The sequence below is a fragment of the Apodemus sylvaticus genome, chromosome 2, assembly GCF_947179515.1.
Source record: "Apodemus sylvaticus chromosome 2, mApoSyl1.1, whole genome shotgun sequence".
NCBI lineage: Eukaryota > Metazoa > Chordata > Mammalia > Rodentia > Muridae > Apodemus > Apodemus sylvaticus.
The window spans coordinates 179,887,193-180,031,371 of NC_067473.1; the positions used below are offsets into that span (position 1 = coordinate 179,887,193).

Genomic DNA, 144,179 nt, shown 5'->3' on the forward strand with positions numbered 1-144,179 from the left:
TCCAAGTACCCTCACATCCCTCTTCCTCCTTTCCTCAGCCTTCATTTATATGTTCTATCTCTGTAACCATTTAAAGTCATCATTCAGTCCCTTCTATCCAAGCAGCACCCATGCTCCACACTTCACCATAGAATACTCACATATTGACAGTGAAAAGCCTAACCAAACCTTCAGCCTAGTTTAAAATGTTCAATTCATAAACACTGTTACTTCCCTAATATACTCATACATTCCACATAGTATGGTTACCATGGACCTGGCCTGCCTCCACACCCACCCCCCAACACACATGCTTCAGCATGTAGAAAAACTCCTTCCTCATTCAGTCTGCTCTCTGGTACAAAATCTGACAGTACCTCATTTCTTAATTTTCTTACTTACAAAGGTTATCAAAACTCACCATTTGAAATTCAACCCTGCTCTCTCCAAGTTACTTAGCTTTGATTTTCTCTCACCCCAAACCATGAATACCTGATTTTAGAATTTGTTTCCAATTTCCATTCCTTATATCTGCCCTCAGTAAAATATCCCCCCTCATGGTCCAGTCACACAACTGTCTTAAATCCTAACATACAGACTACTCCAATCTCATCCATCACTCTATCCTCCAGAACATCTATCAAACAACCCATATAAAACCAAAACCAAACATTTAACATATGTTAGTGAACTAATCCCACTTTCAATAAATGACTACATGAAATTTGGATCAATAAACTTCTACTGAACAGGAGAAGAGAATAATTTTTGCAGCAGAAAAAACTTTTGCATAAGCAAATATGCATAAACTCACTTAAGTTCAAATACAGATTCATGCGTGAATACTTACACATTTCCACTCAAACCAGTTGGGTTCAGCTGGCATGATTTCTCACAATTACAAAAAACGCACATGCATACATTCTCACAATTACACACTCACACACATCCATACTTACATGCATGTGGATCAAAAGACCAAGTACCACTGTAGAAAGAACTTACTCATTCTGCATGAAATGAGCTCCATTCTTTATTTCATAGTGAAAGAAAAAACTTCTGCCCTTATTATGCAAAATGTATTAAACCCAAGTTTGTTAGAAAAAAGTCTTTGTCCCATTTAATAGGACTAATCCTGCCATTGTTACTAAGAAAGGATCTGCTTTGTCCCATGGTAAGGAGAAGCCTGCTGTTCTCTAGCCCTTGTTCTCTGTAGCTTCCTCTTCTTTTCTGCATTCTGCAAATTGATCTCTTAGTTTTTATATGTAACCTATAATTTCTAAGTTATTCTGTTATACATTCTCCTACTAATTTTGTTCTCTCCTCCTACTCTGATGTCACAATAATTCTCTTACTCTCGGTGGCTTTTCTCCCAATACCATGTCAATACTTCTAGGTTCTTTTTAAATTCAGTTCTGTGTACATGTGTTCTATCTAAAATAGTTCTCCTCGGTTCATTTTCTCTGACTCTTCTCATTTTCCTTGGCACTTAAATATCTTTCATAATACATAATCATGTGTTAAAAAGTCTACACAATTTCACATAAAATATATCATAAATTTAAATAGACGTTTACAACAGAGAATGTTCATGTGCATATCCATTGGGAGTAATTATCTGGCTAAATATCTATCACCTGTCTCTGCTTCACAGGTTCATAAAAGGTTGAAAAACACTACGTTATTAGTGAAATTTTGTACAGATAAACCAAATCAATATTTTATCTTCTGTACTAGCATATATAATAGTGAGTTAGCTCCATTTTCATGACCTTTGGTTAGTTGTTTTATAACCTCTTGAATTTTGTTCTGCATAGCAGAAAGCCTAGTTATGATCTAAGAGCAATTAACTGGTGACACACGGGAGACCGACATAGTTATCATTGCAGTTTTGACTATCAGAAAAGGAACAAAGAGCAGTTCCACTACAGAAGAACTTAATAATGACTGGTATAATTTTAGGAATTCCTATAGGATCATGATTGAGAATTAAGTCATTGATTTGTCTATATAACATCATTATAAGAGAGTACATCGTCATATATGTGCAGAAATCTGCTCCAAAGGGGGTGGGCTAATACCTAGTGATTGTTATACATGTTTAATAATAAAAAGAAAATAATAGCAGGAATATTTCCAAAAATGAATTCTATTAGGCCTTGTCTACAAGAGTAAATATGTCATAGTTTAATCTGAAGCAGACCATCCCAGGAAGATCAGCTGATAGTTATCAGATTGTCTTATTATGACTCCTGACATACAGACTTTTGAAGTAAGACCTTATAGTTGTTTGAATTTCCCAATTGTCTGCTGTTATGACTCCCTTTTCATTTCTTATTTTGTTTACTTGTATTCTGTCTTTCTGTCTTTGGTTAGCTTGGCTAAGGGTTTGTCTATCTTGTCATTTTTCTCCAAGAACCAGCTGTTGGTTATGTTGATTTTTTTCTGTTTCTAAATTAACCATTTCAGGCCTGATTTTGATTACATCTTATTGTCACCAAAGGCCCTCCAGGGTATCAGACCACATATCAATATGCCTATACTATCATGGAATCATATCCTCCCAGGAATATACCTCTGTTGCCTATTTAAAAACCCAGAGGACAAGATTATAGACTGGTGCAGGATTTAAGAGAAGTAAACCAAAGAGTGGAAGATATCCACTCAAAAGTTCCAAACCCATATACACATTTGAGTTTCCTACCACCTGACAGGAATATTTTCACAGACTTGGACTTTGTGAAAGACACTTTCTTTAGCATCCCCCTACATAAGAACAACCAGCTACCTATTGCTTTTGAATAGAAAGACCCTGGGAAAGGATTCAGTGGGCAGCTAACTTGGTTGAGACTTCCACAGGGATTTAAAAGATCACCCACTCTTAGTGATGAAACCTTCCACCAGGGCTTACATAAGTACAGGTAGACTATGCCATATATTTCAGTGCTCCAGTATGTGGATGATTTACTGTTGCTTTCACCAAAGTTGAAATTTGCATGTAGCAACCAGGTCCTTTCTAGAAACATTGCAAGGACCAGGATTTAGGTCTCAGCCAAGAAGCGTTAAATCTTTATATCTAAAGTAAGACACTTGGATTTCTAGCTCAAGATGCATCAACAAAGCCTTTCTTAAGGCTTAAGACCATCTTAGGCATTCTGAAGCCTAAGAACAACCACCAAGTACAGGAATTACTGAGGTCCATTGGTTTCTGCAGACTCTAGATACTGCAGTTTGCTGACATAGTCAACCTACTCGACGAGGCCACTAGGGGGCAAGAGGAACTCTCATATGGACTGAGGGAAATGGCAGGTTTTCAAAGGCTTAAAATGTACCCCAGTCCTGGCTCTGCCTGACATGGCAAAGACACTTCATCTGTTTGTGGATGAAAGGCAAGGAAAATGCCAAAGGGACACAAGTACCTTGGGTCCCTGTTGATGACCTGTGGCCTATCTGTCCAAGAAATTCCACCAAGTGGCAGCAGGGCTGAACAACTGCCTGAGAATTATAGTGGCTTCCACACTGCTCACTAATATACAGAAAAACTAACTTTAGAACAGCTTCTGACAACAACCCATACAGAATCCCTCATGCTATAAAGGGACTTCTCCATAGTACCTCCAACCTTGCTTAAATACTCTAGAGTTTGCATTGCCCCTTGTGTTGGTGTTTTGTCTAAGCTCCACCCCACACCTACCTGGCAATAGCCAGGTATGCCCGGCCCCAGAGATCTGGCCCACTATAAGAGGGGCTACTTGTCCTTCCTCTCCCTCTTTGCTCTCAGCTCTCCCACATACTCTCACCTCTCTGCTCCTTGGACTCTCTCCCCCCCCCCTCCACATGGTCATGGCTGGCCTCCGCTCCACTTCTCTACTCTCTCTCTCTATTCTCTCTCTCTCTCTCTCTCTCTCTCTCTCTCTCTCTCTCTCTCTCTCTCTAACTCCCATCCCCTACTTTGAATAAAATCTATTCTATACCATGCCTGTGTGTGTGTGGTCCCTCAGGGGGCAGAGGTGCCCAGGCAAGGGCCTGCCTGGGTATCCCCTTCCCCATGCCACTGTGCCACACTCTCTTAACCCCCCATCCTCCTCTTTTTAAGCCCTCTCATTGGTGCTGAGACTTCAGATGAGAAACACTGTGGGTTTTGGTTAAGCCCTTTCATTTTGGTGCCGAAACCCGGGATGAGAAACACCATGGGGTACACTTTCTGAAGCCTCTTTCACCGGGAAATGAGACATGGGTAAGTCCTCCACCCCCAAGGAGTCAGAGCAGCAGTTTACATAGTTGCACACTGCTGCAGGGCCACACCTTTTCCGTTTCCCTACATTCTGCTTCTGCATTTCTTATGCCCTCGTGGCAGCTGGGGTGGCCACTGCCAGGGACTCCCCCATGGAGGTCCCCATGAGCACGTCCGTGCAGGACCCATAGCAGTTCCAGTGGCAGCGGCAGGTGTCCCATGCGAATGTTACCTTCCCGTTCCCCAGGCCTCAGCTATGGTTGCTGGAGCCTGCACCCCTTTCATGCTGCTGTGCCCCACCCCTCACCACCATGCGGTCCCCGCTGGCTACATCGCAGATTTCTCAGGCATTGCCTGCTACAGCCGGGCCACAGCCCATGCCTACGCCCAGCTCAGCTCCACACTGGCTGCTGAGATGCTCCACTACTCCTAGTACCCGATTTTCTCACAGCCCTGCCACTTCTCTCACAACCCTGTCCTCCATCCCCTTCACTGTGCGGTCTCCCTGCCACCCTGTACTCCACCCCCTTCACTGCACGGTCTCTCTGCACCGCTCACCACTCTCAGACCCCTCCTCCCGCCTCTGTTGCTGCTGCTGCTGTTCATACAGTGGGCCATGGCGGGTCTTGGCAGCCGTGCACAGGCAGGAGAAGCAGGATTGGGGAGCCAGGTCCCACAGCCAGGTGGTTCAGAATGTTCAACATGACAGCCAATCACACTGTCTTCCACAATGGGTGTGCTGCTGACTGTTAGGTTCTTCCCTCTACCAGAATAGAAATTTAAATAAACATTAACCATAATAATAAATAACCCTTAGCTTTCAAATGAAGTCTAGCCAACCTCTTTGGAATGAAGGGTTTTTTCTCATGCCTAGCCCACATGCAACTGGCATTCCAGATAACGTTCCTGCTTAGGACATTTAGGCCCTCTCTTAGGTGTAACCTTACTCAGAAGCTACCTAGTCTCCCTCTTAGCTTTTACAGCTGCAGAAGCCCTGGACCAGGCCTGGGAGCTTCTCCAGGCATTCTGGGAATGTCCATAGCCCCTGAAGACTTGCGTGACGGCCCATGCCTTCAGCTTGGCTATTCCGTTGTTGTTATTATACTTCCAGGACACTGGATTTATATCTAACAGCATTCCTACTTACCCCTTCATCACCCAATGGGTGCTACTTGTCTTCGATCGTGTATTTTTAAAATTAACAGTCTGGTAAATGATAAAGGACCTAAATCTCATGTATTCTGTGTTCCCACACCCTTAACTCATTTGCTCCTATAGCCTGCATGCTCACGTTGATGTTAAGAAGCCTAAGTCTGCCTAGACAAACTCATTTTCTGTCACCACTATTTAATCCATTGCTGCCAGCTTTCTTACTCTGATCCTAGCATCTTTACTAACCAAAGCAATATACTTTCCTCTACCTATGCAACCTGTCAAAGCTACTGAAGATTTCCATTCCTATTCTCTCTTTAACTATTACCCTCCTATCTTGCGCTCAATATTGTCAGAAGTTTGCTTTAGATTTGAGACAGACAGAATTCCCGAAGGCCTGACAGCTTCTCCCAGGAGGTCTCAGAAGAAAGATGGACACCTCCACAGGATGCTGCCTGAAAGAGTGTAATGGACAAAACCAGATACCTTGAGCAAATGACTTAGCTAAATAAAGGTAAGCCATTTCTCATGTCATGGGTATCCATTCCACAGAGAAAAGCCGGATTGACAGCCAAAGTTGCCATGGACACCAAAGACCACAAAGAACTGCTGGCTACTGGAATCTGTCATTCTTTAATAATATAACTGCTAAGTTATTGTTTATCCCTCAGACTTCTGACTACATTGACAGCTAAACAATTATCTCCTTACCTAAACTCCATTTCCATTAAATGCTTCATATTTCCCCTTCTTGCTCTGTCACTGTCCTAACATCTACGTTCCCATAGATTTCTCTAATAATAAATGTTCCACTATATGATCCAACCTTCAATCCTGTTCCTTCTGATCTACAAAAGGCTCATCTTAAAGACTGTTCATGTGGTTAACTCATGTTGTTATCTCTTTAATAAACTTGTTAGCTATAGAAAACATACCCAGATTTACTGCTCATGGACCAAATAGTCTCCATCCAGATAAGTACATCTGCCCAAGTTCCCACTTTACTACCTTTCCAAAGGGTGGGATTCCTCTAGGTTTCAATTGTACATCTTAGAAAATTTTCTTTTCTCCCAAATGTACTTAGCATTATTCCCTAACTATACTAATGTGTTCCAACATCTTGTTAAGTTCAGGCCCTTGCCATATCCAGGACAGCTCCAGAGAAGCAACCTTCAGATGCTCCAATCTCCGCTCAGGTTCTCCAGACACAGACAGCTTCTACCTGACCTGTTCTCCTGACCTATCCTCAAATGGCTCTACAAACCCTGGACAACAAGGAAGCAGTCAGCCCTCCTGAGACTGGACAATCACCCCCATACCCCTTTCTCTAGGTTCCCCAGAGACACGCCACCCCAATGTCAACATGAAGCAGCCAGATCTCAACAACGACCCTATTCCTGCTTCGCCGTATTCACCATCACTTCTTTTCTTTTTTCTTTTTCTTTTTTTAACTAATCAAATATTAGGAATGTTGGTGTTTTGTCTAAGATCCACCCCATACCTACCTGGCAATATCCAGGTATGCCCCACCCCAGAGATCTGGTCCACTATAAGAAGAGCTACTTGTCCCTCCTCTCCCTCTTTGCTCTCTCTCCACTCTCCCACATACTCTTACCTCTCTGCCCCTTGGGCTCTCCTCCCCCCTCTCTCCACGTGGTCATGGCCGGCCTCCACTCCACTCTACTTCTCTACTCTCTCTCTCTCTCTCTCTCTCTCTCTCTCTCTCTCTCTCTCTCTCCCTCTCTTCTGTTTCTTCCAGTAACTCCCATCCCCTACTCTGAATAAACTCTATTCTATACCATGCCTGTGTGTGTGTGGTTTCTCAGGGGACAGAGGTGCCCAGGCAAGGGCCTGCCTGGGTATCGCCTTCCCCACGCCACTGTGCCACACTCCCATAACCCCCCATCCTCCTCTTTTTAAGCCCTTTCACCTTGCCCCATGCACCTCGATAAAACCTGCTACATTGTTATCTAGACTGGACTTGAAAAGTACACTGATACATTACTGTCAGAAACCATGAAATATATAAATGGAACACCACGAGACCTATTTGCCATCACTGCAATCAATGCAGATCTCGCAATGTACACAGACAGAAGCAACTTCATGAAAAAATGCACCAGTATGTAGGGGCAGCAGTGGTATGTTTGGAAAGGACATCATGGGCATCTCCCCTACTGAGCAAGACTTCCACCCATAGGGCAGAATTAATTACCCTCACTGAGGTGCTCAAATTGGTCAAGGACAAAGTAGTTAATACCTATACTGATAGTCACTACCTATTTGGCACTTTACGTGTTCATGGAGTGATATATCATGAAAGAGGACTATTAACTGAAGAAGGAAAAACAATTGAAAAGACACAGGAGATCCTCAATCTCCTAGGTGCTCTATAGCTCCAAAAGCAATTGGCCATCATACATTGTCCCACGCAACATCAGGGCCAGACCTCAGAGGCCATTGGTAATCATGAAGCAGACCTGATGGTATAAAGACAGACAAACTGCTCTCCTACATTTTCCAGTTACCCTCCAAGACACAATCCTGCCAAAACGTCCAACCTACTACAAAGAAGAACAGAACTACACATCACTGGTGTGGTTGACAGTACACAACCAGCAGAAGAAAGATTTTATGAAAAACTTTGGGCAAAATTTGACTCAAGATTTCCATGCCAGCACATTTGGGAATGAGTAAAATGAGACACATAACATCTGCAGGTTTTTTTTTTTAAACTCCAAGGCTAACTAAACAGTTGTAAAATATTTTCACTAGATGTTACACTTGCTCATTAATGAGCACAGTTCCAAAAACCAAATGCTAAGATAGAAAAAGGAACCTCTACACAGGAACCAAGGAATTGCCTGGGACAGGAGCCTTCTGGCTTCCATTTGTACCCAGAACTGATCCTGTGACACAAGGCTCAATACCAAATTAGTGCCAGGAAAGAAACACTCCAAGAAGTGAAGATAAGCCTGAAAGCACAGGTAAAACAAACTACTACTGTTTCTCAGTGGGTCCCTCCCTGAACCCTCAGGGCACAGGAACTAAGGGGGTCCCTTTGATAGGAGCCTTCTGGTTTCTGTCTGTGCCCAGAGCTGAACCTGTTCCTCAGAGCTACATACACAAATACTGCCAGGAGGGAGCTTTTCTCCTAGCAGTGCTGACATACCTGGAGCACAGGTAAGACCACCACTTGTTTTCAAATTCCTAGCCCAAGAGGAACTCTCCCAGGGCCATCAGGGCAGAGGAACAAAGGAAATGCTGGAGACAGGATCCTTCTGCTTTCTGTCTATTCCCCAGAGATGACCATGTTGCACAGCTCTATGTACCTACAAACCTCCCAGAGAGAACACAGTCAGAGAGAGCAAGACCAGCTTACACCAGAGAAAAGTAGATGACAAAAGTCAAGGGCAAGAACCTCAGCAACAGAAACCAAGGATATTTAGCATTATCAGAACCCAGTTCTCCAGCCACAGTGAGCCCTGCTTACCCCAACACATCAGAAAGGCAAGACTCTGATTTAAAATCATATCTCATGATAATGATAGGTGACATTAAGATATAAATAACTCCCTTAAAGACAAACAAGAGTACACAGGTAAACAGGTAGAAGCCCTTAAAGAGCAAACACAAAAATCCCTTTAAAACAATTAGAGGAAGACAGGTGAAGAAATTTAAAAAAAAATACATCCAGGACCAAAAAATGGAAATAGAAATAATAAAAGAATCACTAAGTGTGACAATCCTGGAGATAGAAAACCTAGGAAAGCAATCAGGAGTCATAGATAGAAGCATAACCAAAAGAATGCAAGAAATAGAAGAGAGAATCTCAGGTGCAGAAGATAAAAGAGAAAACAGTGATATAACAGTCAAAGAAAATGCAACATGCCAAAAGCTCCTAACTCAAAATATCCAAGAAATACCATTTACAATGAGAAGACCAAACATAAGAATAATAGGAATAGAAGAGAGTGAAGATTTCCAACTGGAAGAGGCAGTAAATATTTAAAAAAAAATTATAAAAGAAATCTTTCAAAGTTTTAAAAGGCATATAGGGGAGCAGTACATAATTTTAGCTTGCTAGACAGAGTGCTATCTGATGACCTTTAAGCTGATTAGTTACAAGTGAAGCAAGAAGGGTAGTAGATATGGGCTTTTTTTTGATACATTGAACTAGAATGTGAGTAATACACCCTTAGCCATTTCACCTATTAGTAGCATTCTGTGGTATCAGCTTAATAGTGGATGAACTTGGTTTCCTCCTTGTTCACAACATGGAAGCTAAAGGTAGTGGTTACAATCAAGAATTGACTACAGTTATATTAGACCATATCACTCACACCCACCCACACTTGAGCTTGTACCTGAGTCAATGGTTTGACTCAGGTACAATTAGACACAGAGTTTTCCTCTGTGTATAAAAGTGCATATTGAGTTTCTTTCCCAGGATCTAGAAAGTCATAGTGAGCCTCATTTCTCTCATCTATAGGCTTAGAGTAAATTTTTAGGACCATGAGTTTAATGGCAGGGATCCTTTTATTGACAAAGGACCTAAGAATATTGATGAGACACAACACACAAGGGAGAATTAGTAACAATATACATGGGGAGCCACTAGACCAGTAATCAGGGATGTTAGCTAAGGGGACAAATTAAATAATTTTTCAAACCACCTTGTGTCTTGTTTTCTCCCTTGTACTCTATTGAGGAGGTTAGTTTAACTTCAGCCAAAATACTTCTAATCATCCTAGAATGATTGATATAGAAGCAGCAGTGTTCCCCTAGAGTTATACATAATCTTCCTTCCTTGAGGAAAAACAAGTTTAATGCCTGTCCATTTTGAAAGACCACTTCAGCTAAGGAGTCTATTTGTTGTTCTAAAAAACGAGGTGTCAGAGTGCAATTGGGCTAGATCCTTATCCACTTGTTTACTCAGAAATGTTGTTGCCCTGTGACCCCACCCTGTGTTCCCTCCATAAGATGTGACTTCTCCAGTTTTATACCAGTTTGTTGTGGTAGCACATAAACAAGTGCACATAATTTGGGCTTTTGTTTGTTTGTGAAATGAGCCATGGGTAAGCAAGGGGAAGGGCTTGCGGTCCATGCAAAGCAGGTGTCTTTAGGTGCTGCCAGAAGGATTATTTTTTTCATTCCAAGGGAATTAGACTATTTTATGACATGAATATTGAGAGCATTACATATATCTGAATAAAGTGATGTAGGTAATGAATATTTTTGAAATGTAAAACAAGTCCTACTTCCCCCATATGTCTACCAGGGAGATCAAAGTCTCCCGTGGACAAGAAACAGTATCATTGGGGACTAGGCTAAGGAATTGGAAAAGTTCAGGGTTAATGGTAGCTGTTTTGCATAATGAGGTAGTCTGGAATCCAAACAGAACTAGCAATCATTGGTCATGTTTGGCCTAGAAACATTAAGAAGCTTAAAGATGGCTTCTATGGCATTGACTAAGGGAAATCCATATAATAGAGGGGCTCAGGCACCTCTTAAGGAGGAAGCACAGTCTGAGAAGTTAGCATAGTCTGAGGAAATGACTGGGAATTGTTAACATTTTTCCCTGGATTTGCCCCTGAGACTTGAGTGGGTTGTACACTCCCATTGGGCATAGGACCTTTGGTTTTGCTAACTGTTGGATTTTAAAGGATATTCCAGGATCTGGCCCTATCATAGAAGCTCTGAATTCCCAGGTGTGTCCAACTTTTAGTCAGGAAATGAAAGAGCCTAAGATTTGAGAGTTATAACCAAGGGATTACAAGTCTTAGGAATTTTACAATCTCCATTACAAGTGATTTTTATCTCAATATAAGGGTCATGTTCCATTTTCAGTCATGTGGGCCAGGGCCAGGTTTCACATCCCCAAATGATGGTGATTCTAATCAGCAGGAGACTGAGTGCATGTGCTGTTTATGCTGGACCTGCATAAAATTGATCTTGTACTAAGTGTTCTTCTACCACACTGTTAGCCCTATACCTAGTACTTTTATGACTAGGCATATGTGGCCAATCCATAAGATAATAAAGCAAAGGCTGGTATATTATGAGCTTCTTGAGGCTTGTTGCCTCATTCTAAGCATAAGTAACAAAGGTTTATAACAATTCTTCCAGGTTGAAAATAATCATCAAGGTAAAGCTCAGTTGTAACTCTTCCTGATTTAGTATTAGACAGTTTCATAGCTAAGATTTTGACTTACAATTATTAGATCTGATTAGCCCTAGGATTGGACAAGCATTATCATACATATGAAATAAAAGGTAATGGTCCTTTTGAAAAACTCTTATCTTCAGAGGGGACTCTGGGTATTGACATATAGTTCCTCATCACTCTGGACCTTGATGTTGGCTTTTGGTCACAATTCTTAATTCAGTTTGTCCTGCTGATGAGGCTGTATGGTTCATAGTTGTTTTGGGCCCTGATGTTATTGAGGAGCATGCTTCAGATGGGAATGTTGAACTCAAGTATGGATCTACTGGAACATGACTGCTGTGGGGGTCATCAGGATTACAGTGTAAGGTCCCTTTCAGGGAGTGACCAGGAATTCTTTTTGGTGTCTTTTAACCAGAACCAAATATCTAGCCTAGAACTAATGTGGGGTGGTTAGTGGGCCAGGTTCATGTAGGTTTCAAACATAGGTGTGCAGGCCAGTTTGGATCCACTGACGTGCCTAGATTGATTTAAGGGCATCATGATTAGAAATTTCAGCTAGTAAGTCTGCCCTACATGAGTATTGTTAATTCTTTGTACAGACCAAAATCCTGCTCAGGAGGGGAGATGCCCATAATGTCTTTTCCAAATCTACCACTGCTGCCCTTACGTACTGGTACCATCTTCCATGAAGCTGCTTCTATCTGTATACATAAGATCTGCATTAGGCCAGGCATGGCCAAACAGGTGTGGGGAGAATGTGAGGGGCTCTCTCAAACATTATCTCATAGAGAGTTATCCCTTCAATATAAAGAGTTATTTCTGACCCCAAGGAGAGTGAATGGAAGGTGGGACATACAGCCATCGCCATTTTCTAAGGTTAATTTATTAAGATCATTTTAAGAGTCAAATTTATTCTTTTTATGTGACCTGAAATTTGGGCATGGTATATACAATGAAGATTCCAATTGACCCCCAATATTTTTGCTAAAGTTTGACAAACCTGAGACAAAAAGGTATAGTACATAATCAGATCCCATGGTATAAGAAAATTCCTAATCAAGATACTATTTCCTTGACAAAATTTTTCACTCACAAATTGAGAAGTTTCTTTCTTAGTTGGAAATACCCCAGTTCATTCCAAAAAGATATCTATGAACACTGAAATGTATTTGTCACCAAATTTTCTGGGTTTTTAATCTCTGTGAAGACTAGATTCTAGTAGACTCCTGGTGAGGTTCCTCTTTCTTTCATTTTTTTTTATTTAGTGTTTATTTTCTTTATTTACATTTCAATTATTTCCACTTTTCAGGTCTTCCCCTCAGAACCCTCTATCCATACCCCTTCCTCTGCCTCTATGAGGGTGCTCCCCCACCCAGCCACTCTTATCATCTCACCCTGGCATTTCCCTACACTGGGGCATTGGATACCTTTTGGTCCAAGGGATATCCAACAGGGACATCCTCTGCCACATATGTGGCCAGTACCATGGGTCCCTCCATGTGTATTCTTTAATTGGTTGTCCACTCTCAGAGATCTCCAAGGGATCTGGCCTGTTGACATTGTTGCTCCAACCATAGGACTGCAAACCCCCTCAGTTCTTTCAGTCCCTTCTCCAACTCCACTATCAGGGACCCCTGAGCTCAGTCCAACAGGTGGCTGTGAGCATTCACCTCTGTATTTGTCAGGCTGTGGCAGAGCCTTTCAGAAAACAGCCATATCAGGTTTCCATCAGCAAGCACTTCCTGGCATCAACAATAGCATCCAGGTTTGGGGGCTGGATATGGGATGGATCCCCAGGTGGGGCAGTTTCTGCTTGGCCTTTCCTTCAGTCTCTGTTCCACACTTTCTCTCCATGTTTCCTCCTGTAAGTATTTTGTTCACCCTTCTAAAAGGCGCTGAAGCATCCACATTTTAGTCTTTCTCCTTAGGCTTCAAATGGCCTGTGAATTGAAACTTCACTGATATTAGCCCAGTTGGATTTGGGCTAATATCTACTTATCAGTGAATACATACAATGTTTGTTCCTTTGTGACTGAGTAACCTCACTCGGTATGTAATTCTCAAGTTCTATCCATTTGCCTATGAATTTCAGGAATTCATATGAATTTCTATCAATTTGCCTATAGATTTCATTGTTTTTAATAGCTGAGTAGTATTCCATTCTGAACATGTATCACATTTTTTGTTGCGGGACATCCAGGTTGTTTCTAGCTCCTGGCTATTATAAATATGACTGCTATGAACATAATAGAGAATGTGTCCTTTATATGTTGGAGCATCTTCTGAGTTTATGCCCAGGAGTAGTATAGCTGGATCCCCAGGTAGGACTATGTCCAATTTTCTGAGGAACCACCAGACTGATTTCCAGAGTGGTTGTGTGAGCCTGCAGTCTCACCAGAAATGGAGGAGTGTTCCTCTTTCACCATATTCTTTCCAGGTTCTGCTGTCACCTGAGTTTTTTCATCTTAGCTATTCTGACTGGTGTGAGATAGAATCTCAGAGTTGTTATGATTTGCATTTCCCTGATGACTAAAGATGTTGCACATTTCTTTAGGTGTTCCTCAGCCCTTTGTGGTTCCTCAGTTGAGAATTCTCTCTTTAGCTCTTTTCCCCCATTTTGTAACATTGTTATTTCATTCTCTGGAGTCTAACTTCTTGAGTTCTTTGAATATATTGAATATTAACCCTCTATCAGATGTAGGATTGGTGAAGATCTTTTCCCAATCTGTTGGTTGTTTTTTTGTCCTGTAGACAGTGTCCTTTGCCTTACAGAAGCTTTGCAATTTTATGAGGTTCTATTTGTCAATTCTTGATCTTAGAGTGTAAGCCACTGGTGTTCTCTTCAGGAACTTTTCCCCTTTGCCCACATGCTTGAGATGTTCACCACTTTATCCTCTATAAGTTTCAGTGTATCTGCTTTTATGTGGAGGTCCTTGATCCACTTGGACTTGAGCTTTGTACAGAGAGATAAGAATGGGACAATTTGCATTCTTCTACATGATGATTAACAGTTGAACCAGCACCATTTGTTGAAAATGCTGTCTTTTTTTTTCCTATGGGTGGTTTTAGCTCCTTTGTCAAAGCTCCTTCTGTCACACCAGAAGTGACCTTGGGTGTATGGGTTCATTTCTGGGTCTTCAGTTCTTTTCCATTGATCTACCTGTCTGTCACTGTATTGGTATCATGCAGTTTTTATCACTATTGCTCTGCAGTACAGCTTGAAGTCAGGGATATTAATTCTCCCAAAAGTTCTTTTGTTGTGGAGAATAGTTTTTGCTATCCTGGGTTTTTTGCTGTTCCAAACGAATTTGAGAATTAGTATTTCTAACTCTATGAAGAATTGAGTTGGGATTTTGGTGGGGATTGCATTGAATCTATAGATTGATTTTAGCAAGATGGCCATATTTACTTTATGTCATTCTATCTTCTGAGATCTCCACTTTCTTTCTTCAGAAACTTGATGTTCTTGTCATACAGATCTTAAACTTGTTTGGTTAGAGTAAAATCAAGATACTTTATGTTGTTTATGACATTGTGAAGGGTGTTATTTCGCTAACTTCTTTCTCAGTCTGTTTATCCTTTAAGTATAGTAAGGCTACTGATTTGAGTTAATTTTATATCTGGCCACTTTGCTGAAGGAGCTCTTTGGTGGAGTTTTGGGGGTCACTTAAATATATTAAGTTATCATCTGAAAATAGTTATATTTTTGACTTCTTACTTACCGATTTGTGTCCCTTTTACCTCCTTTTATCTAATTGCTCTAGCTAGAACTTCAAGTACTTACTATATTGGATAGATTGGGAAAGAGTGGGCAGCCTTGTCTAGTCTCTGATTTGAGTGGAGTTGCTTCAAGTTTCTCTCATGTATCTGTCTAGCAGTTTTGGTCAAACTGGGTACACCTGGAAGGAGAGTTGGAACTGAAAGAGATTGGATCAGTGAAAGAAATAATGAAGCCAACACAGAGGTCTTTCTGATCAAGGTCCAATGTTTAATTTTTAACTCTGAATTTAAAGGAGCAAAACCCATCTCCAATTTTCCAAAATCTCGTCAGCAAAATAAGCTTACTTGCTCAGCAGATAGTTTCTTCTTACAGGAATCCACAGATGTGGCACAACAATAGACTTTACCTAGGTCAGAAGACGTCACCCTAGGTGGGCTATGTGACTGTGGCAAACAAGGTCTGATTTAGTCCTCTCAAGGCTGGGGGAAAGGCACAATTGCTCCTATTTTATTTTATTTTTTAAAGATAAACTAGATGGGAAGCACAAGATTCACTTATGCTCCATGATCCCATCTGGAAATTATGGTGGCTGGCAGCCACACCTGGCTTAGGTCTAAGGCTAGACTTCTTCTTTCCCATCCTCAAGACATGTGCAGTGCGTTTGTGTTTATTTGCACAAACATGGCCTTTTAGTGTTTATTATAAACAAATATGGCCTTTTGGAGCTGCCTCTGACTTAGGTTGATAGGAGCTATAGAACCTCAGTGGCCTGTCTTTGACTGCCAACCTTCATTAGCACACCTCTTTCCCATTCAGATCAAAGCCACAAGTGACCTATGAATATGCACTCAGTACATGTCTTCATAGTGATGAATCACTGCCATGGTGAATAACTAAGCGTTGCTGAAGGCAATCGATCCTGTGTGGAAGCAACCAACCAGCTTAGGCTACAAAGTCAAAAGTTAAGAGCAGAGAGAATTAGAGTTGTCTGTGGGGATGTCCCAAGTATCCAATGCAGTTGCAAATTAGCAATGAACAGACACAAAGCCTGGCCTCCAGGTATGTGGGAGGTGGCTTTGATAATTAACAGAGAACTGTTACTTCTCCAGTAGGAGTGTAGACTATGCTACAAGTTAACTCAGCTGGCTCTGTCTGATAGGGATTTTGAGCCATCTTCATAATTGGAATAATACTTACTAGAAGACTCAGGATCTGGGTCCACTTGATGAACCAATCTTTAAGGCAGCCGTTGGGCTTTGTCTTCTTTTTGTGAAAAAACATAGAACTTTGCCTCCATATTAAAACAGGGTCAGGATCATGCCATATGCCAATAAGTGGATCCTTCCGTTTCACCTAGCCATAATTATGCCTAGTTGTAGGATGCTATAGAAACTCAGTAAAGAGTTCCTTGGCACCCAAATTTTAAAATTATAAAAATAAAGAGCATGATTTAAATAATGTTCATGGGGATATAATTACCCCCCTTTTTAAAAGGAGATATTGTTTTTTAAGGAGATATTGTTTAAAAGTTCTACAATATTTTGTCCTTGAGAATTATAAAATCCACAGTAATATGGGTAAAATTAAATTTTTGACAAAACATTTCAAATTCTTGACTATAATAAATAGCCACTTCCATTATCTGTTTTAATATGATTTGGAACACCAAGCATAAGAAAAATAATGAAGGCAATGACTAATTAAATATTTGGTTGCTTTTCCTCTTAAGGCAGTTGCAACTAGAAAGGCTGAAAAAGTATTAATAGGTATGTGTTCATATTTTACTTGTCTAAAATCAGAAATATGAGTACCCATTTGCAATAATTGATTAAGTATAAGTCCTTGAGAATTAGCACCACTATGTGGTGCAGGTAGAAATTGAGGACATTGAGAGCAAGTCTTTACAATTTGATGTGGACATTCTCTAGAAGTACAACATTATTGTCTCAAGCCATTACTATTTGATGATGTAAAGAATGAGATTATATGGCCAATTGTTCCTATGTAAGGCCTATACTCTGCCTGGGATACAAATCTCCTGTGGCATTGTCTTAAGGGGTCTTGGGCAGGCACTCCAGTATGATCTCTTAAATGTCCAAAAGACAGTCCTTTAAAGGAACAGTACCTTTTCTTAAGTTAAGTTTTATTTTCATGAATAATTGCAAAATTTAATAATTAGCAGTATCTAAAAAAGGAACAATTTCAAGCATTTGTAAGCCATGAGCTATATATATATATTTGCTATCAGTATACAAATTAAAACTTGATTTTTTTTAACATTTAAAAAATAGTGGCTGTAACATGCAATTCAATTATCTGTGCTAAAGCAGAGAAACTCAAAAGAATAAACATGTGATCCAATTACATATGCTTCTCTCCCATAAAAGAGCTGTTTATAAATACAGTAGATGCATTCTTTCTGGATTGTGTGCAAAAGCATTCATAGAAGCAAAATTTAACAACTTGTCTTTTGGAGGATGATTATAAATTTGCTCCCCCTTATACCCTCCACTTCTTGTCTTCCTCCAAGGTCTCTCCCTCTACCCCCTGTGATTATTTTGGTATACCTTCTAGGTAGCATTGAAACATCCACACTTTGACCTTCCTTCTTCTTATGCTTCATATGGTTTGTGACTTGTGTCATGTGTATTCTGAGCTTTGGTGATAATATCCACTTATCAATGAGTATATAACCTGTGTGTTCTTTTGTGTTAGAGTTACCTCACTCAGGATGATACTTTCTAGTTCCATCCATTTCCTGCAAATTTCAAGAAGGCATTGTTTTTAAGAACTGAGTAGTACTTCCTTGTGTAAATGTACATTTTCTGTATCCATTCCTCTGTTGAGGGACATCGGGTTGTTTACAGCATCTGGCTATTATAAATAAGCCTGCTATAAACTAAAAGGACAATGTGTCCTTATAATATATTAGAGCATCATTTGGGTATATGCCCAGGAGTGGTATAGCTGGGTTTTCAGTTAGAACTATTACCAATTTTCTGGAAAAAAAAAAAACAAACACCAGATTGATTTCCCAAGTGGTTTTAACATCCTTAACTAATCAGCTTCTCATATGTATCATATCACTCAAAATGTGACATTCCCTGTAATTTTTAAATAACTTCATCTTTTTCTTTTATTCCTTATATTTTTGTGCACTGTAGAAAAATTATTCTTTTCAAATGCTGATTTATCTGTCCTCATATCTTTTCTCAATCTGGACATGGCTTGGTTATGATTATTCTCAGAAAGTTTATCTCAAGTTTGTGTAAAGATTGTTCCTCACTCATTCTCTGCCTTGCCAATTGAAACAAATTAACCAATATGGAGCTTTAAAGGGAGAATAAGATGGGACTTCTGGTTCTAGAAGGGGTAGAGAAAGATGTTGGAAGTGAAGAAGGAAGGAAGGAAGAGAGGCTGAGAAAAACATCAGGAGAAGATAGTTGCACGAAGAAATGGGGAAAAAAATTCAAGTAAAATGGGAATGTACTCTTGGAGGAAGCCTGACTGACTAGCTTAGAGCTTTCAAATGGAGTAATAATTGCTCCGTATTTGGCTCAAGGCAATTTTAATAAATCTTAATCTCTCTGTGTGGTTATTGGTGAATTAGCTAAGTAAGGAACAACTACTGCTGCACTAGTTTTATAATAATTTTCAAATGATACCCAACTTAATGGCATTTAGAACCCAAGTTTATAGCCTCCAAAGAACTCATATAAAGGTGGGGAAAAGTTAGCCTAGGAAGACAAAAGGCTTGGCCTGTTTTTAAAAAAATGAATGAAATTAAATGAAATTCTGTGGACACAAGAGCTGTAACTTCTCCCAGTTGTATTCAGTTAAGAGTATGCTAGAGAGAGCTTGGTCTGATGCTCTGCATAAACACAGCATGCTGGCAAGGCCTGGCCAGGGCCAGCAGAAAGGAAAGCCAGGAGTGCTGAGTTATCTGAATAGCTAAGGCAGAAGAGCTAACACAAGGTACAAAATAAAAAATCCCATGTATTTGAACTGATAAGGTATTAAGTTAAAAATTGATCTATTGAAATCATGAAGGAGAAAATTGGAGATTAAAGGGAAAATATTTTCTATGTTAAAAAATGGAGCAGCAGCAGCAGCCCCCTAGCATCTTATATAGTTTTTGGTTATTTACTATTTTCATGGAGCTACATTGAATAATGGTCACATTTTTCTGTGCCCTTACTAAGAAATTTCATTTAAAAAAAAAAAGAAAACAGATTTAAGTAAGGAGATAACAGAGAGATTTCTAAAGTACAGGCAATAAAAATAGAAGAAAAGTGTCTGTCCAATAGAAAAGAGAAAAATTGATAATTGCTGAAACTCAAAGCTCTTTGGCTGTCAGATATTTGTTAGCTCTTTCTGCTAATGGCCCAACAATACAATGCAGCAACATCCAAATTCTAAAAACTATTAGAAATGGATCTGGCCACAAAACTTAAAAGTTTTCTTGTCTCATTCCTTGATTTTTATTTGAATATTCTCTCCTAATAGCAAAAACATAGAAAGTATATTTTTATTATTTGATATTGTTTAAACCTAAGAGATTTTAAAAGATTTCAAATAAATTCAAAATATCACTATACTTTAAGTTTGTTCTTTTCTAAGTTAAAGAGTTACAATAATTTGAAATTGAGATGAAACATTGGAGCAGGGCAATGGTAGTATATACCCTTAAAGTCAGCACAGAGGAGACAAAGACAGGGAGATTTCTAAAATTCTAGACCAGCTTGGTCTAGAGTCACAAGAGTCAAGGGAACCCATGTAAAAGGTTGGGAGACAAACATGAAAGCTACATGCCTCCCACAGCCAAGAGCTCATGAGAGCTAACACAAGGTACTATTTAATGCTGCCCTGGGCAACCAACCTGTCTCCTTGGAACACGGACCTCTCACAGGAGAACTGATGCTATCTCAGTCTACCATAAAACATAGAACCCAAATGCGAACCTCTAAGCAAGTACACTAATTATTGAGAGCTAATCATGATATTCTGAGCATCCAACCCGTATCCTTGAAACATGGGGCTCCATATGGGAGAACTAGTGGCAGCTCAGCCTAGCACAAACTACAAAACCAAAACCCAAGCCTCTAAATCAGTACAATATACTTAAAATATACTTGAGCAAATTATAGGAAACAAAAACAGAGACAGAAAGTTTCCTTGTAAGTTCCCATGCAAATGCAATCTACAAAACAAATCCAAGACAGCATGAGCTACACAGAGAAACCCTGTGTTGATAAATAATAATAAATATAAATCACTGTACTGGAGGATATTTGGACTCCATCTAGCCTTGCTCTGATTTTCTATCATGAAAATAGGTGTACATTAAACTGTAATGATAGTATATATACTACATGTTCTTTAATAGAAACAAAATGAAACAGACCTGGATTTTAAAAAAATGGGCTGACCCGTCCAGCAGGTCCAGTTATTCCAGGGTCCCGAAGAGGCACTACCTGAGGGTCAAAAAGGGGGGGAGAGAAGGAAGGAGGCCAAGCACCCAAAGAAAGATAAGTCAGTCTGGGTTATGTCAAGGCTTCGTTTAATGTCGGGGAGGTAAGTGGGTTTTAAGGTTTACAGAGAAGGAAATAACCTTCACACCAGATAAAGGAGGGAAGGGCAGAGACACCCCTAGGGGTTGAAGCAGGAAGCAAGCGAGGAGGTCATCTGGTCATCTGGAGAGGACACCCGGAGTTAACGCCGGCAGGTACATTCCACAGTTGGGGCAGGAACATCTTGTGGTATTCTCGGGAATCTTCTTGCACCTTTAGCTCATAGGGAAGTCTCTAGTTAATTGTTCTCATATTTTAGCAGCCACCACCTTAGGGCCATGAGTAAGTCCGAATAGCTCAGGATGGCTTCCCACAATGGGCTGCTAAATTGGGACAGTCTATGCTTCTAATGAATTCAAATTGCTGGATACAAGGTATGTTATGGTGGGAGACAGGATTTGTCATTATATCAACAGAAAGAAAGAAAAGAAAAAATTTTGGACCATCCAAACTAATAAAGATTAGAATTGATAGAGAGAAACTTCCTGGAGACATTGGCAGCAGGCAGGAGGAAAAGAGAAATCAAAAGGACTTAACAAGATGATGGTTTCTTGTTCCATCCATTTGCCTGCAAAATTCATGATGTCCTTGTTTTTCTTAGCTTAGTAATATTCCACTGTAAAAATGAACCACATTTTCTATATCCATTCTTTGAGGAACATCTGTGTAGCTTGCAGTTTCTGGTTATTATAAGGCTACAATGAACATAATGAGGCATATATTCTTGTGATATAATGAGGCAAGACTTTCAATGGAGGGTTTAGGACACCAACCCATTCACAAACTTTTGACCTACAATTTGTCCTGCCAGCATGATGTGCTGGGGTAAAGGTGGCACACAAATTATGGGAATGACCAACCAGTGACTGGTCCAGTTTGAGATTCATGCCACAAGAGGGTGTGCAACCCTAACAATGTCTGGTGGATGCAAAACTAGAAGCTGGGTAGTCCAGAGACCCAGGATAAAACCAAACATAACTGGCAAAGAAAAAAAAGTTAGTGAAATGATACCTAATGATATTCTGATATACTCATAGGTTTGAGCCTAACTCAATTCTCATCAGCATTGTTTCATGCAGCAACTTATGGAAACAAATGCATAAACCCACAGACAAACATTAGGTGTGGTTTGGGAATCCTACTGAACATGGGGTAGAAGGATTGTAGAAGCCAGAGGGGTTAAGGATACCAAAAGAAAATCCCCAGAATCAATAAACCTGGGCTCAAAGGGTTCCCTGAGACTGAACTGATAATCAAGGAAGCTACATGTTATGGGAAATAATAAAAAAAAAAATGAGCAGGTCCATTCCTGCCCTTGTGCCTCCAACTCTCTGCCCTGGGATCTGGCCAGCCATGCACTGGCAAGCAATGCCTGACCTGTTTTTATCTGGTGGAGACTCACACTCAGAATTCCACAATCTCTCCTCCCAGCTTTCTAGGTTCCCATTGGCAGGTCACTATTAGCCAACCCTGTGCTTCAAATCCCCCATGGCCTTTGTGATGCCCATTTGGCAGTCCCATGCTTGGCTACCACACCTTGAACCCAGAGGAGTTCTCTTGAACCCAGAGGAGCCAATGCAGGAAGAAAAATGCAACACAAACTTAGTTCAGAAACAATGGCAACTAAATCTCTGGGTACAACAACTAAAACCTAATCTTGTAAACCTTATTAAAATCTCATTCCTTAAGTGGTAAATCCTGGCAGATCCACCATGATACTGGGAAACTCTAGCAGCTATATGCTATCCACATTCCAAAAGGACCTAACCTTCTCCTGCTTCCTCTCTTACTCCATCCAATACAGAGGTCCTGCCTACTTAGCCAGTGATTGGCTCCTTTATTCGTTAGGGGATTGGTTCACAAGAAGAACACCAGGCCCATTCACAAACTTCTCCCTTTCTGTTCTAATAAAAAAACAAATCCTTTCTCTCAAATATAAATAGAGCATAACTATTATCATTTTGTAATCTATAAAATACAAGATAGACCTAACACCCAGTTCAGCATTTATGTTACTAAAAGAAAGCATTGTCATCTATCCTAAATTAAAAGATTTATGACTCTACCTGGACTTATATTCTGGCTTTAGATAGTATGCCATTTGAAAATCATCCTCTCAAATCTATTCTCTCAAAGGAAATAGCCTGGGTTGGCTATGAGACTATAAGTAGTTTTTCAACCCTGTCAGAAATCTGAGAATGACCAACATTAACTGAAAATATATAGAAAGTCTAATACAGCTTCCAGAACTGAGACAAATTGTAAAGACAGCTGCCTAACTATACAGCCCCAGTAAGTCAGAAGATGGAGCATGTCCTCAGCCTTCTGGCCAAGAACCCTCTGACAGAACTAGAAAAATAGGCTACTAAGGACTAGCCTACTCTGCCTCAGCAGAATCAAGCTGTCCTAAACTTGTAATTGTGTCCTTTCTTTGGACAATAGTGTGTCTGTAGAGGCAATTCTTGCCTACTGACTGTCTCACCACAACTGGAGTAACTCATATATTCTCAATTTCTTTTTTGAGTCCAAAGCAAGGAAAGCTGTCAGGAGCAGACTAGTCTGAACAAGTGAATAAATAACATTAAATGTCACATTTTGTGGATTTCTGACATTTTTGAAAACCAACTATTTCTATAAAGTAATCTGGACTGTTCTCCAATAACTACTCTTAGCTTTTTCTAATTAAAATCTCTGAAAACACCCTAATAATAAACTCAGAGCTATGAGTTTGCTATTTGTCCCTTAACCCAGAGGCTTAATCATCTCAGATTAGTTTATAACAGATATAGAAGGATTGAGTCAAAGCCCTGTACTTTTAATTTTTTGTATGAATAGAAGACATTTATACCCACGAAAACCTTGATTTTGCATCAAAATACACTCTATACCAAAATAAGAATTTATGACTTTAGCTTAGTAAAAATTAAAAAGATATCTATGAGATTTCAAATGAAATTATGGCTATCCAATCAATTCTAGCTATTTCTGTTCCAATTATGACCATTTCTAAATTCACAATAAAGATAACCTATAGTAACCACCACCAGCCCCAAAGTCCAGGGAACTGGGATGATAACTCTACATAACTTCTTCAAGCTAAATATGGGTGTTGAGATATATTGAAGCCAGGGGTGGAAGGGAAATAGGAGAGTTGGTTGGTCTTAAGAAGGCCACATCAACAATTGATTTAGTCTCTGATGCCTGTCCTGACTGGATCCGGCTGAAAGTCCAAGACATCAGGATTTGAAGCAGGTAAGTTCAGCATGTCTGATGATGAGACTCACCATGGCTGAATATACTGTAATACACAAATCTCAAACCAAGTTTTAGTATCATTGAGATAACCTTTTGTTTGATTCTCTGGAACCTAATTCTTCAGGGGTTCTACCTCTATCAAATATGATCCATATAGACACTAAACATCTTTTCTAAAACTGCAAAGACAAACCCTTTCTCCCTAATCAGCATATCCTTGAGCCAATAACCAGAAAAGCCTTTATTTCAACCTCTCTCCCAGAGAAATAATACAACCCCAAAACTCAAAATCACACCCATTTTAAAAATCAAAACCATCTAAAACAAATAAAATAAACAAAAATATTGTATGTGCTTTTACTAGGCCTTTCCTATCTTGCCAAGCAGGAAAAGACACTCAAGATTCCTGTGGAGCTGACATCAGCAGAATATGAGTATCCTTGAGACAAATGAAGCAATCTTATACCATCTCATGGTTCGGTTCTCTGCCTAGACCAGCCAACTTGTTATACCATCTATCTGTTCCTGTCTTTGCCTGGAGCCACAGACATTTATTTTATTAATACCTGTTCACTGCTCTCTCTACTTGAAGTCAGTGACAAATTTTCCCTATCCTAGTATGAAACACAGGCAAAATTTCCCATGTGATTCGCACAAAATCTGTATATAAATCTATCCTAAAAGCAAATAATCCCAATTTTATAAATTCACAGTTCTATCAACCTCTGTCTTAAGAAGTAGGCAATGTCTGCTCTACAACTATCTTTTTCAGAGAAGCCTGCATTCCCCACAGCAGGGGACCTTAGAGCCTGCTTTCTATGTTTCCATTCCCACCCTCCCTCTCCCCACACACCCCCATACTCCCACACTTGAGTCCATATGACTCATCTCAGTACTAACCAGCTTCTCACTTAAAAAGAAAGGAAAAGAAATAAAATGAAACTCTCTCAGGCTAATAACCTTAAATTTCTAGTGGATTCTTGCCCAACACATTCACCATCTGTTTCTGCTGCTGCAGCTCTAACCTAGGCCCAATGTTTATGTTACAGATGTGTGTCTGGAGCCAGCCCCAGTATGGTCTTCTATTTTCTTCCTGGTTCTCCTTGAGGCAGAGGAAGGGAAAGATCATCTGGAGAGGGTAAGAGTTTTATCTTACAAGATACTCAGGGCTGTTATATAATAATAAAACATTTACTTATGTAAGTCTAAGTTACTTTGTTGCTGTAGGTGACCTGCCTTCTTAGTTCCTCTAAGGCCAGAATCTGCAGTCTCTGGCACATAGCCCCTCATCCTAAAACAACATGGGATTAAGTAATGTAGCCTTTGTTCTATCTCAGCAGGAACTGGACTACCCTAACTTTCAGCCTGCTAGATGAAGTGACAGGAAAAAAAGAGGGACACTTAAGAAATTGAATTTAGCATTTATTTCTAAGTTATAAAAAGTATGCTATGAAAGCTCTCTTAAAAAAGGGGAAATTTGGAAAGATCCTAAGTGGGGCAAGAGGAAATTCCTGTCTTTTTCCTCAGCACTTATATATCTTTCAGAATAAATGATCACAGAGTAAAAAGTTCTCCACAGCAGCAGTGCAGCAGTGGCTGGTCCAGCTGAAGGGCCATCAGCAGTGGAACCAAGGCGACACAGGGTCCGGTTAGGCCCTGTGCCCACGACCACTGACCTTCGCTAGCCAGCCGGGCTGCAGCGGCAGATTTACGGTGCCTTTCACCACACAGAAGCCACTTCAGAACTCTGCCTCCCACCAGTCACAAGAGACTCGCCTCCATCTTGGTTTCAGACTCCAGAGAGATCTCACAGACTGAGGTACACAAACATAACCCAAGGCCAACATCGCGGGGGTCTAAGCCCGACGGGTGTTGGCCTGCACCCAGGCCCTGGGCTGTTCGGGGGCCATTGGGGTGCCAACCCAGCCAGGAGGTTTTTTTTTTTTTTTTTTTTTTGCCCGGGCCGGCGCATGCGCCACCATTTTGCCTACAGGACACCAGAGAGCTCTACCAGGCAAAGCCGGCTAACAGGCATAGCCTGAGGCTAAAAAAGCGGGGGTCTAGGCCCCAACAGGACCTGGACTGACCCCAAGAACTGGGCGGCTTGGTTTGCCATTTGTGTGTCAACCCGCCCAGGAGTTTGTTAGCCCAGCAGACTCTCCCAGCACTTTCAGGGAGCACAAACGCACACACCTGCCATCCTGGCCATCTGACAGACCCAATTAACAGTCATAGCCCGAGAGGAACTTTGCTCAGACCTTGGCCTCCCAGGCTTTTACCTGGACCCTGGGCCTGAGCAGCCAGGCTAGCCTTGTGTGCACCAACACGATTGGGAGATTGGATGCCCAGCAGAGTGATCAGCACGTGGAAAGGTCCCAGCAGCATACACCCCTCAGCACTCCCTGAAGGTGCAAACGGGCTCCATCTGGTTCACAGACACAATCTGAGGCAAAGAACACTAGGGATGCAAGGGCACCCAAGAGGAGGACAGCACATCAGCAATCTGCAACAGGGGAAACCCTGCCATCCAGTGTTACAGTAATAGCCCCAGAGCCCCTCAGGAGGCCCAAACACCAGCCAGGGACAAGACCACCTAACTCCAGAGAACAAGATGGCACAGGGCAAACGCTACTAACAGAAATCTAGGCAATATGGCAACATCTGAACCAAACTCTCCAACATCAGCAAGTCCTGGTTATGCCAACACACCAGAGAAACAAGATTTGGATTTAAAATCACTGATCATGATGCTGCTAGAAGAACACAAAAAGGACATAAATGAATCTCTTAAAGAAATACAGGGGAACATGAATAAGCTAGAAACCCATATAATGGAAACAGAAAAATCACTTAAAGAAATGCAGGAGAATAAGGCTTAAGAGATAGAAGCCAATATGGAAGAAACGAAAAAAAAAAACTTAAAGAAATGCAGGAGAACTTGAGTCAAGAGGCAGAAGTCATGGAAGAGGAAACACAAAAATCTCTTAAAGAATTACAGGAAAACACAAACAAACAAATGATGGAACTGAGCAAAACCATCCTGGATCTAAATACAGAAGTAGAAACAACTAAGAAATCACAAAGGGAGACAACTTTGGAGATAGAAAACCTTGGGAAGAAATCAGGGGCCATAGATGCAAATATAAACACCAGAATACAAGAGATGGAAGAGAGAATTTCAGATGCCGAAGATACCATAGAAACCATTGACTCAACCGTCAAAGAAAATGCAAAATGCAAAAAGCTTGTATCCCAGAACATCCAGAAAATCCAGGATACAATGAGAAGACCAAACCTAAGGATTATAGTTATAGATGAGAGTGAAGATTTACAACTGAAAGGGCCAGAAAATATCTTCAACAAAATTATGGAAGAAAACTTTCCCAACTTAAAGAGAGAGATGCCTATGAATATACAAGAAGCCTACATAAATCCAAATAGACTGGATGTGAGCAGAAATACCTCTCGCCACATAATAATTAAAACCCCAAATGCACTAACCAAAGAAAGAATATTAAAGGCAGTAAGAGAAAAAGTCCAAGTAACATACAAAGGAAGACCTACCAGAATCACACCAGACTTCTCACCAGAGACCATGAAAGCTAGAAGATCCTGGGCAGATCTCATGCAGACTCTATGAGAACACAAATGTCAGCCAAGACTACTATACCCAGCAAAACTCTCAATCACAATAGATGGAGAATCCAAGACATTCCATGACAAAACCAAATTTACACAATATCTTTCCACAAACCCAGCTCTACAAAGAATAATAGGAGGAAAACTCCAATACAAGGAGGGAAACTACACCCTGGAAAAAGTAAGATAGTAACCTTCTTTCATCAAACCCAAAAAAAGATAATCACTCAAATATAAAAATAACATCAAAAATGATGGGAAGTAATAATCTCTATTCCTTAATATCTCTTAACATCAATGGACTCAATTCCCCAATAAAAAGACATAGACTAACAGACTGCATAAGGAAACAGGACCCTATATTTTGCTGCATACAGGAAACACACCTAAATGTCAAAGACAAAAATTACCTTAGAGTAAAAGGCTGGAAGACAATTTTACAAGCCAATGGTCTCAGGAAACGAGCCGGAGTAGCCATTCTAATGTTAGATAAAATTGACTTTCAACCTAAAGTCATCAAAAGAGACACTGAGGGACACTTCTTGCTGGTCAAAGGAAAAATCCACCAAGAAGAACTTTCAATTCTGAACATCTATGCGCCAAATGCAAGGGCACCCTCATTCATAAAAGAAACTTTACTAAAGCTCAAAGCACACATTGCACCTAACACAATAATTGTGGGGGACTTCAACACTCCACTCTCCTCAATGGACCGATCAGGAAAACAGAAACTAAACAGGGACACAGTAAAACTAATTGAAGCTTTGGACCAATTGGATTTGACTGATATTTATAGAACATTTCACCCTAAAGCAAAAGAATATACCTTTTTCTCAGCACCTCATGGTACCTTCTCCGAAATCAACCATATAATTGGTCACAAGACAGACCTCAACAAATACAAGAAGATCGAACTAATCCCATGCCTCCTGTCAGATAAATATGGTGTAAGAGTGGTTTTCAATAGCAACAACAATAACAGAAAGCCAACATACACATGGAGGCTGAAAAATACTCTACTCAATGACACCTTGGCCAAAGAAGAAATAAAGAAAGAAATCAGAGACTTTTTAGAATTTAATGAAAATGAAGGCACAACATACCCAGATCTTTGGGACACAATGAAAGCAGTGCTAAGAGGAAAACTCATAGCCCTGAGTGCCTCCAAAAAGAAAATGGAGAGAGCATATACTAGCAGCTTAATGACACACCTGAAAGCCCTGGAACAAAAAGAAGCTATTTCACCCAGGAGGAGTAGAAGACAGGAAATCATCAAACTCAGGGCTGAAATCAATCAAGTGGAAACAAAGAGAACCATACAAAGAATCAACAAAACCAGGAGCTGGTTCTTTGAGAAAATCAACAAGATAGATAAACCCTTAGCCAGACTGACCAAAGGGCACAGAGAAAGTATCCAAATTAACAAACTTAGAAATGAAAAGGGAGATATTACAACAGAAACTGAGGAAATCCAAAAAAATATCACATCCTACTACAAATGCTTATACTCAACACAACTGGAGAATCTGGAGGAAATGGACAATTTCCTAGACAGATACCAAATACCAAAATTAAATCAGGAATAAATAGATCATCTAAACAGGCCCATAACCCCTAAAGAAATAGAAGGGGTCATAGAAAGTCTTCCAACCAAAAAAAGCACAGGACCAGATGGTTTCAGTGCAGAATTCTATCAGACCTTCAAAGAAGAGTTAACACCAATACTCTTCAAACTATTCCACAAAATAGAAACAGAAGGAACACTACCCAATTCCTTCTACGAAGCCACAATTACACTGATACCCAAACAAGAAGATCCAACAAAGAAAGAAAACTTCAGACCAATCTCCCTTATGAACATCGATGCAAAAATACTCAATAAAATTCTTGCCAACCGAATCCAAGAACACATCAAAACGATCATCCACCATGATCAAGTAGGCTTTATCCCAGGGATGCAGGGTTGGTTCAATATACAGAAATCCATCAATGCAATCCACTACATAAACAAACTCAAAGAAAAAAACCAAATGGTCATTTCATTGGATGCTGAAAAGGCATTTGACAAAATTCAGCATCCTTTCATGCTTAAAGTCTTGGAAAGAACAGGAATTCAAGGCCCATACCTAAACATCGTTAAAGGAATATACAGCAAACAGGTAGCCAGCATCCAACTAAATGGAGAGAAACTTGAAGCAATCCCACTAAAATCAGGGACTAGACAGGGCTGCCCACTTTCTCCTTATCTTTTCAATATTGTACTTGAGGTACTAGCTCAGGCAATTCGATAATATAAGGAGGTCAAAGGGATACAAATTGGAAAGGAAGAAGTCAAACTATCATTATTTGCAGATGACATGATAGTCTACCTAAGTGACCCAAAAAACTCCACTAGAGAACTCCTACAGCCGATAAACAACTTCAGCAAAGTGGCAGGTTATAAAATCAACTCAAGCAAATCAGTGGCCTTCCTATACCCAAAGGATAAGCAGGCTGAGAAAGAAATTAGGGAAATGACCCCCTTCACAATAGCCACAAACAGTATAAAGTACCTTGGGGTGACTCTTACCAAACATGTGAAAGATCTGTATGACAAGAACTTCAAGACTCTGAAGAAGGAATCAGAAGAAGACCTCAAAAAATGGGAAAACCTCCCATGCTCATGGATTGGCAGGATCAATATAGTTAAAATGGCCATTTTGCCAAAAGCAATATACAGATTCAATGCAATACCCATCAAAATCCAAACTCAATTCTTCACAGAGTTAGAAAGAGCAATTATCAAATTCATCTGGAATAACAAAAAACCCAGGATAGCTAAAACTATTCTCAGCAACAAAAGAAAGTCTTGGGGAATCAGTATCCCTGACCTCAAGCACTACTACAGAGCAATAGTGTTAAAAACTGCATGGTATTGGTACAGTGACCAGCAGGCAGATCAATGGAACAGGATTGAAGATCCAGAAATGAACCCACACACCTATGGCCACTTGATCCTTGACAAAGGGGCTGAAAACCTCCAATGGAAAAAAGATAGCCTTTTCAACAAATGGTGCTGGTTCAACTGGAGGTCAGCATGCAGAAGAATGGGAATTGATCCATCCTTGTCTCCTTGTACTAAGCTCAAATCCAAATGGATCAAGGACTTCCACATAAAGCCAGCCACTCTGAAGCTAATAGAAAAGAAACTGGGGAAGACCCTTGAGGACATCGGTACTGGGAGAAAGTTTCTGAACAGAACACCAATAGCGTATGCTCTAAGAGCAAGAATTGACAAATGGGACCTCATAAAATTACAAAGTTTCTGTAAGGCAAAGGACACCTTCAAAAGGACAAATCGGCAACCAACAAATTGGGAAAAGATCTTCACCAATCCTACATCAAATAGAGGGCTAATATCCAATATATATAAAGAACTCAAGAAGTTAGACTCCAGAAAACCAAACAACCCTATTATAAAATGGGGTACAGAGCTAAACAAAGAATTCTCACCTGAAGAACTTCGGATGGCAGAGAAACATCTTAAAAAATGCTCAACTTCATTAGTCATTAGGGAAATGCAAATCAAAACAACTCTGAGATTTCACCTTACACCAGTCAGAATGGCTAAGTTTAAAAATTCAGGAGACAGCAGGTGTTGGCGAGGATGTGGAGAAAGAGGAACACTCGTCCATTGCTGGTGGGGTTGCAAATTGGTACAACCACTCCGGAAATCAGTTTGGGGGTTCCTCCGAAAACTGGGCACCTCACTTCCAGAAGATCCTGCTATACCACTCCTGGGCATATACCCAAAATATTCCCCAGCATGTAATAAGGATACATGTTCCACTATGTTCATAGCAGCCCTATTTATAATTGCCAGAAGTTGGAAAGAACCCAGGTATCCCTCAACAGAAGAGTGGATGCAAAAAATGTGGTATATCTACACAATGGAGTACTATTCAGCCATTAGAAACAATGAATTCATGAAATTCTTAGGCAAATGGATGGAGCTGGAGAACATCATACTAAGTGAGGTAACCCAGACTCAAAAGATGAATCATGGTATGCACTCACTAATAAGTGGTTATTAACCTAGAAAACTGGAATACCCAAAACATAATCCACACATCAAATGAAGTACAAGAAGAACAGAGGTTCGGCCACTTGTTCTGGAAAGACTCAGTGAAGCAGTATAGGGCAAAATCAGAACAGGGACGTGGGAAGGGTTGGATGGGAAAACAGGGGGAGAGAAGGGGACTGATGGGACTTTCGGGGAGTGGGGGTCCAGAAAAGGGGAAATCATTTGAAATGTAAATAAATATATCAATAAATTAAAAAAAGTTCTCCACAAGTTTACACATAAATTCAAATCATAAATAGGATAAGAAATTTATACGAAAATGTTTACATGCATATCCATTACGAATAAACATCTGGCTAAGCATTCATTACCTGTCACACCTCTGAAGATTCATGGAGAGTTAAAAAGCTTAATGAAGTCATTATTGAAGTTCCATACAGGTAAACCAACCAATATTTTATCTTCTGCCCTGGAACCTATAATAAATCATAGTTCCCTTTTTAAGACCTTTGGTTAATGGTCCTTTTGGAATATGCTGAGTAGTAAAAGCAATTCATTGATGACACTTGGGAGACTGGCAGAGTTCTCATTGCACGTTTGACTATCAGAAAGGCCCTAAAAACATTCCCACTATAAAAAAAAGCTTGATAAATGCTGATATAATTTTAGGAATTATTATAGGATAATCATTAAGAATTAATAAGTCATCTCTTTGTCTTTATAGCATCACTCTAAGGCAGTACATCTTTGCAGTTCTGCAGAGATCTGATCAAAACGGTGGGCTAATACCTGGTGAATGTTATATGTGTTTAATAATAACAGGAAAAGCATATTAATAGCGGGACTCTTTTCTAAAATGATTTTCTCCTGGAAGGGCCTTATCTATGGAAGCAAATCTGTCATGGATTATTTATTAATCCAGAGCATAATCATCTCGGGAAACTCACCTGCTAGTTATTAGCCTGTCCTATGATGGCTCCTGACAGTTGTATAACTTGGTGATTTTTGTAGGACGCCTAATTGAAGTAGCATAGCCTTTTCTGATGCCTTTGGCTCCTTTTGAGAAACCCGCCTTCCCACTCAGTCACCTCATCCAGCCTTAATATGAGAAGACTTGCCTAATCTTATTGTGACTTGGAATGCCATGCTTGGCTGATATTCCTAAGAGGCTTGTCCATTTCTGAAGGGAAATGGAGGTGGAGTGAATGGGGAGGGAAAGGGGAAGTGTAGGAGATAGAGACAGAGGAAAGGACTTGAAACATTGGTCAGCATGTATATATGAGAATAAATTTTAAAAATTACTGTGTGTGTGTGTGTGTGTGTGTGTGTGTGTGTGTGCATGTGCTCAGTTGTGTGTTTCTGGCATGTACATCTATATACTCTGTGTGTATTGACTTCAATGATGAGAAGAGGGTTTTGGATCCCCTTGAACTAGAATTATAGTGGTTGTGAGCCACCATATTAGGAATTGAACATGTATCCTCTCCAGCCCCCAGCTTTCTTTTTGCTGACAGAATCTACCCACTGTCTCTCCTTATGAAAGGATTATGGGAGATAAGAGAAACCCTATCCTAGAGCAGAAATCCATCTTCTGAATCTAACACAAATAAATGAGTTTTAAAATTTTGCTGCAGCTTCTGGTCGCCATTTGCACCCAGGAGCTAGTACTGTTCCACAGCCTTCTGTGCATGGGTCCTGCCAGGGGAAAGCTGGTCTCTAGGGAGTACTCTGACTCCAGGTCTCAGTGGTGAGACCACCATTTTCTTTCCAGTGACTGTCTAAGACAGGAGCAGTCAGGAACGCACAGGGTGCAAGACCAGTGGAGCAACTGGGACAGGGTTCTTCTGGTTACCATCTGCACCTGGGAGTTGGGACTGTCCCACAACCATCTGTGTACAGGTCCTGTCAGGGGAGAGATAGTCTCTGAGGAGTGCTGACACAGGCTTACAAGCCCACAGGAGGGACAAAGATCAAGTGACCCTAGGTGTGTGGGTTCATTTCTGGTCTTCAATTCTGTTCCATTGATCTACCTGCCTGTCACTGTACCGATACCATTAAGTTTTTATTTCTATTGCTCTGTAGTACAGCTTGAGGTCAGGGATGCTGATTTCCCCAGATATTCTTATGTTATTGAAAATATATTTTGCTATCCTGGCTGTTTTTTATTCCAAATGAATTTGAGAATTACTCTTTCTAACTCTATGAAGTACTATGAGTTGGAATTTTGATGGGGATCACATTGAATCTGTAAATTGCTTTCAGCAAGATGGCCATATTTATTATATGCCAATCCACGAGCATAAAAGATCTTTTCATCTTCTGAGATCTTATCTTCTGCGATTTCTTTCTTCAGAGATTTGAAGTTCTTGTTATACAGATCTTAAACTTGTTTGGTTAGAGTAAAACTAAGATGCTTTATATAGTTTGTGACTATTGTGAAGGGTGTCATTTCCCTAATTTATTTCTCAGTCTGTTTATCCTTTCAGTAGAGGAAGGCTACTCATTTGTTTGATTTAATTTTATATTCGGCCACTTTGCGGAATTTGTTTATCAGCTGTAGGAGTTCTCTGGTGGAGTTTTTGGGGTCATATAAATACATTATCTTATAATCTGCAAATAGTTATATTTTGACTTCTTCCTTACCAATTTGTATCCCTTTGACCTCCTTTTGTCTAATTTCTCTAGCTAGAATTTCAAGTACTATATTGAAAAGATAGAAAGAGAGAGGGCAGCCTTGTCTATTTGCTGATTTGAGTGGGGTTGTTTAAAGTTTCTCTCCATGTGCAGCAGCTTTAGTCGACTTGGGTATGTGAGGAGCTGCCCGCTGCTCCTGCAAACTCCATTACAAGATGGCGTTTGCATCCAGCTTGTGCTGAGCAGCGAACAAATCAGTGCACGTGCCTGAAGTGATTTAACGTCCTTCGGTCTCTGCCTACCTCATGGCGTAATATGGGCTGATGAGCTGCAACCAATTAGGAAGTGCCACGTCCTAGGCGGGCTTACCAGCCTATATAAGGGACGGGTTTTCAGACCATTGGAGTCTCCGCTTTGTAAGCTTATGCTCTCCCTCTCAAGATGCATTAAAGCTTTCTGCAGAAGGATCCTGAGTATGCCGCATCGTTTTGCTGGCGAGATGGTAGCGCGGGACAACTGGTGCAGAAAACCCGGGAATACGACCAGACCATCGTCAGCACCATCGGAGACCCCTTCAATTCAAGGATTCAGAACTGTAGGTAAGGACGTTCAGAGAAGTATGTCTTTTCAGGACTTTGGCTTGAGCTTTTCTCTGCTTTAGGAAGGTAGCATTGAGGCCTTGGTTATTGTTCTAGGAGCACTTGTGGTAACATTTGTATCCATCAAGGTTGGTGTTAACATTTGTATCCATCAAGGTTGGTGTTAAGTGCAGTAAGACCGACGTAGATAAGCGGCAGCAACTGGGTCTGTGTCTCAGTCTCCTGTAGATAAAGGAGCTGCGCGCCGTTTTTACTTTCGCTTTCCGCGCAGGTTTTTACTTTCACTTTCCTCGCGCTGGTAAGGCGGACGTAGATAAGCTGCGGGCACCCCCCCTTTTTTTTTTATCATCATGGGCTCCTCTCAGTCGGTTGTTACCGCTATGGAAGCCATGTTGAAACAGCGAGATATAAAGATTGCCAACCAAACGCTCAGAAACTTTGTAAAGGAGGTGGATCGGGTGGCTCCTTGGTATGCTTGGTGGCCTCTTGGAACAAGCTGGGTAGGGACCTCGTTAGACGAATGGAGGAAGTGTTCTTGAGGAAGTCCAGGATAGCATGTCAGAAACTGAACGCAGTGAGAGATTAGGCGCGCGAAGGAAAAAACGGGCCCAGAATAAGGAAAATGGCCCTCCTGGAAAGTCTGCTGACAAGGGAGCATATTCTAAGGAACCTAGAGATAAGGAAAACGGCCCTCCTGGAAAGTCTGGTGACAAGGGAGTGTATTTTAAGGAACCTAGAGGCTCTTTATTTGTTGAAAAGTCAGACAAGGGGACTAATTTATACCCCGTCCGAGAGCTGAAAGCTCTGCAATTAAGTAGTTCAGACAGCCCCGGAAGCTCAGAGGATGAGAGCCTCGACCCCGAGGAGGAGGCTGAGCTAGATGAGAAAGTGGCAAAATATGAAGAGGAGAGATATCATCCAGATGATCATTTGCAGGGCAATAAGAGACAGCAAAAACATTCACATTATGGGATAGCCGCTTCACAGGTGGTCCCTTCAGCACCCCCTCTGTATGAGGTCCGCCGAGGATCCTTCTCCCTCCTACCTGATAAGGTGAGAAGGAAGCTACGCTCGGCCTTCCCTGTTTTTGAAGGCCTAGAGGACAGGCGGGTATACGCGCCCCTGGAATATAATCAGATAAAAGAATTAGCAGAATCAGTCAGAAAGTATGGCGTTTGTGCCAACTTTACATTAACACAATTGGATAGTTTGGCAAGAGATTCTATGACACCTGCTGATTGGCAGACAGTGGCCAAAGCCACGCTTAGCAGCATGGGCCAATACATGGAATGGAAGGCCCTCTGGCACAAAGCAACTCAAGAGCAAGCTAGAGCCAATGCTGCATCTTTAACACCAGAACAACAGGAGTGGACTTTTGACATGCTGACAGGGCAGGGGCACTATGCGACCAACCAGACTAATTTCCCCTGGGGGGCATATCAGCAAGTTTTGGGTACTGCCATCAGGGCCTGGAAGGCACTCTCTAGGAGGGGAGAAGGGAGCAACTAATTAACAAAGATTAGACAGGGGACTCAGGAGCCTTTTTCCGACTTCGTGGCTAGGATGACAGAAGTGGCAGGACGCATTTTTGGGGACTCTGAGACAGCCATGCCTTTTATTGAGCAAATCATTTTTGAACAAGCCACTCAGGAGTGCCGCACAGCTATTGCCCCAAGGAAGAACAAAGGGCTGCAAGATTGGCTCAGAATCTGCAGAGAATTAGGAGGCCCCCTTACCAATGCAGGGCTAGCGGCTGCCATTTTACAATCCCAGAGGCGCCCCCCTAAGGGGCCCAACAAAAGGGTTTGCTATAACTGTGGGAAGCCCGGACACATGAAAAGAGATTGCCAAAATCAAAGGGCTCCCCCTGCTCTCTGTACCCGCTGCAGCAAGGGCTATCATAAGGCGGACCTGTGTCACTTGGTCAGGGATCTGAGAGGTTATATCCTCTCTCCTAGAGAGACTCCCACAAATGAGAATCCAAAAAACGGGGTAGCGGGCCCATGGTCCCAGGGCCCACAAAGATATGGGAACCGGTTTATCAAAGCCCCGGAGAGAGCCCCCTTGGGGATGGCACAAGAATGGACTTGCACGCCTCCTCCAACTTCTTATTGATGCCTCAAATGGGAGTACAGCCCATACCTGTTCAATTGCCTACACCGCTGCCTCAAGGGACTGTAGGGCTCCTTCTGGGCCGGGGGTCACTTACTCTGCAGGGACTAATTGTTCACCCTGGCATAATTGATAATCAACATACCCCAGAGATTCAGGTTCTGTGCTCTAGCCCCAAAGGTGTATTTTCTATAAGTAAAGGAGATAGGATAGCTCAACTGCTGCTCCTTCCGAGTACCTACCAGGAGCCCAGGAGCAAGCAGATGGGATCTTCAGGTTGGGACTCAACCTATTTGGTTGTCAGCTTACAAGATAGACCGAAGCCGCTCCTACAAGTTAATGGCAAAAGTTTTGAAGGTATTCTAGACACTGGGGCAGATAAGAGCATCATCTCTTCCCATTGGTGGCCAAGGTCTTGGCCAATTACCGAAGCCTCACATTCATTACAGGGGCTGGGCTACAGTGCCCATCCAACAATCAGCTCTTCCACCCTCACTTGGAAGACGGAAGAAGGGCAAGAAGGGAGATTCACTCCCTATGTTCTTCCGCTACCTGTCAACTTATGGGGACGGGATGTAATGCATGACCTTGGACTCACTTTGTCCAATGAATACTCACCACAAGCAGTCCAAATTATGAAGAAAATGGGGTATGAAAGATGAAAAGGGTTGGGGCGGTTTGAACAAGGATGTACAGAGCCCTTAGCGCCCAACCTGAACCAAGGTAGACAGGGCTTGGGTTTTTCCTAAGCGCCACTGGAGCAGTACGACCCATACCATGGAAAACGGAGGCCCTGGTGTGGGTTCCTCAGTGGCCTTTGACCTCCGAGAAATTAGAGCCATCAACCTCCCCCTGGCCCATTGCAGTGGTGACCCGAATGCCACGCTTTGTGCCCATTCCGGTGGAAGCCTCTAATAGCATGTCATTGTTTAGACAAAAAAGAGATTTTGGATCTCAGCCATTGTTGAAAATTTTACTAATTTGTCTAAGAATCTTTTTCAGTTCATTTTTCAGTTCATTTTGCAGAATTGGACGTCTGAGTTTGAGCAGACGCTTCGCGAATTAAGGATGGCCGTGCTTCAGATCAACTCCACATGTCTTGTTGTCATCTTGGATCTCTTCGGCCGTCTCCTATTTCAAAGAATGGGTGGGGGTTGGATTGTTTGGCATGGCTGTCTGCTGCGGACTGGTGTTTCTCCTATGGATGGTGTGCAGACTCAGAACCCAAAATAAGCGAGACAAGGTGGTTATTGCTCAGGCGCTTGCAGCCCTGGAACATTGGGCTTCCACTGACGTATGGTTAACTATGCTCAAGCAATAGATCGCTGACCGGACAGCTCTTGCACGCCCGGAACTCAGGTTCATTGCACTGGGCAGAGTGTCCCACACAGCACCCAAGGAGGGTTGTTGAACGAGGTATCGCACAGAGGGCCACTATCCCTCTGAGAGACATGTCGTTCCGCATAAGGGTTGCCTGCCCAAGTCTCCCTTTCCCAGAAAAACGGCAGAGGACAGGTCGAGAGTATCTCGGGCTCCAGAATAGGCCTAGGGATAACTCCCGCACATGGTCTGATCAATATTTTTGGCTGGGAGGTGCGACCACTGTCTCTATCCTCTCTACTGGGAGATCTATTTGCTGCATAATAAAACAAAAAGAGGGAGATGTGAGGAGCCGCCCGTTGCTCCTGCAAACTCCATTACAAGATGGTGTTTGCATCCAGCTTGTGCTGAGCAGCGAACAAATCAGTGCGCGTGCCTGAAGTGATTTAACGTCCTTCGGTCTCTGCCTACCTCATGGCGTAATATGGGCTGATGAGCTGCAACCAATTAGGAAGTGCCACGTCCTAGGCGGGCTTACCAGCCTATATAAGGGACGGGTTTTCAGACCGTTGGAGTCTCCGCTTTGTAAGCTTATGCTCTCCCTCTCAAGATGCATTAAAGCTTTCTGCAGAAGGATCCTGAGTGTGCCGCGTCGTTTTGCTGGTGAGACGGTAGCGCGGGACATGGGTACACCTGGAAGGAGAGCTGGAGCTGAAAGAGATCAGATGAGCTAGAGAAATATTGAAGTCAAGACAAAGTTCCAAATAAGGCCCAATGTTTCCAATTTAACTCCAAATTTAAGGGCGGGAAACCCATCTCAGTTTTGCCGGGATCTTCTCAGGAAAACAAGCTCAGTTGCTCAGCAAGTGGTGGCTTCTTGCAGGAAGCTGCAGATATAGAAGAACAATAGACATCACCTAGGTCAGAAGACTACACCCTAGGTGGGCTAGGCGACTATGGCAAACAGAGGTGTGATTTAGCCCGCTCAAGGCTAGTGGAAAAGCACAATAGCCCCTATTTTATTTTATTTTTTAAAAGATAAACAAGACAGGAGGCACAATATTTACTTATGCTCCGTTATCCCATCTGTGAATTAAGGTGATTGGCAGTCACAGCTGGCTTAGGTCTAAGGCTAGACTCCTTTCCTGTCCTCAAGACAAGCATAGCTTGTTTATGTTTATTTGCACAAACACAGCCTTTTAGTGTTTATTATAAACAAGCTCAGCATTTTGACACTGCCTCTGACTTAAGTTGATAGGAGCTCTAAAACCTCAGTGGGCCATCTTTGACTGCAGGCCTTTAACTGTAATGTTTAAGTTTCTTTCCCAATATAAGAGCACAACCATAACTTTGGAAAGCCCAATATTAAACAATCAATTCACTTTCAAATCAGTACCAAAAGCATCACTGTGGAATGGAAACAAAGAATATAGAAAATAAAAATATTAAAAAAATATTAACAACTTTTGCTGCCAGTTCTTATATATGAATTCACAACAGTACAACTTTTAATACCTCATTAAAGACATATTGTTTTAAATATTGTCCTTTATAAGTCTAGTTTCTAGGCTAAGAATTACATAAAATATTATCCCAATTTAGAAATATCTTTAGAGGCCTGTTTTTCCTGCATTGGCTCATGCCACTTGTTGGTCTTTAGAATGACTTCAACTCTGTGTCACCAGTTTTAAGCTAACTTTCTGTTACCAATGTTAAACTTTTTAAATCATGCCTAATAACTTATAAGCCAATACTCTATAACCAAGATATGCAAGATATGCATATTTATATCTTTAAGACCAACCAGAAACAAAAATGAAGAAACTACATGAATCTTATAAATTTAAACCAAATAAAATTTTTACTTTTTTTCTAGATGTAATTTCAAGAGAAAAAGCACATTGAATGCAATCATCACAATTGCAGAGATTTTTCTAAAAGAAACAACCATTAGCTTATTTGCCCTAGGACTTGAGAAGGTGCTGGTCCCCTTTAGGAGCAGCTTTTCCTCCTGCTGTGCTTGATTCCTAGCTAAGGGTGTAGGGAAACTTAAATCTGCTGTGCAAACTGAGACTGCTTTCTAAACTAAATTAAAAGATGGATAGCCAACAGACAAAGTCTTAACCAATTTTTTTCAACATGAATCATAGTACATTCAAACAACAAAACAACAACAACAACAAAAAAAACAGACACAAATTGACACGTGGACAGATTGGTGCACCAAAGACAAAACAATACATAGAGAATGGAGAGATACAATTTGTTGTAACCAGAACTAAGAATATTTCCAATAGGGGCCACCTAGGAAGCAGTATGTCTCCTGATTTCCTCCTGTCCCTAGGAAAGCTCTGAAATCCATTTTCCTTCTCTCTCTCTCTCTCTCTCTCTCTCTCTCTCTCTCTCTCTCATATGTTTCTAAGATGTTTTTGTTGTTTTTGTTTATTACTCTTTTTTAAAATTTTATTTTATTTTATTTCATTTTAAGCCCTATTTCTCTCACTTGATGCAGTTCTAGACTTTGGAAAATTGCCTATAAAATTTGCCATTCCAATATGTAGTTACCCCCTGGCTGATATCAGCCTTGGGCCAATGCTGACTCAAGTCTAGCCTGTATCCTTTTGTACCCCTGCAACAACAAATGATGACATTAATAGCACTAACATTAGTGCGGTATGTTGCTCACTGTGCCAGATATATACCTTCTGGTTTTTGTGGAGTTCCACCAAAAGAAAATGTTCCTCAGATGTTCTCCCCGTGTCCATTCCCCACTGTTCAGGTGCCACCTGTAGCTGTCCAGGATCTCTGGTCACAGTGAGTACACCTGGAAGGAGATCTGGGGCTGAAAGTGAACTGACGGGAGAGAGAAATAATAAAGCCAAGACAAAGTTCTGATCAAGGCCCAATATTTAATGTTCAACTCTGAATTTAAAGGAGGGGGGCACCCATCCTGTTTTGCCAAGATCTTTCAGCATACTGAGAAAGCTCAATTTCTCAGTAGGAAGTGGCTTCTTACAGGAAGTTGTGGATGTGGCAAAACAGTAGACTGCACCTAAGTCAAAAGAATCCACCCTAGGTGGGCTATGGGATTGTGGCAAACAAGGCCTGATTTAGCCTGCTCTTGGGTCGGGAAGGGCACATCTCCATTTAGTTTGATGTTGGCTACTGGTTTGCTGTATATTGCTTTTACTAATTTTTGGTATGGGCCTTGAATTCCTGATCTTTCCAAGAGTTTTAACAGGAAGGGATGTTGAATTTTGTCATATGTGTTTTCAGCATCCAATGAAATGATTTTTTTTCTTTGAGTTTGTATACATAGTGGATTACATTGATGGATTTCTGTATATTGAACCATCCCTGCATGCCTGGGATGAAGCTTAATTGATCATGTTGAATGATCTTTTTGATATGTTCCTGGATTCAGTTTGTGAGAATTTTATTGAGTATTTTTACATCAATATTCTTAAGGGCAATTGGTGTGAAGTTATCTTTCTTTGTTGGGTCTTTGCGAGGTTTTGGTTACAACATAACTGTGGCTACATACAATTAATTGGGTAGTGCTCTATCTGTTTCTATTTTGTGGAACAGTTTGAAGATTATCGGCATTAGATTTTCTTTGATGGTCTGATAGGATTCTGCACTAAAACCTTCTGATACCAGGATATTTTTGGTTGGGAGATATTTAATGACTGCTTCTATTTCTTTAGGGGTTATGGGACTGTTTAGATGGTTTATCTGAGGTTGATGTAAATTTAGTATTTGGTATCTGTCTAGAAAATTGTCCATTTCATCCAGATTTTTCAGATGCATTGAGTATAGGCTTTTGTAGAAGGATCTGATGATTTTTTGAATGTCCACAGTTTCTGTTGTTATATCTCCCTTTTCTTTTCTTATTTGTTAGTTTGGATACTGTCTCGGCACCCTCTTGTTATTCTGGATAAAAGTTTATCTATCTTGTTGATTTTCTCAAAGAACCAGCTCCCAGTTTTGTGATTCTTTGTATACTTCTTTTTGTTTCTACTAGGTTGAATTCAACACTGCGTTTGTTCCCTGCCTTTGACTTCTCTTGGGTGTATTTGCTTCTTTTTCTTCTAGAGACTTTAGATGTGCTGTCAAGCTCCTAGTGTATGCTCTCTCCAGTTTCTTTTTGGAGGCACTCAGAGCTATGAGTGTTCTTCTTAGCACTGCTTTCATTGTGTTCCATATGTTTGGGTATGCTGTACCTTCATTTTCATTACATTTTAAAATTTCTTTCTTTCTTTCTTTCTTTCTTTCTTTCTTTCTTTCTTTCTTTCTTTCTTTCTTTCTCTCTCTCTCTCTTCCTTCCTTCCTTCCTTCCTTCCTTCCTTCCTTCCTTCCTTCCTTCCTTCCTTCCTTCCTTCCTTTCTTTCTCTCTCTCTTTCTTTCCTGACCAAGTTATCATTGAATAGAGTGTTGTTCAGTTTCCATGTGTATGTGGGCTTTCTGTTGCTTTTGTTGCTATTGAAGACCAGCCTTAATGCATAGTGATCTGCTAGAAGGCAAGAGATTATTTAAATCTTCATATGTGTTAAAGTCTGTTTTGTGACTGATTATATGGTCAGTTTTGGAGAAGATACTATGAGATGCTGAGAAGATATATTCCTTTGTTTTAGGATGAAATGATATATATCCATTAAATCAATTTTGTGCATAACTTCTGTTTCACTGTGCCTCTGTTTAGTTTGTGTTTTCATGATCAGTCCATTCATGAGAGTGGGGTGTTAAAGTCTCCCACTATTATTGTTTGAGGTGCAATTTGCTTTGAGGTTTAGTAATATTTTCTTATGAATGTGGGCGCTCTTGTATTTGAAGCATAGATATGTTCAGAATGGAGATTTCTTCTTGGTAGATTTTTCCTGTGATAAGTATAAAGTGTCCTTCCTTATCTTTTTAATGATCTTTGTTTGAAAGTTAATTTTAGCCAACATTATAATGGCTACTCCAGCTTGTTTCTTGGTACCATTTGCTTGGAAAATTGTTTTCTAGCACTTTACTCTGAGGTACTGGTTGTCTTTGACACTGAGGTACATTTCCTGTATGCAGCAAAAGACTGGGTCCTATTTATGTAACCATGTTACTGTATGTTTTTTTTAATTGGGGAATTGAGTCCATTAGTGTTAAGAGATATTAAGGAATAGTAATTTTAGCTTCCTGCTAATTTTGATGTTATTTTTATGTTTGTGTGGGTATCTTCTTTTGAGTTATAGAAAGATGACTACTTTCTTGATTTTTCTAAGGTGTCGTTTACCTCCTTGTGTTGGCATTTTTCATCTATTATCCTTCATAGGGGTGAATTTGTGGAAAGATATTGTGTAAATTTGGTTTCTTCATGGAATATCTTGGTTTCTACATTTATGGTAATTGAGAGGTTTCTGGGTAAAATAGTCTGGGTTGGCATTTGTTTTCTCTTAGGTTCTGTATGAGATCTACCCAGGTTTTTCTAGCTTTCATAATCTCTGGAGAACTTTGGTGTAATTCTAATAGGTCTGCCTTTATATATTGCTTGGCCTATTTCCCTTACTGCTTTTAATATTCTTTCTTTGTTTTCTGCATTTGGTGTTTGGCTATTATGTGACAGGAGGAATTTCTTTGCTTGTCTAATCTATTTGGAGTTATATAGGCTTCTTGAATGTTTATGTGGATCTCTTTCTTTAGGTTAGGGAAGATTTCGTCTATAATTTTTTGAAGATATTTACTGCCTTTTTAAGTTAGGAATCTTCACTCTCTTCTATTCTTATTATCTGTATGGTTGGTCTTCTCATTGTAACTGGGATTTCTTGGATATTTTGAGTTAGGAGCTTTTTATATGTTGCATTTTTTGACTGTTATATCATTGTTTTCTATTTTATCTTCTGCACCTGAGATTGTCTCTTCTATCTCTTGTATTCTTTTGGTGACTCCTGATCTCTTTCCTAGGTTTTCTATCTCCAGAGTTGTCACTCTTTCTGATTCTTTTATTATTTTTATTTACAATTTTTGGCCCTGGGTTTTTTTTTAATTTCTTCACCTGTTTGCTTGTGTTTTCCTCTAATTTTTAAGGGATTTTTGTGTTTGTTCTTTAAGGGCTTCTACCTGTTTTCCTGTGTACTCTTATTTCTCATTAAGGGAGTTGTTTACATCTTAATGTCATATATCATCATCATGAGATATGATTTTAAATCAGAGTCTTGCCTTTCTGCTGTGTTGGGGTAAGCAGGGTTCACTGTGGTGGGAGAAGTAGGTTCTGATGATGTCAACTAGCCTTGGTTTCTGTTACTTAGGTTCGTGGCCTTGCCTTTTGTCATTTGCTTATCTCCAGTGTTAGTTGGTCTTGCTCTCTCTGACTGTGGCTTATCCCTTCTGCAAGCCCCTGTGTCAGTATTCCTGGGTGACAAGTCTCTCTGAGAGGTTTGTAGGTACATAGAGCTGTGGGGCATAATCAGCTCTGGGGAATAGACAGAAAGCAGAAGGATCCTGTCTCCAGCTTTTCCTTTGTTCCTCTGCCCTGATGACTCCGGGAGAGTTCTTCTTAGATTAGGAATTTGAAGACTAGCAGTGGTCTTTCCTGTGTTCCAGGTATGTCAGCACTGCTAGGAGAAGTTTTTCATAAAATCTTTCTTCTGCCTGTTATGTACTGTCAACCACATCAGTGATGTGTAGGCCTGTTCTTCTTTGTGGTAGGTTGGATGTTTTGGCAGGATTGTGTGACAAAGGGTAACTGGAAAATGTGGGAGAGACAGTTTGTCTGTCTTTTTTACCATCAGGTCTGCTTCATGATTACCAATAGCCTCTGAGGTCTGGCCCTGATGCTGCCCAGGGAAATTCATGATGGCCAATTGCTTTTGGAGCTATAAATACTCCCTCCTGGCAGTATTTGTGTATGTAGCTCTGTGGAACATGATCAGCTCTAGGCACAGACAGAAACCAGAAGGCTCCTGTCAAAGACTCCTCCTTGGTTCTTGTGTCCTGAGGGTTCTGGGTGGGACCCTCTCAGAAGCAATAGTAGTTTGTTTTACCTGTGCTTTCAAGCTTATCTGCACTTCTGGGAGGCTAGCTCTTTTCTCCCACTATTTGGGTATGGAAACTTGCATCACAGGACCAGCTCCATGTACAAATGGAAACCAGAAGGCTCCTGTCCCAGTCAATTCCTTAGTTCCTGTGTAGAGATATCTTAGCATTTGGTTTTTGGAGTTGTGCTCATTAATTAACAAGTATGACATCTAGTGAAAATATCTTACAACTATTTAGTTAGCCCTGGAATTAAAAAAAAAACAAAACAAAACAAAACAACTGCAGATGTTATGTGTCTCATTTTACTTATTCCCAGATGTGCTGGCATGGAGATCTTGAGTCAAAGTTTTGCCCAGAGTTTTTCATAAAATCTTTCTTCTGCCTGTTATGTACTGTCAACCACATCAGTGATGTGTAGGCCTGTTCTTCTTTGTGGTAGGTTGGATGCTTTGGCAGGATTGTGTGACAAAGGGTAACTAGAAAATGTGGGAGAGACAGTTTGTCTGTCTTTTTTACCATCAGGTCTGCTTCATGATTACCAATAGCCTCTGAGGTCTGGCCCTGATGCTGCCCAGGGAAATTCATGATGGCCAATTGCTTTTGGAGCTATAGAGCACCTAGGAGGTTGAGGATCCCCTGTTTCTTTTCATTTTTTCCTTTTTCAGTTAATGGACCTCGTTCATAGTATATCACCCCATGAACATGTAAAGTACCAAATATGTAGTAACTATCAGTATAAGTATTAACTACTTTGTCCTTGCCAAATTTGAGCACCTAGGTGAGGGTAATTAATTCTGCCCTATGGGCTGAAGTCCTGCTCAGTAGGAGAGATGCACATGATGTCCTTTCCAAACCTACAACTGCTGCCCCTACATACTGTTGCCATTTTCCATGAAAGTGCTTCTGTCTGTATACATGGTGAAATCTGCATTATTCCAGTGATGGCAAAAAGGTCTGGTTGTCTTTCATTTATATATTGCATGGTTTCTAACAGTAATGTATCAGTGGACTTTTCAAGTCCAGTCCAGGTAACAATCTAGTAGGTTTTATCGAGGTGCACAGGGCAAGGGGCAATTCAAACCCCAGAGTGTTTAAGCAAGATTGGAGGTACTTTGGAGATGTTCCTTTATAGCATGAGCGATTCTATATGGGTTATTGTTAGAGGCGGTTCTAAAGTTAGTTTGTGAGTATATTAGGGAGCAGGGTGGAAGTCACTATAATTCTCAGGCAGTTGTTCATCCCTGCTACTACTTGGTGGAATTTCTTGGACAGGAAGGCCGTTGGTCATCAACAGGGACCCAAGGTTTGTGCCCCTTTGGCACTTTCCTTGCCTTTCATCCACAAACAGATGAAAAGGCTTCACCATGTCAGGCAGTCAGGAATGGGGCAGATTTTAAGCCTTTGAAAATCTGCCATTTCCTTCAGTCCATGTGAAGAGTTCATCCTGCCCCCTAGTGGCCACATAGAGTGGTTTGACTATGTCAGCAAACACCAGTATCTAGAGTCTGCAGAAACCAAGGGACCTCAGTAATTCCTCTAACTTGGTGATTGTTCTTAGGCTTCAGAATGCCTAAGATAGTCTTGAGACTAAGAGGCTTAAGAAAGGCTTTGGTGACCCACTTTGGGCTATAAATACAAGTATCTTTCTTTAGATACACAGATCCGAGGCTTCTTGACTGAGACCCTAAATCCTGGTCCTTGCAATGTTTCTAGAAAGGACCTGATTGCTTTCATGCAAATGTCAACTTAGGTGAAAGCAACAACAGTAAATCATCCACATACTGGAGCACTGAAACATGTGCCATAGTCTACCTGTACTCATGTAAGCCCTGGTAGAAGGTTTCATCAATAATAGTGGGTGATCTTTTAAATCCCCGAGGAAGTCTCAACCAAGTTAGCTGCCTGCTGAATCCTTTCCCAGGGTCTTTCTATTCAAAGACAAGAGGTGACTGGCTGTTCTTATCTAGGGGGATGCTAAAGAAAGCATCTTTCATGAAGTCCAAATCTGTATAAATATTCCTGTCAGGTGGTAGGGAACTCAAATGTGTATATGGGTTTGGAAATTTTGGGTAGATATCTTCCACTCTTTGGTTTACTTCTCTAAAGTCCTACACCAGTCTATAATCTTGTCCTCTGGACTTTTTAATAGGCAACAGACGTGTATTCCAGGGAGAATGACAGGAACCTACGATCCCATGACTGTATAGGCACAGTGATATATGGTCTGATACCCTGGAGGGCCTCTGGTGACAATAAGATATAATCAACATCAGGCCTGAAATGATTAATTTAGAAATATAGAACAATACAAAAATATCAACATAACCAACAGCTGGTTCTTGGAAAAAAAATCAACAAGATAGAAAAACCCTTAGCCAAGCTAATCAAATCCAGAAAGACAGAATACAAGTAATCAAAATCAGAAATGAAAAGGGAGTCATAACAACAGACACCTAGGAAATTCAAACAACTATAAGGTCTTACTTCAAAAGTCTGTATGTCAGGAGCCATAATATGACAATCTAATAACTATCAGGTGATCTTCCTCGGATGGTCTGCTTCAGATTAAACCATGACATATTTATTCTTGTATGCAAGGCCTAATAGAATTCATTTTTGGAAAGATTCCTGCTATTAATATGTTTTCTTTTTATTATTAAACATTTATGTTTAATATGTTTATAATATTATAATAATAATATTATATAACAATCACTGGGTATTGGCCCACCCCTTTTGGACAGATTTCTGCACATCTATGATGATGTACTCTCTTGTAGTGATGTTACATAGACAAATAAATGACTTAATTGCCAATCATGGTCCTATAGTAATTAAAATTATACCAGTGCTTATTAAGCTCTTCTGTAGTGGGACTGCTAGTAGTTCCTTTTCTGATGGTCAAAACTGCAATGATAACTCTGTCAATCTCCCATGTGTCACCAGTTAATTGCTCTTAGATCATAACCAGACTTTCTCCTATTCAGAGCACATTTCAAGAGGTTATAAAACAATTAACCAAAGGTCATGAAAATAAAGCTAGCTATCTATAATAGATGCTAATAAAGATAAAATATTGATTTCATTTATCGTTACAAAATTTCACTAATAACTTAGTTATTATTTTTCAACCTTTTATGAACCTGTGAAGCAGAGACAGGTGATGGATATTTAGCCAGATAATTACTCCTAATGGATAGGCATGTGAACATTCTCTCTTTTAAACTTCTATTTAAATTTATGATTAGATTTTTATGTGAAATTGTGTGGACTTTTAAACACATGATCATTTATTCTGAAAGATATTTAAGTGCCAAGGAAAAGAAGAGTCAGAGGAAATGAACTGAAGAGGACTTTTTTAGATAGAACACTTGTATACAGAACTAAACTCATAAAGAACCTAGATGTAATGGCATAAGATTGGGAGAAAAGTCACTGAGAGTAAGAGCATTATTGTGACATCAGAGTAGGAGGACAGAGCAAGATTAGAAGGAGAATGTAGAATAGAATAACTTAGAAATTATAGCTTACATAAGGGATCAATTTGCAGAATGCAGAAAAAAGAAGAAGAAGCTGCAGAGAGCAGGAGCTGGCAGGCTTCTCCTTACCATGGGACAAAGCAGGTCCTTTCTTAGTAACACAGCAGGATTAGTCCTATTAACTGGAACAAAGACTTTTTTCTTACAAACGTGGGTTTAGTTCATTTGGCATAATAAGGATAGAAGTTTTTTCTTTCATTATGCAATAAAGAATGGAGCTCATTTTTTATGCAGAATGATTAAGTTTTTCTACAGTGGTAATTGGTCTTTTGTTCCATATGCATTTGTAAGTACGGATGTGTAGAAGTATGTACTTTTGAGAATGTATGCATGTTTGTTTATGTAATTGTGAAAATTTATGCCAGCTGGACTGAACTGGTTTGAGGGGAAATGTGCAAATGCTCATGCATGAATCTGTATTTGAGCTTAGGTGAGTTTATGCATATTTGCTTATGTAAACGCTTTTTCTTCTGGAAGAATTATTCTCTTCTCCTGGTTCAGTAGAAGTTAATTGATCCAAACTTCATGTAGCCATGTATTGGAAGAGGGGTTAGTTCATTAACATATGTTAAATGTTTAGTTTTGGTTTTATATGGGTTGTTTAATAGGTGTTCTGGAGGATAGAGTGATGGATGAGAGTGGGGTAGTCTGTATGTTAGGATTTAAGAGAGTTGTATGAATGGACCATGAGGGGGGACATTTTACTGAGGGCAGAGATAAGGAGTGGAAATTGGAAACAAGTTCTAAAATCGGGTGTTTATGGTTTGGGGTGAGAGAAAATCCAAGCTAAGTGACTTGGGAGGAGCAAGGTTTAGTTTCAAAGGTTGAATTATAACCTCTGCAAGTAAGGAAATTAAGGAATAAGGTACTGTCAGATTTTATATGAGAAAGCAGACTGTGAATGAAGAAGGAATTCATCTACATATTGAAGCATGTGTGTAGCGGGGAGGCAGGCCAGGTCCATGGGAACCACACCATATGTAAGGAGATCATAGAGTTTATTAGGGAAGTAACAGTGTTTATGGATTGAATGTTTTAAACTAGGCAGAAGGTTTGGTTAGGTTTTTGACTGTCAATGTGTAAGTATTCTATGGTGATGTGTGGAGCACAGGTGCTGCTTGGATAATAGGGACTGAATGATGCCTTTAAATGGTTACAGAGATAGAACATATAAATGAATGCTGACGAAAGGAGGAAGAGGAATGTGGGGGTATTTGGAATTTGTTTAGTATTGAAAAAAATATGTCTCTGTAAGTAAATCAAATGTTGTTTAAGAACAATGCTTATACCCTCAGAAAACTCTGAATAGGCTCTCTCCGTAGAATTCAATCCACTGAGAAATTAAGTTCATTCAATAATTCCTTGGCTCCTTGGCTCCCATCACTCACTAGCCCTCTGGTTTATGTTGTATTCTATTTTGATACTTACCCCTTGCTTAATTGCTACTATTGTCCAGATATCCTTCTGGAGCTTGGCACATAATGGAGTATTTTCCTTCATTCACATGTCTTCCCATTGTCTGAACTTGTCTGGGGGATTCAATGCCTCACCCCACATGTCTCTATCTGCACAATATTACATAGCCTTAGTTAGGTAAGAGTTTCAACTTTCTTTCTTGCAATAAGAACAGCACCTCTGATTTCTGAAATGCTTCCCAGTGCTAATGTGTCATTTTAGTATCTTAAGCCTTCAGCCAATGACTGTTGCTCATCCTATATGTTCTTTCCCCAGTCCTCCAAATTATATGAGCCTTGAATCACCCCAAGAAAATTTGCTCTGCCTTACTTCAGATAGTTCTGGTGTGTCATCATTACTATACTTACTTATAAGGCATCTGAATCATCTCTGCTCCCAATGATCCCTGAGGGTAGGGAGCATCACAGCTGGAGTCCAAAGTGAAAGTCTACAACCCTGAGTTTAATAGTTTTGAAGAGTGCCAGTAGAGCAAAACATCTATTATCTTGCTTATGCAGATATTCAAAATGCTCTTGTGTTTTTTACCTTTAAAAATCTTTCCTTCAATCTGTTGGTTGCCCTATTGACAGTGTCCTTTGACTTACAGAAGTTTTGCAAATTTATGAGATCTCATTTGTCAATTTTTGATCTTAGAGCATAAACCATTGGTGTTCTGTTCAGGAAAATTTCCCCTGTGCCTATGTGCTTGAGATTTTCTCCCACTTTCTCTTCTATTAGTTTCAATGAATCTGGTTTTATGTGGAGGTCTTTGATCCACTTGGACTTGAGCTTTGATTGGGAGGTAAGAATGAATCAATTTGCCTTCTTCTACATATTGACTGCCAGTTTTACCAGCATCATTTGTTGAAAATGCTATTTTTTCCCATTGGATGGTTTTAGTTCCTTTGTCAAATATCAAGTGACCATAGGTGTGTGGGTTCATTTCTGGGTCTTCAATTCTATTACATTGATCTACCTGCCTGTCATGGTACAAATACTATGCAGGTTTTATCACTATTGCTTTGTAGTATAGTTTGAGATCAGGGATGCTGATTACCCCAGAAGTTCTTTCATTGTAGAGAATGGTTTGTGCTACACTGGGTTTTTGGTTATTCCAAATGAATTTGAGAATTGCTCTTATTAACTCTATGAAGAATTGAGTGGGAATTTTGATGGGGATTGCATTGTATCTGCAGATTGCTTTTGGAAAGATGGCCATTTTTACTATATTAATCCTGCCAATCCTCAAGTGTGGGAGATCTTTACATCTTCTGAGGTCTTCTTTGATTTCTTTCTTCAGAAACATCTGATAGAGGGCTAATGTCCAATATATACAAAAACTCAAGAAGTCAGAGTCTAGAGAACCAAATATGTGGGAAGCCATTAGAGATCCTCACTTCAGCCCGGAGAGCTGACAGGGCAAAGGTCCTGAGTAAAACAAAGGAGAGCCTCTCCGGTAATTGCGGTGGAAGGAAGTCCTGAGATAACTGCACTCCAGCCTGTGCAAACACCAGATATCTTCACTGGAGGACCCTTATCTCTTTCCGCTGAAACTGCTAAATTGCCCTTCCTTCCTTTGTCCTTGCCTTGAGGCATGTCCCTCCTGAAAGCCTTAAAACCTGTGTACCCCAGAACATTAAACAAGACCTCGACAATTGAACCTCCTCTGCCTGATCTCCGTTCTCCCCCCCCCCTTTTGACCCGCAGGTGGTGCCCCTTCGGAACCCTGGAATAACTGGACCTGCCGGACGGGTTACACAAATAACCCTATTAAAAATGAGGAGCCCAGCTAAATAGAGAATTCTCAACCAAGGAAACTTAAATGGCTGAGAAGAACCTAAAGAAATGTTCAACATCCTTAGTGATCAGAGAAATTCGAATCAAACAAACCTGAAATTCTACCTCATAATAGTATGAATGGCTAAGATCTAAAACTGAGGTTACAGCAGAAGTTGGTGAGGTTGTGGAGAAAGAGGAACACTCTTCCATTGCTGGTGGATTGTAAGCTGGTAGAACCACCCTAAAAATCAGTCTGTTCGTTCCTCAGAAAATTGGACATGGTACTACTTGAGGACCCAGCTACACCACTCCTGGGCATATACCCAGAATATGCTCAACATGTAATAAGGACACATGCTCTACTATGTTCATAGGAGCCTTATTTATAATAGACAGAACTGGAAACAACCCACACATCCCTCAACAAAGGAATGGGTACAGAAAATATAGTACATTTAAACAATGGAATCACAAAATTTGCAGGCAAATGGAGGGAACTTGAAAATATCATCCTGAGTGAGGTAAAATTAGCCTTCCTCTCCCAACCTTTGAGCAGGAATTCTTGTTAGCCATAGTTCCCTCCACCTAGGGTGGAGTGCTCAGACCAAGGTGAAGTTGCTGGTTCTTCTAGATCTACAAATTGCTGAATTAAGCAGGTAACCTGCCAGCAGCCCAAGCAGTTGACCCAAAGCCCAGTCACACCAGTTCCCCTGAACACACACTGGAATTTGGAGGAAGGGTCTTGCTAGAAACTTTAAATTCTGAGTCCTCCATTAAACATTGAGACTTTGATCAACAGCTGTTGTCTTGGTCGTGTTCTCTTCTCGCCACCTTCCCATACATCCCTAGTTTCCCTTCCAGGCAACCCATTCGATGTAACTGTGGGCAGTTTCAGTAACTCATTCACAAAAGAACACACAGGATATGTACTTACTGAAAAGTGGATATTAGTACAAAAGTTTGGGAATACCCAAAATTCAATTCATAGAATATATGAAGCCTAAGAAGAAGGAAGACCAAAATATGGATACTTCAGTGCTTCTTAGAAGGGTGAATAAAATACTCACAGGAAGAAATATGGAGATAAAGTGTGGAGTAGAGAATGAATGAAAGACCCTCCAGAGAGTGCCTTACCTTGGGATCCATTCATACATAGCTACCAAACCCAAACACTATTGTGGATGCCTGGAAGTGCTTGCTGATGGAATCCTGATATGGCTGTCAGCTGAGAGGCTTTGAAGAGCCTGACAAATACAGAGGTGGATGATTACAGCCAACTATTGGAGTGAGCTCATGGGCCCCTGATGGAGGAGCTGAAGAAAGGACTGAAGGAGCTAAGGGGGTTTTCCAAACAAATGGACCCAAGAAACCAGCTACAGTAACCATTCTAATATCTAACAAAATAGACTTTCAACCAAAATTAATCAAAAGAGACAGGAAAGGACATTTAATAATTATTGAAGAAAAAATTGGATTTCTGAGTTCGAGGCCAGCCTGGTCTATAGAGTGAGTTTCAGGACAGCTAGGACTACACAGAGAAACTCTGTCTGGAAAAAAACAAAACAAGCAAAAAAAAAAAAAAAAGAAAAAAAGAAAAAAATCTACCAAGATTATATCTAAGTACTGAGTATCTATGCCACAAATACAAAGGCACCCACATTTGTAAAGCTTAAATCACATATTGAACCCCACAGATTGATAGTGGGAGACTTCAGCATCTCACTGTCTCCAATTGACAGGCCATTCAGACAATAACTAAACAGAGAAATAATGAAACTAACTGATGTTATTAATCAAATGGTCTTAACAGATATCTAAAAATTCTATAAAATAAAACAGATATCACCAAAACACAAAAGAATAACTCTCCTTCTGAGCACTTCATGGATCCTTATCCAAAATCAGTCAAATATTCAGCCACAAAGAAAGCCTCAACAGATGCAAGAAAATTAAAATAAAGCATTGACTCTTATCAAACCACCATGGATTAAAGCTGGTTTTCAATAACAGAAACTCTAGAAAGCCTATATACTTATAGAAACTGAACATGTTCTCTACTCAATGATCTCTATGTCAGGGAAAAAAATAAGAAATTAAAGACTTTCTAGAATTGAATGACAATAAAGGCACAACATACCCAAATTTATGTAACACAATGGAAGCAGTGTTAGAGGAAAGGTTATAGTACTAAGTACCACTGTAGAGATATTATGACATTCTCATAGCAACAATTTAAATGTACAGATGAAAGCTTTAGAAGAAAAGAAGCAAATGCTCAGAAGAGGAGTAGAAGGCAGGAAATAAGCAAAATCACAGATGTAATGAATCAGTTAGAAACAGAAAAATGATGGAAGGAATCATTCAAATGAAGAGCTTGTGTGTTGATAAAATCAACATGGTAGACAAACCCTTAGCCAAATAACCAAAATGTTAGAGAACAGTGGCCAAATAAGCAAAATCAGAAAGGAAAAGGGGAGAAAAACAGCAAACAAGGAAATTCAAAGAATCTTTAGTTCTTACTTCAAAATCATGTACTTCCCCAAAATGGAAAATCTAAATGAAATGGATGGTTTTCTAGAGAGATACCTGTTGCAAGCTATTTCCTATCCATTCACATTGAGGCAGCTAGAGGCCAGTGATTATAGTGGAGAGAAGAGGAGGGGTTAAAGGAGGAGAGAGGTTTGGCAGGAGTGGAGGGAGAGAGAGAGAGATGCGGAAACCCAAATGGCATCAGATATATTTATGGTGTTTTGAAGAGGTTAGAAATATTGGGATAAGACTTTATCATTGTAAATTGGCATATGTAATTGGAGATTTTATATACATAAGGGTATTTGGTTAACTATTTAAGTTTAAGAGTCATGCATTGGGACTGCGGTGGCGGCAGCAGCGGTGGCGGCAGCAGCGGTGGCGGCAGTGCAGCAGTGGCTGGTCCAGCTGAAGGGCCTTCAGCAGTGGAACCAAGGTGACACAGGGTCCAGTTAGGCCCTGCGCCCACGACCACTGACCTTCACTGACCAGCCAGGCTGCAAGCAGCTGCGGATTTGCGGAGCCTTTTGCTGCACAGAAGCCACTTCTGAACTCGGCCTCCCACCAGTCAGGAGAGGCTCACCTCCATCTTGGTTTTGGACTCCAGAGAGATCGGACAGACTGAGGTGCACAAACATAACCCGAGGCCAACACCGCGGTGGTCTGAGCCCGACGGGCGTTGGCCTGCACCCAGGCCCTGGGCTGTTCAGGGGGCCATCGGGGTGCCAACCCAGCCAGGAGGTTTTTTTTGCCTGGCCGGCGCGCGCGCCACCATTTTGCCTACAGGACACCAGAGAGCTCTGGCGGGCAGAGCCAGCTAACAGGCATAGCCAGAGGCTAACAAAGCGAGGGTCTAGGCCCCAACAGTCCCTGGACTGACCCCAAGAACTGGGCGGCTTGGTGGGCCATCTGTGTGTCAACCCTCCCAGGAGGTTGTTAGCACAGCAGACTCTCCCAGCACTTTCAGGGAGCGCGAGCATGCACGCCCACCATCCTGGTCACCTGGCTGACCCAGTTGACAGTCATAGCCTGAGGGGAACTTTGCTCGGACCTTGGCCTCCCAGGCTTTGCCTGGATCCAGGGCCTGGGCGGCCAGGCTAACCTTGTGTGCGACAGCCCGGTTGGGGGATTGGCTGCCCAGCGGAGTGATCAGCACACGGGGGAGGTCCCGGCAGCATACACCATCGGAGCTCCCTGGGGGTGCACACAGGCTCCATCTGGTTCACAGACACAATCTGGGGCAAAGCATACTAGACCTGCAAGGACACCCAAGAGGAGGACAGCACAGCAGCAATCTGCTACAGGGGAAACCCAGCCATATAGTGTTGCAGTAATAGCCCCAGAGCCCCTCAGGAGGCCCAAACACCAGTCAGGGACAAGACCAACTAAATCCAGAGAACAAGATGGCAAAGGGCAAACGCAGGAACGCTACTAACAGAAATCTAGGCAATATGGCAGCATCTGAACCAAACTCTCTAACATCAGCAAGTCCTGGTTATACCAACACACCAGAGAAACAAGATTTGGATTTAAAATCACTGATCATGATGTTGCTAGAAGAACAGAAAAAGGACATAAATGAATCTCTTAAAGAAATACAGGGGAACATGAATAAGCTAGAAACCCGTATAATGGAAACACAAAAATCACTTAAAGAAATGAAGGAGAATAAGGCTCAAGAGATAGAAGCCAACAAAGAAGAAAGGCAAAAAAATACTTAAAGAAATGCAGGAGAACTTGAGTCAAGAGGCAGAAGTCATGAAAGAGGTAACACAAAAATCTCTTAAAGAATTACAGGAAAACACAAACAAGCAAATGATGGAACTGAGCAAAACCATCCTGGATCTAAAAACAGAAGTAGAAACAACTAAGAAATCACAAAGGGAGACAACTTTGGAGATAGAAAACCTTGAGAAGAAATCAGGGGCCATAGATGCAAATATAAACAACAGAATACATGAGATGGAAGAGAGACGTTCAGATGCCGAAGATACCATAGAAACCATTGACTCAACAGTCAAAGAAAATGCAAAATGCAAAAAGCTTGTATCCCAGAACATCCAGGAAATCCAGGATACAATGAGAAGACCAAACCTAAGGATTATAGTTATAGATGAGAGTGAAGATTTACAACTGAAAGGGCCAGCAAATATCTTCAACAAAATTATGGAAGAAAACTTTCCCAACTTAAAGAGAGAGATGCCTATGAATATACAAGAAGCCTACAGAACTCCAAACAGACTGGATCTGAGCAGAAATACCTCTCGCCACATAACAATTAGAACCCCAAATACACTAAACAAAGAGAATATTAAAGGCAGTAAGAGAAAAAGGCCAAGTAACATATGAAAGAAGACCTATCAGAATCACACCAGACTTCTCACCAGAGAACATGAAAGCTAGAAGATCCTGGGCAGATCTCATGCAGACTCTAAGAGAACACAAATACTATACCCAGCAAAACTCTCAATCACAATAGATGGAGAAACCAAGACATTCCATGACAAAACCAAATTTACACAATATCTTTCCACAAACCCAGCTCTACAAAGAATAATAGGAGGAAAACTCCAATGCAAGGAGGGAAACTACTCCCTGGAAAAAGTAAGATAGTAACTTTCCTTCATCAAACCCAAAAGAATATAATCACTCAACTATAAAAATAACATCAAAAATGACAGGAAGTAATAATCTCTATTCCTTAATATCTCTTAACATCAATGGACTCAATTCCCCAATAAAAAGACATTGACTAACATAATGGATAAGGAAACAAGACCCTACATTTTGCTGCATACAGGAACCACACCTAAATGTCAAAGACAAAAACTACCTTAGAGTAAAAGGCTGGAAGACAATTTTACAAGCCAATGGTCTCAGGAAACGAGCCGGAGTAGCCATTCTAATGTCAGATAAAATTGACTTTCAACCTAAAGTCATCAAAAGAGACAGTAGGGGACACTTCTTGCTGGTCAAAGGAAAAATCCACCAAGAAGAACTTTCAATTCTGAACATCTATGCGCCAAATGCAAGGGCACCCTCATTCGTAAAAGAAACTTTACTAAAGCTCAAAGCACACATTGCACCTAACACAATAATTGTGGGGGACTTCAACACTCCACTCTCCTCAATGGACCGATCAGGAAAACAGAAACTAAAAAGGGACACAGTAAAACTAATTGAAGCTTTGGACCAATTGGATTTGACTGATAACTATAGAACATTTCACCCTAAAGCAAAAGAATATACCTTTTTCTCAGCACCTCATAGTACCTTCTCCAAAATCGACCATATAATTGGTCACAAGGCAGACCTCAACAAATACAAGAAGATCGAACTACTACCATGCCTCCGATCAGATCACTAGGGTGTAAGAGTGGTTTTCAATAGCAACAAAAACAACAGAAAGCCCACAAACACATGGAGGCTGAACAATACTCTACTCAATGACACCTTGGCCAAAGAAGAAATAAAGAAAGAAATCAGAGACTTTTTAGAATTTAATGAAAATGAAGGCACAACATACCCAAATCTTTGGGACACAATGAAAGCAGTGCTAAGAGGAAAACGCATAGCCCTGAGTGCCTCCAAAAAGAAAATGGAGAGAACATATACCAGCAGCTTAATGACACACCTGAAAGTCCTGGAACAAAAAGAAGCTTTTTCACCCAGGAGGAGTAGAAGACAGTAAATCATCAAACTCAGGGCTGAAATCAATCAAGTGGAAACAAAGAGAACCATACAAAGAATCAACGAGTCCAGGAGCTGGTTCTTTGAGAAAATCATCAAGATAGATAAACCCTTAGCCAGACTGACCAAAGGGCACAGAGAAAGTATCCAAATTAACAAAAATAGAAATGAAAAGGGAGATATTACAACAGAAACTGAGGAAATCAAAAAATCATCAGATCCTACTACAAAAGCCTATACTCAACACAACTGGAGAATCTGGAGGAAATGGACAATTTCCTAGACAGATACCAAATACCAAAATTAAATCAGGACCAAATAGATCATCTAAACAGTCCCATAACCCCTAAACAAATAGAAGGGGTCATAGAAAGTCTTCCAACCAAAAAAAGGACAGGACCAGATGGTTTCAGTGCAGAATTCTATCAGACCTTCAAAGAAGACCTAACACCAATACTCTTCAAACTATTCCACAAAATAGAAACAGAAGGAACCCTACCCAATTCCTTCTATGAAGCCACAATTACGCTGATACCAAAACCACACAAAGATCCAACAATGAAAGAAAACTTCAGACCAATCTCCCTTATGAACATCGATGCAACAATACTCAATAATATTCTTGCCAACCGAATCCAAGAACACATCAAAACGATCATCCACCATGATCAAGTAGGCTTTATCCCAGGGATGCAGGGTTGGTTCAATATACAGAAATCCATCAATGCAATCCACTACATAAACAAACTCAAAGAACAAAACCAAATGGTCATTTCAATGGATACTGAAAAAGCATTTGACAAAATTCAGCATCCTTTCATGCTTAAAGTCTTGGAAAGAACAGGAATTCAAGGCACATACCTAAACATAGTAAAAGCAATATACAACAAACCGGTAGCCAGCATCAAACTAAATGGAGAGAAACTTGAAACAATCCCACTAAAATTAGGGACTAGACAGGGCTGCCCCCTTTCTCCTTATCTTTTCAATATTGTACTTGAGGTACTAGCTCGGGCAATTAGACAACATAAAAAGGTCAAAGGGATACAAATTGGAAAGGAAGAAGTCAAACTATCATTATTTGCAGATGACATGATAGTCTTCCTAAGTGACCCAAAAAACTCCACTAGAGAACTCCTACAGCTGATAAACAACTTCAGCATAGTAGCAGGTTATAAAATCAACTCAAGCAAATCAGTGGCCTTCCTATACTGAAAGGCTAAGCAGGCTGAGAAAGAAATTAGGGAAATGACCCCCTTCACAATAGCCATAAACAGTATAAAGTACCTTGGGGTGACTCTTACCAAACATGTGAAAGATCTGTATGACAAGAACTTCAAGACTCTGAAGAAGGAAATGGAAGAAGACCTCAAAAAATGGGAAAACCTCCCATGCTCATGTATCGGCAGGATCAATATAGTTAAAATGGCCATTTTGCCAAAAGCAATATACAGATTCAATGCAATACCCATCAAAATCCCAACTCAATTCTTCACAGAGTTAGAAAGAGCAATTATCAAATTCATCTGGAATAACAAAAAACCCAGGATAGCTAAAACTATTCTCAGCAACAAAAGAAATTCTGGGGGAATCAGTATCCCTGACCTCAAGCACTACTACAGAGCAATAGTGTTAAAAACTGCATCGTATTGGTACAGTGACCAGCAGGCAGATCAATGGAACAGGATTGAAGATCCAGAAATGAACCCATACACCTATGGTCACTTGATCCTCCACAAAGGGTCTGAAAACATCCAATGGAAAAAAGATAGCCTTTTCAACAAATGGTGCTGGTTCAACTGGAGGTCAGCATACAGAAGAATGGGAATTGATCCATCCTTGTCTCCTTGTACTAAGCTCAAATCCAAGTGGATCAAGGACCTCCACATAAAGCCAGACACTCTGAAGCTAATAGAAAAGAAACTGGGGAAGACCCTTGAGGACATCAGTACAGGGAGAAAGTTTCTGAACAGAACACCAATAGCATATGCTCTAAGATCAAGAATTGACAAATGGGACCTCATAAAATTACAAAGTTTCTGTAAGGCAAAGGACACCATCAAAAGGACAGATCAGCAACCAACAAATTGCGAAAAGATCTTCACCAATCCTACATCAGATAGAGGGCTAATATCCAATATATATAAAGAACTCCAGAAGTTAGACTCCAGAAAACCAAACAACCCTATTAAAAATGGGGTACAGAGTTGAACAAAGAATTCTCTCCTGAAGAACTTCGGATGGCAGAGAAACACCTTAAAAAATGCTTAACTTCATTAGTCATTAGGGAAATGCAAATCAAAACAACCCTGAGATTTCACCTTACACCAGTCAGAATGGCTAAGATTAAAAATTCAGGAGACAGCAGGTGTTGGCGAGGATGTGGAGAAAGAGGAACACTCCTCCACTGCTGGTGGGGTTGCAAATTGGTACAACCACTCTGGAAAGCAGTCTGACGGTTCCTCCGAAAACTGGACACCTCACTTCCAGAAGATCCTGCTATACCACTCCTGGGCATATACCCAGAGGATTCCCCACCATGTAATAAGGATACATGCTCTACTATGTTCATAGCAGCCCTGTTTATAATTGCCAGATGCTTGAAAGAACCCAGGTATCCCTCAACAGAAGAGTGGATGCAAAAAATGTGGTATATCTACACAATGGAGTACTATTCAGCCATTAGAAACAATGAATTCATGAAATTCTTAGGCAAATGGATGGTGCTAGAGAACATCATACTAAGTGAGGTAACCCAGACTCAAAAGGTGAATCATGGTATGCACTCACTAATAAGTGGTTATTAACCTAGAAAACTGGAATACCCAAAACATAATCCACACATCAAATGAAGTACAAGAAGAAAGGAGGAGTGGCCCCTGGTTCTGGAAAGACTCAGTGAAGCAGTATTCGGCAAAGCCAGAACGGGGAAGTGGGAAGGGGTTTGTGGGAGGACAGGGGAAGAGAAGGGGGCTTACGGGACTTCCGGGGAGTGGGGGGCTAGAAAAGGGGAAATCATTTGAAATGTAAATAAATTATATCGAATAAAAAAATCAAAAAAATTCTAAAAAAAAACTCTAGAAGCTAATAATTAATGAGTGTGATTTATATATCAATAAATTCTCGATTCACAAGATGCCTATTTAATAATTTCAGAGATACTTAATAATGATACAAGCTGCCAACCTAGATTAGACAAGTTATCCCAATTATTCTATCCTCTTATGATATTTATATCTATATGTGACTATTTAAAGCCATGTGGAATTTGGATCCTCTTCCTCTTACCCCATCTTCCTTCCTCCTCTCTCCCTCTCTCCATCACTTTCCCTGGGACCCTTAGATTTGCCCCCTTTCCCTGTCCAATCACAGGCTTCCTGTTGCACTAACATTTAAATTAATTGTGGGAAAACTCTACTACACAAGACCAGATGGTTTTAGTGCAAAGTATACCTGATATTCAATGAAGAAATAATACCAAGTTTCCTCAAACTATTCCACAAAAATAGAAAAAGAAACAACAGTGCCAAAATCATTCTATGAAATCTCAGTTACCTAATACCTAAACCACACAAAGATTCAACAAAAAAGAGAAATTTAGAAAGTTTATCTTAAGAATATTGATGCAAAAATACTCAATAAAATATTCACAAACTGAATCCAGAAGCACATCAAAATCATCATCCATCCTGATCAAGTTGCCTTCATCCCAGGGATTGCAAAGTTGGCTCACTATACAAAAATCCATCAATGTAATCTACCATGTAAACAAACTGAAAGAAAAAATATCACTTGATTACATAATTCGATGCTTTAAAAGCCTTTGACAAAAATCCAACATCCCTTCTTGTTAAAAGTATTATAGAGATTGGCTATATATGGTACATACCTGAACATAATCAAAAAAACATACAGCAAGGCAATAGACCAAATCAAATGAAATTGTGAGAAACATAAGGCAATTCTACCACAATCATGAAGAAGACAAGGCTACTCACTTTCTATCTCTTCTATATAGTGTTGAAGAAGGGGACAGCTAACAGAGATCAAGGGGATACAACTTAGAATAAAAGAAGTTAAATTATTGCTGCTTGTGGAGGATATGATGGTATATACAAGGAACCCAAAAAATTCTACCAGAGAACTCTTACTGCTGATAAACACCTTCAGTAAAGTGGCTGGAAAGAGAAATAACTCAAAAGAATCAGTAGCCATTCTTTATACAAATGATTCAAAGGCCATAAAAAAGGAAGGAAAATTACATCCTTCCCAATAGCCACAAATTATATAGAATATTTTGTGGTAACTCTAATCAGGCAAGTCAAAGACCTATATTACAAGAACTTCAAGTCTATGAAGAAAGAAATTGAGCAGAGTATCAGAAGATGAAAATCTCTCCCATCCTCATGGATCAATAGGATTACAACAGTGAAAATGACAATTTTACCAAAAGAAATCTACAGATTCAATGCAAATCCCACCAGAATCCCAACACAATTCTTTACCGACATTGAAATAGCAATTCTGAACTTTATATGGAAAAAACAAAAAAACTTAGGAAAGCAAAACTATTATAAATAATAAAAGAACTCGGGAGGTATCATCATTCATGACAACTCTGGAGGTATCATCATTCATGACGTGAAGTTGTACCACAGAGTGATTGCAATAAGTAACTACTTTGTATTCGTATAGGAACAGACAGTTTGATCTAAGGAATTGAATCAAAGTCATTTAAATAAATTGACACACCTATGGACACTTGATTTTTGAAGTGTCCATAGGTGTCCATTTTGTTTTTGAGGCAAAAAGCAAACAATGGAAAGAAAAAAGAATCGTGAAAAATGGTGGCAGTCTATCTGGATGTCAGCACATAGAAGAAAACAAATAAAACCATGTCTGTCACCCTGCAGAAATCTTATGTCAAAGTGGATCAAACACCCCAATGTAAAACAGGATATACTGAATCTAATACATTAGAAAGTGTAGAATATCCTTGAATTCATTGGTACAGGAGACAATTTCCTGAACAGAAGACCAATGGCTTTGGCTTTATGATCAACAATTGATTAAGAAAACCTCATGATAGTCCAAAGCTTCTGTAAGGCACTATCAATGGCAGCCTACAAACTAGGGAATATTGTTCACCAACCATACATGCAACAGAGGGCTAAAATCAAAAATTTATAAAGAATAGAAGAAATTAGAATCCAACAATGCAAATAAAACAATTTTTAAAATGGCATACAGAACTGAACAGAATTCGCAACAGAGGAATATTCAATGACCAAGAAGTATGCAAAGAAATGTTCAGTGTTCTTATTCACCCGGGAAATACAAATGAAAATGACCCTGAGAGTCCATCTTATACACATCCCAATGACTACGATCAAACTTTTAAGTGTAAACACCTGCTGGTGAGGATGCAAAGCATGGAGATAGTCTTCCATTGCTGGTAGGAGCACAAACCTGTACAACCAGTTTGTGGGTCAATTTGGCATTTTCTCAGAAAATAGCGATAGCTCTACCTCAAGACCCAGTTATACCACCCCTGGGCATATACCCAAAAAATACTCCATTCTACAGCAGGAACACTTTCTCAGTCATGTTCCTAGCGGCTTTATTCATTATAACCAGAAGCTGGAATCAACCTAGATGTCCTTCAACTAAAGAATTGGGAAAGAAAATGAAGTAAATCTATACAAAGGGCTACTATTCGGTGACTAAAACCAAAGGTGTCACAAATTTTGCAGGCAAATGAATAGAGCTTGAGAATATCATTCTGATTGGGGTAATATCATTCTATACGGCAGAAACACATATAAGGTGTGCATTTATTTATAAGTGGGTCTTAGCCATAAAATACAATACAACCTGCTACAATCCACAGGCCCAAAGAAACTGCATAATAAGGAGGTCCCAAGGGAGAATATAAGAATTTTACTCACAAGGAGGAACTAAATAGAAATTAAGAAGACAGAGAGAGGGGGTAGCTGGGTAGCTGGGTAGCAGATGTGAGAAAGGGAATGTTGAAGGCCAACACGTATAGGGAGAAGTGGGGCAAGAGACCTAGACCCCTACACATTTGTAGCAAATGTGGAGCTTGGTGTTTATATGGTTCCCCTAACAAGTGAAGTTGGGGGTTGTCTTGCTCTCTGCTCCCTGATATTTTGTACCTTCCCTTCTTTGGTGGTGTTTTCTCTCTACAAAGTCAAGACAAATGATGACCCACAATGAATGTCAAGGTGAGCCAATATCGTACAGTGTCATCAGTGAAGACCAGGGTCAGCAAAGCACAATAATGACAAACAAACAAAAAATGGTAAGGTATACCAGAACCACTCAGCATAGGCCACTATCTGCTGGGTTATCCTTATATCCTTTCCAAACATTATTGCTCTCTCAAGTGTCCACACTTGCAAAGTATCATATTCTCTTTTTCCAGGCTATTTTCAGAAAAACACCACTCATCTATTCTCAGCCAAATATTTTCTCACAAGAGAGTTTCCAGAAAAAAAAAAATCACATAACACAAATGAATCTCCAAAGAAATCAGAAACATCTACTTCACCCTTATGTGAGGATAAGGGTGTGTGTTATGAGCACATAAAAGAAATTAAATAGAAAGACCAATGTATAGGCCTTTGTTCTTCCTACCTTATCTCACAATTGCCCAGAGACAACCACTTGTCAATCTGTAAAGTTCTCTTCGATTTCTTTTGTAGTGAAATGAACTGTGCTAACCAACCTACGTGCTAGTAGAACATAACCTATCAAGTTCAATTACATGCATGGCAAACAAGACACTATTATTGCTTCTCTGTCTCTTTTCATTTCTTTTTACAGCATCTGTGTTCTACAAAGTTCAGTTTTTACCTTCTTGTAGTGTTGTTTACATTGGGATTACTGCTCAACCAATGACAAACTATAAGGTAATCTGTTAAATTTAAACACATAACAATGCTAAATGGAAAATCATTCACTAGGTCTCTACAACTTTTCCCTCTTTGTCTTCCTACACATCTTCTAGACCCTGATGAGAATTCAGCTCAAAATAATCACCTATGTCACCAGACCTCAGGGACACCAGGAGAAAATCCCCAAGCACTTCACTGCCTGTGTTTTAGTACTGTTTTCCCCACTAAGAAGTGTAAAGGAAGGACCTGTGTTTGTAGACTGCAAGATGACCTCTTTCATAGGGTAAGTCCCAGGGACTGGGCATGTGCATGTTAGCACAGGTACCTGGGAGTACAGAGGCATCAGATCACCCAGAGCTGGGGGTCACAGGTGATTGTGTGACTCCTGATGTGGGTGATGGGAACAAAACTCAGATCCTGAGCAAGAGCAGCACATGCTTATAGCTACTGAGCCATCTCTCCATCCCCATGTGTCACATACCGTCCCAGTCAGGGGGATTCAGACCAAGGGGGGGCTTTGGATTTCAGGGGAGATACAGGTTCGGGGACGATGACAGACAGAAACAACTACAGAGGAGGCTTGAATCTGAATGTATTTAGGAGCTCTAAAGTAAGGATTTTTATACATGAAGAGTTAGTATTACCATTTCAAAAAATGTAGCCAGTGAGGCAGGCACAATTATCATAAACATTTGGCACAAGGAAATGCAAAATCAACCAGGTATGATGTTTCCCTTGTAACAGATTTAGAGGATCAATTTACAGATAACATCAATCTTTCTGATTAGAATACAGAGTCACTTGTAGTTACCAGTAAACCTTCAAAGAGAGTTTGAAGTTTTTTATACCCCCTGGTCCTTAATGAGTTTCCATGAGTAATTCTTATCTAACATTTAGCTTTTACCTTGTAAAAACTTCTTGACTTAATCAATGTTTTCCATACCACAGTGTCAGAGCCACCCTCATCTACATACGCACAGCCATATAAACCTGCATGTTGTTGGAAGGTTGTAATTATGTAAATGACTATGAGGCAAAGCATTGTAGCTCTTAAAAAAGAGTTTTTGGTCAGTGAGTCTACTTCAAAGACCGGATTATCGGCTGGGATAATAGGATCACCTTGTGAAAGAGGAAAAGAGGAAATGTAGAGTAAGCAAACTGCTTTTGAGAACTATGGCTCAGAATTATCCTCCAACTAGAGAGTTCCACAGTTGTTCCCAGAAGACTTCCTCCCTTTGGAGTGAAAGGCCTTAGTCTGTGGAATTTGTCACACAGAATCTACTGGGGTTGGTGTAGCATCCATGAAAGTTTTCTTTTATAATATATATTAACTAATTCAGGAAATCATAACAAAACCTTGAAGATGATTGCAGAAAGTCTTTCAGTTATTCTGTCTACTTTCCCTTTGCTGTTGTTTGGATTTAGACCATCTCTAATGGCTCCTGTGTTAAAATATTTGTGCTCTGGAAGGTGCCATTGAAAGGTCATAGAACCATTAAAATGTGGGGCCTATAGGGAGAAGTTTATGTCCATGACAATAAGTCCTTGTAAAAACACTAATACACTGGCTGAAGGACTTTGAGCACCATTGGAGGACTTTCGGCAGCAGGATGAGGAAGGGGCTTAAAGGGGGGAGTATAGGGGGCTAGGTGAGTGTGGCTAGGCAGCATGGGGGAAGGTGTCCAGGCGGGCCCTTGCCTGGACACCTCTGCCCCTGAGGGACCACACACACACACACATGGTATAGAATAGAGTTTATTCAGAATAGGGGATGGGAGTTAGTGGTAGAGAGAGAGAGGTAGAGACAGAGAGAGAGAGAGAGAGAGAGAGAGAGAGAGAGAAGGCCGGCCATGACCATGTGGGGGGTGGGAAGAGCCCCAGGGGCAGAGAGGTGAGAGAGTATGGGAGAGCAGAGAGCAAAGAGGGAGAGGAGGAGCAAGTAGCCCCTCTTATAGTGGGCCAGATCTCTGGGGTGGGGCATACCTGGCTATTGCCAGGTAGGTGTGGGGTGGAGCTTAGACAAACCCCAGCACTGGCCCCTCCAATACCTTTCTCTTTGTTCTTCACTACTGTTAAATCAGCAGCTTCCTTCCTATGACTTTCTTCCCCAAAGTGCTGCATAGACACAGGTGCAAACCAGCAAGTGGTCATGGCCTGAGACCATGGAAGCATGGATGAAATATTAACTTCCTACTTGAAAGTGTGTTGGCCTCTGTTCAAGTAACAGAATGCTGTCAACCTAGCTCCCCCACAAGTGTTCTGGCTCCCAGAAAGAGCTGCTGAGATTGTGCCTATCTTTATTTTTATTCTGCTGTAGCCTGAAAATCTTCTCACTTTACTGTGATGCATAGATGTGTGTGTGTGTGTGTGTGTGTGTGTGTGTGTGTGTGTATAAAACTCTCTTGTGCTATAGCTCTAAAACAACAGAAAAAGCCTTTTTCTTTAAGATAATCTGTTTTATCAACCACAAAATAAAATGACTTCTGTATAAGTTACTTTCCACTGCTGCAATAAACCACCACAATGTAACACATATAAAAAGGTATTTATTTTGACTCATGAATCCACAGGAATTGAAGACCCTCATGGCAAGAAGGGATGACAGCACACATCAGGCATGGTGACTGCAATAGGAAGCTGAGATTTCACATCATCATCCAAAGCACAAAGCAGAGGCTATACTGGAAGTAGGGAGAGGCATGTCCAGTCTTCCCTAAGTGGAGATGTTAACTAGAAACCAATATCCAAATATCTGTGTCTAGGAGGGATATTTCTCATTCAAACAGCAATAACTAGATTTTGTTTTAATATGTGCTCTCAAGTTTATGAATTCCAATTTTATAGCAAAAGTCAGTCTTACAACTTTTACATTTTTCATTCAGTAATTGATTTGTGGTGGGGCATGCATAATTAAAATAAAAAGGCATAGGAGAACTTGTAAGAGTTTCTTCTCTTCTTTCATCATGTTGATCCCAGGGATCACAATAATCTTGTCAGCCTTGGTGGCAAACAGTTCTTTGTTGCAAGATATTTCCTATCCGATCACATTGAGGCAGTGAAAGGCCAGTGATTGGAGGGGGAGAGAAGAGGCAGAGCGAGAGGGAGAGAGAGAAGAGAGACACAAGCACAGGGAGAAGAGGCACTTGGGACAGGAGAAGAACCAAGGAGCAATGGAGTCAGACATCTATCCGAAGGTCAGCATATTGGGATAGAAATTTTACTACAATTGAGTGGCTTTGTTATTACTGTATTGGCATTGCCAACTTGTGTTTTAAATATATTTAAATCTAATTGGCAAATTAATTGGGTGCCGAACTGGCAGGCCGCGGGTAGTGTGACGTGTGAAATGTGGGTCCACCAATGGCAGAGGGAGAATGCAGCTGAGATACAAAGAAAGCTAGCTGGGAGAGATTGGCTCAGTGGCTACAGTGACACCCAGGCTGAGCAAGACCCTGTAGAGATCTGGTGAGTGTCAGATGAGGCACAAAAGACACCAGGAGTGGCCAAGACTGCTCTAAAGAGTTCTTGGAAATCTGGCCCTCCCTCCAGACACTTAGCAGACCAGGTGGCCACAGCAGAGAGTAATATTCCAGCGATTACACACCACTAAAGCCATGGCCATTTATGGGAACTGACTGGGTGGATTATTTTTAATTAATTCCCTTTATAGTTCTTTCCATTGAACCTTCTAGCTGGTTCCTCATTTAAGGTTTTACTCTAAGGATAATATTAATGTTAATAGCCATGTGCTTCATGGCCCATGAATGGAATGGACACTGAGTCCTCAAAGCCCCCTGAATATGGGAATTAGCTTTTTCAGAATATCTGATACTACATCTAGACTTAATTTTTTTTATTACTTTATCAGTTTACTCTGCCTTGTGGTTGAACCCAGGGCCTCACATGTATTAGGCAATCAATATTCCACTGAGATACAGCCCATCTGTACAAGGAGCCTGTGAAAGGACTAGTTTTCTCCCATTCTTCATTTTTAGGAAGAGTTTCATGACCAGCTTTGAATTGCAAGGGGAAAAAGTTCCAATCATCTTTGTTATATAATTTTTAGTAACCTGGTCAGAGTTTTCAGTGGTGTAAACAAACTGAACAACTGCATGACAGGAGTAATGATAGAAGGGACTGAAAACAGGAGATGGCTCACTATGGAGAGTCTAACCTTAGAAGTCTTGACTAGAGTAAAGCAGAGAGAGTTAACACTCCTAAGTACATAGCAACAGATGCAGAAATCTTGCACACACAGAGGATAAATCAAAGCAAATTATTTCAATGTGGCTTAGCCAAGATGCATATTTTGAGACCTAAATACCTCCAGCATAAAAATGAAAATTAAAAACCTTTAAATACTATTTCTGCAACAGAAAAGTTTCAAGCATATTTGAAGATAAGTGGGAAACATCAATTTCCCTTGAGTTAAAAGAGAAAATGCTGTCTGAAAATGAAGGCAAGTTTAAGGTTAAGGGTCAGGGTGGGTATAGAAGTTTTCTCTGGGAAAATCTTAAGTGCCACACCACTGATCTTTTGAAAATGCTATCAATAATGCTATTTTCATCATGAGTAAAGTAATCTTGGAGGTCTTAAGAAGAAGATAAGAGTTCCTACTGTTCTTCTCATGATTCAAAACCTGTGCAATGTACATTCCTTTCCTGGCCTGTATAGGTCAGTAGAATTTTCATTAGAGCTTAGTTTTCAGGTTCTCCATCACTCTCAAACTTAGGACTTCTGTGCATATCTGTGCACTTGATTTCCTTCTCAGTGAGCTTCATCTCTGCAAGATCAGTTTCTGTAGATTCTTTGTCCTCAGGGAATTGGAATTTCCTCATAAGTATTAGGATGAAGGCAGCAGGGAGATAGCTTGCTCCTCTTAGTGCAGCAGGCAACCCAAGGTAAATGCGCCTATTAAAAAGAACTAATCTGTATTAAAACTTAATGTGTTAAATGAAAGTCAATTTTGTATATTCTTACATATCATCATTTATTCTTCAAATAAAAACATTAGGGAATTATTTTTCCATATGCTTTATATAATATAATTTGCTGAGTTATTATTTCTCTTAAAATGTTGAAAACATTTCTTTTTGCAATTATTTATTTTATTTTCATACATATGTAGTTCTTGTTATTTGAAATTTTAATGTTTTATGTATATGAGTACACTGTCACTGTCTTCAGACACAGCAGAAGAGGACATCAAATCGCATTACAGATGGTTGTGAGCCACCATGTGGTTGCTAGGAATTGAACTCATGACTTCTGGAAGTGGAGTCACTGCTCTTAACTGCTGAGCCATCTCTCCAGCCTGAAAACATTTCTATCATAGAAGTTTAAATCTATTTTCTTCTTTTGAGATATGGCTGGTATTGTTTTCAACTTGACAGCATTTAAGAACATTATAGAAATTCATCTCTGGGTGTGTCTATGAGAATATTTTTACAAAGTTTTAGCTGACAATCAATTTCTACCATGAATGTGAGCTTCATTCTCTGGTCTTCTACTACTTGGAGCTTCCTGACAGAGCATGGGCTCCATGACCAGCCTCCTCCCACTCCACCACCTTGCCTCCTCTGCCATTGTTCCCTGTTCCTTTATATACTGAGTAAATAAAACCCTATATCAGTAAGGGAAAGCTTCTGTTTTATTTTGCTCACACATGTATAAAACATTGTATCAAATTTTGATCACACATGCGTAAAACACTGCATTCAAGGTTTCTTTTTGTTTCAGCATTTGTACACTGTGTTAAAACAATAGATTTTTGTGCTATTAAAATCCTTGGATGTCTAAAAGTAGTCATGTTATTCATTTTTTTATGTATTAGAAGATTCAATTTGTTAACTTTCATGCTAAGCTTTGGATGTATAGTGGTCAAATAGTCGTATAATTTTTTTAAATTATTTTTATCTATGTGAATGTGCTGAGTCTTACTGTAGGTATGTGTTAATGAGTCCTGGATATCTGTGAACTTGGAGTAAAGGAAGAGGGAGTAAACTTGTGATTTCCCAAATTTAGGTTATAGGAAATGAATTCATGCTCTACTCAGGAGCTATATGTGCTCTTAACCCCTGAGCCATCTCTTTTCACATTCTTTTCATTTTCTGATCTTGATCAGTTAAAGTATGAAAACTTAACAAGTTTCCAGAAATAAAAAAACCATTGTAGAATAACTTGTATACAGTTATAAGCATATTTTCTTTGTAAATTGGATAAAATATACCTTAAAGTTTGGGGTAATAGATATTTTTGACAGATGTGCATTTATTCCAAATATTAAAGTATTCCAAAATCACTACTGAGCCAATATTGTGTTCATGAGGCAACTAACCACTAAATGAAGAAGGGGCTTACAGGTTTCCAGAAATGAGACTGGCTGTCAAATTTAGATAGCGGGTCTTTTCTGGCTACAGAACTCAGCACGATTTTTTTAACGGAAAGGGTGCTACAAATATTGGAGGGTTTTTTTTGTGTGTTTTTTGTTTTTTTGTTTTTTGTTTTTTGTTTTTTTGTTTTTTTTTTTTGTATCTAGTCAGGCTACAAGCAGGAGAGAGCTGATAAGTATCCAAGAGGTAGAATATCAGATACCAGGCTGCCTGAATGGGGCTCTGTCATCTCAACCCATGCATAAGGGAGGAGTCCCTCCTTTCTGTCCATAGGTATTAGTTGGTAGGAGCTGAGAGATTTGTTCTCTCTTCAGCATCATTTTCCCATGTCTCTGTATCTTTCTATCATTTTTTTAAATATCTCTGGTGTTCTGCAATGCTAGTTTAGCTCAAGATGTAGGTCTCCCCTACTGCTCTTGAGCCAACACTCAGAGGCTCTGATTTCACTCACACTTATATATACATATACACATACCCATACACATATACATACTACACACACACACACACACACACAATGTCAAACTCTTTGAAATAATAGAAAATAGTAATGTGTATAAATGAGAAGTGTGTACCATCCATGTCCATTCTGACAATCACTCAAGAACACGCTACATATGAATGGAGATATTTTATGCACTACAAGATTAGGTCTCAAAAGTTATTTTTACCTGAAGCTATTTATATCATACATCCTGCATGCCCCTGGTTCACCACATTTCAGAGTTCCCCAATGTATACAGGTTCTGTCAATCAAAGCTCCAAAGTAAATTGGTGCCGGAATTCCAGCTGCAATGAAGAGAGAGACAAAATCCTCTCATTGGCAGGAAGAAAGAAAAGAGAAATCTTTATTTTGTTTGGAATTACTTTACTTTTCCTATTTAAAAAAATCAACATGAAAAAGTATGAATCAAATGCTCTAAATATACTTTTATTAATTATAAATTAATGTAGGGTTTTGAGATTTAGAAACAAATGCAAACTATGTACAAGATGAGAAGAAAGTATTCATTGAGTTCATAATCATGGACCTCATGCATTTTCATAAATGTCTTGTGATGGTTTTCTATATGTCTACCTAACATAATATTTCATTCTCACTTTATTCTTGAGTATCCTAAAAGGTGAAAGTGCAATTAACTTCAGGAAAGTTCAGGTAATGAGAAACATTTTTCATCTCTGTAGTTTCTTCATTCCCAAATTAATTACAAGTGGTCAGTTCCAAACATAATGGCTTGTAAACAGAAGTTCAGGTAGAGTCTACTTAACACACCTATATTAATGATGCTACTAGGTCATGGTACTTCCTGGATGTGAACAATTGAGACATTGTAGATCCAGAGAGAAACTATCTTTATCTCTCTCATTGATAATTCCTTGACCAGCGATGTATCTGAGTTATATCCATATGACTATCACATGAAGTTATTTGGGAAGAATTGACCTAACAGGACACTAGCTTCTCCCACCCAAACATTAAGAATGCTATGAGATATCTGATATCTGATGATACAGCCCAGAACTTCATGCTCTGCTGTAATCAACTTACCAGATACTTTCAAAGATATATTTGAGAAGTGCCTTATTCATGACTTTCTTTGTTCTCTAACTACAAACATCAGCATCTGCTACTGATTTGGAACCTGAAATTTGGATGACCCAAAACTGTTCCCATGCCATATTGACTCATATTTGATTTAAGAATAAACACTCTTATTGCCTTTAATATAAGAGCTGTCGTTTTGGTTGATAATATAGTTGTTAGTCTTTTATTCGAAGAAAATTAATTGATTTTCCAAGCATTAAATATTGACCCGATGTGTTGGGGAAAGTTTTCATACCTAATATTCTTATGAAAAATGCATGCAATCCAACCCCAAGTGACTTCTCTTCAGACTTCATACACCTGAAAAATAAATAAATATAAACCTATATAAAAGTTCATCATGTCAAACCATATCTGCCCTAGTATCTTTCCAATGATAGTGGCAGTTCATGATTCTAATAGTTAAACTTTTCATACTGAAGTTAGAATGATACAGCTCTACCTTTGTAAAGTCTACATGGAAAAAGGAGGGTAAGCTGGTCCCTGAAAGCTGGTCCCTGACCTCCACACATCTAAAGAAAGGCTGAGCCCTTTAACAGTTAGATATTTTCTATTAACCTAGGTGAATCATTTTTTTTCTGGTTACCATGGTGAACACCATGTTATACCCACTTTAATGGACCAAAAATGTGAAGCCATAAACAAAATATTTTTTATATTCTTAAGTTGTTTTCCAGGCATTTTTCATGTTTATAAGTGCTGATACAGGTTATATAAAAATTCAAATATTGTAGAGGTGATTCCATGGATAAATAGACAAAGAAATCATCATGGAGGCCATGACATTCAGAAAAAGATTTCTTGGTTTTACAGAGCTAACAACTTTAGATAACTGTCTCTCCCATTCTATCTATTGAAAAAGACTTGAGATGATTTTGGTAATTACATATTAAGGAGAGGTATATAAAACAGTCAGGATAAAAACAATGAAAAATATTCTTATGAACTATGAATATGGAAGTTCTTTTAAAATGTGGTCTTTCCCCACCAAATACACTTTCAGTCACACTTATTTTAGTGTGGTGTGTGTTGGGTAGAACCTGGAAAGGAATGGAGAAGGAGCAGGGGAATGGAGCGGATGAGAGAGGAGAGCAGGAGAGGGGAGAAGAGAGGAGAGGGGAGAAGAACAGAAGTGAGGGATGAACAGGAGGGAAGCAAAAAGGAGAGGAAAAAGGAAAAGAGATTTGAATAAGGAGGAGAGGAGATGGGGTTTGAAGGGTAAAGGGAATGTGGGCAAAAAAATATTTAGAAAAACACAGGGAAAGGAATGAGAAATGAGAAAGAAGCTTGGTGCAGTCTACAAGGATAAACTATTATGAATTACACATCCAGACTAACTCAGCATTACTTCTGAACTCCAATGAGAGAACGAAGAGGGGGCTGAATCCTTTCACATTGTCAGTGGGTATGAAATTTTTAGAATTGGAAGGAACAGTTTCTTATAACAACAAAAAAATGTGAAACTTATCTCTGAAACTTTCTTACTTTTTGGTAGAGTTGAGTATCAATCATGTCATTCATGAACCTCCTTGGTAGAGAGTATGTCATTGCATTGTTTATTGTTGTTGCTACTGTTATTGTTGTTCAAGATAGATGGAGTGTAGGATGTCAAGGGAACCTAGTCCCTTTCACACAGGAAGTCTTGCTGTCTGAAATTCAGTCAGCTGCTTCACAGGAAATTAGTGCTAGGCAACTACTCTTACAGTCCATAGGAAAGGACAGGAGAGAAAGTTACAATAAACTTCAAATTATTGTTAAATTTAGCTGTGCTTAATAAAGTAGGGCTTAGAGTCTTGATAAATGTATATTAGAGCACTGAGGTTCTGAGAACCATGACTCCATGGGCCATTTTTGGGAAAGAAAATTTAATAATGATCAAAAATATCTAAATGACATTGGTGGGACTGCTCAGAGGGTAAAGGAAGTCTTGATGACCCAAGTTCAATCCCCAGAACCTAGGAACATATGTAAATAATTAAAAAAAAATAGCCCAACTCAGTGGCATGTCTTGGTGGCAGCATTTCTACCATGAAATAGGAGGAGCAAATATAATTGCTCGGACCTTGGGAGCCAGGTATGCTGGAGTACACAGGATGGCTAAGAGGTAAAAGAAATCTTGATGACTCAAGTTCAGTCCCCAGAGGCCAGGAATATATGTAAAAAAATTAAAAATTAAAATACCAATTCAATGTTAGGCATCTGTAATGCCAGCATTCCTGCAGGAAAATAGGAAGAGCAAAGAGAATTGCTTGGGACTTGGGTACCAGGTATGCTGGAGTACAGGCAGCACAGTAGCAGAACTAACAAGAGAGACTCTGCCTCAAAGAGAAGATGAAAGGAGAGAACAGGTTCCCCCAACATTGTCTTCTGAGAGACCTTCTTAGTGGCACATAGGAGCTCACACTGGACAAGCACACAACACACACATGCACACATGCTGCCACACCCACCCACCCACCCACCACCACACACTTACTACATATGTACACATTATGAAGATGGACAGAGAGAAATATAAATGAGTTATATGTTACCTCAGAAGAACCATGAACCCAGGTATGGCTCCAAGAGAGAAGATGAAGCAGCCAATTATTGATATGATTAAAAAGTACTGAAGGTTTTTAGCACAGTCAGGACCCTTGTTACACAGCCCCAGGACTGCAGATGAGTTTCCTGATGACGTAATACAGCTGCAGTTTTGAAACACCTGTCAAAAAACAAAACAAAACAGTGTCCTAATAAGAATAAAGTATGGAACTTAATCCTGTATTTTCTACAAAGCCCATTGGGTCAAAAAGGAGAGTATTGGGGTCAATGATATGACTCAGAGAAGAAGATCACTCACCAAGTCTGAATGTTTTCCCAAGCTTGAGCACACACAACATTAAATATAAAATACTAAATAAATAAAATGGTAGATCCTTCTTGTTGTTCCATCTTTTGCTAGCTCAGAATTCTATATGTAATTTTATATAAAGTCTATATAATGATGTGGACTTTAAAAATTGTTATTTTTCTCAATACATAGATTAAATTTGCAAAAGTTCAGTCATGCAGAATTAACACTTTATTTTACTTCTTTATATTTATTTGCTGGTTTGGTTTTCCTTGTGTGTGCGCATATGTGTATTTGTGTGCATGTGTGTGTGTATATATGTAGATATGTGTATGACATGGCATTCATGTAGAAGTCAGAAGTTGTTAGGAGAGTTAGTTCGCACTTCCTAATATGCGGGTCCTACTTTTTAATTAGGTAAGGGTTGGTGACATATGCCTTTACACACTGGGCCAAATTTCTAGTCTGCACATAGTTTTTTTTTTTTTTTAATAGATATGACTTTTTTGTTTTTACCTAGTACTAAGTATTGAAACCATATATATATATATATATATATCAGACTATTGATGGTACAATTAGGTGCTTATGAATAAATAAAGTCATGTCCCCAAGTAAAAGAGTTTACATAAACAATAAAGCTAATACTTTTGAATTGTTATATTATCAAGTCTAAGAATCAAAATTTATAGTCTTTTACCACGAGGATCATTTGATAATTAATATTACAAGTTCTTAATAAAATATAAATTAAAATAATGTTTTATTGGAAAAAAGAATCAAAATTTATATCTCATTTTGATTATCAACCAACTCTCAGTATTATAATTTTTTGAGGCAAGGAAAAATGCTTCATGCTTTGTTTTGCTAAACTACTATGTTGTAGGCTGGGAAGATGGGACAGTCAATTACGTCCTGCAAAAGTATAAGAACCTGAGTTCTCATCCCAACACACACGTGAAAATGCACTCACAGAGGATGTGCTTGCAACACTGATTCTCTGAAGGCAGGAACAGGTGACTCCCTGGGGCTTCACCTGCCAGACAGCTTACAACACTTTTCTTTAGTAAACTGAAAACCACTGATATCCTGTCCCAGAAGCCAAAGTGGATGGAATCTGAGAATCAACAGGGTTACCTTCTGGCATCCATGTGCTCATGCAACTGCATCACACACACACACACATTCATTAATTAATTTAAAAAAAAAAGTCAGGACATGAAAAGGGTAAATTTCTGTCTACTTTGAGAACATAGCAAGTTGGAGGCCAGCCTGGGCTTCATGAGACACTATTATGACAAAAGGCAGATTCTGTGCAGAGTAATTTAAAGCTATAAGTTTGATGCTGCTTTATGGATGCGCTTCTATTTCTGTGTATATACAAACACATGCATGTGGGTGCTGAGGAAGACGGAAGAGGATGCCAGATGGCCTGGAGCTGGAGTTGGGAGCTGCACCTTGTATCTTCAGGGAACTAAACATGTCCTCTGAAAGAGCAGCAAGTGCTCGTTATAGATGAGTTGTCATTTCAACCTATCCAGAGCATTTTAGCTCAGTTACTTTGAGCAATAATCTCAACAGTTTGAAATTATAAAAAAAAAAAAAAAAAAAAAACCCACAGATTCTGTCATGGTTTACATAACATCTAGTAATTTTAAGGTGAAGTATATATATATACAATGTAGATTGAGTTGTTCACAAACATATTACCTCAGTACACAAAACACCAGTCCAAACACTGAAAAGATGTTTACCATGTTGGTTCCAGTTCCAATGGACTTCTCACAGCCGGCGAGGCAGGCTGACATGTATGCTAGGCCATTGTCCCCACACACTGGATCCCATGTTTTGGTTAAGCAGCTACACTTTGTGTTGCAATTAGCAAGGACGTTATTCTCCACATATAGAGAGTGCTGAATTCTGAAATGATTTGAAACTACGTTATAGATACTAAAATTTACCCAAACACTTTAATTTTTCTCTTCCTTTCAGCCTTTGCTTATGTGTGCAACTGAGCACACGTGTGTGTGCGCATGCACACAGACACACACACACACACACACACTCAGGCACACACAGTGAGAAAGAGACGAAGACAGAGACGGAGAAAGACAGAGAGACAGATACAGAGAGAAGAAACATATTATCATGTTTCATTTTCTCCCAGAAACAAAAATCATCCATATGTCAACAAGTGGTCTTTATACTATCTTTTTGGCACAAAAAGTTATGTGCTCCAATGTTTGCTTGACTGCTTTTTAAAATTACATTCAAAATAAACCTTATGTGCCTATACTATGAGAAAATACAGTGCTGTCAGAGCTAAGTTAAAGAGGGTTAATCTCTCATTGATATGCAAGATGGGAAATAATGAAAGAGGGCTAGCTTTAACATTACCTGCAATTTTCATTCATAAGATAGATGCTGTATTTAACACCCAAACCAGAGTCATTTGAATGCCTAAGATGCTATTCTGAGAAAGACTCCAGACAATGAGATGTAAACAGGAAAATGTGGGAGTCTGGAGGCTGAATTTAAATCCTGTTCCTCAAACACTGTGTAGTCAGCATGACTGGAGATGACTCAGTATGTACAATTCTACTCTGGTAGTATTGAAGCCATTTTCTTTAAACACCCTAATTCCCTCTAAGTTTCAATTTGTATGTCTCCTAAGTGAATGGAAATATCCCTCTTTCAAATGAGATATAACTTCAAATCTCATGTGTAGGTATAGGTATATTGTATATGCGTATATGTGCATATATATCAGGTATAAATATATATGTATATGCCAGGCATATATATATATATATGTATTTCCTCATTATTTTATATTAGAAATTATTCTAAACTTATAATTCTTAAGATTTTGAAAGCAATTTTATCCTTCATTTTAATTCAATTCAGTTTCAATCTCTTTTTCTGTTTTTGTGTTTCTATTTCTGTTTCTCTTTCTCTGTCTCTGTCCCTTTCTGTCCTGTGTGTGTGTGTGTGTGTGTGTGTGTGTACAGGCACATTATACAGCACTGTGAATGGATATGTCAGAAGATAATCTTCTCCCTTGTTAGAGACAGAGTCCCCTGTTGTTCACTGACACGAATAACAGACTAGCAGGCACATGAACTTCCAGGTTTTCCTGCCTGTGCCACTCAGCTCACTGTAGGAGGAGTGGAATTACATATACTCTACCATCTCAATCATTACCTGGGTTCAGGACATCTACGTTCTGGTCCTCCTGCATGTTATGAAAGTCCATGACTACTAAATCATCCATCTCTCTAGCCCTTTGAAAGGAACCTAATGTAAATATTTTACTCCATTTTAAGTGAATGATTGATTATATAACTATGCCCTAAAATCATTTTTAAATTTCCCATGGTAATATAGAATATGACCAGGCAACCCTTGAAACTCAAAATCTGAAACCACAGAGCACATGAAATATAACTATGGCAGTGACATATAAAAATATATACATTGGTTTTGGTATCAGTGTAATTGTGGCTTCGTAGAAGGAATTGGGTAGTGTTCCTTCTGTTTCTATTTTGTGGAATAGTTTGAAGAGTATTGGTGTTAGGTCTTCTTTGAAGGTCTGATAGAATTCTGCACTGAAACCATCTGATCCTGTGCCTTTTTTTGGTTGGAAGACTTTCTATGACCCCCTTCTATTTCTTTAGGGGTTATGGGACTATTAGATGATCTATTTGGTCCTGATTTAATTTTGGTATTTGGTATCTGTCCATTTCCTCCAGATTCTCCAGTTTTATTGAGTATAGGCTTTTGTAGTAGGATCTGATAATTCTTTGGATTTGCTTAGTTTCTGTTGTTATATCCCACTTTTCATTTCTAATTTTGTTAATTTGGATACTTTCTCTGTGCCCCTTGCCCAGCCTGGCACTCACTAATAAGTGGATATTAATCTAGAAAACTGGAATACCCAAAACATAATCCACATATCAAATGAGGTACAAGAAGAACGGAGGAGTGGCCCCTTGTTCTGGAAAGACTCAGTGTAGCAGTATAGGGCAAAACCAGAACAGAGAAGTGGGAAGGGGTGAGTGCGAGAACAGGGGAAGGGAAGGGGGCTTATGGAACTTTCGAGGAGTGGGGGGCTAGAAAAGGGGATATCATTTGAAATGTAAATAAAAAATATATCGAATAAAAAAAAGATTTAAAAAATATACATTGATTAGCTTACCATGAGTTACAATCAATTGTGCTAAATTTGAAACTACTGTAGAAACTGATGAAGACTTGCTGACTTGTATAGTTAACATTTAATGCTATGTTTGTAAGAATATAACATATATGGATAATTGAGGCTCCAAAGTTCTAAGTTATTTTCCTTCCTTATTCTTTAAAGCAGACTAGGATGTTGCCATTGGATGTCTACTGAATCAAAAACTTACTTACTGGTAGTCCTCAGATAGCTTTAATAAGCTTACAATTTCTGCAGGATGCTATAGACTTGACGGGTGGAAGGAAAATGCAAGATAATCATGGATCACTGTATTAAGTCATAATACAATGATCTAGTTATATTCAATTCATGAAGAAAATTTATGGGCAATTGTTAAAATATTATGATCTTCGTTAGGAAACAACATACCCTTCATAAGAGGTAGTTAAGCCAGCAACTGGGAAATTATCACAGGTTATCAGATAGCTAACAAAAGACATAAGGTACTCAAACAGGGTTAAACAGAATGCTATGTATGCAGCTTTCTTGACAGTAATCTTGAACTTCTTCATCATCAAACCACCAATTAAATATCCGAGGCATATTGGAGGTAACATGTAAAGACCTAAAATTTCAAGTAAGATAATATTAATAGAAGTGAGCAGATAAAAACATATTATCAATTTATCTAAATCATTTCACCTATGAATGAATTGAGCTCTTATATACAGTGATCTTAATCCCTATCAACTCACATGTTATATAAAAAGATGTTTTCATATGTGTATGAGGTTACTTTTAAAACAGTACTAGTGTTTATTTGATAATTTGCAGCATGTTAGAGATATCTTGTAGACATTGTACACATACATTCACACACACATAAACATATACTTGTTTATCTAATAAGATGCTTCATGTATTTCTTTTCGTTTTGAATATTGATAATTTCACTCAGCTCTGAATGATTTTGAGTTTGCTGCTGAGTTTTTGAGTTTGGGTGCCGCTGAGTCCCTGCTTATCAAGTTCAGAATATTTTCTGCATTGTTCATGTTTTCCAGCATTTTTACTCCATGTCTCTCTTTCCCTATATAAAAATCAAAGAAAAAGAATGAAAGAAAAAGGCAGAATGAAAAAGAAAAAGGCAAAGAAAATCCTGAGTAGGATGGATTCACACAATGCCAACACCAGGCTTAGTAGAATTTAACAATCCTTTGCAGCACTACACCACTGCATTTAATTTTGTATATCTGATGGTAAGGATTGGGATTTGGACTTTCAGAGAACCATAGATAATGTGGATGGTTTCAGCCTGTGATCCTCAGTTTTCAAGAGTAAATTAGGATCCTTGGGTTCAGTGGACTAGCAGGAAAAGCAGAGTGGGACTGCACAGACTGGTCAGACCAAAAGGTGTCTGAGCCTCTGAATTAGGAGATATGTGGAGAAAAAGAACTGAATCCCAGATGTAAAATGTGGGAGTAAGATACAGAATCCCAGTGAGTTTAGTATTCCCCTTTGAATTAACATATTGGTGCCTGGAAATTGACTGATAGGATCTTTCCTCAAGATGTCCATAATTATGCTGATATTTCATTCTGATTAGAGAGAGATCAGAGAACATATGGCTATTTTCTTTCCCTCTTCTTTTTTGAATTCCCTGGAGTCTGGAAAGAAGAAATTTATAAAAACTATCCTAACAGATTTTATTTCATTGTTGTCTCCTTGTGATATAATCTTACTCTTTATCATGCTCTTGAGGAGAGATACTGTTTATTATGTCTATAGAGTTTGAATTTACTTGGCCAGTACGAAGTATCACTATGATGAAGTGTGGTCTTATTGGAGTAGGAGTGGCCCTGTCGAATGAAAGGCATCATAGTTGAGGTAGGATATGAAGCTCTGTCCAAAGTGGAATAGTCAGTTTCTCCTGGCTATAATCAGATGAACATGCAGAACTCTCAGCTCCTTCCTAAGCATCATGTCTGCTGGGATGCTGCCATGTTTTCTGCCATGATGAAAATGAACCAAGTCTGAAATTGTAATCCAGCTCCAATGAAATGTTTATCTTTTAAGGGTGGCTTGGCTCATGGTGTCTCTTTACAGAAGTAAAACTAAGACAATGACATTGTGGGAAGGAGGATGCTACCAAAGATATGATGAAACTACATACCCATGAGGAAGACTATCTCGGCAGTGGACTTTCCATATTGCTGTTCCAGATACTTAGGCATGAAGGTAAATGTAGTGATAAATGCATTGGTCTGGATCACACTTATAAGGATGAAAAGCATGTAAATTGGGTTGCAGCAGAGGCTCTTCATGAACAGAAAGAAATCTGAAACAAGAGATTTTCAAGTTACCAAGCTAACTTATCCTGGTATTTTGTATCCAGTTTTCTCCTAAAATCTTCTCACAGATTCTGTGCTGTGACAAAAATGCGTTAGATCAATCTTTACCCCTATGGGGCTAAACAATGTTTGTGTTACATCTGGAAGTAATGAAACAACTGGCTATACAAGAACCAAATCATAATTTTGACATCAAATAAAACTATAAGGAGATGCTATTGTTTCTGTGGCCCCTCTCTTTCATTTCTTGTTCTGTCACTTCCTTCTGTTAATATCCTGTATTCACTAGAGCTGACAAGTCTGTTCTTTGGAATCTGTCCAAGACTCAATGCGATGACATCTTAGTTCAGAATGTAATACTATCAGTACTTTATGAAAGAATATATAAACTAAGAGCTTAGGAAGGTTCTAAAACCCAGAGAGCATCATCATCTCCCCAGCACTGCACAGCAGTACATGGATTAGAAGCATTATCAGCACTGCACAGAACCTTCCTCCAAACTGACCATATACTTGATCAATAAGCAAGCCTCAACATATACAAGAAAATTAAAATAAATCATTGCATATTATCAGATTACCATGCATTAGATCTGAACATTAACAAACCAGAAACAACAGGAAGCCCACAAATTCATGGTAACTGAACCACTCGATACTCAATAACCATTGGGTCAGGGAAGAAATAAAGAAAGAAATAAGAGGTGTTCTAGAATTCAATGAAAATGAAGCAACAATGTACCCAAACTTATGGAACACAATGAAAGCAGTACTAAGGGAAAAGGTTATAACACTAAGTGCTTTCATAAAGAAATTTGAGAGCTCTCATATTAGCAAATTTACAATACACTTGAAAGCTGTAAGATATAAAGAATCAAACACGCACAAAAAGATTAAACACCAAGAAAAAAAATCAAACTCAAGACTGAAATCAATAAAATAGTAACAAAGAAAATAAATATTCATGAAAACCAAGAGCTGGTGCCTTAAGAAAATCAATACAATAAGATAAACCCTTAGCCAAACTGACTAAAAGGCAGAGAGACTATACACAAATAAATAAATCAGAAATGAAAAGGGAACACAGAGACACCAAGGAAATCCAAGGATCTATTAATTCTTACATAAGATTATACTCCACAAAATTGGAAATAAATGAAGCAGATGATTTTTTGATAGATTCCACCTACCAAAGTTACATCAAGATCAGGTAAATTATTTAAACAGTCCTGTGTCCTCTAAAAATATTGAAACATCCATTAGCAGTCTCCCAACCAAAATAAATAAAAAAAAATTAAAAAATAAAAAAAAAAGCCCAGGGCCAGATGGAGACGGGTTTCCGCACAAAATTCTACTGGACAATAAAAATATTTCAGGAGGTATCACCATTCCTGACTTCAAGATGTATTACAGGGAATTAGTAGTTAAAATGATGTGGTATTCGTATAGAAACAGACTGATCAATGAAATCAAAATAAACATCCAGAAATGAACCCAAACATCTATGGACACTTAAGATTTAACACAGAAGCCAAAGCCACACAATGGGGGAAAGAAACAAAAGAGAAAGCATCTTCAACAAATGGTACTTTTTTAAACTGGATGTCTACATGTAGAAGAATACAAATCGATCCATATTTATCACATTGAACAAAACTTAGGTCTAAGTAGATCAAAGACACTAAGGTAAAAGCAGAGACATTGAATCCAATAGCCTTGAATGCATTTGTACAGGAGACAACTTTCTGACCAGAATACCAATAGCTCAAGCAGTAAGATCAACAATAAATGGGACCTCCTGAAACTAAAATGATTCTGTAAGGCAAAGGACACTATCCACAGGACAAAATGGCAGTCTAAAGATTAGGAATAGACCTTTACCAATCCTATATCCTACTGAGGGCTAATATGCAATTATATAAAGAACTCAAGAAATTAAATACCAATAAACCACATAATCCAATTAAACATGGGGTATAGAGTTAGACAATTCTCAACAGAGGAATCTTGAATGGCTAAGAAGCACTTAACATCATTAGTTATAAGAGAAATAACCTTTATACAACCCTAAAATTCCACCTTACACCCATCAGACTGGCTAAGATTGAAAACTCAAACAACAGTGCTGGGCAGATGGAGCAGGGGTTAAGAGCACTGAATGCCTTCTAGAGGTCCTGAGTTCAATTTCAACCATCCAAAAAGTGATTCACAACCATGTATAATGGGATGCGATGACCACCTCTAGTGTGTCTGAAGATATTGATAGTGTACTCAATACATTAAATAAATAAATAAATAAATAAATAAATAAATAAATAAATCATAACATAACCCCAAGTGACAACACAAGCTGGAGACAATGTACAGCAAGGGGAAACAATGCAAACTTGAACAACCACTCTGGAAATCAATCGTGAATAATTTTATCCGAAGACCAAGGCATATTACTCTTGGCCATATACTCAAAAGATGCCCACCATACCAGAAGGACACTTTCTTCACTATGTTCATAGCAGCTCTATTAGTAATGGCCAGAAACTGGAATCAACCCAGCTGCCTCTCAAGCAAAGAAAGGATAAAGAAAATGTGATTCATTTATACAATGGAAAACTGCTCAGCTATTAAAAACAAGAACATGATAAAATTTGGAGGCAAGTGGATGGAACTAGAAAATTCTGAGTGAAGTAAGCCAGAGTCAAAAGACATGCATGGTATGCACTCTCTTATAAGTGGATATTAGCCATAAAGTACAGGATATTCCCCGATATTATCCTCAGACTCAGAGAAGCTAATAATGAGTGTCCAAGAGAGAAAGCTTAGACCTCATTCAGAATGGAAAATTAAATTTTCATTGGAGGTATATGGAGGGAAGGAACTGGATGGGAATGGAATATCTGGGGGGGGGGAATAGAAAGGAGAGGATTAGGTATAGGAAGAGCTGGGGAAGAGAGAAAAAGAGTGAACTGAAAGAGGTAGTGGGGGGGGGAATGGAGGTATATCAAGGAGTTGCCTAAAACCCGGGATGGAGAAGGTCTCAGAAAGTCTATGAGGATGACTCCACCTCACAGTCCTAGAAGCTGGGAATATGGATCCTGAAGTGGCCATGTCCTGTAGCCTGGCAGGACTCCCACTAGAGGAATAAGGATACTAGCCCACCCATGAAAACTGATCCAAAATTTGTCATGCCTACAAGTGGTGTAGGAACAAAGATAAAATAGAGACTGAAGGAGTGGCCAACAAATGACTTGTCCAACTTGAGAACTATCCCATGGACAAGCATCAATCCCTGACACTATCAATGATACTCTGTTATGCTTTTACACAAGAGCCTAGCATAACTGTTCTCTGAAAGGATCCACACATCAGCTGACTAAAACACCTGCAGAAACCCACAGGTAAACATTAGACTGAGCTCAGAGTGTCTTATGGAAGAGATGAGGGAAAGATTGAAGCACCCAGGGTAGTAGGGGACATATAAAAAGACCAACAGATTCAACTAACCTTGATCCTTTAGGGGCTCCCAGAGACTAAACCATCAACAAAAGAGCATACAAGGGCTGGACCTAGGCTACCTGTGCAAATGTAGCAGATATACATCTTGGTCTTCATGGGCATTGTCACTAACTGGAATGGGGCCTTAAACTAATTCTGTTGCCTGCCTGTGGATCCTATTCCTTAACCGGGATGTCTTTTTTTGCCTCAGTGGTAGAGGATATATGTTCAGTCCTGCAGTGACATGAGATGCCTCCCCATTCTCAGAGATGTAAGAGATAGAGGCAAGCACCTTGTGAGGGAACTGGGAGGAGGGGGCTGTGATTGGGGTATGAAGTGAATACAAATATATATTAATGGAAAAGAAGCACTAATGATATTTTAAACATCTCAACATGAGGATCTCACTGAGTCAGGAATGCTGACTCAGCTGGTGTATACCAACTACATTCCAAGTGACTTATCCAAAACTGTGAGAGTCCAATTTTAGCCTGTCTACAGGAAATGGATTCAATCTCACTGAAGATAGTTTGATTGAAGTCCACAGTTAACAGTCCCTTTCCTGGTCATGTCTTCATGTCGCTGTCTTGATTCTCTAATTTTACACTACCTTTCATAAATTGCTTATAATTTCATTGAGAGAAAAGTATCAAGAATATACCATTTAGCAGAAGAGGCAAAGCAGTTTAATGATAAGAAATGGACTCTAATGACAAAATCAATCTTTATGAGTAAGATGGCTGCAATCATTATTCCTGGGAGCTTTAGAACTCACCCTAAATGAGTCCTATATGAGTCCCCACAGTTCACAGTTATTTTCTGTATGTGTTATTCTCTGCTAAGATCTTTCCTACCTTCAAAAACTAGATTGATCTAGAAGACCACAAAATTGCACAAAGAACTGTCATTATTTGCCCTTTCTGGAAAATCTTTAAAATGGCTATGATTCTAAGAAGGTTCAATATTCTGCAATAGCTCCAAGTATCTGGCTCCTTAGCCCTGGTGTTTAAGGCTGACATGTAACTGACTATTCAGAGCACTACAGTGTTTGGGGTTATAAGTACTGAAAGAAGTAGCAATATCATCAATCAGACTCTCACCACAGTAGTCTGTGCCAGAACAAAACAGAAACCCAGGAATATAATGCACTCTTAACTCACTTGACAGGTAAAGCACTGTCCCTCCCCATCTTTCAGCTATACCCTTTCATAATTCCAGAGCCCAACGCATGCCCCTTACACATGAACTTGGATCTCTTGAGAACACTGCGCAGGTCTCAACACACAAAGCTATGACATAGAGTTAAGGTTTAAAAATGTACACTGTTGAACACTCTGCTGTCCCATCCTACTTTCTCACAGAAGCGTCTCTACTCTGCAGTGCTGCTTAGCAACATTCCTGCTTGTTGTAAAACAGTATGTTCTAAGGGAGCAGTTGTCCTGTAATCTACCACACACCTTCAAATATAAAAGATTATGTCACTTTTTATGGTTTCTCTTACAGCCTTGACTTCAAGGATGCTCACAGCTAAACATTTTCCTTATCAAACAAGTTTTCCTTTGCCAGTATCTATAACTTGATTTTTTTAAAACTTAGTCTAATATTTTCTGCAAAATAAGATTTTCAAAACAGATGGTAAAATGCATTTTCTTATTGAGTATTCAGACTGACTTGAATTTTTCATAAGTCTAACGTAAGATAAGTTGGGTTTTCTATAATGTCAGTTGTCTCAAAGTGGTGACTGTGGAAGACATTTAACACAACTGAATGGTAATGACTAGTCACAAACTATCTTAACTCAGCACAAGTGGCAAGTGCCCACTGACCACAGACCCATCTAAACCAAACAGAGTTTAAAGTTTCTTGTTTGCCTTTAGTGATTCCTCGGTTTTCCTCCTTGGCCTTTTCTCTGTACTTCTTTTTTTTGACATTTTCAGTTCCATCCCCATTGTCCTGTAATCCTTCCTTTGGGAGTGTCTTTGGAAAGAAGAAAAAGGGGATGCTGGTCAGGATATTCACTCCTGCACAGACCAAAAAGCCAATCCACCAAGCGCCGACCCAGCGTGTATCAGTGGGAGTTATGGTCAGGTCATCTGTAAAGAATTATAGACGTTGCATTAGCTTGCATCATTCTTTCCTATATAGACTATAGAAAATTATTAACCATCATAATTCCATCTAAGCATAAACTTTGTATGTAATTTGCAATTAATTCACAATTTGTTCCTTTTATTGTTTGGGACTTGACCTGGAGATCTTATTCCTCTCCGTTTTAAAATCTGGATTTCAAGTATCTGTCACTACACTGATAATTCAGACCTCTTGAAAAGATGTATGAGTATGACCAATGAGTATATGAGTATAATCAAAGTGTATGAGTATGGGTGAAATTAAAAGAAATAAAGAAGCAAAGGACCTAAGGTGTCCATGGCATAATAGTTAAAACTATATTTCAAAAGGAGAGAAACAGGACTTGAGACCATTTAAGGAATCAGCTTTAACCTGATGTAGTCATTTCTCAAAACATCTCAGTGGGTGAGTATGGGGCCTGGAGAGACAGTTCAGTGGCCAAGTGTTATTGTTGCTCTTGCAGAAGTCCTGAGTTCTATTCCCAGTACATACATGGAAAGTAACTCATTTCAGGAGATCAGATGGACTCTCTGGACCTAGCACTCACACTCTCTCTCTCTCTCTGTCTCTCTCTCTCTCTCTCTCTCTCTCTCTCTCTCTCTCTTACACACACACACACACATACACACACACACACACACACACACACACACGCACGCATGCACACATGTATGCACTCACACACAGACACACAGTTAATAAAATAAAATATATTTTATCCAATTATTTTATAGTTTGAGTATTTATTAAGAAAATTAATTTTATCGAGCAGTATATGGTGATATATTTTAACAGCAGTAAATAAGTATTTCTGTGATGTGAAATATTTATAAATTGGTGCTTATCACATAACAGAAAGATGTTTAGCCACTGTGACAGACTCATTGAGATAAACCTTTATGGGTAATTCTTTGAAATCATACATGTGACTGAAACATTGAATTCTGGATTTGGAATCAGAAGATGACTTTTTATCTTTTCCACTGCTCCCTTAGGTCTATCATATCTAATGTGATAATTTACCTAACAGGATCAAAGGACACAGTGGTATAGCCTTTCTGAGCATTCTCCCACACTCTGGGACTGGGCTGTATAAATAAAATGCATGGTGTTACCTGTATTCACAGACCCAATGTCTACATAAATGTTTGCACAGTAAGATCCCAACAGAAGTCCAATCAAAGGGCCAATGGTCATTCCTGTCTCTAAAATCCCTGGAAGTAAACAAACATAGGAAGTTACATAAATACACAAAGAGTTTGTTTTTAAAAAATGAAAGACTTGAGATTGAATAATTTTTAATCTTAGATTTCTTTTCCTTACTTTGCAGACCTTGGTGTCAAATGTACTAGACTAGGAAAAAAATTCATTACTGAGTTACATACTTTACTACTTAACATTATTTTTTTACATGTTCAACATATATCTATGTTATCTGTACATAAATGCTATAGGTACATATGTATATTATCTGTACATGTGTTATTTTCTATAAATATTCAGAGAGAAGCACACATTACTTTAATATGGGTTGTTTCCCACAACCTCCACTTGCAGAACTTTTTTCTGGGGATAGGGTGTGTCACTGGAATCTGATAAATCACTTCCTATACAGAGCATGGTGGTGGATCTTCAGGCAATCTGGAGTACAGTCATAATACCTTCCTGATTCTGTGTTATTTCCAAGTCACAAGACTCCACCATAATGAGGCTCCTCATGACAAGATACCAAACTACACTGTCCAGTGATATAGACCAAAACTTCTAAAATGTGATCCAAACGAATTTCTTCCTCTTCATAAACCATTTGTAGGGGGATGCTGGAGGAATGGAAGGGGAGGGTCTGGTATGTGGCAGGGAGCACCCTCATAGAGGCAAAAGGGAGCGAGGTTGTGGAATCAGAGAGGTTATCAGGAAGTAGGTTGTTATTTGAGATGTAAATGAATGGAATAATTCATAAAAAAATAAATAAATAAACCATTACACCTCTGGGATTTATTAAAGTGAAGGAAAGTTTATTGACAAAGAAGCCCCATTACTTAAAACCACCTTTCAAATTCTCTTCTATATTGAGATAAGAGCAAGGCTATACACTATCAGACACAGTCCCATCTAAGCCATGATATGAGCAAGGCCCTTTGATGCTTCCATAGCTATATTTTCAGAGGTTCCCTTTGATGGCTAGCTTTCATTGTCAACTTGCCACAACCCAGAACTTTCTGGGAGGAGGGTCTTAATAAGGCATTGCCTATGTTGTGTTTACCTATGAACAAGGCAGTGGGAGATTAAGTTAATAGGGGAAGACCCATTGCACCGTGGGCAGCACCATTCCCCAGGGAGGTTCTGAACTTTGTGAGAGTGAAGAAACAGTTGAGCACAACCATGTAAGCAAAGACATAAAATGCATACATTCACTCCTCTGCTCTTGTGGGTGTGTCCAGCTCCGGCAACTCTGACTTCTCTGCAGTGATAGAATTGTAAGCCAGATTTATCCCTTTCCTCCAAATTAAATCCTTTATCTCCAAAGTTGTATTTTTCTCACAGAGAGAAATAAAACTAACACCGTTTCTAAAGTAATGCTTGTTGTTATGAACTTCTTGTACTACAGCTTCATCAAAGCTCTATTCTTGAAACTTCCTTCCACAGAAAGAATGTGTACTCATAACAGCGCTTCACTTTGATGTTATCCTGGTCACATTTCTAATCTTAGTCCTTTCCAACCACACCTGAGTTCTTTGAAACCAACTGTAGCCTCTGCCAACATGTCTGCAATTCAGAATCTCTCCTGAGCCATCCCTACCACAGAAAATCCAGATACATTCATTAACCTCCTATCCACTTTAGATACCGTCTTTTCCTCCATCTCAGTGGTTCTATGGGTTAGTCTTCCTTTGTGTGCCTGACTTCTCAATACCAAACCTTTCTATCTACGTTGTTTCTCCAACACTTCCTTCTGTTTTATGTCCTCTATGCAAAGATTCCTACAAGATCTCCAACCTTCACTGAGTTCTTTCCTGCCCTACACTGTCTGGCCTTCTGCTCAAATGTTTCCTGATTGTAAGGTTCTCTCTTGGTCACACAAGTGATCTCAATTTGGCTCAGTTTCTCCACTATTGTTCATTTCATTGATTATTTGGGAGTTTTACATAATGAACCTTGATAGCATTCACTTCTCAGTCTTCTCAGTCCCATCTTCCTCTCATGACCTCCCCAAAAGGGGGAAAAAAAGAAAAATCTAAATTCAATCCATTTACTCACTGGAGCATGGCCAAACTCCCAGTGGCCAACATTTTAAATAAAAAGTCCTTCACTACCCACACCACTGCTATTAGCCATCAACTCTGAAGAGCTACCCCTCAGAATCCCTATCACAATTTTTAAGGGTTCTTCTCCCTGGATTGCTGCCTAGACTGCTTCTTTTTCTGGAGTGAAGAGAATAGTGATAGGAGTCAGAGGTTTCAAAGCATCTTTCTAACAGACCTGATTTATTTTTTAGTTGTTCTGCAGATACTGCTAGCTCTGCAGATTGCAGACTCCTTCTTGCAGCATAGCAGCATTCTGGATTGCATTTGGATTCCAATATAGTGGATCATTCATGGAGGCTATAGGGCTGACATTGAAGTGGAGAGAGGGCACATGCAATTTGGTGGTATCTCTCATCCATGAACTAAGTCCCTCCTAACCACTGCAGATATCAGCCGTAGCTTTGTGCTGGCTACCATAGCCAGGATTGCTGGGAAGACTTGCCTCAATTTTGCCTCTAGCCTACTGCTGGATCTGTGTATACCTCAGCCATCTTGACTTCTGTACACTTTTGACTTTTATTCCCTTAACTTACTTGATATTGTTGGCCAACTCCTCTTCTGTCTGCTCCCTGTAAACACCTTCACCAAACTGTGAAACTATTTATTGTTTAGTTTGTTCCTGTGGATACTTGTTCTTGAAGTTGTCTCCTCTCACTCCACAAACTAAGTAGAAAATTCTCCAAGCATGTGGATCTAAGGATTCTTAGTACAAATGTGCCTTCCCAAGGCAACCTGATCTCTTCTTGTTTTTAATTATTTTCTCCCTCGATAACTTTCAGTTTTTATATTTGCCTTCAATATCTCTTCAGCTACAGAGCCATACACAAAACTATATTTCTAATTTATATATTACAATTATTTGATTATATATACATACAGATATTATTTATAAAATTATATAGCTATTATTGAGGAAATTTAGATATTTATGTTATAAACATAAGATATAAGATTATATTATTATATTTTATATATTTTAATATATAATTTGTCACTGGGCTTTTAATAAAGAGATCTATATTATAACAATTTATTTTAAGAAAGTGCTTGCATTTTATTCTTTAGATGTCTGTGGGAGGAGAATGACTAGATTAACACTAGAAAATTTTATTGTCAAATTAATAAGTCTCTAAAATGTGACAAAAAGTTACATTTAAGTTAATTCATCTTGATTAACACTCAACATATTTCTGTCATCTCTTCTACTCTTTCTTTTCTAAGTGATATATCTATGCTACTTAAAAACCCTGTATACAAAGCTCTGGGTTTATAGTCAAATACAGATGGATTTACTTAAGAATATAAGCAATTATTCATACTAAACTCAAATCACCTAGTAAACAACATAAGGAGGTGGACAGCAAATTTCCTGCTGCCTGAGGGATGCATAGGTTTTTTTTAAGATAATTTAAAAGAATATAACCAAAAGAATCAACATGGACATTTGACAAAATAATGGAGAAACATGTGTAGGCTGGGGAGCTCTAAGAATGAAACTGCATCAGTAACATCATAGGTGATCATAGTGTAGAGCCTGGAGAAGTAAAAGAGCAGCTAATAAGTAGGAAGCCAGTTGGTATGGTGAACATGATAGACAAGACATGATTAAAACAGTGTTTGGTAAGGCTTACTCGGCAAAAGAACATGATGACAAGGGAAAACACAGCAGGTACAGTCAAATGGCTTGGTAGGTAAAGGCGCTTGTAGACTAAACCCAAACCCAAAACAACAGTTCCATCCCAGGCCTAACTCTTAAAAGAAAAGCTATTTTCTGACTACCAGAGTAACATGTACGTGCACAACACACACAAACACACACACATACAAACACACACATATACACACAGAGACATGCATGTACACAGGCACAAACAGAGAGACATTTTATAATTATAAAATAAGAAAATTATATTTTAAAGTACTACAGATACAAATGGCCAATGATGAAATTGCAATAATGTATAGATGAAGACCTAAAAGTGAAAAAAAACAGAAAAAGTAATTGATTCAAGAACATTTTCTAGGAAATATTGGAGAATCTGTTAATAATTTAGAGACAGTGTAGTAGCATCAGATGACTGTAGGGACAGCAGATCTGAGGCTCTCTTACACTGAGAAGCAGGTGGGTGAAGGTCGTGTCTGGAGCTACTGGTCAATGCCCCATTGAACAATCTCATGGAGCCATAGCACTCTGCTCACCCACTGGAAACCACAACACATCCAAATCAACAATCAATTTTTACACTGCAAGAAGTTGCTATTCTAAAAATGATACTAAGAATGGTACTAACGATACTAATAATACTAAGAATTGGTAAGAACTTACCAATGTATAATGGAGAGTTTTCTGATTTGGCAAAATCTTCTATGTATGAAATACCCAAGGGCATAATGGGAGTTTCACCAATCCCACGTATAATGTTTCCTACCAGCACATATATCCATATTAATGATTTCATTTCTTTCACACACTCTGGATTAAAACAAAAGAAAACTGTATGAGTATTTGACAGATAAGAATTATTGAAAGTAACTGAAAATGTTACAAAAATTAAAAATTTTCTGTAAGCCTTTATTAAGTCATAAGCTCATGATAATGATTCAAGGACTTACATTACTATACTGGCCCTGAATCAGTGAGTCACCTCTACTGTGTACTATGACAGAATACTCAGCAATGGAGTGTAAGTGCTATACTGGAGCCAATTTCCACTTGATTGAAAGAGATGAGATAACACATTTATAGTGAGAATATATACCATAGAAATAAACAAACACTACAAACTAGGATATTCCCTCATCTACAGAGACTCAGTTTTACATTAATCAGAGGACTCAGTTAGTTAGTAGGTGTGTTGCCTCAATCAATTCCTCTACAACTTTGAGGAAAGGAAAACAATCATGCAGATATCTGTGCCTCTAAAAATTCATCCTGTCCTTATACAACACAGAAGTTTGGTGGAAGTTTGAATCCTCAGTGGCTTAAATTACTTTTTAGAAACTAAAATTTTAAGTTAATGGTTAATGTATAATTTTTCTATAAATTTTATCATTTATTATCAATAAACTATTTCAATGGTTACTGTATCAGAACATCACTTGAGTATCAAAAATTAGGCCAAAGGGAACTGAAAGTCAAAGAGGAAAATCTTTGAAGGTTTTCATGCAGCTCTAAAGTTTATTCTAAGCTAAATAACTGCCACTCCAGAGGTAAACTATGGCATCATGTTTTAAGGGAACAGAAGAACAATGTAACATCTTCTGTGGACTTATCAGGGGTTGACTGTATATGTTCTAAGCACAACTAGGCCATGAGGTATAACTATTACTAATTCCTAGTTCTGTAAAATCAATTTCTGTATCTAGGCATTCTGATTCTTTAAGAAACATAATGATTTCTGTTTAGAGAGCACTGAGACATGCTCAACCCTCTTCTAAGGCAAGTGTCAGATACTAGAAGAATCAAGTCTCTACACGTGGGAGATGTTAATTTTCACTGCAATGCAAGGAGAACAAAGGGAAGACTTCCCAAAGTCAGTTCAGGAGGTAAGAAAGGTGGTGTGGAGGTTACTTTCTCACATTGTAGGCATAATGTTTATATGCTCCGTGTGAAGATATATCACTGTTTATCTTTACCTGTCTAAGGGAGCCTGTGACTGGGTAAAATAAAAAATATGACTATAGCAAAGAAAGGAAGTAGAAGGTGGGAATTATAGAAGGAAATAGAAATGCTCAGAAAATCGCTTCTCGGCCTTTTGGCTAAGATCAAGTGTAGAAATGCTCAGAAAGAGGATTCCCCACCCAGACTCAGAAGAAGTCAGATGTATGAAACTGAGGAGGGTTAACTAACCAGCTATGTGGCAGAAATAGAATAGAATAAATGCATTAAAATACCTTAACAGCAAGTTGGGAAACAAGCCAAGCTAAGGTCAAAAGCATTGCTAACAAAAATAATCTCCTTTTCCTTACCAGGAACTAGGACTGACATAGAACAGCACACACAGTTTCATTACATTGCTGTCCTTATAATGTTTCTGTGGCTTGGAGCTTCAGATATGGCTGCTCTTTCTCTCTCAAGTTACTTTGATCTCCACAGATTTCCTGAGGGTAGTGACATTCCAAGATTTGAAGACTACTGCAATTTCTGTGGCATAAAAATCCAGCATAAAATGGAAATGTTCTGGTTGAAGTGATTCTCGTGAGTTACCTCCAGACTAAATGTTCAGGAAATATGTGTTTGGTCTTTTACCCTAAGTGCCTCTAAAATCACTTTGTATAATGTGTATGTAAATGAGTGAACCTTCATAAGTGTATATGCATCACAAGTGTGCAGAGGCCCAGAGGGCCAGAAGAGGGCACCCAGTTTCACAGGACTGGACTTACACGTGCTTGTGAGCAACCTGATGTCAGTGCTACACCCAAAGCAGGCCTGATGTATGAATACTGTGGTGGTTTGAGTGGTAATGCCTCCCAAAGGCTGTGGTATTAAATTCTTAGTCTCAGTTGAAATATCAGATATTCACACTATGACTCATAACAGTAGGAAAGTTACAGTTATGAAGTAGCAAGAAAATTTTTTATTGTTGGGATAAACACAAGTGACTATATTAAATGCCTGAACTATTGATAATGTTGAGAATCTCTGATCTATAACTATAAACATTAACAAACTCTGTTTTATATGTTACTTTCATCATTATGTTTAACAGAGTAAAATGGAAGTAATACTTGGAGAAGCATCTAATAATACAATATATTGGCAAGGAATTTTGCTGTGTTTTGAGGGCTTATCTAGAGACAGGCCATCACGGCTCTGGCATACTCAATGGACTAATTTGTTGATGCATTCATGAGAGTTACATCATTGAGCAGTACTGAAATGTAAGAGGTTGGCCTGTTTAGAGGAAGTTGGTCACAAGGGTTGAATGGGCACAAAGATTTTATCATATCACTTCCTGTATCTTTTACTCTATTCTTCTTGCCCACCAAAAAATAAATACCAGTGTCAACCAATGCTCATGATACCATTATACTTTGTCCATAAACATGGGGCCAAGTGATGACAGGCTGAACCCTCTGAAACTGTGAGGGAAAATAAAAGATTTCCTCCCTTGAGTTCTTCCCTTCGATTTTAATCACAGTTAATGTAATTAGAAGAACATATGGATGAACTTGAGTCAGTATCACAGGATCTGGGCCAAGAATAAGTAAAGGAAGCACCACTGTTTGGTTGAACTGTATAGTAATGTCTTCATTAATGAGGAAAAAGGAGACTAAAAGGTAAGTTCCTGGGTAAGCAAGAAACTTGGTATACAGCACAGATCCAGGTAAGCTTCGTTCTGGCTGTATTTTCTATTTGTATAATCACTGTGATGGATACTTTTTGTCAACTTGATATAACTTTAGACATACAGGAGAAGAAGAAATTCTCAATTGAGGAATTGCCTCTATCATATTGGCCTGTGGGAATGTCTATGATGCATTTTTACTTCTTGGGTAAGTGAGGTGAGATGACGTAGACTCATGTGAGTGGTAACACCGCAAGGCAGGTGGGCCTAAGCTCTATAATAGACATAGCTGAGCAAGCCAGAGAAATCAGCTAGGACGTAGCATTTCATAGTGTTCTCTGCTTTGGTCTGTACCTGCGGATTCCTGCCTTGGCTTCCCTCATGGTGTTTTCTAATTGGTAAACTAGATAAACTCTTTTTCTTTTTTTTTACTTTTGCTTCTAGCCAATGTCTCATTACAGCAACAGTAAAGCAATCTACAGCAACCACATAGATTACATAGTGTATCTAAATCCATTCTTCTAAATTATTTTCTCTTGTGAGACTAACTCTACAATGTTGCCTAAGAATCAAAGGATTTTTAATAAGTATATTCAGACTCAGGAGGGAGAGTAGGCTAGATTATTGGACATCTCCCTTTCCTGAAGAGGGAAAAATATTTTGTTCATTTGTCTTACATGTCTACTAAATCCAGTGCCATATTAAAGCCCTTCCAAAAAGAGTATTTTGTTTTCATGTCTCTGACTCAAAATAATTAGAAGCACAAGCCAACCTGTTGGGTCTTGTGTTGTCTTTAAGGTCTGGGTTCTGTTTTCCATACACACCAAGCTATTTGATGACAAGTTGCTTGTAGGTAAAATTGTTGTTTCATATTCGTATCTGTATGAACAAAGGAAACATTCACTGTGAATAACTGGCTTCATGGAGAACATCTAGAGTTTACTAACTCATGCTTCCCTGAAAATGAAGTGTCGAGAGCCAGTAAAGGCAATTCCACAGCAGTCAGTCTAATAATTATGACCCCAATGGCATGTCAAGCAAGATGATATAGCTGATAAAGTACTTAGGACAAAAACCTAATGATCTCAGTTTAATGCTTGGAACCCACATGAGAACACACACATACACACACACAAACACACACACACACATAAATGCAGGTATACAAATAAACAAGTAAGCAAATAAATAATTAAAATGACTAAACTAGCCAAGTAACTCTAGATGTAAATTTCAGAGCTGCATAAAATTGGTGTGGTGGCCCATGCTTAAGTTGAATACATCAGAACCAGAAACACAAAGACACTTTGAGCTATACAACAAGCTTGAGGCCAGACTGGGATGCATTTTAACTTTTCTCAAAAAAATCAAACAAAAATAAATGAATAAAAATATCTAGCATCAAAAGAGATTGATAATAATAATAATAAAAAGAATGTGAGACATATTTATAGTTAGTATTCAAATTCCTCCATGTAGGTGTCATAGTTTTCAGATTTTCTGTTAACTTTCTGTGATTTCTAAATGACTCTTTCATAGAAATAATTGGTGTGAGATAAAAGAACAAAAGCAAGAAAATAAATGAGGCACAAAAATCTTTGAGACACAAACAATACAAAACAAGACACATGGTCTGGGTTCTCTGAGTTGTGTCCCTATCCTTCCTTTCTAAGAATCTAAACAATTGTTCTTTCATATGTTTAATAACTCCAACAGAAGACAACTCTACATATTATAACTATATGTGATGGAATTCATCACCTAACAACAGGGGCATGGGGCCAAAAGTGCCAGTAAAATGTGGACATGCAACATGAGTATGTCAACAAGGATTGCTGTCCTAGAAATAAAATAACAGAATGTAAACACAGAGGAAAATGTGTTCATCTAAGTTTCTCTCCACTGGAGAGTATGCTGGATCATCATTTCTTAGATGAAAGAAAGCCAGAGGAAGACATGGGCTACTGAAGTCATCATTATATGGAGTTATTGTTACCAACATTATAATTTCTATGCTACATGATATAGCACTGAAGTCAGAATAACTTTCTCTTAGAACTGCCTGAACATTCCAATAGAGGCTCAGTAAATTTGTGGAGACATGCCTGTGTCCCATGAGGATAGGTCAGCCTCAAAGAATTATCACCTTAGTAGAAGATGAGAAAATACAATAAGAGCTTAATATTTCTTGACATTGATTTTAATAGAATATAAAATAAAAAAGTAATTTTTAAATTTCATTCACAAACTTTCAGGTCCCTTCAAAATCACCCCAAAAGATCAAATAACCTTCATTTGTTTCATTGTCCACTTAAAATTTAGTTGTTCATTCAAGAGCCAATTATTCCCCCCAACTGCAATGAAAGAGCAGTAAATGGTTTCAAAATGATATGGGGGAAGATCATTTCCTCCAAGATAAGGTGATATAGACATGGAGATGTAGTTCAATTGGTCACTAGGGTCTGACAAGCACCAATCCAGGATTTGATCGAGAGCAATCAATAAAATTAGGCATGATGGGAAATGCCTGAAATCCCAGCACTCAGGCAAGAGCATCAGTAGTTAATAATAATAATTTGAATAATAATAATTATTCAAAATCTAATAAGGTTGAGGTTTTGAGATGGCTCTGAACTATATGACACTCCATTTCAACCAAAGAAAAACAAACAAAAATTAGGCTTGTGAGATACCAGATATCTTCCTGGTAGCACCACTTGTGTGTAAGTCTGACTGACCACCTAGCGTCTACCTCAGGTCCCAGAGGGTAAGCCAGAAAAATAGACTCCTTAGTATTGTTTCATGACCTCACCTGAAATCACACATATATATTGTCACTGCTACCACAACATATACAAACAAAATAGCAAAAATTAAAAAATAAATAAATAAAAACTGTAGATGAGAGATTGCAAATGCAGACAACTTAAGCACAATACAGTTTTGAAACTGGGATGTAGATATGCAAATGGCCACTGAATCAGAAGTTCAGGGAAACATGACCATCATGCTACTACTTAGAAAAACCTGATACATCCAGGCATCCATGAAAGGCTGCAAGAAGAGACTCCCAATGAAGGACACATATGGGCACACAAGGCAAAGTGTAATGTGACAATTAACGTGCACATATGGAATAGTGAGATCCTCAGTCTTGTCCTCCATCTCTTCTTGTGGAAATGCTAACAGGTACAAGAGAATCCAAACAGGTACAGTGAGGATACAGATACAAAAGTAGAGTCAATAAATTTTCTAAACCCTGTGCAAAAAGTGATCTTCCCCTTCCCTTCTGCCTATTAGCCAAGTTGCTACCCCTGTGACAAGAGCAGATAATTCCTTCCTACATAAACTAGCTATACAGGTTTCAGAGAAAACTCAAAATCATCCACTCCATGTTCAATCGCCTATTGAGTTATCCTTCTGAAAAAGACAAACCACTCCCATTAACCAAGTCTATACATGTAGGCAGAATTTTCAGGTAGCCTTTTGTTGTTATTTTCTCTTAGATATGAGCAGATAGCCAAAGTCATCATGGGAACACTCTTTTAGAGTAAAATTGAAAACAAACAACAGCTACACTTGAAGGAACCAAAGACAATGGTGACAAAAGGAGAGAGTCACACAGGAAAAGATCACTGAATTTTTCACAAAATAATAAGATGCTCCCCTAGAAGAGAGACAAGGTAGAGATTTGTCCTTGACAACAAAATTTCATAGATAAGACAAGCCTGTTCAAGAGACTGGATGACAAAGTTAAATCTCCCAAGAAGCAGTAAGGAGATGAGAAGACATGCGTTAGAAAATGAAGATGGCAAAATATGAATAAATCATAGGGTGCCATTGCCCAAATAGCAGCTGCAGAAGGAGGAGGGCAGGGAGGGAAGAATATAATATGAAAGATAAAAGAGTACAAGAAACTTCACAAAATGTCCTGAGTGGAGACACCTGATAGAGCTGGCAAAGGGCTTATACCGATAGTTATCAAGTTCAGACTGTGGAGCTAGAAGTTAAAAAAAAATGGAAACAGGCACAGGAATTAGAATACTAATTCTGGTTCGAAAGGCCACAAATCTTACAACAAAATCCATAAATTATTTAAGAATGTTTTTTACACGGAATGAAGAGTAAACATCAAAACATGGGTTAGGATGTTCCTCCAGTGAATAATTAAGAGCAAAATTGCAAGAAGTAGATATGGAAAAGACAAAAAACAAATTCATGCTGAAATTCATGATAGTTGTTACAACTCATCCTTGGAATAGCAACACTTGGGATTCTGAAACAAGAGTTTCAGCAAGAGTTTGTGGTAAACCTGAGCTACATAATAAATTTCAGGCAAACCTGATCTGCATAATAAGGCCATGTTTTTTAAAAGTAATCATAATGGAACTACAGTAATGACTTAGTGGCTAAGGGTTTTTGAAATGGACCTTGGTTAACATTTCTAGCACCTACATTGTAGCCAACACCCATCTGTCACTCTAGTTCCAGGGGTCCAACACCCTCTTTTCACCTTTATGTGTACAAGACACATACATGATGCGATATATATATATATATATATATATATATATATATATATATATATATGTGTGTGTGTGTGTGTGTGTGTGTGTATACATATACATATACATATATGCAGATAAAAAACTCACATGTAAAAATAGATAAGAGATCTTAAAAGAAATAAGAAAGAAAGAATAAAGAAAGGGAGGCAGGGGGTAGAAGTAGATGAGGAAGAGACAAAAAAAAAAAACAAATTCATGCAGAAATTCATGATGGAGAATTCCAAGGAGATGGCATTGATCTGTAGTTCACTACCAGTAGGGGTTTTGGAGATAACAGCAGGAGACATCCCCATGAAAACAGTGTATGTGTTGAGAGATATTCACTCTAGCAGCTAGTGCTGGACTTGTCTAATATTCAGAGATACAAAGTCAATCAAATAGAAAACAATGAGCCAAGTACTAAAGCCAAATTTTTAAAAATGAGTTCTATAACAAAAAATAGCATGTTTCTATTGTAGGAAATACTTAATTATGTCAATATGAAGAGCAACTTTTTAGATCATTTAACACTAAATTATTAAAAAACTAACAGAACAGTCAGGCAAATGAAAGAAAAAGTAAAAATTGTCCTCCAAAATCAGGAAATGGGGCATGAAATAACTCAAAATAATTTCAATTTGATAATTTTCTATATAAACATGAAAATAATCAGCCTTTAAAATGTTTTTTGTTTTGGGTTTTTTTTTTTTTTGGTGACCCATGATTATGTCATACTGTACACATTTTATAACCAACATATCTAAATAGTCCTTAGGAAGGACTCAGAAAATGCATTAGCAGATTCTGAGAATTTCTTCATGTGTTTCAACTTCGTGAAAGAGTTGCCTTAAGTCCCCACTTCACAAATATACCATCTGGGACCTTAAATGGACCTGAGGCCAAAAGATTCATACATCATACTGCAGACCAAAGACTTTAGCTACCATATTAGACTTCTGTATTTTGGGGAAATCACTGTTCCTCCCTGAGAAGAAATGTTGAGCCTCATTTCCTGTAGGTGAAAGTTGTACTTAGAATATCATCAAGGGGCACTCAGTCTCCAGGAACTGCGGGAGACCTGGTGTGCACCCAAAGGCAGTCTGGGAGAGCACACAGCTTGCTCCAGTGACACAGAGCTTAGGTTCCAGTCCTGAGGCCTCTGGTGGGAGCCCTCAGATCTCTCTGCTTCCGGATCCAGATCACCCAGGGCAGCAACGCCACATCTCTAGGTCCTGCAAGAGGCAAGAGGGGCTTCCGGGAGGCCGGCTGGGAGAGGTCAGTGTGCTCTGGTGAATCCAGCGGGCCCCAGCTGGAGCCTTCAGGTATCTGCTTCAGAATCTGAACAGCCTGGGCAACACCACCCTGTCTCCAGGCAGTGCAGGAGGTAAGCTGGGCACCAGAGGCCACCTGGGAAGGGGCAGCTTGCACTGGTGAGTCCAGCATTGACAAGACCAACTAACACCAGTGAGAACTAGATGGCAAAAGGCAAACGCAGGAACGTCACTAACAGAAATCAAGGCAATATGGTAACATCTGAACCCAATTCTCCTCTACCAGCATGTCCTGGATACCCCATCACACCAGTAAAACAAGATTTGGATTTAAAATCACTGGTCATGATGCTGGTACAGGAACACATGAAGAAATACTTAAAGAAATTCAGGAGAAAATGGATCAAAAGCTAGAAGCCCTTGCAAGGGAAACACAAAAATCATTGAAAGAAATTCAGGAAAATACAAAAGCCAATAAGGAGGAAACACAAAAAACACTTAAAGAAATACAGGAGAACTTTGGTCAACAGGCTGAGGTCATGAAAGAGGAAACACAAAAATCTCTTAAAGAATTACAGGAAAGCAAAAACAAGCAAGTGAAGGAGCTAAGCAAAACCATCCAGGATCTAAAATCAGAAGTAGAAACAACTAGGAAAACTCAAAGGGAGACAAATTTGGAGATAGAAAGCCTTGGGAAGGCTTTCAGGGGTCATAGAAGCAAATATCAACAACAGAATTTGGAGATAGAAAGCCTTCTATGCTGAAGATAAAATAGAAACCATGAACTCAACAGTTAAAGAAAATGCAAAATGCAAAAAGCTTGTAACCCAAAATATCCAGGAAATTCAGGACACAATGAGAAGACCAAACCTAAGGATTATAGGCATAGATGAGAGTGAAGATTTACAACTTAAAGGGCCAGCAAATATTTTCAATAAAATTATGGAAGAAAACTTCCCTAACCTAAAGATAGAGATGCCCATGAATATACAAGAAGCCTACAGAACTCCAAACAGACTGGACCAGAACAGAAATCCTTCCTGTCACATAATAATCAAAACACCAAATGTACTAAACAAAGAAAGAATATTAAAGGCAGTAAGAGAAAAAGGCCAAGTAACATATAAAGAAAGACCTGTCAGAATCACAGCCAACTTTTCATCTGAGACTATGAAGGCTAGAAGATCCTGGGCAGATCTCATGCAGACTCTAAGAGAACACAAATGCCAGCCAAAACTACTATATCCAGCAAAACTCTCAATCACCGTAGATGGAGAAACTAAGATATTCCATGACAAAACCAAGTTTACCCAATATCTATCCACAAACCCAGCCCTACAAAGGATAATAGGAGGAAAACACCAATACAAGGAGGGAAACCTCACCCTGGAAAAAGCAAGAGAGTAACCTTGCATCAAACCCAAAAGAAGTTAACCAATCAAATTTAAAAAATAACGTCAAAAATGACAGGAAGTAACAATCACTATTCCTTAATATCTCTTAACATCAATGGACTCAATGCCCCAATAAAAAGACATAGACTAACCAACTGGATAAGGAAACAGGACCCTACATTTTGCTGCATACAGGAAACACACCTCAGGGTCAAAGACAAACACTACCTTAGAGTAAAAGGTTGGAAGACAATTTTACAAGCAAATGGTCTCAGGAAACAAGCTGGAGTAGCCATTTTAATATCAGATAAAATTGACTTTCAACCCAAAGTCATCAAAAGATCCTCTGAGGGACACTTCTTGCTGGTCAAAGGAAAAATACAACTAGAAGAACTCTCAATCCTGAACATCTATGCTCCAAATGCAAGAGCACCCTCATTCATAAAAAAACTTTATTAAATCTCAAAGCACATATTGTACCTAACACAATAATTGTGGGTGACTTCAACACTGTACTTTCCTCAATGGACCAATCAGGAAAACAGAATCTAAACAGGGACACAATGAAACTAATTGAAGCTTTGGACCAATTAGATTTAACAGATATATATAGAACATTCTATCCTAAAGCAAAAGAATATACCTTTTTCTCAGCACCTCATGGTACCTTCTCCAAAATCAACCATATAATTGTTCACAAGACAGACCTCAACAAATATAAGAAGACTGAACTAATCCCATGCCTCCTATCAGATCACGATGGAGTAAAAGTGGTCTTCAATAGCAACAAAAACAACAGAAAACCCACATACATGTGGAAACTGAACAACATTCTACTCAATGATACCTTGATCAAGGAAGAAATAAAGAAAGAAATTAAAGACTTTTTAGAACATAATGAAAATGAAGACACAACATACCCAAATCTATGGGACACAATGAAAGCAGTGCTAAGAGGAAAACTCATAGCCCTGAGTGCCTCCAAAAAGAAAATGGAGAGAGCATACACTAACAGCTTAATGACACACCTGAAAGTCCTGGAACAAAAAGAAGCTATTTCACCCAGGAGGAGTAGAAGGCAGGAAATCATCAAACTCAGGGCCGAAATCAATCAAGTAGAAACAAAGAGAACCATACAAAGAATCAATAAAACCAGGAGTTGGTTCTTCGAGAAAATCAACAAGATAGATAAACCCTTAGCCAGACTAATCAAAGGAACCAGAGACAGTATCCAGATTAACAAACTTAGAAATGAAAAGGGAGATATAACAACAGAAACTGAGGAAATTAAAAAACTCATTAGATCCTACTACAAAAGCCTATACTCAACACAACTGGAGAATCTGGAGGAAATGGACAGTTTCCTAGACAGATATCAGACACCAAAACTAAATCAGGATCAAATAGATCAACTAAACAGTCCCATAACACCTGAAGAAATAAAAAGGGTCATAGAAAGTCTCCCAACCAAAAAAAGCACGGGACCAGATGGCTTCAGTGCAGAGTTCTATCAGACCTTCATAGAAGACCTAACACCAATACTCTTTAAACTATTCCACAAAATAGAAACAGAAGGAACTCTACCCAACTCGTTCTATGAAGCCACAATTATGCTGATACCAAAACCACACAAAGATCCAACAAAGAAAGAGAACTTCAGGCCAATTTCTCTTATGAATATTAATGCAAAAATATTTAATAAAATTCTTGCCAACCGTATCCAAGAACACATCAAAATGACCATCCACCATGATCAAGTAGGCTTCATCCCAGGGATGCAGGGATGGTTCAATATAAGGAAGTCCATCAATGCTATCCACTACATAAACAAACTCAAAGAAAAAATCATATGATCATCTCATTAGATGCAGAAAAAGCATTTGAAAAAATCCAGCATCCTTTCATGCTAAAAGTATTGGAAAGAACACGAATTCAAGGCCCATACCTAAACATCGTTAAAGCAATATACAACAAACCAGTAGCCAACATCAAACTAAATGGAGAGAAACTTGAAGCAATCCCACTAAAATCAGGGACTAGACAAGGCTGTCCTCTCTCTCCATATCTTTTCAATATAGTACTTGAAGTTCTAGCTAGAGCAATTAGACAACATAAGGAGGTCAAGGGGATACAAATTGGAAAGGAAGAATTCAAATTATCACTATATACAGAAGACATAATAGTCTACATAAATGACCCGAAAACCTCCACCAGAGAACTCCTACAGCTGATAAACAACTTCAGCAGAGTGGCTGGTTATAAAAATCAACTCAAGCAAATCAGTTGCCTTCCTATACTCAAAGGATAAGCAGGCGGAGAAAGAAGTTAGGGAAATGACACCCTTCAAAATAGCCACAAACAATATAAAGTATCTTGGTGTGACTTTAACCAAACAAGTGAAAGATCTATATGACAAGAACTTCAGGTCTCTGAGGAAGGAAATCGAAGAAGACCTCAGAAAATGGAAAAATCTGCCACGCTCGTGGATTGGCAGTATTAATATAGTTAAAATGGCCATCTTGCCAAAAGCGATCTACAGATTCAAAGCAATCCCCATCAAAATCCCAACTCAGTTCTTCACAGAGTTAGAAAAAGCAATTCTCAAATTCATCTGGAATAACAAGAAACCCAGGATAGCTAAAACTATTCTCAACAACAAAAGAAATTCTGGGGGAATCAGTATCCCTGACTTCCAGCAATACTACAGAGCAATAGTGTTAAAAACTGCATGGTATTGGCACAGGGCCAGACAAGTGGACCAATGAAATAGAATTGAAGATCCAGAAATGAATCCACACACCTATGGTCACTTGATCTTCAACAAAGGAGCCAAAAACATCCAGTAGAAAAAAGATAGCCTTTTCAAAAAATGTTGCTGGATCAATTGGAGGTCAGCATGCAGAAGAATGCGAATTGATCCATTCTTATCTCCATGTACTAAACTTCACTCCAAGTGGATCAAGGACCTCCATGTAAACCCAGACACACTGAAACTAATAGAAAAGAAACTGGGGAAGACCCTTGAGAACATGGGCACAGGGGAAAATTTCCTGAACAGATCACCAATAGCTTATGCTCTAAGATCAAGAATTGACAAATGGGAACCTCATAAAATTACAAAGTTTCTGTAAGGCAAAGGACACTGTTAAAAGGACAAAACAGCAACCATCAAATTGGGAAAGGATATTCACCAACCCCACATCTGATAGAGGGCTAATATCCAATATATACAAAGAACTCAAGAAGTTAGACCCCAAGGAACCAAATAACCCTATTAAAAAATGGGGTACAGATCTTAACAAAGAATTTTCATATGAAGAAATTCGGATGGCCGAGAGGCACCTAAAGAAGTGCTCAACATCATTAGTCATTAGGGAAATGCAGATCAAAACAACCCTGAGATTTCACTTTACACCAGTCAGAATAGCTAAGGTCAAAAACTCAGGAGACAGCAGGTGTTGGCGAGGATGTGGAGAAAGAGGAACACTCCTCCACTGCTGGTGTGTCTGTAAGATGGTACAACCACTGTGGAAATCAGTCTGGAGGTTCCTCAGAAAACTGGACATGAGACTTCCAGAGGACCCTGCTATACCTCTCCTGGGCATATACCCAAAGGATTCCCCGGCATGCAATAAAGACACATGCTCCATTATGTTCATAGCACCCTTATTTATAATAGCCAGAAGCTGGAAAGAACCCAGATGCCCCTCAAAGGAGGAATGGATACAGAAAATGTGGTAGATTTACACAATGGAATACTGTGTAAGCCAGCAATTAGAAACAATGAATTCACAAAATTTTTAGGCAAATATTTTGATCTGAAAAATATCATCCTAAGTGAGGTAGCCCAATCACAAAAGAATACACATGGAATGCAATCTCTGATAAGTGGATATTAATTAGCCCAGAAGCCCTGAATACCCAAGGCACAAATTGCATAACAAATGACTCCCATGAAGAAGTATGGAGAGGGTCCTGATCCTGGAAAGGATTGATCTAGCATTGGAGGGGAATATAAGGACAGAGAAAAAGGAGGGAGGTGATTGGAGAAGGGCTGGAGAGAAAAAGGTTTATGGGACATATGGGGAGGGGGGATCTGGGAAAGGGGAAATCATTTGGAATCTAAACAAAGAATATAGAAAATAAAAATATTTAAAAAAAAAACAAAGAATATCATCAAGGGGTTCTCTTGGTGGCAGCGGCGGCAGCGGCGGCAGCGGCGGCAGCGGCGGCAGCGGCGGCAGCGGCGGCAGCGGCGGCAGCAGCAGCAGCAACAGCAGCAGCGATTGCTCCAGAGGAAGGGCCATCAGCAGTGGAACCAAGCTGACAGGGTCCAGGCAGACCCTGCGCCCACGAAAACTGGCCATCGCTGGCCAGCCGGGCTACAAGCAGCAGCGCAATTAAGGCGCCTTTCACCTCGCAGAAGCCCCATCAGAACTCTGCCTCCTGCCAGTCAGTTACAAGAGACTGGCCTCCATCTTGGTTCTCGGACGCCAGAGAGATCAGACAGACTGAGGTACACAAATACAACCCGAGATCAACATAGTGGGGGTCTAAGCCCAACAGGCGTTGGCCTGCACCCAGGTCCTGGGCTGGTCAGGGGCCACCCGTGTGCAAACCCGGACAGGAGGTTTTTTGCCCAGGCCAGCACGCACACTGCCTCCATTTTGCCTAAGGGAAGCCAGAGAGTCCTAGCAGGCAAAACCAGCTAACAGGCTAGCCCGAGGCTGACATAGCTGGGGTCTAAGACCGTCAGGCCCTCGACTACCCCAGGCCCTGGGCTGCTCTGTGTGCCCATCTGTGTGCCAACCCGGCCAGGAGGTTGTTAGCCCAGCAGACTCTCCTAGCAGTCTCAGGGAGTGCGCCCACTCCGCCATCCTGGCCACCTGACAGACCCAATTAACACTCACAGCTGAGGGGAACGTTGCTCAGACATTGGCCTGCCAGGCTTTTGCTTAGACTCAGGGCCTGAGCAGCTAGGCTAGCCTGTGTACACTAACCCGGTTGGGAGTTCCATTGCCCAGCAGAGTGATCAGCACGCAGAAAAGGTCCCTGCAGCATACACCCTCAGCACTCTCTGAAGGAGCAAACGGGCACCATCTGGTTCACTGACACAATCTGGGGCAAAGCACACTAGGGCTGCAAGGGCACCCAAGAGGAGTACAGCACATCAGCAATCTGCAACAGGGGAAACCCTGCCATCCAGTGTTGTAGCCCTAGAGCCTCTCAGGAAGCTAAAACACCAGCCAGAGACAAGACCAACTAGCTCCAGAGAACAAGATGGCAAAGGGCAAACACAGGAACGCTACTAACAGGAATCTAGGCAATATGGAAGCATCTGAACCAAACTCTCCAACATCAGCAAGTCCTGGTTATGCCAATACACCAGAGAAACAAGATTTGGATTTAAAATCACTGGTCATGATGCTGCTAGAAGAACACAAAAAGGACATATATAAATGAATCTCTTAAAGAAATACAGGGGAACATGAATAAGCTAGAAACCCGTATAATGGAAACACAAAAATCACTTAAAGAAATGCAGGAGAATAAGGCCCAAGAGATAGAAGCCAATAAAGAAGAAAAGCAAAAAAAAAACCTTAAAGAAATGCAGGAGAACTTGAGTCAACAGGCAGAAGTCATGAAAGAGGAAACACAAAAATCTCTTAAAGAATTACAGGAAAACACAAACAAACAAATGATGGAACTGAGCAAAACCATCCTGGATCTAAAAACAGAAGTAGAAACAACTAAGAAATCACAAAGGGAGACAACTTTGGAGATAGAAAACCTTGGGAAGAAATCAGGGCCCATAGATGCAAATATAAACAACAGAATACAAGAGATGGAAGAAAGAATCTCAGATGCTGAAGATACCATAGAAACCATTGACTCAACTGTCAAAGAAAATGCAAAATGCAAAAAGGTTGTATCCCAGAACATCCAGTAAATCCAGGATACAATGAGAAGACCAAACCTAAGGATTATAGGTATAGATGAGAGTGAAGATTTACAACTGAAAGGGCCAGCAAATATCTTCAACAAAATTATGGAAGAAAACTTTCCCAACTTAAAGAGAGAGATGCCTATGAATATACAAGAAGGCTACAAAACTCCAAACAGACTGGACCTGAGCAGAAATACCTCCTGTCACATAATAATCAAAACCCCAAATGCACTAAACAAAGAAAGAATATTAAAGGCAGTAAGAGAAAAAGGCGAAGTAACATATAAAGGATGACCTATCAGAATCACACCAGACTTCTCACCAGAGACCATGAAAGCTAGAAGATTCTGGGCAGATCTCATGCAGACTCTAAGAGAACACAAATGTCAGCCAAGACTACTATACTCAACAAAACTCTCATTCACAATAGATGGAGAAACCAAGATATTCCATGACAAAACCAAATTTACACAATATCTTTCCACAAACCCAGCTCTGCAAAGAATAATCGGAGGAAAACTCCAATACAAGGAGGGAAACTACACCCTGGAAAAAGCAAGATAGTTACCTTCCTTCATCAAACCCAAAAGAAGATAACCACTCAAATATAAAAAGAACATCAAAAATGACAGGAAGTAATAATCACTATTCCTTAATATCTCTTAACATCAATGGTCTCAATTCCCCAATAAAAAGACATAGACTAACAGACTGGATAAGGAAACAGGACCCTACAATTTGCTGCATACAAGAGACACACCTCACTGTCAAAGATAAAAAATACCTTAGAGTAAAAGGCTGGAAGACAATCTTACAAGCCAATGATCACAGGAAACGAGCTGGAGTAGCCATTCTAATATCAGATAAAATTGACTTTCAACCTAAAGTCATCAAAAGAGACACTGAGGGACACTTCTTGCTGGTCAAAGGAAAAATCCACCAAGAACAACTTTCAATTCTGAACATCTATGTGCCATGTGCAAGGGCACCCTCATTCGTAAAATAAACTTTACTAAAGCTCAAAGCACACATTGCACCTAACACAATAATTGTGGGGGACTTCAACACTCCACTCTCCTCAATGGACCGATCAGGAAAACAGAAACTAAACAGGGACACAGTAAAACTAATTGAAGCTTTGGACCAATTGGATTTGACTGACATTTATAGAACATTTCACCCTAAAGCAAAAGAATATACCTTTTTCTCAGCACCTCATGGTACCTTCTCCAAAATCGACCATATAATTGGTCACAAGGCAGACCTCAACAAATATAAGACGATCAAACTAATCCCATGCCTCCTATCTGATCACTATGGTGTAAGAGTGGTTTTCAATAGCAACAAAAAAAAAAACAGAAAGCCAACATACACATGGAGGCAGAATAATACTCTAGTCAATGACACCTTGGCCAAAGAAGAAATAAAGAAAGAAATCAGAGACTTTTTAGAATTTAATGAAAATGAAGGCACAACATACCCAAATCTTTGGGACACAATGAAAACAGTGCTAAGAGGAAAACTCATAGCCCTGAGTGCCTCCAAAAAGAAAATGGAGAGAGCATACACTAGCAGCTTAATGACACACCTGAAAGTCCTGGAACAAAAAGAAGCCAATTCACCCAGGAGGAGTAGAAGACAGGAAATCATCAAACTCAGGGCTGAAATCAATCAATTGGAAAAAAAAGAGAACTGTACAAAGAATCAAGGAGTCCAGGAGCTGATTCTTCGAGAAAATCAACAAGATAGATAAACCCTTAGCCAGACTGACCAAAGGGCACAGAGAAAGTATCCAAATTAAAAAACTTAGAAATGAAAAGGGGGATATAAGAACAGAAACTGAGGAAATTCAAAAAATCATCAGATCCTATACAAGAGCCTATACTGAACACAACTGGAGAATCTGGAGGAAATGGACAATTTCCTTGACAGATACCAAATACCAAAATTAAATCAGGACCAAATAGATCATCTAAACAGTCCCATAATGCCTAAAGAAATAGAAGGAGTCATAGAAAGACTTCCAACCAAAAAAAGCACAGGACCAGATGGTTTCAGTGCAGAATTCTATCAGACCTTCAAAGAAGACCTAACACCAATACTCTTCAAACTATTCCACAAAATAGAAACAGAAGGAACACTACCCAATTCCTTCTACGAAGCCACAATTACGCTGATACCAAAACCACACAAAGATCCAACAAAGAAAGAGAACTTCAGATCAATTTCCCTTATGAACATCGATGCAAAAATACTCAACAAAATTCTTGCCAACCGAATCCAAGAACACATCAAAACGATCATCCACCATGATCAAGTAGGCTTTATCCCGGGAATGCAGGGTTGGTTCAATATACGGAAATCCATCAATGCAATCCACTACATAAGCAAACTCAAAGAACAAAACCACATGGTCATTTCATTGGATGCTGAAAAAGCATTTGACAAAATTCAGCATCCTTTCATGCTTAAAGTCTTGGAAATAACAGGAATTCAAGGCCCATACCTAAACATAGTAAAAGCAAAATACAGCAAACTGGTAGCCAGCATCAAACTAAATGGAGAGAAACTTGAAGCAATCTGACTTAAATCAGGGACTAGACAGGGCTGCCCCCTTTCTCCTTATCTTTTCAATATTGTACTTGAGGTACTAGCTCGGGCAATTTGACAACATAAGGAGGTCAAAGGGATACAAATTGGAAAGGAAGAAGTCAAACTATCATTATTTGCAGATGATATGATAGTCTACGTAAGTGACCCAAAAAACTCCACTAGAGAACTCCTACAGCTTATAAACAACTTCAGCAAAGTGGCAGGTTATAAAATCAACTCAAGCAAATCAGTGGCCTTCCTATACTCAAAGGATAAGCAGTCTGAGAAAGAAATTAGGGAAATGACCCCCTTCACAATAGCCACAAACAGTATAAAGTATCTTGGGGTGACTCTTACCAAACATGTGAAAGATCTGTATGACAAGAACTTCAAGACTCTGAAGAAGGAAATGGAAGAAGACCTCAAAAAATGGGAAAACCTCCCATGCTCATGGATCGGCAGGATCAATATAGTTAAAATGGCCATTTTGCCTAAAGCACTATACAGATTCAATGCAATACCCATCAAAATCCAAACTCAATTCTTCACAGAGTTAGAAAGAGCAATTCTCAAATTCATCTGGAATACCAAAAAACCCAGGATAGCTAAAACTATTCTCAGCAACAACAAAAAAATATTCTGGGGGAATCAGTATCCCTGACCTCAAGCAATACTACAGAGCAATAGTGTTAAAAACTGCATGGTATTGGTACAGTGACAGGCAGGCAGATCAATGGAACAGGATTTAAGATCCAGAAATGAACCCACACACCTATGGCCACTTGATCCTCGACAAAGGGGCTGAAAACCTCCAATGGAAAAAAGATAGCCTTTTCAACAAATGGTGCTGGTTCAACTGGAGGTCAGCATGCAGAAGATTGCGAATTGATCCATCCTTATCTCCTTGTACTAAGCTCAAATCCAAATGGATCAAGGACCTCCACATAAAGCCAGACACTCTGAAGCTAATAGAATAGAAACTGGGGAAGACCCTTGAGGACATCGGTACAGGGAGAAAGTTTCTGAACAGAACACCAATAGCGTATGCTCTAAGATCAAGAATTGACAAATGGGACCTCATAAAATTACAAAGTTTCTGTAAGGCAAAGGACACCATCAAAAGGACAAATCGGCAACCAACAAATTGCGAAAAGATCTTCACCAACCCTACATCCGATAGAGGGCTAATATCCAATGTATATGAAGAACTCAAGAAGTTAGACTCCAGAAAACCAAACAACCCTATTAAAAAATGGGGTACAGAGTTAAACAAAGAATTCTCACCTGAAGAACTTCGGATGGTCGAGAAGCATCTTAAAACGTGCTCAGCTTCATTAGTCATTATGGAAATGCAAATCAAAACAACCCTGAGATTTCACCTTACACCAGTCAGAATGGCTAAGATTAAAAATTCAGGAGACAGCAGGTGTTGGCGAGGATGTGGAGAAAGAGGAACACTCCTCCACTGCTGGTGGGAATGCAAATTGGTACAACCACTCTGGAAATCAGTCTGGTGGTTCCTCAGAAAACTGGGCACCTCACTTCCAGAAGGTCCTGCTATACCTCTCCTGGGCATATACCCAGAGGATTCCCCACCATGTAATAAGGATACATGCTCTACTATGTTCATAGCAGCCCTATTTATAATTGCCAGAAGCTGGAAAGAACCCAAGTATCCTTCCACAGAAGAGTGGATGCAAAAAATGTGGTATATCTACACAATGGAGTACTATTCAGCTATTAGAAACAATGAATTCATGAAATTCTTAGGCAAATGGATGGAGCTAGAGAACATCATACTAAATGAGGTAACCCAGACTCAAAAGGTGAATCATAGTATGCACTCTCTAATACGTAGATATTAACCTAGAAAACTAGAACACCCAAAAACATAATCCACACATCAAATGAGGTACAAGAAGAAAGGAGGAGTGGCCCCTTGTTCTGGAAATATTCAGTGAAGCAGTATTCGGCAAAACCAGAACGGGAAAGTGGGAAGGGTTGGGTGGGAGGACAGGGGGAGAAAGGGGGCTTATGGGACTTTCGGGGAGTGGGGGGCTAGAAAAGGGGAAATCATTTGAAATGTAAATAAAAAATATATCGAATTAAAAAAAAAGAAATAGCTTACATTAAAAAAAAAAGAAGAATATCATCAAGGAGTAGAATACTCACCTGCCCATGAGGAAATGAGGTAGTGATATTAAGAAACACCCCAGGCCCATAACTGCACATCCTAAACCAATCATGATTGGTCTGTGCAGTTTTGTCCCGAAATAACTCACAAATATAATCAACAAAAGGTTTCCTGAAAGAGGGGAATGAGAATGTTTGTTTTAGTAAATAATTAGCAACTCTCAGTCAACAGCCTATCTAGCATTTAGACTCTTGGGTTCATTGCTTCACCACCATATTAAGAAAGTAAAAACTATGAATAAATGAGACAAGAGGCATGAAGAGTTCTATGCCAGCTGGTTTATGAGAGAATCTTTCCCTCTTTAATCCTTTGTACTGTCATATCCCAGTGCATTACCCCAAAGGAGGAGGTGGAGTTCATCTACTCTTCTTAAGAATTGTGTCTGTCAAAACTCAAACAAAGAAAAGATTCCCCATCTTCCCTAGTGACTAAGAGTGGAGAGCCATCAATGTTACAAACACAGATGTGGAAGATAAACATTTGCTCTCTCCTTGGGAACATAAATTCCCCCAGGTTCCCACAGTCACTTTCTAAATTAGCCACAAAAATTCTCTACCTTCTCTTTGAATTATCAAATTATAGAATTAGATATTAATACTCTAAATCTGCTGGATTCCTCAGTGGAAAAAAGATATTGTCAGAGTATGTGGCAATCATTATTAGCTGATATCATGAGAATAGTGAAATGAGTGGCTTCTTCACAGCAAACCAGGCTATCAATCAATTTTAGAAAGCACAGAACTCAGATGAAATGATCTAATGTAGGAAGTAAGGAGAAGACATAAACATATAAAATATGTAAACATAAAAATAACTCACCTATCTCAAAGCTCCCATTGATAAGTCCAACTATAGATGTGGGGATCCCGAATTGTCTCTCTATTTGTGTGAGCATGGAATTCATGTAAATTCCTGATAGTGATTTGGATACATATGCCAATGTTAATGCCATCAGAAATGCCTGGGTGAAAATGTTTAAGAGAAAATGAGAAATTTGTTTTCTAATTATTTATCTGTCTTCTCCTGAGACTGACAGTTGTATCCAACATAAACAGCTCTTAAACGTGCAAGAAACTTTAAAGTGTAATCTCTTCCTCTGCCATACTGTTCTTGATCTGAACATGCAGGTTAGAATTTGTGTTGTTGATAGGTATGGATTTGCTCATTTATAAATGTACATCATTGATACAGAAAGATATGATGGAGTTATTCTATGTAAGACATTGATGAGGCTTCAACACTGTAGTCTTATCTGCAGGACAGGTGTCTTATTAAGGAAAGGAAGGAAGAGAACACAGAGCTACACCAAGGTATTGTGTCTGCAGCAATCCTACTGTGTTTCTTCCTCACACAATATTCTTCAAAACACTATCTCAGCAGTCCAAGAGGTGTTCATAGCATATATAAATCCGAAGCAGAATGTTTTTGTGGTCCTTTGGGTGCAGGATAAAGGTTGGCTATATATTTAACTTATAATTTGTTAGATTAGTATTTTCTGTTTGTGACTTTATTATCACAATCACCAATTAATTTGGATAATTCTTAGCAGAAACATATGCAGAAAATAAGAATTGGGGAATGAGAACACGCAGCTTGGCATAGTTCAAAAGTATAAACATTTGTCTTCTAATTCCAAGTGCTATTTTCAGAGGTGTTCACTATAAATACTTCAGTGGATGTGACTGAGGCTTGATAAATTTTCTCATGAGTTTTATATTTCAGATCTTATATTTAAAAATGAGGGCTACCAAATTTTAAAAAAACAAAAAGAATTGGGATGATTTATTCTCTTTTATGTTTTGATATAGAAAGCTAGATAGTGAGCCCACTGGTATCTCTCAGAAGTATTTGGTTCTGCAAAAAAGAAAACAAACCTGCAGACATATACATTCAAGTCTACTATTACATTGACATCCATATTCATGAAGCTAACTTTCAAGTGCAGAACTCTGGAGTCTGAAGTAAAATCTTTTAAAGTCATTTCCTGCTTTCTAAGGGAGTTTTATTTTATATCCCTTTTCTTTCATTATTTCTTTATGTGTATTTGTGTATATGTATATGTTTGTGAGGAATTAGTTTATATATATATATATATATATATATATATATATATATATATATATACATATTTTCCAGGGGTTGACGCTGAAGCCTCTTTTATATTAATAGATGGATTCTGCTACATGTTAATAAAAGTAAAATGAGCATTTGATAGGATGACTTAGCCAGCAGAAGCTTAGACAAAAATGATGAGAACTCTGGAGAAACTGGCTAGTGCTCAAATTTCCTGGATTCATATTTGGTGATATAAACATGACTTTAGAGCTATAAGAAAAATAATTGTATCTAAAATACTGAAAACCACTAAAGACGCTAATAGAATGATTTGCTTTCTTATAAGTAGTAATTGTTATATTGCCAACGCCTGAAGAAAATATTTGCCTGACTGGGTCATAAAGTCACCCTTATATATTAATCAATGGAATACTTTTGTTAGGAAACTGTTCCCTAGCTGTGGTCCTTGATTTTATGTCAGGAACCCCTGAAGGCTAAGCATTAGATTAACCCCAAATCTCTTGCTAAATTCCACTACAACATAATACACAACTATCACATTTTAAGACCTTCTAAATTAGTGGTTCTCAAACTTCTTAATGCTCAAGACTTTTTAAATTTAGTTCCCCATGTTGTGTTGACCCCAACCATAAAATTATTTGTGTTACTACTTCATAATTGTAATATTGATTGTATTATAAACTATAATATAAATATGTGTGGGTTTTGATAATTTTGTCAAATGTCCCTTGAAGGACATATATATATATATACATAAAAACAATCCATACCTTGATCTTGGAAAAGCATCTGACCCCATGGGTCACAACTCTTTTCTCAGATTTTCCCATGTTGTTCTTCTAATTGTTTCCAGATGTCTATTCTTTAAACAATGTTACACTTCTGTCTTTCCAAGAAAGCAGACAGTTATTAGTTAAATTATTTACTGAACTGTAAAAAGTCATTCTTAAAACATAACAAAATGAAACAACAAAAAACCTAAACTCTCTTTGGGCTAGGGTGTTTCATTCAGTTTCTGTTTTTATGATGAAATACCAGGACCGAAAGCAAGCAAGAAAGAAGAGGTTTATGGTAGTTTACAGTTTTATATCTCAGTTCATCACTGAGGGAAATCAGGGCAGAAACTCAAGGCAGCAACCTTTGTAACAACCAATGGGGAAGCCATGGAGGAATCTTGCTTCCTGCTTCGACCCTTAAGACAATCTCAGTCTGCTTACATATACAACCCAATACTTCCTGCCCAGGGTTTACCCCATCCACAGTGGTCTAGGTTCTCCCACATCAAATATCACTCAAGTTAATGCACCACAGGGTAGATCCTTAGTCAATATCATTGGAACACTTCTCAGGTGATGTTTTCTCTTCCCAAATGACTCTAGTCTGTGTCAGAGTTGGTATAGAACTGTCCAGTACAGGTGGATCCATGGGTTAAAAAGGGAATGAAGATCTTAGTTTGAATTCTTAGTAACCAAGCAAAAACTTGGGCTTATCTGCAATGGCCTGTAACCTCAATACTGGGAGGACTCAGACAGCAGAATCATAGCAGTGTCCCAACCTGCTATGGTCTTGCCTTCAGGCCTCCATACTGTGCACATGTATGGATCCAGAAAGCCACTTGACTTGAGAAGACTGTCAGGACCAAAAGCTGGTGTTTTTTGTTTTTTGTGTTGTTTTTTTTTGTTTGTTTGTTTGTTTTGTTTGTTTTTGGCAATTAGTTCTCTCTTATTGAGAGGCCAGAGCTGATAGCTTCTGACAATTAATACTCTTTTATTATTTTGGGGGACAGAGGTGATAACTTCTGGCAGTTGACTCTTGCTCACAGCAGCAGGAGATTAGAAAAATAAACTTTGTTACTTGGGCTCTTTAGTCTAACTCTGGAGCTCTTTTCTGGTAAAGTAACAGGAAGACCTGAAGATCATCAATTCTTCACGAGCCAGAGAGAAAGGAAAACAGAGAAAGGCACACACATGCACACTGGATGAAGCAGAGAAGGGCCTCTTCAATACTGTATGTTTGTTCTCAGTTTTTATACCCTCTCAGACAGAAGTTCTCTATCTAAATAAATTACCCCATAGCTATAAAAGTGACTACCATAAAGACAGTTAAATCATGACAGCAGCGTAATTGATTCTATGGTTTTCTAAACAATTTTACATTCCATAAGTTCACAGTAGGAATTAAAGCAATGGTTCATGTAGTAAACCAATAAGGTTTAAGAAGTCAGAGCAGAATTGTTTACATGTCTTTTCATTAAGGGTCATATCAGACTGATCATTCCTTAACAATTTTTTAGTTCCACAAGTTCATTATCAGTTTAGCACAATACTTTTTAATGCCAGAAGTTAGGGAGGCTTTGTCAAGACAGAGGTCATATGTCTGGTATCTAATTTTTTTGAAGTCTTCTGTAAATAAAATAGTCAATCATTTACTTTCTATTCTTGTGCCCATAATAAATTGCCAATTCCTAGTTTATGGCCTTTAGTTACTGAGATTAGTGGCCTCATTGCTAACCTAGAAGGACTTTGTCTTTGGTCATAAATGTATTCCAAGCCTATTTTCTTGGAATTATCTCATGACATGGAAGTCTATTTACAGCCTTTTTGTTTTTCAGATGACTTAAAATTACTTGAATCAATTTACCAATTCTATAAGATCCTTATGAGGAATTATGAAATCATCAATTTGTCTTAACAGCGTTATTACATGAAAGTTCATCTTCATATCAATTCTGCAGGAAATCTGCCCAACAGAGTGGGTGTAGACCCAGGAAACAAACTAGGCCATGTCAGATATTTGAAGGATACAGCAGTGGGGACATGGAAAGCATATCAGCAACGATCAATAGTGGGATGATGTCCCTGGGGTCCCTGCCTCACAGAGCACACCAATCACAGCTATGCAAAATGGTGGGCCATCTCCAGGAAGCTCAATTACATGCCACAGTCTACCGTGCATGACTTCTGTGTGGAGATATGTCCAAACCCTGAAAATCTTATCCTGAGACTAGCAGGAATCAGGGTGCATCCCTCCTCTCTGCCTGCATCTCCAGGCATGTGTAGCCTGTACAATCCCCACCTCTGTACCCTTGATGTAGTCACATAATCTGTTGGTTTAACTTCCACTCTTCCTGTAAGGAGATTTCTGGAAAGCACAGAATTCCTATTCATACAAACAAATCATTCCCAGCACCTTGACCCCAGCCAATAACATATTTCATCCCACCCCTAGGTACTCCCCAACTTTTATATGGTTCTTTTACATTGATCTTTTACACTGAAAACCGTCTCTGAGGTTATTCCCCCCCAACCCCTGCCACTCATGCCAGCTGAGATCCTGTGAGACCCACTCACCCAACCATGCTTTATACCTTCAATTCCAGCCTCCCTACTCTGAGGCCAGAAGCAGAATCCAAGGCAGCAGCTGCTCCCCCTCATGGATTCAACAGGACCTGTTGTTTAAGCATGGAAGGGTGAAAAATATCCCTTCCCTCCTCTGTTGTGCATCCTCCTGAGCGGGGACATCAGCTCAAAATCCCAAGTATCCCTGAGTGCTGTAGTCTATTTTTTCCTCCTTTATTTTTGGTTTACACTATCATATTTGGTTCAGAAACACTGAAAAGCCAATGGAAGCTTTCTGGCCAAGGAATTCTCTAGTATTAGGTGAAGGTCCCTAAGTCTCAGGCCTAAACCCTGACATGAAAAACTTCCTGCATTTTTTCCACAAAAACAAAACAAAACAAAACTTAACAAAACCAATCAAACCAAAAGAAACAAAAGCAAAAATGACAACACAGTGGCCAGGAAAACCCACACAGGGTGGGTAGCTGGACCGCTTAAAATTTGCAAGCAGGCTGATGGCTTGGGGCTGCTGGAGAATCCCCTGATTGCTGTCAGGCTGCAGGAATGTTCTTCTCTGGAACAGTAGTTTCCTTCCTCTCCCCCCATCTAACAACCCTGTACCCTGCAGGACTCCATTACAAAGGTAGATGAACCACACCCCCATGTTGTGGCTTTCCCCTTCCCTTTCTCCTCTGGCCATCAAAGCTTCACTTTTCACAACTCTTCTTCCCCCCACACTCCCCACCCCTGCCAAGAAAAAGAGGAAATGCCACATAAAACTTTGGTTTCCTTGTCCCATCACAAAGCAGAGAAAATTCCAATTGCTACCACTCTCTATCTGCTCCTTCCCAATTAATGCCCACCCCACCAGGGCTGGACTCCCCCAAAGTCAGATCACCAGTTTAAATAGGCAGGTTTCTCTCAGTTCAGCTTGTAGGGTGTTGCAGCTGATACCACCTCAGCCAGTTTCAGGACTGAGACCATCTTCCCATTCTCTGGCTCACAAAACCATACCCCTGGTCACACACACACACACACACACACACCTTTTTTCTATTTCTTGATCTACTTTTCAGGTGCTAAACAAAATGAAACAAGCAAACAAAGGGCTATTGGCTGGCAATGGCAGGGTGGGCCCTGCCCCTATGGGCTCCTCCCCCAAGTCAGGCTTGGATGGTGGAGGAATGGAAAGGATCTTCCCATATCATTTGTTCACTGCCAAGTAAAACTCTGGGCAGGCTGAGCAAACTTGTTGCTTGGCAGCTTTTCAGATAAGGGCCACAGAGCTACAAATCCTGAATTCTAATGAGAGATGGAGTTTTACTGGTAAAGCTGCAGCTTGTGATGACTTAGCTTAAAACGATGCCACTTGCCCAAAACTTAGAATTTTCCTGTTGCTTCCTTTGAATCCCCACCCCACCCCCACCCCAATAGCAGAAATAACTGATTATCAGTGTTCCCTTCTTGGGACATATGGACTGACAAGCTACAGCCCACTATCAGATTAACCACTCAGAAACTAAGCTATGTATCTCAAAACTTACAAGATGATTTGGTCTTGAGTAGTTGAAGCAAATTATCAGCTGAGGCTAAAAGAGAATTGACCTGAATAAAAATAAATTACAGGAGACATAGATGGATTGAGTCTATTATATTTCAGTTGTTTTGTCTCCTGAAACTTATGGTTATGCTCTATGTCTTTACTTTTAAAAGTTACTTTATTTAATATTACAAAGCCACAATTAGAGAATTTTAAACTTCTTTAAAATTTTTTTAAAGATTTACAGCATTAGAAAGATTAAAAATCAATGGTTTACAGAGGATTCCCCGGCATGCAATAAGGACACATGCTCCACTATGTTCATAGCAGGCCGAAGAAGTTTGTAGTAGCCAGAAGCTAGAAAGAACCCAGGTGTCCCTCAACGAAGGAATGGATACAAAAATGTGGTATATTTACACAATGGAGTACTATTCAGCCATTAGAAACAATGAATTCATGAAATTCTTATACAAATGGATGGAACTGGAGAACATCATACTAAGTGAGGTAAGCCGGTCTCAAATGATCAATCATGGTATGCACTCACTGATAAGTGGATATTAGCCTAGAAACTTGGAATACCCAAGACATAATCCACATATTAAATGATGTCCAAAAAGAACGGAGGAGTGGCCCCTGGTTCTGGAAAGACTCAGTGCAACAGTATAGGGGAATACCAGAACAGGAAAGTGGGAAGGAGTAAATGGAGGAACAGGGGGAGGGAAGAGCGCTTATGGGACTTGGGACTTGCAGGGAGTGGGGACCCAGAAAAGGGGAAATCATTTGAAATGTAAATAAAGAATACATCGAATAAAAAAAAATCAATGGTTTAAGTGATATTGTATCTCCTTTCAGACAAAGAAAGCAACGCATTTCAATATACTACTTTGGTATGAATTTTGGAGAGGTGATGATAGGAATGCAGAGGTATTTGCTACAACATACTATATAAAGCTCAGAACAATAGAGTTTTGATAATACCATAGTCACAACCTAAGAATTTTTAAGTCTCCTTTGTCTGTCTTTTAAGTATAGACTCAAAAATGTTAAAATTATATACATCCAGTTTTCTGAATAGAGAAGAAAAGCATCTTTTTGATGAAACTAAATATTCATGCTGTAAATTCAAAACCACTTCCAAAGCTTCTACTGTAACACAAAGGTATGAATCTACTGCCTTCTCTGCACTGTATGTTTCAATATATTTAGAAATCCTAGGAAGCCACAGAATATCATCTTGGATCCACCTCTGCCAAGTAAAGGAGACTATACATTATTGATATGTAGAAATTCTATATATCAACAACTATAGATTTATGTCTGTCTTTAAGAAAAGATTGAATAGTATTAATGTTAATTTGATCAATATACCTTAGTTAATATAAAAATAACATTTTATAATTTGGAACCAAAATTACTAAGGCCCATGTAACTACCTCATATTTTACCTTGTTTTTCAAATACAGTTTATAATTACTAACTTAATAAAAGTGCAGTATTATGATTGATAAAGTCTGCCAAGAAACTAATCTACTTTATATTGCTCTTGAGAAAATCCCTATAGGCATGCCCTCATAAACAGGCATGATTCTGGTATCAGTCAACCTAATTAAAATCTATGATCTTAAAAGGCACCATTTAACAAAAAATAAAATATGCACTATGTATAATTTTATTTCTTCAAGTAACTACATTAAAAGTTAACAGAATAGATGAAAGTCACTTTAGTACATTTCTTTTTTATTTACCAATATATCTGACATGTTATTTCAATATGGAATATGCACAACCACTAATACAGAGATATTTTGTCCTCCTTTATATTTTGTCTATTATTTAGTCTTTAATTAATGTAATAGAATTGAGACTATTCACTTGGGATAGTTTATTTTATACAGACAAGCTGTTACCGACTATGACAAAAAATATTGTATATTGGCATCATGCCATCTCTTGTATGGAAGTTTTCTAAAAACTAATGCTGCCTATGACACATTCTAGTAGTTAGCAATTTCCCAACTGAAGTGTTTTCTTCCCAGAAGCAAAATTAATTCCAGGTACTTAATTTCTGAAGTTTCTAAGTTTTTTTGCAATAAATTTTAAAGGGACATCAAAAAACATCACTATTCTTCAAAATATTGCCACATTTTTTACTTTTATTTTTATTAGATATTTGCTTTATTTACATTTCAAATATTATCCATATTCCTCCTTTCCCACCCAAAACCCCCAACCACCCTTGCCCTGCTCACCGCCTCCCTGCCCCATTTCCCTACACTGGGGCATCGAGCTTTCACAGGACCAATGGCCTCTCCTCTCATTGATGTCTGAAAAGGCCATCCGCTGATACCTATGTAGCTGGAGCCATGAGTCCCTCCATGTCTACTCTTTCATTGACAGTTTAGACCTGGGAGTTCTGGAGGTACTGTTTGGTACATATTAGTGTACCCCCTGTGGGGCTGCAAACTGCTGCTCCTTGGATCCTTTCTCTAGCTCCTCCACTGGGGGCCCTGTGCTCAGTCCATTGGTTGGCTGAGAGCCATGGGTATTTCCATGCACCTTCTAAGAAGGACCAACGTGCCTATACTTTGGTCTTCCTTCTTCTCCAGCTTCATGTGGTCTGTAAATTGTATCTTGGGTATTCCTAACTTTTGGACTAATATGCACTTATCAGAGAGTGCACACCATGTGTGTTCTTTTGTGATTGAGTTACCTCACTCAGGATGATATTTTCTAGTTCCATCCATTTGCCTAAGAATTTCATGAATTCATTGTTTTTAATAGCTGAGTAGTACTCCATTGTGTAAATATATCACATTTTCTGTATCCATTCCTCTGTCCAGGGACATCTGGTTTTTTTTTTTTCCAGCTTCTGGCTATTATAAATAAGACTGCTATGAATGTAGTGGAGCATGTGTCCTTATTACATGTTGAAGCACCTTCTGGGTATAGCTGGATCCTCAGGTAGTACTATGTCCAATTTTCTGAGGAATCACCAAACTGATTTCCAGAGTGGTTGTACCAGCTTGCAATTTCACCAGCAATGGAGGAGTGTTCCTCTTTCTCCACATTCTCTACAGCATCTGCTGTCCCCCTGAATTTTTGATCTTAGACATTCTGACTGGTGAGAATCTCAGGGTTATTTTGAAATGCATTTCCCTGATGATTAAGGATGTTGAACATTTCTCAGCCATCCGGTATTCCTCAGTTGAGAATTTTTTGCTTCTCTACACAGGTTTCACAGGTTACCATAGGTTTCCTTCTCAGCTATACTAAGAAGATAGGATAAGTGATGCTCTACTGAATTCAAAATTTCTTGATTGTTAATGAGAAAGATAATACCACTGCTAAAACATACTAGATTATGGAAAGAACTGATAAATCAGTTTTTATACCTTAAGGACGTGTTAAGAAATGTGTTGAAGTTTTTCTCTTATTTCAAAAGGAAGCAAAAAACTGTGCCTTCAAAGCTAATAAAAATTAGATTTTGTCAGGAAAGACCTCCTGTAAACCTTGACTGTAGACATGAAGAAAGAAACAGAAAAACAACAGAACATATGTAAATGCTGTTTCCTCTATATGGGGAACAAGTCAAGAGATCAGCTGAGATATGAATGTCTCTGTGTAGCCCACAAATCTCTTTGGCTACAAGTTCCTGGTGGCATTATTAGATGCTATCATTTCACATGACATGGATGAAAATGTATATTACAATCTGGTCATGCAGTCCAACAGACTTATAAAGTTGACAGATTCCTTTCACCTGCTCAAACCCAAAGCAGAGAATTCTTATAAGATAAATGGTGCATACCTCACATTTCATACATGTGTTAATGCAAAAATGTACCTAGAATGTTATGTTCAAAAGTTTGTGTATTTTCAGAACAGAATGATCAGACACAATACCTGAATAACTTCAAGATAAGCATAACAGGCCATTAGTTCAACCATGGGCAGCTGTTAGTCCCTCCAGTGACCACTCACCTACTGCATGGGGACTGTTCTCCAAAACCTGAGAGCTCTGGGCTTAATGACTGCAGAACAAGGAAGGGGTTGCATTGTGTTGGAGGAGGAATACTGTTTCTATGTCAGTGAATATGAGCTAATGAAACAAGACATGATCTCCAGCAAAACTGCCAGGCACCTATTTGGCCCTCATTGGAGCACTACTTCACCTGGCATCCTGCCTTATCCAATTTCTAAAATGGCAGATATATAACATTTCAAAATGACTGTCAATTGGGTCCTGGTTCAATACTAAATCATTCTCATCATAGAGACTGATGACTACAACACCACCTCCTCTTTGTAAAACAAAAAGGGACAGATGTGGGGTTAGCCAGCCTTGTGACAGGGGAGCCAGTCTATACTGAGAATGAGGTTAAGACATGTTCCAACTCTGAAAAATCCCATCCTGAGACCAACAGGAGTTAGGACTTTTCTCATCTTGCTCTATGCCTGCATGTCCCAGCAACATAAACTTTTGAACACCAACTCTGGTACTCTTGAAATAGTCACATAGCCTGCTTCTCCTTTTAAGAACACAAAGACACTGATTTTTTTTTTCTTTGCATTTATAGTACTGAATCTTTGACTTTCATAGTGACTGTCATTTAGACTTCTTAGTTCTCAGAGTGCCTCAGACCTGTTCATGTGGCCCTCTCAGAAATTTCTCTTCGGATTGAATCAGGCCATGGAGACTGAGGTTCACCTTCCTGTGTAAATAGGTTTGAAAATTCAAAATATAGGGATGAGAATTATAGAGACTATCTTGGCAGTTAGCCATAAGAAGAGCTCCTATGGGAGTGATGAGAAAACCTATTCTACCCCTGTGCAGTACAATGTAGCCTAACAATAGCACGCCTTCCCATCACATTTTCCATTTGTCACTGACTCCACAAAGTGACAGAAGGATGAAGTCCTCTTATGATAGCATTGAGGCTTTGTGGTATCATGAGTAGACGTTCCAAGAAAATTTGTTCAGCTTCTGATCCATGGAAACTCAAAACAAATTCACATTATATTGAGCTATTAATGTGATTAAATACAACAAAAAGAATGCAAAGGCATCTATTGTGTTAGTACATAATCTCCGCCTCACTGAGCCAACAAAGTCTGTGTGACCAGGCTTACTTCCTGAGTTCTTTGCATTCCAAAACTTCCCTGGATTCTCAGAAAGAGAAACACTTGGAAACACTATTGTTTCAAAGAAACCTGGGGAGAGACTGAATTTTAATCATTAAAAACAAGCTAAGTAAAAACAACAAATAAGTCTACCATCTGTGGATGAATCCAACAATGCTAGTTTTAAAAACATAGGGTTTTTAAAACCTATGACACCTCAAAAGAGAGCTAGATATGGTTGTTTATGATCTACATATTATTAATAGGCAAACATGTCCATCTCTGTATAGGCAATATGTCAGTACAAGTGTTTATATGCAATACAGAAGGGTGTCTCAAGCTCTAGTCAACTCTTCCAGCCTCATCAAACTTTATCTATGTTGTATCTTTAAAGTGAAATAATTTTTATCACCATCAAAGTATTTTAATTTCATAATTAATCTATAAAATGTACTTTAACACATCCATATGATTTCTCAGCAGTGTCCACAGCACTAATATATGAAAATGCTGTAAACAATGTCTATTTTATAATTAATACAGAATGGCTCTAAGTTTATAAATCATTTTAAACATTTATCAGAGCTCTGAGCCATTCTGTATGACTCTAGTTCTCTTCACTGCCTTTCAACTACAACAAATACTTACTGAACACTTAGTATGTGCCAATGACTTTATGAAACACAAATATTGAACAAATAACAAGACAAGTTTGCTGTTCCATAGAAGGCTGAATCATTCAAGACTGCTCAAAGACCAGAAAAAGATTCTTGGACCCAGATCCCCAGGAACATATTGTTATGGGAAAGTTAAAATTTGTATAAATACATAAATAAATAAATATAAATAAATAAACATAAATAAACATTCACTGTGATTGAATTGGGCCATATAAACTGATGCTCAATTTACTTCTTGTGTAAATGTGTAAATAGGGTTGAAAATTCACAATATACAGATGAAAATTATAGAGACTATCTTGGCAGTTCTGAGCAGATTCTTGAATGAAACCCCCAGACTTAAGACTCCCACATAAGACTTCACGTCCACTTAATTTCCTAAGAGGAGCTGATACTGATTTTGGAAAGAATCATAGAAAGGGGATGATTTCCATTAGAGAGGAAAGTCCTGGTTCAAATCTACTTTGAATTTAGGTGAACTATTTCATTCCCAACTCTTGTCACCTGTCTCATTTGTCATCTATAGAGCAGTTTCTCATCAGCCTTTATGCTGTTTCTCCTTGCCCATGCCTGAGCCCAGGCTGCTCACCCTACTCATCAGCGAGAGCAAACTTACTCCTCTCCTTTGTCAAAGCTATCTCCACTTTCTTTAGTAGCTTAAAGTATAACTATTCTAAATGTTTATTTATTATAGTTTGGCCATGAGAAAGAGGGTCTAGTCCATAGAAGACTACTGGATATATTTTTCCACGAGCACTAAATAATCACCTGGGTGGTTTCTATCACCACCTTGAAGATTTCTTTCAAAATGGTTTTGCTGTTTCAGAGAAGTTTTACAAACAAGATAAATCATACAAAGCCAGGCACTTGAGAACAGATTTAATGTTAGTAAATTAACCTCCACTTTCTTCTAACATGCCAACTTTTTCTCTATAAAATATATTTTTAAATGAATTTTAAACATGTCTATAGAGAAAAGGAAGCAAAGGCACATCGGTTTCACTGACTCAGCGAAGCCTGTGTAACCCAATGTCACATGTCACATCCCTCTACAGAGATCTTTGATCCTAAATGTGAAATGTGAACAGAGTAAGAGACAGTCACACGAACAGTGTCCTTGGTTATCACAGGGTTGTTTAAACAATGACTTCTGCTCCCACCATCACAGAGTATCACAGATAAACACAAATTATCCGTGACTGCTAATGAAAGCAGGACATTGCACTTTTAATTAAGCACTCAGCAATGCAATGTGTTCCTCTTTAGTGTCCACAGGAGAAAGAGGAGTACATCACACCCATTCTTAGGCAAAAGTGGCACAAATATGAAGCATTTTGTATTGTTCATTTTATTTATTAAAGATATATGATGGAATATCTATCTGCTCTATTCTTTTGAGAATACAATGTACAGTTTCTCAGTAGGTAGATGAGCATCCTAGAAAGCAGATCTCTAGAACTGTGACTAACTTGCAGTACTGAAACTCTGCTCTCACTAAGAAGATACCTCAGGACTCTGCACCTTTTGGTTGGTGGTCCTTAATAACATCTCAGTCACAGGAGAATACAACTTTGTCCAAAGTGAATAAACACCCTCACTCACACTCAGTATCCACACATTCAGTATCAGAAAATGCGTGCTGTTCATTTCATTTACTCTGCACTATTGAATTAAGGAAACAAAGGCTTTGCTTTACCATGGCCAAGTGAGAAGTACATACATGAAGAAGCTTTAGAAGACGGTCCTCTCCATGCTGAGACTAAAAGAAAGTCAGAGCAGAAAAAGTCCTACGAAAAGCACTTATTTTCAGAATCTGCAAATCACCTCTAATTCTGAGAGACAGCCTCTTGGGTGCCTTCCAGCAAAAATACTTTCAACCAATACCAAGCCAAGGAAGTACTTGCCAAGAAAGGACTTGGGGAAACAGAATGACTTGTTTGATTCCTAGCAAGTGATTTTATTTTGGTCTGTTCCTTCCAATTAGAAACCAAAATGAAACAATGCTAAATTTTACTTGTTAAGCATGAATTACATAAGCATGATGATATATTTTTACATTACAGGTACCTGGAAAACCTTATCTGATATCTAGAAAATTGCCCAATCATAGGGTTTTATCATGCAAAGTAATACTGGAACATAGACCATTCCTTCACCAGAAATCTAGCCAGTTTTTCAGTTTAGGTGTGTTCTAAATCTAGACTAAAAAGCAGAAGAGGAAATTCAAAATATGAATTCTGCCCTTATTAGAGCCAGATGTTAATGGTATCAGTGTTACTTCCTATACCAATTGTATGTTGAGACTGAGGAGATAGCTGCAGGAGAAGACAGCTTTCTTAGACAGGAGAGACACATGCATTAACCTAAGTCTTACCATGTAGCTTTAGGATTTCTATTGCACAGTTCTGTTCGCAGTGATTAATATTCATTACACAGATATTTATTGAGGCTCTACTAAATTTTAAGCACAGTAGTAGTTGTTAGGGAACTAAAGATGTGCTTGTTCTCAAGAGATCTCAGAAAATATTGGGAGAAATAGACTTTTTTGGTTTTTTAGTTTTTTATTTGATATATTTTTTATTTACATTTCAAATGATTTCTCCTTTTCTGGCACCCCACTCCCCGAAAGTTCCATAAGCCCTCTTCCCTCCCCCTGTTCTCCCATCAACCCCTTCCCACTTCCCTGTTCTGGTTTTGCCTTATACTGCTACACTGAGTCTTTCCAGAACCAGGCCACTCCTCCATTCTTCTTGTACAGCATTTGATGTGCGGATTATGTTTTGGGTATTGCAGTTTTCTAGGCTAATATCCACTTATTAGTGAGTGCATACCATGATTAATCTTTTGAGCCTGGGCTACCTCACTTAGTATGATGTTCTCCAGCTCCATCCATTTGTCAATGCGTAGCAATTGCTGTCATTCAGTCAATTTCAGAAAGAAAAAAAGATTGATGAAAACCATTCTCATCTTTCATTTGAATGCAGTAAAGTTCCTTAAAGATCTATGTGCAACCTATCTGTGTCCATTTAGATAGGCCACTCAGTTCTCTATCTATACATGAAAACATCTATCTTTCTCAAAGTTCAAGGAAGGAGATGGGATTTATGATATATAGCAGAAATATTAATGTGGGAAAACAGTCACAAAGGCTTAGAAGAGTTAGAAAGTAGGTTCTTTTCTGTATCAGAAAAAGAAAGGGCTGAGATGTTCAGGCTGATGTCCGCAAGGATATAAAGTCATCATTGGAAGCTAGGAAAGCCTTGGATTTTTGTTAATGTTCCACAATCCCAGTGTCACACAAATATTCCCAAGCAGCAACAACGTAACAGAGTATGATGAACATGGGACATAACAAGCTTAAGCTTTATATATCAGCCTCTGAGATAGACAATAAAGAGAGCCTAGGAGAAAATTGATGGTCGACCAGATAGATGAACACTGATCAAGATAGTCATAATCCTCACTTCATAATTAAATATGCTTAATTCCTAGTGTAAAATGTGCACACAAACAACATTTAGCTAATGATAGCTTTAGCTCCTATATAATAGACTTATGTCCTCAGTTCTCTGGCTCAGATCAGATCCTTGAGTATTTCTGCAGATCTCAGTTCCTACATTCACACCTTTGAGTGACACTAAATACAGTGGTTTGCCATCAAGTCAACTAGTTTCTTTTTTGAGTGGGATGCATGAACTCATCCCTTCAGTATCACTGTAAAAAAAAGACACGGTCACTAGATCTTCACAGAGCACAGTTTGTCCACAAGGAAAAGACCAAGTGTTTGGAGGATTAGTGCCAGGAAATGTACTTGCCAAAAAAGATAAGCCACCACATTCTGAAACAGCAGCTTATTTGCTGCATAAAGTGACACTTTGGACTCCACTGATGATGTGTTTCTCAGTTGAGCAACTAACACATAAGAAATGTCTAAAAGAGCCTTTGTTCCTGAAGGACTATTGCTACATTAGAAAAGAGAGCTCTGATCTCATTTAGATAACACATTATGTTGATACAGTTGGGCATCATAGGAGATTATATCTAACAAATAATAAACATCAACCCAATTTTATGCATTATTCTGGAAATTTTGGTCACATCAATGCATTCAATTCTCCTAAAGCCTTGTGTCCTATTGTCACCTATTTTTAAGGATACAGGACTTAAACCACTGAAGAGTTGGATCTCGGTCCAATATAACATAGGTTATAAGTGCCAAAGGCAATATTTATCCATAGAAACTCTGACTAACTGTAGGAATCTGGCCCTTCTCATGTGTCTGTGTGTAAGTGGTAAGCCAGAATCTTTTGAATGGTTACAGTCATACTTGTTTCAATTATTCCTTGATAATTTCTATGCTGTTATCTATAAATATCATTGGAGATTTTAATTTAGTTAAATGTGGTACAGGAGCTAGAGAACTACTACTTATTAACTCTTCCTCCTTGGCCAGAGTACTGAAAGTTGGACCCTAGCATTGGCCAGAGTACTGCACACGAGACCCCAACATCCACATCAGGTTGAACTCAAACACTGGGAACCCCAGGAAGGAATAACGAAATCCTGCTTCTGGCTTCCATGGGCATCTACAGACAAGTGCAAAGGTACATAAATAAATGAATCTTTCTAAAATCACTGATAAATGGAGCACAAGCCTATGATCCTAGTTTTTACACTGCAGAGGAAGATGCAGGAGGATGCTTGTAAGTTCAAAGTGAGCCTGGTCTTCATGGTAGACTCTGGTAGCCAAGGCACAGAAGGCGAGCTTGTCTCAAAAAGAAAAATAAAATTAAACAGTTGTAAAATTAACGGGTGTTTCTGAAATGAAATCTTTAATATTAAAAGGAATATTAGCTGAGCCAGACTAATGTTCAATCTTAATTCTTTTTATGAATTATTATCTAATTATTTTTTACTTCACTCAGGGCATCTGTCAACTCTCCTCATTTGATCTGTTATTTTGCTTTACATAGATTTGAGTTTGATGAGTCCAAATCCATCTTAAGTTTCTACTCAGAGCCACTGAATGACCAAAGGGTGTCTAGAGCCACTACTTAGAATGCCCCTCTGCTTACCATAATGTCAGAGCAGTATTGTCCAGATTTCTATGTGGGAGATGGAAAACAAAATACTTGTGTACATTACACAAAGGGAACAGTGTGGGGCTCTGAAACAATATCGGGGATAATCAGGGACTGGTTGCATCAAAGATATGTGTATATATAACTTGCCATTTCTCAGGCATTTGCTCTAGATCATTACATAACTTTCAGTTTTCATTTGTGGCCAGTTGCCCTTGTTTTTATTAGATAAAGAAGTTATGTGTGAGGAGCATCAGTGAGTTATTATTGCAATTGCAACAGGCAACCATGTATAGAAACTATCCATTGTATGTCACCCATTTTTGGTCATGTATAGGCTTGCCAGGTCCATTAGTATGGCAAGAAGCCAAGGAAATTATCTGAAAATATCTTACTTGTTCTTTGTATAACCAAACTTTATCACCTTAGGAGTCCAAAAGAAATACAATCTGGCAGATGATATGTTTCCTTTTGTAGAACTAGGAAAACTAATGTTTATACACCATACCATTAATATATATTTAGGATTTCAATGGGCAACTGCCTTGAGTTCTCAAGGACTGATTTTGTAATTACACATTTACTGACATTAATGGCTATCATGGAGACACCTGTGTAAATTAATACTCATAATACCACATTGATGTATCCAGTAACCTGAAGCAAGCAATTCTTTGCAAATTATAATATAGAGCACATTAGACATATAAAACACAATCCTACAGGACAAGCAGGTGTAGGAAGATCTAATCCCACCTTAAAGGAAATGCTTATAAAACAAAACAAAAGAAGAAGAAGAAGAAGAAGAAGAAGAAGAAGAAGAAGAAGGAGGAGGAGGAGGAGGAGGAGGAGGAGGAGGAGGAGGAGGAGGAGGAGGAGGAGGAGGAGGAGGAGGAAAGACCCCTAGGGATGGGCTAAACTATGCTCTTTCTCTTTAAACCTTCTGAATGGCAATGAAAAAGGAGCAACAGTAGCCAAGAGGCAATGGGTTATAGAAAATATTGCGGAACTGAATGAGCCTATATGCTATAAGGATGTATTAACATCAAAATGGAAATCTGCCTAAGTTTTGCATTGATAATTTGAATTTGCTTATATTTCCACAGGAAATGAAAAGCCTTGGATACCATCAAAACTGATAAAGATTACAATTGATCTGCTGAAAACCTTGCCCATTGACCCACAAAATTGGTTATTTCACTAAAAATGTCTCTATTTATAATTTATCTCTATATACAGTACAGTTAATGGGTTTAAACAGACAGCAGAGAATGGGAATGTAGTGAGAATTTTCAGATATTATTTTCTTTTAAAAGCATAAAAATATTACAAGAATGTTCTTTTGTTTTAGTCCCAGGTGTGGGATGTGGGACTGCTTCAGAGACTATATCAGGTGACTGTTATTTGCCTGTTTCTCTAGCCAAGAAGTAGTTTTGCCAGCTGCAAATGGTTCCTACAATTGTGTGACATTTGGAATTCTAGAAACTTTTCAGAGGGCATAAAAATATTAGGGACCAGAGAGGTGTGTTTACTGGTTGTTAGTTGTTCAGGGAGATTGTGGTGTGTTAATAGTCATGCTCAAAGATGAAACAAGAAAAACGAGAAATTAGGTTCAAGGAACTCTTCCTTTTCTTCTCTCTCCTCTATCCCTTTTTCTCTCCTATCTAGTGTCAGGGCACTGAGGGAGGAGAAAAAGGTTAGAGAAAAGTCAGGAAAGAAGAACCCGCAAAATAGCAAAAAGAATGTTTAGATAAATTACATTCTCTTGATTCACAAATTTAATATTTTGACTTGAAATGTTATGTAATATCTCTTTATATGGTTTTACTGTTCAGAAATCAATGTTTAGATACAAATTAGTAAGGAAAATTAAATTACGTGGGTGTTTTAGTTGGAGAAATACCCGTAAATAAAGTTGAAAATTCTCTTATGTTCTCATTTTAAAGAAAATGAATATCATAAATGCTTATTGATTCTTTAAAAATAATGTTAAGTCTTTGGGTTTGAAATTTGAAATATCACCATGCCAGGTTTTACAAAGTTTTACAACTTCACATATATAATAAATGCAAAGCTACAGTCCCCCATCTTTGAATTTATTTAACAGTTTATTTTCACTATCATTATGACTATGAAAGATGTATATCACATGTTAATGACATCACATGTAAGAAAGAAAATGTAGTAATTATTGCCAAATAACATAATAAACTTCATACACTATCTCTACATCAACCCAGATAAAACGCTTTAGGTAGAGTCATATATTTTAAATCATTTTAGAAGTCAATCAATATTACCAGTAACACCAATCTCTGGGGATGGACTTAGACAAGGAAGAAAGAGCAAAGGTCAAAGAGAACCCATAGGCTGCTTGCTGCCTCGGTGGGTCTGACAAATAATCTATAGAATAAATTAGGGAGAGGGGGAAAAGGGAGGGAGTTCAGATTTTAATATTAGGCATGATACACAGAAAGGAGAGTCTGTCTAGTGGGTGATAGGACATGAATCACACGTTTGATTATCTGTGTAGTAGGTGATCAAGATGTCCCAGTTGAGGAAAACAGGGCACTGGATCTGAAGAGGAGACTTGGTTACCCTGCTGTACCTAAATTTTAGCTTCAATCTTTTTAATGGTTTTTAATATTTTAGTTATTGATGTTGTGGATTTGTGTATGGTTTCTGTGCATGAATGCAAGCACATGAGTGAGACAGCACACTTGTAGGGGTCACAGGACAAATGTTAAGAGTCTGTTCTCTCCTTTCATCCTATGATTTTTGGAGATTGGATTCAGGTACTCAATCTCATTTACCCACTGAATCATCTTACTAACTGAAACCCTTTCATCCCCTCCCCCTGCAGAATCCTTATTTTCCTGGCTCAGGTTTCTCTCATGTCTCCTTAAAATACTTGCAACACTAGTTATGTCCAACCCTATGATGCTTTCTTCCTTGTATGAGAACTAGCTACGCAGATCATTTGCTCTGTGCACTGGTAGCTATGTACTGGTCATGTATACAGCAGATGATCAATAAATACTCATCTCTATTGCCTACATCATATAAATATCTCTGTAAACATTTACTCTTTATGTTGTTAAGAATCTTCTGTTTCAGAACACCAATAGCGTATGCTCTAAGAGCAAGAATTGACAAATGGGACCTCATAAAATTACAAAGTTTCTGTAAGGCAAAGGACACCATCAAGAGGACAAATCGGCAACCAACAAATTGGGAAAAGATCTTCACCAATCCTACATCAGATAGAGGGCTAATATCCAATATATATAAAGAACTCAAGAAGTTAGACTCCAGAAAACCAAACAACCCTATTAAAAAATGGGGTACAGAGTTAAACAAAGAATTCTCACCTGAAGAACTTCGGATGGCGGAGAAGCATCTTAAAAAATGCTCAACTTCATTAGTCATTAGGGAAATGCAAATCAAAACAACCCTAAGATTTCATCTTACACCAGTCAGAATGGCTAAGATTAAAAATTCAGGAGACAGCAGGTGTTGGAGAGGGTGTGGAGAAAGAGGAACACTCCTCCACTGCTGGTGGGGTTGCAAATTGGTACAACCACTCTGGAAATCAGTCTGGCGGTTCCTCCGAAAACTGGGCACCTTACTTCCAGAAGATCCTGCTATACCACTCCTGGGCATATACCCAGAAGACTCCCCACCATGTAATAAGGATACATGTTCTACTATGTTCATAGCAGCCCTATTTGTAATTGCCAGATGCTGGAAAGAACCCAGGTATCCCTCAACAGAAGAGTGGATGCAAAAAATGTGGTATATCTACACAATGGAGTACTATTCAGCCATTAGAAACAATGAATTCATGAAATTCTTAGGCAAATGGATGGAGCTAGAGAATATCATACTAAGTGAGGTAACCCAGACTCAAAAGGTGAATCATGGTATGCACTCACTAATAAGTGGATATTAACCTAGAAAACTGGAATACCCAAAACATAATCCACACATCAAATGAGGTACAAGAAGAAAGGAGGAGTGGCCCCTGGTTCTGGAAAGACTCAGTGAAACAGTATTCAGCAAAACCAGAACGGGGAAGTGGGAAGGGGTGGGTGGGAGGACAGGGGATGAGAAGGGGGCTTGCAGGACTTTCGGGGAGTGGGGGGGCTAGAAAAGGGGAAATCATTTGAAATGTAAATAAATTATATCGAATAAAAAAAAAAAAAAAAAAGAATCTTCTGTTTCTTAATTTCAACATCTAACAAACTTCAGATTACTTCAGGACTGACCTTGAAATATAAGTGGACTCCTCTTGATTAGGGGCTTTCTCCCATTGGACACAACATTGTACAGCACTGAATCACACTCACTGAAGAAAACAGAAACCACTATTTGCTTCTCATTTCAGGGAAGACCATGAGATTTATAGAGGGAAGATTCCACAGACACTTAGGGTGACAGTAATCCAGCAAGATGAAACTGACTCCATTTGGTGTTGGAGGTTGAATTTTACATCTTGTTTTAATAAGGAAAAAAATATGTTCAAGAGAGTGCCATCCTGTAGACCCTTATTGGGGTCCCATGCCGCCTGGCAGGAACTTGACATCAACCAATGTGAAATTCCTCTCCCAGCCTTTGAGCTGGAACTCCTATGTTAGCCATAATCCCCTCCACCTAGGGTGGAGTGCTCAGACCAAGGTAAAGCCTATTGTTCTTCAAGGACCTGCAGTTTGCTGAGAAACACTAGCCACCTGTGGAGCAACTGAGCCAGTTCTGCTGAGAAGCTTCCAGCCTTTGGGAGAAGGGTTTTCCCCTGTCTATATATTTGGAGTTCTTCATTAAACTTTGAGGCCTAGAACAGTAATGTTGTCTTGGTCTCCATCTCTTTTTCGCGCCTTCCCATATATCCAGGTAACCTATTCAATGTAACTGTAGGCAGTTACACCAACCCAATGTCATAACTCTGACCCATAATTGTTTCTGTATGAGGAAATTACAGGGATGGAAATGGAGAGGAGCCAGAGGAATAGAAGGTCCAGCAACAGGCTCCAAGTGGGATACAAGAAATGGGGAGGTCCCAAGGCCTGACACTATTACTAAAGCTATGGAGAGCTCCCAAAAAGGGAAGTAGTATGACATCATTCTGGACGACCCAACAAGCAGCTGAAAGAGGCAGATGTAGACATGTGTACCCAACCAATGGATTGAAGCAACTGAGCCCTGCTGTTGAATTAGGGAAGGCTGAATGAAGCTGAGGGTAACCCTGTAGTAGGACCATCAGTCTCAATTAATCTGGACCTCCAGGATCCCTCAAATACTGGGCCACCAAACAGGCAGCATACACAAGCTGAAATGAGACCCCAAGCATTCATACAATAGAGGACTTCTGGGTTTGTGTTCATTCAGAGATGATGCACCTATCTTTCAAGAGACTGGAAGGCCCAGGGAGTTTAGAGGTCAGGTGGGGTGGGGTAGGGACATCCATGTGGAGACGGGGGGGGGGGGGGGGGGTGGAGGAGGTATGGGATGTGGAAAAGTTGGAAAGTGTATAGGAGTTGGTGGGGTGGGGAATAAAATATGGACTGTATAAAATAATTAATAAATTAGTAATAAATAATTAATAACATATTTATAATGTTAAAAACAAATAAAAAGGGGGAAGAGAGCAACTACGAATAATAACTATCTAGACACTTACTCTCACGCATTTTGGCAATTTTCTGTCACAACAATCTTTAGGTAGGACACAGAAGATTTCAGGTCAGTTTGCTCAGAATGGGTAAATGATATTTTTCATAGTCATTTATATTCTGGGATCTCTCTAGAATAATCACATATTTCACATGGTAAGTGTGAAATATGGTCAAAGACAAACACATTTTCTTAAAGTCCCATGACATTCCCTTAGCTTCTCTAACAGCAGCTGATTCTCTTGCTGAACTTCCACAATTACACTGGATTCATGGACTTTTATTACCATAATATAAAGTTGTGAGTCTTACCTACAGATGCCCTTAGTTTATCTGCGTTTCTTATGAAGTCTTGTTACCACTCCAGAGGTTCCCCCTTATGTGTATATTTACAGCATTGCAACATCAATGAGCTTTAATAATATTAGGATCAAAAGTAGCTGGTGTTTCCATTTTTTGTTCCAATTTATGTGAATAACAAGTATCTGGCTATAAGGGCATCAGGATATTTACTTGGCATTGATACTATTGTCCTTTCTTCATCTGTGAATTTCTGGATGTGTGTGTTCATGTGTGAGTGCCTGTGTGTGTGTGTGTGTGTGTGTGTACCCATATATCTCTGTGTGTTTACAGTTTGCATAGAGACATACAAATACACATATATACAAACATGTACAAGTACTCATGTGGAAGTCAGCAGATAACTCAGGTATTGAACAGCACCTTCCACTTGATTGAGACAGGGTCACTTTGCTGATCCATACCCAGGAAAGCTGCCCTGTGATCTTCGTATGATCCTCCTGTCTCTGCCTCCTCTCACTCTGTAGAAGAGCTAGGACTACAGACAGACCCAGCTATACTCGGGTTCCCTGGATTTGATCTCAGATCCTATTCTTTCATAGCAAGCACTTGACTGACTAAACAATTGCCCTAGTCTCTCATATTAGAGCTTCCTGCAGCATGGGCTCACTGCTATATTGAAACACACCCCACCAGAGATGCTGTTCCTGTGAAAAATAATGTCTCTCTTTCTTGCTACCCATTTCCAAAGGGTAGCAAGCCTCCTAATCTCCACTATGGATGACAGAAGGGACAAATGCCTCTGACACTCCCCATTCCTCAACTACCAAAATTTTGAGATTCTCTAATACATTACTAACATTGGGACATTTTAACTTAAGTTTTTGTGATGACAATTTTTCTCCATTGTTAATATGATAAGTTTTTTGATAGATTGTAATCCATCTGAGTTTATATGATAAATGGATTTCATATCATTAAAGCATGTTATATATGTGAGTAATGTTGACTGACTTTTTTACTTTGGAATTTTTCCTCATGTTTGTTACAAGACATTCAGTCAGTTGAAGCAACAGCCTCATCTCAATGTGTAGTTGCCCAATATTTAAATTTCTGAATATGAACGCTGAGTTCCTTTGGAAGCCACCTCAAAACAAGAACCCACATGCTTCTTGGCTAACCACAGAGGCACAAAGTTGAAAGTAAAAAATTAATCAGTGGACTCAGGGCACCCATCTCTTTTGGAATACAAGCATTCCAAAGGGCATAAAGGTCAAAAGGGATTGGCAGGATTGGTTCAATCACATTCTCCTTTAGCAACCATGGAAACAGCAATGTTGTAGTCATCCATGCACAAGGAGGCCAGCTACAGCACCCCAACACACACCTTAAAATCTAAAATTTCCATTGTTTTTACCAGGTGCATATATTCACTATTCACCTGATTTCTATCCCCTCCACCTGTTCACATAGAACCCTTTGTCACAGGTATTTTTCATGTGTATGAAAGTGTTGTGTATGTGTCTGTGTGTGTATGTGTCTGTGTGTGTATGTGTGTGTGTATGTGTGTGTGTGTTACATGTGTATATATTATGGCATGTGTGTGTAAGTTTGAAGAGAATATATAGGAGTCAGTTCTCTACTTCTACCATGTGGATTTAGGAGTCTCATTAGTGACCTCCTGCTTGTGAGCAAGTGACTTTTACCAGCTGAGCCATCTCACAGGCCCTTTTATAGGTATTTAAAAATATTATCCCAAGATTCAACCAATCTCAACATTGTGTTTAGGTGATTATCTGTAGTCCTTTTGGATAGAAACAGTCTTCCAGCATTTTCTGGGAAAGAGGAAGATTTTTGCCATTGACGCAGACTATCATGGGGATGGAGAGATGGTTTGTTGCTCTTCCTGCTCTTCCAAGAATACACATCAGGTGGTTCAGACTCACTTCTATCTACATATCTAGGAAATTTAACAAATCCTCCTATCCCACTTTGGCAACAAAACACATGTGACAGACACACATAGACACATATATAAAATGTTTAATTAAATTCCCTAATGATGCCAGTTTTTCAAAACACCTGTCAATACAAATCTGTCTAAAGCCCCTTCATGTAAAGGTTCTCATTACACAGTATGAGTGAGAACCTCTGGGAATGATATGATAGCTTTCCAATGGCTCAATTAAATGATCTCCATTTATCTCAGGACTGGTAATGTGAACTTTGGTCTATGTGGATCTTCCATTTCTATTAATTATTTATTTGTTTCACAGTACATTTGTGTGCAATGTCCTAAATCATACAGTTTGTATGTGTAACTCACTAGATTTAGCCTTCAGTGACAATTTAAATCTCATTTATTTATGTTACATGGTGGATTACTTCTCTAGGATAGGGTTTCTCTTATATCCCAATATAGACTAATTTAAGACAATATAATTTTACATAATTTTATTCTACTCAGTGGGTTATAATCTACTTCCTTGATCATTACATTAATTACTTTTTCCACTTTGAGAAAAAATATCTGACAGAAGTAATATGAGGCAGAAATTATTTGGCACAGACTTTGAGGGTATAGTTCACCATGGCAGGGAAGCTTTTAGAGGACTGAGAGGTGGCTGTCTCATTGCATCTAGTCAGAAAGTTAAGTGGAGATTTCTGGCTGTGTCATGTGATATAGACTTATATAATACTTTGCTGAAGTAGACCTGTTAGAGGATATGCGGTGTTTGGAGAGAGTGTATATAGGACTCAACAGACACTATAGGCACATTTACATAGCTAGACATGCAACACTGAGGTGGTCTTATGTCTTCACTGATTTTTACTTCATTGAGAGATGTATGGCAGAGGCTGTCTCCTCAATTTCCAGCTGATTTTGGCTGGTACCACTGACTCCTGTCAATTCAATGGAGGTCTGGCTGTTTCTGCTGCCTAGTGCTTCTACTGCTGATTCATGTTTGGTGACAGACTGAACTGGACTGTTGGTATCCTGACACTACTGAAATGGACTGCTGCTATTCTGACAATGGAGACTGGAATCACAGCAAAGAACTACTTTTAAACAAGTCCATATCTGCTTGTCCTATTTACCATCTTTTCTCCCCTAACTTTGGACAGTAGACTAGAAAGGAGAATAAAAGCATTTGAGAACCCTTATTAAAGTTGGCTTTGAAAAATCTAAACCTACAAGGAAGCAGAGAGAGATAAATATTAGTGTTTCACTAACTTTCTCCTTTATATTCAGTCTGGGACCCCCTAGACCATAGGAAGGTACTACCCACATCCTATCTATTTCAGTTAAATATTCAGGATATGTACTATCTATCTATATCTATATCTATATCAACTAAATATATATAGCAGCTATATCTATATCAGTATCTATCTTGAAATCTTGATATCTCTAGCCTATACTTATCCATATCAAATCTGACCCAACAGTAGTCCTCTATTTTGTAGTTCTTTCCTTCATTTATATCCATAAAATAGATTCTTATTATACTACAAACTATATACTTCATTAGTTATAACAAGTTTGAAGGAAGATTAGAATATTAATACGCCAGAAAACAGTAAAATACACAAAGAAGAACTAGTTTGTTTTGCCTATCTTCTTCCATGACTCACACTGATCTGCTTTTAAATAAAATTTTCCCTATTACAAAAGTAATTTCCTCTTTATTATCAAATTTAGGTAACTTTTAACATCTTAGCTTCTTATTTCAAGATTTGTCTTTCCTCTAACATACTAGGCTGAAATTCAATACAGCACTAGACTTCATTTGCTTCATCTATCATAGGTTTGTGGACTCTCCTACATCAATGAAATAAAACTGAACTCCAAAAGAATCTGTGCCACATTTTTAAAATTATTAACTAAGGACAGCAGTCATCTCTATTTGTAATTCACTTGGGTTTGACACTGTTTGTCTCCTCTTAGCACTTTGCCCTCTGGTTGTATGTTTACTAGACTATAGTGAAGAAAAAAAATACTACTTGAACTTCTTGCTTGATGCAGTTTTGTTTGGATTTGATCATGTCAGACAAGGCCAAATTATTCCTATTAATTGGCAATAAAATTATGTACTTCCTCTGATATTATGGCTGGATGAGGTCACCCAGTTGGAGGACAAATGCCCCAACACAGGCAAAGGCATCAAAAACATCTCCCGCTCCCTCTGCCCCCCCCCAAAAAAATCACCATGCTATACAACTATAACATATATACAAAGGACTTAGGTTAGATCAATGCAGGCTTTCAGACTGTTGTTTCAATATCAGTGAGCGTCTATGAGTCCAGGTTTATAGATTCTGTAAGTTTTCTTGTGATGCCCTAGTCCCCTCTGGCTCCTACAATCCTTATCTGCCCTCTTGAGTAGGATTCCCCAAACTCTACCTAATGCTTGGCTGTGGGTCTTTGCATCTGTTTCCATCAATAGCTAGATAAAACCCTTTCTCATAACAATTGAGTTAGGCACCAATCCATGAGTATAGCACAATATTATTATTTTTGAGTCTGAGAATGTGGATGAGATATGTTTTCAAAGAAGTCAACCAAGCACAAGATATGTGCAATACACGTTTTCTTAAATTGAAAGGATGACAAAGATTGAATTGAAAGATTCAGGTGTCCACCTTGAGTTACAAACTGACAATTCAGTTTAACATGGATGCACACATGAGAGAATCTATGCAAGCACCCAGTAAAAAAAATTTTTAAAATATTGACTGTGAAGACAACTTTATGCAGGAATAAAAGAAGAAACAAAGATATTACTTAAAAATGACAAGGAATGTCATATACTGAATGACAGGATCTACATGAGAAGCTGATTACTTAGGGATATTGAAGATATTAAAATATAAAGGCTATTAATACAATGGGATCTTATGTAAAAATACTTGGAAGGGGTTTCTAGTAGGATGTATGAGAAGTAATTAAATTGTGTGTGTGTGTGTGTGTGTGTGTGTGTGTGTGTGTGTGTAATCACTTGTGTCCGGGTGTTCCTGTGTGGCATGTGAATGAGGATGTAGAGGCCTATTGATGTTGGGGATCTTCCTTGATCATTGCCTACCTTATTTACTGAAAAAAGGTTCTTGAAAGTAAATCCTACTTTTAGTCTAGCTAGCCAGTTTGCCCAGCAAATCCTCTGTCTCCAGGTATTATCTGCCACTACACTGGTCCTGGTTTTACCATGGCTCTTGTTATCAAACTCCAAGTCTTCATACTTGCTTGTTAAGCACTTTTACTAGTTTACTGAGTTGTCTTCCCAACCCTCAAGTAGTATCTGTTTAAGATGAAAAGCAGGCCAAGTTAACTGCAAACATGTGAGTTGTTTTAATAAAGGTGTTAGTGTATAAATTACTGAAATGGAAAACCTCAGCACTGATGGGTGAATGAATACTTGTTTCACAAGTTATGGAATCTTTTCAACCAAAGCAAAATAGTTTTCTAAACAGGCCTTCTGGAAAC

General features: G+C 39.0%; 1 protein-coding gene across 1 annotated transcript; it reads right to left on the reverse strand.

Moving 5' to 3' along the window:
* Nucleotides 1-72,426: 72,426 nt before the first annotated feature.
* Nucleotides 72,427-117,795, reverse strand: LOC127677745 (solute carrier organic anion transporter family member 1A4). The gene is made up of 13 exons (XM_052172764.1): nucleotides 117,736-117,795; nucleotides 115,709-115,850; nucleotides 114,868-115,000; nucleotides 97,717-97,823; nucleotides 93,983-94,129; nucleotides 89,467-89,565; nucleotides 88,093-88,314; nucleotides 82,552-82,716; nucleotides 80,811-81,006; nucleotides 77,956-78,121; nucleotides 75,900-76,072; nucleotides 73,601-73,665; nucleotides 72,427-72,548 (listed from the first exon to the last, which is right to left on the reverse strand). Exons 1-13 carry the CDS (start codon nucleotides 117,793-117,795, stop codon nucleotides 72,427-72,429), a joined length of 1,797 nt encoding a protein of 598 aa, XP_052028724.1.
* Nucleotides 117,796-144,179: the final 26,384 nt, after the last annotated feature.

What these genes read in the sequence shown, in the direction of transcription:
- LOC127677745 (XM_052172764.1), bottom strand. Translation starts at nt 117,795, where the DNA reads ATGGGAAAATCTGAGAAAAGAGTTGTGACCCATGGGGTCAGATGCTTT. An exon ending in CCTCATTTCCTCATGGGCAG is followed by an intron (nt 97,824 to 114,867) that starts GTGAGTATTCTA and finishes TTGTTCATACAG; the next exon opens with ATACGAATATGAAACAACAA. An exon ending in CGAGATAGTCTTCCTCATGG is followed by an intron (nt 81,007 to 82,551) that starts GTATGTAGTTTC and finishes TTGAAATTTTAG; the next exon opens with GTCTTTACATGTTACCTCCA.